At 40.4% G+C, this 122,676-nt stretch overlaps 2 protein-coding genes across 4 annotated transcripts; one reads left to right on the top strand and one right to left on the bottom strand.

Moving 5' to 3' along the window:
* The first annotated feature begins 5,284 nt into the window (after positions 1-5,284).
* IL6ST (interleukin 6 signal transducer) lies at positions 5,285-54,493 on the top strand. 3 transcript variants are annotated; one of them, XM_032626666.1, is made up of 16 exons: positions 5,285-5,507; positions 19,266-19,344; positions 24,863-25,168; positions 26,066-26,186; positions 30,052-30,218; positions 30,771-30,925; positions 32,732-32,891; positions 35,164-35,246; positions 36,450-36,660; positions 37,239-37,421; positions 39,206-39,307; positions 39,493-39,639; positions 39,911-40,051; positions 44,791-44,887; positions 48,558-48,639; positions 49,488-53,816. In XM_032626666.1, the coding sequence occupies exons 2-16, from the start codon at positions 19,281-19,283 to the stop codon at positions 50,223-50,225; spliced, it is 2,757 nt and encodes a 918-aa protein (XP_032482557.1). In that variant the 5' UTR covers positions 5,285-5,507; positions 19,266-19,280; the 3' UTR covers positions 50,226-53,816. The 3 variants fall into 3 exon arrangements, 2 of the variants coding, with proteins under 2 accessions (XP_032482557.1, XP_032482556.1); XR_004349195.1 differs by having other exon boundaries at positions 36,450-37,421; positions 39,467-39,639; positions 49,488-54,493; XM_032626665.1 differs by lacking the exon at positions 19,266-19,344 and having other exon boundaries at positions 5,301-5,507; positions 49,488-54,493.
* A 38,657-nt stretch (positions 54,494-93,150) lies between these two features.
* Positions 93,151-122,397, bottom strand: IL31RA (interleukin 31 receptor A). Its single transcript, XM_032626560.1, is given in 12 exon segments — positions 93,151-93,600; positions 94,909-94,990; positions 96,176-96,269; positions 102,115-102,255; positions 104,278-104,351; positions 104,353-104,422; positions 105,368-105,469; positions 106,446-106,628; positions 110,897-111,068; positions 111,070-111,114; positions 112,966-113,045; positions 122,343-122,397. Coding segments are annotated over 12 exon segments (1,548 nt in total).
* Between the last annotated feature and the right edge of the window lie 279 nt (positions 122,398-122,676).

Consider the following 122,676-nt stretch of genomic DNA (forward strand, 5'->3'; position numbering starts at 1 on the left):
AGGTCCGAGGATGTAAGATTGGAGGTAGAGATAAGCACAGAGTTCTTACAATCCCCAGTTTCTGAAGTATTCATGCAGGAGCACTCCCAGAATGCTCTTACATAGAATGCTCTATGACTTTACTATAATTGCTGGTTTATTTCTCTCTCTCTTTCTCTCATTAGACTTTGAGGGAAGAACAACACATGAGTCTTATTTAGATCCAAATCTCAGTGTCTGGCACATAGCTGATACTCAATAAATGTTTATGGAAAAAAAAATAAACTGAATAAATTGGAATGGTTGAGAGCCCCTTAATTCCTGGGTCTTCAGGACACCAGAGCAGCCTCCTGTTTGATATAATTTCCTTCACCAGATACAGATCTTCTTATTGACTTAAGAACTGCTTGATTTGAATGTGTAAAAATAACATTCATTATGAACATTTACGTGGATAGCTTTGAACTATTGCCTGCTGTATTAGTCTTCTGTGCTGCATAACTTAGCATCTTAAAACAACACACATTTATCTCAGTTTCTGTGGGTCAGGATTCTGAGTACAGCTTGACTGGATTCCCTGCTTTGGAGTAAAGACAGTCTTTTCCACAAGTGGTGTTGGGAAAGTTGGACAGCCGCATGTAAAGCAATGAAGTCAGAACACAGCCTCACACCATACACAAAAATAAACTCAAAATGGCTTAAAGACTTAAATAAAAATATTACTGAAGAATAATATATATTCAGAAAAATGAGTATACTAAAAGAGTACAACTTGAAAATTTTTCACAAGCTGAACACAGCCACATAACTTGCATCTAGATCAAGAACCAGAACATGACCAGAATCTCAAAAAGCCCCTCCTCCTCCCTTCTAGTTATTGGAAGGCCACTTATAGTTATTGGTGACCATTTTTCAGACTTATAATATCATAGTTTTATGACTATCATTTTAAAATTGAGAAGTTAGCAGAAACTTTACTCCATTGTATATTTTTGCTTCCTTTGTGGAAGATTAATTGATCATAGGTGTGTGGATTTATTTCTGGGCTATTCTGTTCCAGTTATCCATGTCTGTTTTTGTGCCAATACCACAATGTTTTTGATTACTGTAGTTTTGTATTCAGTAGTATTTTCGAAACGGAGTCATAATGTTGCTAAGTTTTGTTGCTATGAAATGAATTTTTCCTGTTTTCTAGTTTGGAAATTTGGTTACAACTTGATTTAAGTTCATATTTCATTCCAAACTTTTTTTTTTTTGCGGTACACGGGCCTCTCACTGTTGTGGCCTCTCCCGTTGCGGACCACAGGCTCCGGACGCGCAGGCTCAGCGGCCATGGCTCACGGGCCCAGCCGCTCCGGGGCATGTGGGATCTTCCCGGACCGGGGCACGAACCCATGTCCCCTGCATCGGCAGGCGGACTCCCAACCACTGCACCACCAGGGAAGCCCCCAAACTTATTAAGTGGTTTATAATGTGCCTTAAGCTGCTTCATTTTTTTGAAACATATATTGAATTAATTACTTTTAATTCTGTTCAGTGAATTCGATGTTATTAGGTTACAAAGATTTTAACACATACAGAAAAGCTGTCCCCAACTCTTTGAGTTAATATTTAATTCTTTAAATTTTCTAAGGTATTTTATGCTAATAATGAAAAATATAAAACTAGGGGACTGAACCTGGTAAAGGCAGGACCAAGAACTTAGGAGGAAATCTTTTAAAAGAATAAGATTGTTCTTCCTCTTAGAGGAAAAGAAGATACTCACAAATGATTGTCTTGGTTTTTCCAGGGGATAATGAAACAAGGTTCTGCACTAAGAATAAATGTTGGGACAGAGTTGCTAGTTCAAGAAAAAGGGAAATAGGAAATAACATTGAGAAGGTAAACATGGCTGAAGGTCAAGGGAATTAAAGACACTAGTGAGAGTGCAGCTAAAATGGTTGATAAAAGGGTTCTCAGAGTTTAAGAAGATAAAAGAAGGTGGGAAAAAACTGATAAACTAGGAGAACAAAGATTGGAGGTCACACTGAGGACAAACTACAGACTCAGTGGGAGTAAGAGAGGTAGAGGGTAGGTGGCTGTGGGTAGAGAGGGAAACTCACAAGCGAAAATTTTGCAGATGGAGTAATTTCATCTGATGACTGGCTTCAAGGTGTGGCTACATCTGTGGGTTTCTGATATGAGTGAAGTTGAAGGTGACTGAAAAAGAGAAGGATGAGAAATTGTGAGGTCAGCATGCTGAGTTGTTATCATGGATGCTGAAATCATTAGGTTAATGCAGGACAGGAGGATAATTCAAGGCTGACAAAGAGTTTCAGAAACACAACTGGGCACAGGCAAGGAAGTCAATGGCCATCCTGGTCAGGGTCAGATTTATGCAAATAGCAAGGCAGGCAGAGTTTGTCTTTGACATTTATCACCTTTGTTCTATAGCATTTTCCCCTAGCTTTGTTCATTTACACTTGAGTAACCTCAGTGTCCCCTTTTTGCCCTCTCACTGTACAGGTTCCCCTTCTGCTGCTGACACATCTAAAATCCCAAATAAGTCCCAAAGCACAAATGGAAAGTTCTCAATTGATATGTCACTTTTCCCCACTTATCTTTGCATTTTGACAGGGCGTGCTAATGACAAATCCTTATCCTGAAAGTGGTTGTTTCAGGACCAGTACCCTACAGAGGTATCTGGAGAGTCATCTAATTCCAGCCAAGGAGAGATGGGCTCTTGCTGTCCTGAAAAATCTTTCTCCAATATTGATTCATTGTTTTTTTTATAAATTTATTTATTTATTTTTGGCTGCATTGGGTCTTCGTTGCTGCGCGCAGCCTTTCTCTAGTTGCAGCGAGCAGGGGCTACTCTTCATTGTGGTGTGCGGACTTCTCACTGGGTGGCTTCTCTTGTTGCAGAGCACAGGCTCTAGGTGCGCAGGCTTCAGTAGTTGTGGCAGGTATGCTCAGTAGTTGTGGCTTGTAGGCTCTAGAGCACAGGCTCAGTAGTTGTGGCGCACGGGCTTTGTTGTTCCACGGCATGTGGGATCTTCCCGGACCAGGGCTTGAACTCATGTCCCCTGCACTGGCACACAGATTCTTAACCACTGCACCACCAGCGAAGCCCTTGTTTCTTTGTTTTAACCTAGGACTTTAACCATTCTCCACAAAATGTGAGTTTCTTATGGGTTAGTGTTAGCCAATGCAAAGATATCCACGAAAGAACTAATTCAGTCCTTTGCTTTCCTGGCCAGTGCACAAGGCAGGCTAGTGTGCTGTGAGATATTGTTCCCCTCTATCTTCTCCCTATGCCAGAGAAGAATCATCATTTTCAATATACACTGCAGTACAAAAAGGTCAAGAAAGCACATTCAATAATGGTAACAGTTGACATTTATTGAGCACCTACTATGTGCCAAGCACTTCATGTATTTTAATTCATTTAACCCTCGAAGCAATCCTTTTAGGTTGGTACCATTATTCTCATTTGGTTGATGAAAAATCTGAGAAGACCTGCCCAAGATCATAGACATGGAAAGTAGCAGTACCAGGATTCAAACCCAGGCAATTTGGAAACAGAAGGTACATTTAACCTCTACACATTGGCCCTAAATAAATGTCCAATAGATCTAAATAAAACTTTTAATTTAACAACTTTTTTATTTTTATTTTTCAAAGTATAGTTGATTTACAATGTTGTGTTAGTTTCAGGTGTACAGCAAAGTGATTCAGCTATATGTATTTCAGATATTTTCATTTATAGGTTATTACAAAATACTGAGTATAGTTCCCTGTGCTATACAGTAGGTCTTTGTTGGTTATCTATTGTATATACAGGTAGTAGTGTGTATATGTTAATCCCAAACTCCTAATTTATCTCCTCCTCAATTTAACTTTTTTTTTTTTTGCGGTACGCGGGCCTCTCACTGTTGCGGCCTCTCCCGTTGTGGAGCACAGGCTCCGGACGCACAGGCTCAGCGACCATGGCTCACGGGCCCAGCCGCTCCGCGGCATGTGGGATCTTCCCGGACCGGGGTACGAACCTGTGTCCCCTGCATCGGCAGGCGGACTCTCAACCACTGCGCCACAAGGGAAGCCCCAATTTAACATTTTATAAGTTTGTTTTAAACACCTCCATAAATGGCAGAGCTACAATACAATCCAGTCACTCTCTACAGGTTAGATAACAGGATGCCAGGGAGCAGCAAGAGTGGAACATCCTGCAGCGCCAACCCCAAGCTTGCCTGGGACTCCCTTAGCACTAGGCACGTAGCAGGCCCACTTTTCTGTGCCTTTTAAAAATTATCTGATCAACTAAGAGATGATAATTTGGTCTGTGCTTTACTCTATCTGAATCCCCAATATAATGAAGAACCTTATAATTGTTAACTTACGGGTATAATTTGTTCAGGTCCATTAAACCATTATTGACCTTCTATATAGTCTGCCATTCTTCCACAAAAGGTTCTGGCCTTGGGCGTGTTTCTACACACACACACACACACACACACACACACACACACACACACGCTTATCTTCTAAGCTTCTCATCTTGCTTCGGAAAAAAGCTGAATCAAAGTGAGCCTGAAGGTTCATTTTCCGGACCACGAGCGGGGAAGAAGGGGTTTTAACGAAATTGCTTTTTACTCCGTATTTTTGTCACAGATTGGGAGGTACAAACCGCAAGAAAAACTAGTTTCTTGGCATGTCACCAACTCTGGGGTTCATTGATCAATCACACCCAAACTCATTTACTAACTTAAAAATATATATCGTGGCAAGGTTCGTTTACATAAAACTTGGACCGAAGCCGCCACAATCTGCGGTAATCTCGTGTGGAGTCATGGCCACCGAGCCCTTCACTTTCCCTCAGAAGCTCCCACGCCTCACCGGTCCCCAAGGACACCCGGCTGTCCCTCGCGGCTCTGAGTACCCTGGGGAAGGCCTCGAAGGGAGGCCGAAGAGGCCACGGCAAGAAGGGAGGACGGCAGGCGCGGGCAGCACCCGGACTTCAGTTCACGACCCCGTTATTCCACGGAAAAATGGAACATTCTGCTCCTTCCGCCAGCAGAGGGGAGGTGGAGAGAATCCTTCGATCTCATCTGGGAGAGACGACGCGGACGCAGCGACCCGAATCCGGGACGCCGGGAACCGCGTTACGGGAATCGCAGCCGCTCGGAGGGCCTCCCCGTCGCCTTCGGGCAGCCGCTGAGCCAATGCCGGCGCGCGTCGGGTCTCGCGGGCGCCAATAAGCTTACAGATCCCAAGTCCGGGGGCGGGGCGTTGCGGAGCGCCGCGGGGCGGGGTCAGGGGGCGGGTCGCCCCGCCGCGGGAGGAGGGCCGCATGCCGCGTCTGCGGGAAGGAGCCGGGAGTGACCCGAGGCCGGGGCGAGGACCCTACAGGCCCGCGGAGCCCCGTTGGGAACGCACGGACGCAGCTGAGCTGGGGCCCGCGGCTGCCGGCCGAAGGGCCCGGCCCAGCCTGGCGCCGAGGGGGACGTGCACTGTGGACACGCGGAGAAGCGAGTCACCGCGGCCTTTAGGTGAGGAGGGGCCGTGGTCGAGTTGAAGGGCCGTGTAGCGGGAGGGGGAGGGCTGCGTCGGGGCGGCCAGGGGACCTGGCACTCGAGGGGGCCACCCTCCTCCGGGAGAGGGGCGCCCCGACAGCGCGCGCCCCAAACTTGTTATCCCAGCCTGGAAATCCCCACATTCCTTCCTCTCCCTGTTCCCACACCTCCGCATTTGATCTCCACAACTTTTTCACGTAGATTTAAGTACAAGCCTCACTTCCAACACCACACACACACACACACACACACACACACACACACACACACACACGCCCTTCTGAACCATACCCCTTTTTGGTTACCAAATCCCCACTTTTTCCCCAGTTCTCTTTCCATCTCCCCTTAAATTCCACTAGTCCCGCACTTGACCCTTCATTTTCAACTCGGAGGTGAATTTTCTTTCCCCAAAGCCATCTTTTCATACTTAAATGGTAACGTTTCAACGTTGCTGAAAGTTACACCATACTTATATAATTTCCAAGCTAATGTCTCTTTTCTTCTTCTGATCGCTTACATGGCCTGGCCCTAATGAACCCCGCATACCACTGTATCGTAAAGGCGCCGAGTTCTGTCTTTTTAAATTCTCTCAGCCGTTCCCCCAAGTTTAAAGATGATTCCAAGTAGCAAGGTTCTGTTTTTCAGTATTTTTTCAAACTGAAAAAAATATCACAGCTTAAAAATAAGACCTGCCACTTTTGTTCTTTTCTTTTTTTCTTCAGAAGGAAACCCATTTCGGTTTAATTTGTGTAGTATTGGGCATTTCAGCGATTATACTGCTTTAAAATAATTATTTGTTAGAATGCCAGGATGAATATTCTAAAAGATTGGAGTGTTTGGTTTAGTCAGTGCTGTAAACAAACCCTTTAGACTGTGTGACTGCCAGCTTCAAGTTGGAACAACTCTTAATTTGAAATTACTCAGATCATCGTATGAGCTATTCGCCATTATCATAATTTCTTAAATTCATGTTAATTCCTATTTGGAAGTATTTTTTAACTGTAAGCTGGAATACTACAATGTTAGAACCAACTTGCTATTAAGTTAAATAGTGCTTTCCAAATATTTCTCTTTGGGGACAATTTTGAACACTTGTTTTTAATCACAAGTGGAAGAAAAAATTTACAGGATGGAGAAAGTGTCAGAAAGGGAGGATAAATTTTGTAGTACAACTTTTCTTTCATCCCAATTCCATATTATTGACAACACTTGTTTAATTTTCTCATAGGTAATTTAGAATATTATAAATACACAGCTAATTTAATACATTTTCTTAGGTAATGAAAAATGTGTTGTTATTTACGAATTGCCGTGTTTTCAGTTTATTTAAAATTTTTTCAAGGGAATTTGCATTTCAGTTAAACGTTAGGGTGGATGTCGATTATCATATATCTGTGAAGTAGGTGTTACAATACCCACTTTATAGAGAAGGAAACTGAAGCTCAGGGTCCCTGTGAAACCTAGATCTATGTAATTGCAAATCCTGTGCTCTCAGTCAGTCACTGTGTCATGTTAACACATTTCTCATAGAGGATCCACTGCTACAATTTGGTTTGGGAACTTAAGAACTCCCCAAAACTCTTCTGTAGGGAGGGTTTTTTTCTCCCAGAAGCTATTTCAGAACAGCTTATTTTAATGGGAGTCAGAATTCCCTGACGCTAATACATTTGCAGCTTGGCTCTTAGAGAAGCATGGAATGTTCTCACAGTCTTCTCCATTTCTTTGATTGCAGAGACATTTTGATCAGAGTTGAAGTTTCTACTGAGCTTTATTATTTTACATAACAAACACTAAGCACTTAGTACTTGCTGTAGGAATGGACAAAGATGCATGAGTCGTCCTTAGGACCTTCAAAGAGTTTACAGAAATTGGGTAGACATTTTGTGAAAAATGACAAGGATGCAAGGCAGTTTTCGTTATATGCAGAGTGATACAGAAGATGCTATAGGTATTTAAATTAGGGAGTAACCATTTAAGAGTTGAAAGGATGAAAGGATTTAACAGAGGTCAGCCTTGAAACCTGGGTAAGATTTGGATAAAGGGAAAAATGAAAGGAGCCCATTTCAATAGAGGTATATGTGGAAAGGGTCAGAAATAATCAAGGTATAGTAATTATAATAGTCAATATATGTATAATGCTTATTTCCTGTCAGTCACTGTTTTGAACACTCTGCTTATATTAATTCATTTAATCTTCATAACCTTATGAAGTAGATCTTACTATTCTCCTTTTATAAAGAAGGAAACCCAGGCATAGAGAGCTTAATTAACTCTCCCAGTGCCATACGGCTATTAAGTGGTAGATCCAGAATTTATACCTAGACAGCCTGGCTTCAGAATCTGAGCTCCTAAGGATGGTAAATATACTACCTCTTCATACAGTATACTTGAGTGACAGTTAACTAGAATAATATGGCCATTCCAGAAGGTCTTTTAAAACCCACTCTTAATTGCCCACTATGTGCTTCAGAGTATGTTAGATTCTCAGGATATCAAGACATATAAACAAAAATTACAATACAGTGTTATGAATCCTGTTAGGGAACTGTATACAAGTGCATTGGGAGCAAAGATGTTTGTGGGAGTTGGGGGGAATTCCACAGAAGAGATGATGTTTCATCTGAGATATAAACAGTGCAGAACAGTTTGGAGAAAGACATTCTAGAGCCAAGGAATAGCATTTGTAGAAGCCCAAACTCTGAAATAGTAAAGTGTGTTAGAGAAAGTCTAGTAGTTTGTTGTGACTTGAGCTTAAAGTCTGTAGGGGTAGCTGGTAGGGCATGATAAAAGGTAAGACCAAATTGTGTATGGCATGGTGAAGTCAGGTAAAATGAAGAGCTTAAATATTTGCTTTGCATTTGGGAAACTACAAAAATAATTTCAGCATGATCTAAGTAGAAACCAGATTGCTCGCTGTTTTCTCTAGAGCTTGAGGGCAAAATCTGAGTAGAGGGTTTTGGTTTTTTTTTAGAATAGACTTAAATATTGAAGAAGATAGATTGGGCAGGCACACTGAAACCAAATTTTTAGGTTCTTAAATAGCTGAAATATTTGGCATTATTATTCACCCTTTTTAAAAAGCTTTTGAGGAAAAGAGTGACAAGTTTAAAGTATGCTTAGAGAGATTTCATCCATCAATAATAATGTTCAGAATGATTTGGAGGGAAAAAAGAGACTAGAAGCAGTTATAAGTATTGAGGTGAGCAGTGCCTAAATTAGGTTGGTCATGGTGGAGGGTAGAAAAGAAAAAACAAGTGGGAAGGATCATGAAGGAAGACTGAATAAGATTTGTAACTGAGAAAAGCTAGAATGTAATGGATAGGCAAGAGACAATGATGGACCCCATCGTGGTAGGAAATTCAAGAAGGGTGAGTGTTTTTAGATGGGGGGAAAAAAAGCACTGTGATTTTTTTTTTTAAGTGCATGCATTTATGTATTTATGTGGGCATGAGTATGTATATGTGTATGTTGTTTTTAGACCTGTTAAACTTATTTGAGTCAGAGGCAGAATATCCAAGATGATGATACATAACTGAAATTAGAAGAAAGATCTCAGTCAGAATATTTGAAATTATTTTGTGTGAAGGTAGTAGTTGAAATCATACATTTTTGAAGAAGTTGGTATTTTAAAAGAATAGTAGACGCCAAATACTTTTGGGTACATTCATAGCCAGAAGATAAAACCTAGCAGAGAATTCAGTGAAGGAGACAGTAAAGTAAATAAAGGAAAGAATATAACCACATGATATGGTTACATAGAAACCAAGAGATATGAGAAATTCAGAAAGCAGAGGTGGTCAACAACGTGAAATGCTTCAGAAATGCTTGTGATATTGTCACAATGGCTACAATCTCTTTTTTATTCTATCTAGTATATCTTAGTGAGATTTAATGAGAAGTGTTAGCCAATTGACATGAGTAAGAAAGCTACATCTCTTGAAACGTGGCTATAGTATAGATTATTGTTTTAAAGCTGAATGTATACATATCCATAGCAAGAGCTTCGTTCCTTTCAGCACAATAAATCTGTTGCCCTGTTAAAATTTGAATATTCAGCCTCCAAATTTTCATTTGCTCTTGATCCAAATTAATCAGTTTCACCCTTTGCTCTAAGGTAGATTAGTTTTATCATTACTTCTGAATAATGCATTTCATACTGGTCTTCTGCACAATATGTTTTTGTTTGGATGTTCTGTTGTATGTGTTCCCCTACGCACTCCCCCTAACACAGAGTGTTTCAGACAGCACAGCTCTGGTTTGTAGACTGGCATGCTCTGAGATTTTGCCATTGGTAATCTACAGTTATAGAGTCAAACATGGTGTATAGTTCACGTGTATGCTACTCTCTCTGTCCAGAAAACCTTTACTCTTATTTCATGATGGGCTGTCCTGGACCCTGTCTGAATTGGGTATTCTTTTTACTCCTGTAGCACCCTGTACATATTCCATCTCTCTAAACTGAACTTCTTAAGGGCAAGAACTGTTTATTTGGCTGAAACTTTATTTGTAATGTTTTATTTCTTAAGCTATGGTGAGAACATGGATGGTCATCCAAGTACTCTTTAAACCTTTTCATAAATCTCAAACAGTCAAAGATAATTTGTAAAAGACCTGCTCTAACTATAAGGTCATAAGCATACTCTGTATTTTCTTCTAGTAGTCCTGCAATTTTACTTTTACATTTATGTCCTTAATCAGTCTGGAGTGTATGTATCTGTGATGAAGTAGGGCTCTTTATTTTTTTGCTTGTGGAGACAGTTGTTGCAATACTATTTATTAAATAGTCCTTTATTTCCCCAGTGATACCAGTAGCTTTTTTTTTCCATAAGATATTAAATTCTTATATATACTTGGGTCTGTTTCTGTACTTTTTGTTTTGTACTTGATTTAGTTTTCTATTCCTATGCCAATGCCATGTTTTAATTACTATAACTTGATAGTATATCTTAATAGATGGTACATCAAGTATTCTGTTTTTTCTTTTTGAAAATTGGCTTTTGGCCATTTTCTAATATTTTATGTGAAATTTTAAATTGGTTTGTAAAGTAAACCACTTTGCAATTTAGATTAAAATTGTATTGCATTGATATATAAATTTGTGAAGAACTGATATCTCTCCCTCTCTCTCTCTCTCTCTCTCTCTCTCTCTCTCTCTCTCTCTCTCTCTCTCTCTCTCTCGCTCTCTCTCTCTCTACATATATATATATATATATATATGTTTGTTCCATGATATTTAAGTCTTACTAATGAACTTTTTAGTAAAGTTTTATAGTTTTCTCCATAAACTATTTGCATTGTTCTGATTTAATTGTTTTTCCTAGATATAGTTTAGTTTTTGATGCTATTGTCAATAGGATTTTTTTCTATTACATTTTCTAACTGGTTATTGCTGAGAGAGGGGTTTTTTGGTGATCTTTTGTTCAGCTGTTATGTTAAACTCTCAGTGGTTCTAATAGTTTGTTATTTGATTCTTTTTGTTTTCATATCATCTACAAGTTTTTCTTTTTCCATTTTTGTATCTTGTTTTTTGTTTATTATATTTTTGTTTAAGCCTTCTAGAACAATGTTGAATAAGTGATGACATCAAGCATCTTGTTTGAATCCTGACCTTAATAGGAATGCCTCTAATTTTTATCTTTAAATATGATGTTTACTATAGGTTTCTGATAAAGTACTGTGGCAGCAACACCAAGAGCTGCACTGATAACAGCTGTTAGCATTTACTGAGTATGTAGTATGCAGCAGATGTATACTACATTGCACTAGGTGTATACTGACTTATTTAATCTTTTTTTTTTAACATCTTTGTTGGAGTATAATTGCTTTACAATGGTGTGTTAGTTTCTGCTTTATAACAAAGTGAATCAGCTATACATATACATATATCCCCATATCTCCTCCCTCTTGTGTCTCCCTCCCACCCTCCCTATCCCACCCCTCTAGGTGGTCACAAAGCACCGAGCTGATCTCCCTATGCTATGTGGCTGCTTCCCACTAGCTATCTGTTTTACGTTTGGTAGTGTATATATGTCCATGCCACTCTCTCGCTCTGTCCCAGCTTACCCTCTCCCCTCCCCTGACTTTTTTTTTTTTTTTTTTGCGGTGCGCGGGCTTCTCACTGTTGTGGCCTCTCCCGTTGCAGAGCATAGGCTCCAGATGTGCAGGCTCAGTGGCCATGGCTCACAGGCCCAGCCACTCCGCGGCATGTGGGATCTTCCCTGACCGGGGCTCGAACCCGTGTCCCCTGCATTGGCAGGCGGACTCTCAACCACTGCACCGCCAGGGAAGCCCCCCTCTGACTTATTTAATCTTGACAGAAGTCCTACGAAAGTAGGTTGTGGGATTATCCTTATTTTACAGATAAGGAAAATGAAAATTAGGGATATTAAATGACTTGCCTAAGATGTTTTACAAAAAATAGAGGAGCTAGGATTGAATACAGGCAGTCTGATTACAGAGTCCATCCTCTTATCTACTTCATGAGTATAAAGATGGTCTCTTTCAGTCTAGTTTTCTAATACTTTGTTGTTATTTTAAAATTGTAGCTGACAGTTGTTGAATATTATCAGATGCTTTTCAAGCATCTAGTGGAATGATTGTGTTATTTTTGTCTTTATTAGAAAATATAGTGGATAATATTGGTATCGTCTCTCATGTTGAACCATACTTGTAGTTTTAGGCAAAATACTTGTTAGTATTTACGGCTTTTTTTTTTCTTTTAAATACATTGCTAGAACAAATTTGCAAATGCTTTATTTAGGTTTTTTCACACCAATTCATAATAGTTTGACAATAGTTTTCTTGTGTAATCCTTGTTTGATTTGGTATCCAAATGACTCTGCAACTTCTGGCCGAAACGGGGAAACAAGGATAAGGTTTACCCTCATGTCTGAAACAACCATAAAACAGAAAAAATACATAGAACAGTAATAATCAAGACACTGGACACTGGATGATGAAAGGCAATGATCTTGTGAGATGGGAAACAAATGAGGTAGATCCTATGATTGAACTAGCGTACTACCTTGAGAGAGTTTCCAAACCATGTCAGAGGTTGGGGAAATCTAGGCTAAGCTCAGTGGATACTCTTTGAAGAGTACTGGAGAATACTGGAGAGAATACTGGAGAATCTTGAAACTCTTGAAACAAGAGAATTCTTGAAAGCTTCAGAGTCCCCTTCAGTTATTTAGCTGAGTGCATGCATATAAAGAAACTACCGGGACTTCCCTGGCAGTCTAGTGATTGAGACTCCACAATTCCATTGCATCAGGTGTGGGTTCGATCCCTGTTCAGGGAACTAAGATCCCACATGCCATGAGGCGCAGCCAAAACAAAGCAAACAAAAAAAACAACAACAAAAAAGAAACTGCTGAGAAAGAAGCTCATGAAAGGATTAGAGGTAACAGTGCTTAATGATTCCACAGGGTTAGTTAGGAATTGTGCCTGTCCTCACCAGCCAGATTGGAAACCATCTTGATTCATGAGACATTGGATAGAGTACACAGAAGGGTCTTGTGTCAGTAGTAGGGAATAATTAGTCCCAGAATAAGCACTGCTCCAATCCCACCCAACTTATCTTTAAAAGCAAGACCTGAGAGGATCAGATTGTTTTCAAGTAAGTTAACTTTGTCCTGGAACAGGACAGGATTCTGTGTTCAAGAATCTTTAATAGGAATACAGAAGTATCCAACACGCAACAAGGTAAAATTCACAGTGTCTGACATTTAATCAAAAATTACCAGGTATGCAAAGAAGCATGAAAATATATGTATTAGAGAAAATTCAGTTAATGAAAACTAACCAAAAGCTGACACATATTATAATTATCAAAGACACTAAAGCAGTTGCCATAACTGTGTTCTATATGTTCAAAAGTAGAGGGGCCCCACCCTACTCCAGTATGACATCTTTTTCTTTTTTAAAAAATAAACTTACTTATTTATTTATTTTTGGCTGCATTGGGTCTTTGTTGCTGTGCGCTGGGCTTTCTCTAGTTGTTGTGAGCAGGGGTACTCTTCGTTGCGGTGCACGGGCTTCTCATTGGGGTGGCTTCTCTTGTTGTGGAGCACAGGCTCTACACGCGGGCTTCAGTAGTTGTGGCTCGTGGGCTCAGTAGTTGTGGAGGCGCAGGCTCAGCAGTTGTGGCACACAGCCTTAGTTGCTCCACGGCATGTGGGATCTTCCCAGACCAGGGCTGAAACCTGTGTCCCCTGCATTGATAGGCGGATTCTTAACCACTGTGCCACCAGGGAAGCCCCCCAGTATGACATCTTAACATCTAATTACATCTGTAACAGCTTTATTTCCAAACAGGGTCACATTTTGAGGTACTGGGGGTTAGGACTTCAACATATCTTTTGCGGGGACACAACTCAACCCATAACAGACTATAAGCAAAATAAGTTAATTAAATAGTATTTTAGAACAGGGATTGGCAAACAATGGTCTGCAGACTAAATCCAGCATGCATTCCCTTTTATAAATAAAGTTTATTGGAACTCAGCCATGCCAGTTTGTTTACATACTGTCACTGACTGCTTTTGCACTCAAAAAACAGAGTTTACTAGTTAGTTGCCACAGAGACCTGAAGGCCCACAAAGGCCTAAAATATTTATTATCTGGCCCTTTACAAGAAATGTTTGCCAGCCTATTTTAGAAGGTTAAGTGCTAGTGAGAAAAAACAGGAAAGGGAAGATACGCAATATAGGCTAGTCAGAAAAGACTTGTATGAGAAGGTGAATTTGAGCAAAGACTACAAGGAATTAATCTTTATGTACTGACTCAGAAAGATGTCCAATATGTAGTGTTAAGGGAAAAAAAGTTACAGAACATTTTTGTGATCCCATTTTTGTAGACTGATAAAGTATATATTTATACAATATAAAGTTATACACATAGAAACTTTTGTAAGATTATACACCAAATTGTTCACAGTTACCTTGATGGGATTATAGGGGATTTTCACGTGACATATTGTCAATTCCTGTTCATTTGAAAGTTTTAAAATAATTATGTATTTTCTTTGCATTTAAAAATATCCTTGTTATAGATTAAATTTCTTATATGTTATTAAATTATATCAAAGGTTTAACGTGTGTGAAACAATAGTGGGGATTCAGTTCCTTATCTGAGTTTGAAGTTATCTTGTTACATTTCAAAGAGGAACGACCTCTCCTTATGCTAGAATTTAACCTAATACTGAGCAGATTTTAAAGTGAATTTTTACGTCTGTGTGCATATAATAATTATGGCAGTTGAGGAGTCAGTAGCCTTAACTTATTGCTAGTGGAAGACAAAAGGTATGATTTTGTGTAAGATTTGTTTTAACTGCTTTTGTCAGATTCAACAAAATGTTCCTTTCACATGTCTGTGACATACATGGATATCAAGGAGGTTTGGATTAAGCATGGGGGAGCCAATAATGTTTCCAGGCACGTAGCAAAACTACACTAGGATACTTGAATACTCTTATACAAGTGTTTATGGGAGTGCTTTTATACTGAAACTCAGAAGATATCTAAAATGAGATGCTTTCTCAAAACCTGAAAGACCAGTAGGTGGCAGGAATTTAAGTACACATATAAAAAATATTGTCAAAACTGTCTTTCTAAACAAGACTCTCCTCTCTACAGTGAGACCCAATGAAAAGAGTAAGAGTATGATATTTAGAAGCAGAAGACTTAGTTTCAAATCCCTGCTCTAGTTTCAAATCCCTGCTCTTTCACTTACTAATTTTGCGATTTGGTTAAGTACCTTACCCTGTCTGAATTTTTGTTTTTTCTTTTGTAAAGCTCCAGTAATTAATAATCCCTGCCTTTTCCAAACCCAAGAATGTACAATTCCAAGAGTGAACCGTAAAGTAAGCTAGAGATTTTAGGTGACTATAGTGTGTCAATGTAGGTTCATCCTTGGTGAAATGTACCATTCTGGTGAGAAGTGATGTTAATAATGCAAGAGGCTATACGTGTGTAGGGACAGAGGGTCTGTGGGAAATCTCCTTACCTTCCTTTCAATTTTGTTGTAAACTTAAAACTACTGTAAAAAAAAAAAAAAAAACCTTTAATAAAATAATGATCCCTACCCTATCCACCTGCTTCTCTAGGATATTAGGAGAATCAAGTGAAATAATTTACATGAAAGCAGTTTGTGTAATGTGAAATAGTATACAAGTATTAGTTATTATGAATTCATGATTAGTACTAATGGAATAGAACAGAGATGGGATAACTTTTTAAATAATTAATTTGATAATCAGTTATGTAGGCATGACTGACTTTTTGCGAATTTATCCATAATAACACTACTGTGTATGACATGATGTAAAAGGTACCATATTGAAAATTTCCCCATCCTGATCCCTGCTCAGCTTATTTATTCAACAAATATTACTTTGCCTTCTATTTGGGCAGTTGTAATTCATCTACTATTCTATAGTTATGGTAGTACTGTTTCTATAGTAATGAAGTTTATACTGACAGTCTTCCTCACATGCAATGTAAATCTAAATTTATTATTCTTTTTCATTCTATCCTAATTTTTTATCAAATTAAAAGGGAAAAAAACTCAAAAATCACAATCCATAGGAATAAAAATAATTTATAAAGGGTTAAACTATTAAATATTTATCAATTAAACTCCACTACTTTTTCTCCCACTTAAAACATCCATGGAAATTAAAGTAAGAATGAACAGCTATATAAAGGATAGCTTTGGATTTGTTCTAATTTTTTAGCTAAATCATCCATAAACTTTAACATTAATAGTAGTGAATTATTTATGATGCATCTTATGCCTCCTTTCAACACATTACCATATTGAAACCACAATAGTTGAGGAATTGCTGCTGTAGAACAACTGCTCAGTTCTTGAAAAAATCCTTTCCTGTATCTGGTTAGTGGTTATGTTTTGGCTTCATAGAACCTTCCAAAATAACATGCAAATTTCAAGGAAAATCAATATATACAATATGTGCTTGTAATATATGCATAGAATATTCTGCAAGAGATGAGGAGAAAGGATAGTACTAATAATAGAATTTTAAATTGATTATCTGCTGTCAACAGAATGAAAGGGGAAAAATAAGCAGAGTACTATCAATTCAATCAATTTTAAAACAAGATAAGCCCCCAAATGAAGTGGACTGTATTGCATATAATATTTTAGATAGTATCAGTACTATTGTGTCTCCATCTCTTAGGTTTGGACTATGATATCAAGTTCCTTAATAGATGTTCCTTTATCACATTTCAATGACAATCCTTTAAAAATTAGGAAACATTACTTTCTAACTGTTAAAATGCGAAACCTACCTTTGCCTGTTTTCCTTTTACTTGTGTTTCGTGGCACTGCTCACATAAATCTAATTGCTTTGAAGTAATCATAAATACTTTCATGGGACTTCTTGTTTCAGAGTTTTGTTATAAGACTATAGTACATAAATAGAAAGATTGCCAGTTTTCAGAACTATAAAGAAACCTCTCTACAGTGTGAACAAGGTACTTGGTAAGGTAGGTGGTCAGGATGACATGACCACATACCACTCTACCAACATGCTCAGATATTTCTCTGTTTCTCTGTTCTGTTGTTTTGATGAACAGTTGAATGATGTGGTAGATTTTTCGACTCTGGGACTATTTAAAGTTGGGAAGTAAGGAATAAAATAGGTGGAGGAAAATGTATCCTGCAACTTAGTTCTTTTATAGCTTTACCTGAGACAGTCTAAGCAATTCATTATCAAATTATTTTGTTATAGAGTGACTGTTACCTGGTTAGGGAGTATAAAAGTATTTATATTTTGTATAAATACATTTGTATGTTTCAAGTGTAGTACTATGAAGCCCTCATCAAGAAGTTAGTAGTTTTATCTTGGAGAGATGCGCATTAAGTATTTTATTTAAATTATATTTATTTTCTATTTTCTAAGTACTGAAGCCACAGGGTACAACATTGGAAAAGGTATAAAGAGCACACTGTAGAATCTCCCTCCCACCCTAGTGTCTCAAACAGCCAGTGGCAGCCAGTATTTGAATTTTTATCCTTCTAGAGATGTTTTATGCACATATAAGGAAGTGAGTATATGTTTTGCCTTTTCTGTTGTGTTTTTGCCCATAAATAACAAATACACTGTTGTGTACCGTAGCAATGTACTTTAGATATGATTCTATATCTGTACATTTTTTTATGACTACATGTATACTGTGTTTGGATATGCCATAATTTACCTAGTCCCTTATTCATGAACATTTAGGTTGCTTCAGCCTTTTACTATTAAAAAGAATGCTGTAGGGCTTCCCTGGTGGCGCAGTGGTTGAGAGTCCGCCTGCCGATGCAGGGGACACGGGTTCGTGCCCCGGTCCGGGAAGATCCCACATGCCGCGGAGCTGCTGGGCCCGTGAGCCATGGCCGCTGAGCCTGCGCATCCGGAGCCTGTGGTCTGCAACGGGAAAGGCCACAACAGTGAGAGACCCACATACCGCAAAAGAAAAAAAAAAAAAAAAGAATGATGTAGTGAATAACCTTGTACATGTGTTGTTTTGCTCATATTCATAGGATAGCATACTAGAAGTAGAATCATTAGATTCAAACGTACATGTACTTTAATTTTGACTGATAGTGCAAAATTGGCCATACACCTTGTCTGGGTAGGGTTTTTGTTTTTAATTGAGGTCTCATTTACAAACAATAAAATTCATAGTTTTAGGTGTACAATTTGATGGGAAGGTTATGCCAGTTTATAACTGGCAGTGTATGAGAATGCCTTTATGTCATATTCTCATAACACTGTTGGTAACTTTTTAGTTTTTATATTTTTGCCAGTATTCAAGGTGAGAATGATATTGCAGTAGTTTTGTTTGTTTTATTATTTTTACTAACTATGACTTATATACAATAAAGTTCACAAATCATAAGTGTACGGCTCATGTTCAGTATCCCAGAATGCTCCCTTCTGTCCTCCCACCACCTTCCCTCCAAAAGAGAACCACTGTTCTGACCTATCCCCATAGATTGTTAGCCTGTTTTTGAACTTCGTATAATTGTCAGTGTCAATGCTGAGGCTTATCATGTACTTTTAACTTGGTAAAGAACTGCCACATTGTTTTCCAAAGTGTATCATCTTGCATTCCTATCTGGGTTGTTTTAATTTGTATCTCACTATGAGTGAGGTTGAAAGTATCATTTCATATGTTTGAGTTACTTGTATTTCCTTCTCTATAAACTGCTTGTTCAGCTCATCTTGCCTGTTTTCTTCTAAAAAGGCAAGATGAGGTGTTGGAATTTTTTTAGTGATTTGTAGGCATTCTTCATATGTCAGGAGATATTTTTGGTCAGGCTATGAATTACAAAAAACTCTTTCCCCCATTTTGTCGATTATCTTTTGAAGTTGCTAATGCTGGGTTTTGCCATGTAGAATTTTGTCTCTCTGAAGCTCTCAGTCTCACAGAGTATTTACTAATAGTGCAAGACTTCATAATACAGAAACAGAATTGCTCTTTTAATTAACCTTAAAGTATAAATTGTTTCCCAGTAATATTTTATGTAACCATAACTTTAGTGGGAATAAAGAAAAATATTCTGAAGACTTCAACTTGTTTTCTGCGTTCTCATAAGAATTTTACCACCTTTTAGAAAACAGCTATACAGTGGAAACAAAAGAGCTTTAGAAATTGTGTCTGAATTTATTATGTGTATTAAGAGTAAAAATATTTAAAATAATATTACATGTGTCTTTTACAGAAATATCTATGCAAGATGTTGACATTGCAAACTTGGATAGTGCACGCCTTGTTTATTTTCCTCACCACTGAATCTGTAGGTAAGGTTCATGAAATATCCTACCTCCCAACCCCACAAATTAGGTTTGTGTATTTTTGTATAATTACATAACTAAGCTCATGTTGAATAGTTAATTATGCTTATATATTTATTCTTTCTAGGATCATTATTGAGAGAATGATGTTGTCTTAAAAATGAATTTAAGAAGTAAAAAATACTCTTGATAAATTATAATTTGAGTTGAAACACTCAATTACTCAGTAATCTTAAATCCTGTTTATCTATACTAACAGTAACTTTAACGTAGAGAAGGAAAAAAGGGTTTATTTTGTTTGTTTTTATAAATAAAGAAAATAGAAATTTGTTAACTTTTTAGCACGTCACTCCCTTAACCTTCACTCCAAAGGTGTCACTGAGCAGCAGTGTGATTGTGATAACAGAAAAAAGAGGTCACCTAGAGCAATACTGCTCATACTAGACACAGCCTGTCTGAGAACTGGTTGTTTTTGATCCACAATGAGATGAGTACAGAAATTAAGAATAAATGTTTAGAAACTCTTTTAACAATTTGACATAGCCATGACATCCAAGCATGTGATCAGTGGACTTGTCCCATTGAACATTAATATAAAACAAAAGTATAAGTTTGTGAAGATCGGGAGAAGAAAACCTAAACTGATCCTTCACCACAGAGAGTTTGAGAAGCACTGCTCTAAGTCAAGCCCTCTTCAAGTTCAGGAATGCAGCCTCTTTTTAAACAGTTGAAATGATTACAAACCTTATGTTGAAATTTTTCCTTATTTAAGTCTTTCCTTAGTCTTGAACCAAATTTTCTTCCTTGTAACTTTTTCTCATTAATCCTAGAAATCCTTCTATAGTAGGCCCACTTTCCTTTCCCATGTTCAACTCTTCAAGTATTGAAGGACTGCTTTACCTGTGTCTGTAACCCCTCTCTTCCCCAAACTAAATTTACCTAATTATTCTTTTATAGGACTTGGCTTCCAATCTATATGTGCTAATTACCCTCCTGACTCTTCTCTTAGTTTCCCATATCACATTTAAAAATAATACCATCCCACCTCTCCTACTTACCAACTATGAAACTTTAGCCATTCACTTAATCTGTGTCTCAGTTTTCCTGATCGGTAAGATGGGGATAATAACGGTCCCTAACTCCTAGGGTTATTGTGAGAATTAAATGAGTTAATATACAGAAGGCATTTTGAGCAGTGCCTGGCCCACAGTAAGAATTATAAAAGGATAGTAATAATATATTATTATTTTATATATTTATTATTTATTATTTTATTATTATTATTGAATAAAAATGCACTTAAAAAAATTTAATGTATCAGAATTAGACATGGTCTGAATATAGTGATTTATACTTACTTTGATCTGAACATCATTTTATTAAAGCAACATAGTTTTTTGCCCACTAAGATACACCATAGTTTCATGTTAAGCTACCTACCAGTCAGTGAAAATCCTCACATCTTTTTTTTTTTAACTGATTTATTTTTGGCTGCATGGGTGTTTGTCGCTGCATGCGGGCTTTCTCTAGTTGCAGCAAGCGGGGGCTACTCTTCGTTGCGGTGCATGGGCTTCTCAATTGCGGTGGCTTCTCTTGTTGTGGAGCACGGGCTCTAGGCACCACAGGCTCAGTAGTTGTGGCTCGCAGGCTCTAGAGCACAGGCTCAGTAGTTTGTGGTGCACGGGCTTAGTTGCTCCACAGCATGTGGGATCTTCCGGGACCAGGGCTCGAACCCGTGTCCCCTGCATTGGCAGGCGGATTCTTAACCACTGCACCATCAGGGAAGCCCTCTCAGATCATTTTCACATGACTTACCTTTTAAGCCATTCTCCCTGATATATTTATTTCTTATCAACCTAATTAGGAGATAATTTTCTCTCTTGCAAATCCATTAGCCTATCAGTCTAATCTTTCAACATAATTTTGAATCCTAATGTTATCATCCAAATTGTTGGCAATCCATTATAGTCTTGTCCCTTGCTGATTTGATAAATATGTGTGTGTGTCTCTCTCTCTGTCTCTCTCTCTGTTTTCCCCCAAGTATTGATAAAAATGTTGAAAATAACAGGACTACATTATCTATTACTGCCACACAGATTACTCTAAAACTTCATGCCTTAAAATGACATTACTTATTATTTCTTATGGTTTATGTGGGTCAGGAATACAGACAGGCACAGTCAGACTGATTTCTTCTTTGCTCTGATATCTGGGGCCTCAGCTAAAATATTCAAAGATTGGGGGCTGGAATCATCTGAAGGCTCATTTACTTATATGTCTGATATTGATGCTGGCTTGTAGACTGAGGGCTTTGCTGGGGGCCGCTTGGCCAGAACACCACACGTGGTCTCCACGTGCCCTTGGCTTCCTTGCATGTGGCTGGGTTTCCAAGGGCAAATGTCCCAAGAGAAAAAGAGAGCTAGTCAGAAGTTTATTTTTTTGATGATCTAGCCTTGGAAGTCACTTAGCACACTCTGTTTGGCTGGAGCAGCATAAGCACCCCTTACAGATCTGAGGACAGGAGGGGAATACAGACCCCATTTCTTTGTAGAAGGAGTATCAGTCACTTTGTAAGCTGAGCATGTTCAATGGGATACATATATAGGTATGACCTTCGTTGGAAAATACAGTCTGCCCCAAGGACTGAGGGCAGGCACTTCAGCTTACTACTTAAGTCTCCCTCTCATTGACATTTTTAGTCAGTGATTTTTTTATGTATGAGTAATTAACCAATTAAAAATCTATTAGTTTGAAGCTATGAAATTTCTGTTTTGTAGATCAAGAATAGCTAAATATCAGCAGTTTCATAATGTTCATTCTAATATCTGTTTTGTTTTTTTTATAAATTTATTTATTTTATTTTTGACCTCATTGGGTCTTCATTGCTGCGCGCGGGCTTTCTCTAGTTGCAGCGAGTAGGGGCTACTCTTCATTGCGGTGCGTGGGCTTCTCATTGTAGTGGCTTCTCTTGTTGTGGAGCACGGGCTCTAAGGTGCACGGGCTTCAGTAGTTGTGGCACACGGGCTTAGTTGCTCCACGACATGTGGGATCTTCCCGGACTAGGGCTCGAACCCGTGTCCCTTGCAGTGGCCGGTGGATTCTTAACCACTGCGCCACCAGGAAAGCCCCTAATATCTGTTATAGTATATTCTAATCCATAGTTCTTCATCTTGTCTACATGAATATCCCAACTAACTTTATTAAATACCTTTATTTAAATTAAAATACTCTTTAAAATTTGATCTCAAGTAGCCTAGTAGTCCTATAAAAATGAGTTTAGTTTGGTATGGGGTGGTTTTAGTGAGCCTGTGTTTCACTTTGAAAACTGGAACATTTGCCCATTTCTAGTATTTCTCTTATTCTGTGTGATTAAAAATTGTTATTTAGTCTCTGGTTATGTCTTAACGTTCTTTAGTACTCTGAAGTATATTTCATAGGTACTGTTCCCTCTAAATATTATAGAGAAATTAAAACAGGAATGATTTTACCAAGGAATAAAGTAAGGTCAAGGGAGTTTTAAGGACTGGCTCAGTATCAACAAGGTAACTTATTAGTGTGCCACAGATAGAAATTTAGAGTAGTTTGTGCACTGGGACTTGCCATAGACATGTATAAATAATGGCAAGGTCATGTAAATAGGCCACATCATAGGTTTTGAAACAAAGAAATAAACATTCTGACTCTGGGCCTTATGGGTTTTATGAGAGATATGGAATAAGAAGATAATTGTTTAGCTTTTTAAAGTAGTTTTATCCTTTGTGCAGTCTAACCTGGGACCAAGTTGGGAATTGAAAGAATCTGCCTGATACTTGAGGTTGACTCGGTAAAAGTATCTCAGTGATCTTTATAAAATAAAGGGTTGAAGTAAATGATCTCCAAGGTTTTTCTCAGTTTCATAATTCTCTGATTCTGTATGTCTTCTACCTTAACTGCTAGAACCAGTCACCTCTAAGAGACCCTTCCAGACCCCATCAATGTGACTAGATTGCTTGTCTCTGGAGAGTAGTAGTAATGATGATAGGCTACCATTTATTGGAGGCCTGTTGAATACCAGGCATTGTAGTAGGTTCTTTACATAACTAATTTCTAATCTCAAAAATCTTTTCAAGATAGCCATTTTTAGGGAGGGTGGGGGGGAGGGAGACGCAAGAGGGAAGAGATATGAGAACATATGTGTATGTATAACTGATTCACTTTGTTATAAAGCAGAAACTAGCACACCATTGTAAAGCAATTATACTCCAATAAAGATGTTAAAAATAAATAAATAAAATAAATTTTAAAAAAGATAGCCATTATTAACTTCATTTTCCAAGTGAAGAAATTGAAGCTCAGATAGAACTTCAAATCCCATTGGTAAATGGCATTCACCAGAGAAAGCTGCCTTAAGTTTCTAGACAGTGAGGATAGAGAAAGAGAATAGAATCATGCCAAATATTTGAGAATTTTATTTTGATCGTACTAGATAGCCATTAAATAATTTAATATAGGGAAATGGCATATTCATTTTTGAACAGTAACTCTGGCAGCTGTATGTAAGATAAACTAGAAGGAGATCAGACAGTGGTATAGCATGATGGCCTAAGCACCAGCAGCCAAAATAGGGTTGATGAGAAGAGGTTGATACACATACTAGGAATACAGAAGACTCAGGGGAGGAGGCTAATTAGAGAGGGGGGACTACAGGTTATCCGGCCTAGATGGCTGGATGGGAGTGGTGTTGTTAGCAGAGGTAGAGAAATAAGAATAAGAAAGAATAACTTTGGAAGGGACTATGATGCATATAGCTTTAGACATGTTCATTTTAAAGTACTTACAGAATATCTCAGGTGGATGTCTTATAAGCCATTGAAAACTTAGGAAGTTAGAGCCAGAGACAGGGGTTTAGATGTCATCAACATGGAGTAGGTGATAGGTGAAGCATATGGTTGTATTTTATTTTTTTATACAATTTGATTTTTTGTTTTTTAATATGAGATTTTATCCCATATACTTATTGTGAAAACCAATGTATTTGGCCATCTTATTCTAGTCTTTGTTTTTTACTGCTCCCCTGCTCTTTCCTTTTTGTCTGATTTTGATACATGAACAATGTAGACTATCTTTCCATGCCCCCATTCGCACCTCCAAAGGAATTCAGGACTGGCGAAGAGCAGAGACCACTGCCTGTCTTCTGGAGAGTCTAATTTAGACACTGGGTCTGAATCGAGAAACAGGATTGGGGGCAGAGCAAATATGAATCATGCTGCAGGCAAACTGTTTCCTAAACAAAGTTAAAATATTATAAAAAGCTTGCATAGGTTTTTTTTTTTTAAATCCAGCTCCATCTGCCATATAATTTGTATATTTCTTTACAAATTTAGACATTAAGTTCTGATCATATTAAATTTCACAGTGTTTCTTCTTTTTTTGTGTCTTTAGAGATATTTTAATGAAGATTGAGGAACTGCATTGATGCAGAATATCATTTTGTACCAGAAAAGTTCAGTCCATTTTTATATTTTCTGTTATTGTTCCTTTTCAGGAGAACTTCTAGACCCATGTGGTCATATCCACCCTGAATCTTCAGTTGTACAACTTGGTTCTAATTTCACAGCAGTTTGTGTGCTAAAGGAAAAATGTATGGATTATTTTCATGTGAATGCTAATTACATTTTCTGGAAAACAAACCATGTTATTGTTCCTTTTGAACAATATACTGTCATAAACAGAACAGCATCTAGTGTCACATTTACAGATATATCTTTATTAAATATTCAACTCACTTGCAACATTCGTACATTTGGACAAATTGATCAGAATGTTTATGGAATCAGAATAATTTCAGGCCGTAAGTGTTTTACTTTTTTCTTATTTCAGACTTTGTCATGACTGTTGAATTACAACTTTAATGTCTGTTGTCTATTGGTCTTTATGAAATGCAGAAGCTGTCAGCTCAGTGAGTTTTGGACATTTTTTTTTTAATGAGCTTAGAAGTAGAACTGCATTTGCATTACAAATATACAAAAAACCTAAAGAGTAACACAAGTTTTATATTTTTCCTGAAAGCCAAGTATCTGTCCGTTTTCTGGAAAATTATTTTGACATTAGACACCCCCAAAAAATGTTGAATTGAAATCTGTGACTGTATTCATAGTAAGTTTCAATTTCCCTTAGTTGCTGAGAAAATGCAGTGTAAAGCAACTACCTGAAGAAGGTGAATAAATACTGGAGAGAGTCCTTCTTCCGTGTTGAGGCAAATAAGTAAACTTAGTATGATCCAAGAATGGATTACCAAATTTGTGGATCACCTAAAACTATAATTTTGGCATTTGCTTTTCCTCCAGCAGAGTTTGGGAAGGCAATAGGGAGAGAAATATAAATGAATCATTTTTGCTTCTATTTAATTGCCTCTTCCTAACATTCAAATATTATTTTAAAATACATTTAATGGAGAAGTCAGTTGATAATGTCCAGCTATAAGTGAAAGTTGATTTTGTGTAGAAAATTAATTTGAAACATACCTATTAATGATAATTATGATAGAAAATGTATGTTACTATCTAAAAGATTTGAATTTAAATAGAAAAGAAATTAATTTTTTAGTCACCAGTCTTTCGTTATGTCCTTTTTTCTTGGGTTTGTTTTATTCTAATTTAGGTTGTTTTAAATGTCTAGAGTAGTATATAAATTGCATGTTATTTGTGAATATAAAGCTTTTTGAAAATTTCTAATTTCTCCCTTTTAGTGCCTCCAGAAAAACCTAAAAATTTGAGTTGCATTGTGAACGAAGGAAAGAAAATGATGTGTCAGTGGGATCCTGGAAGGGAAACGCACCTGGAAACAAACTACACTTTAAAATCTGAATGGCAAGTTATTTTAAATTTGTTATGCATTGAATTTATTAAGTTAGCCTTTGGTGCTAGAATTTTTATTTTGTCAAGTAGTAATACTAAATGCAAAGTTTTAAACATTTTATTTAACTTTTTATTTTAGAATATCTGAAACGTGAAAGTAGAAAGAATTGTGTAAGAAATCCTCATGTGCTCATCATCCACCTTCAATAATGATCCGCTCATGACCAGTCTTATTTTATATATACCCCACCCCAGATTGTTTTAAAGAAAATCTAGACATCATATTGTCATATCCGTAAATATTTTAGTACATCTATCTAAAAGATAAGGACACGTTTTAAAACAACATGACGACATAGCTAAATGAAATTGAAAATACTTTCATATTGTCACATTTTTAATCAGTGTTCATATTTTCCCGGTTGTCTCATAGATATATGTATGTATTTTTACATTTGTTCAAGATGTAAATAATCACCATATATTGCCAATTCATATGTTTTGTCTGTCTTAACCGTAGTTTCCACCTCTCTCTCTCTTCTTTCTCTTTGCAATTCAGTTATTAAAATAATGGTTACACATTATTTAATACATTCCTCTGTCCCTTTATTTCCTAAAACTTGCCATTAGATCTAGAATCTTAATCAGATTTTCTTTTTCTTTTCAAAAATAATTCATAGGAGTATGTGTACTTCCATTAGGAACAACCACATAATGTTTGATTGATTTTCTTATGCTAAGTTTGAGCAATGGTTTCGGGTATTTTAAAATTCCCCATTAGTTTTTTTTCAAACATAAAGAAAAGTTGAAAGAATTTTACAGTGAACGTTTATACATACTCATTACCTAGATTCTACAATTAACATTTTACTATATTTGCTTTATCACATACCTGTTTATCTGTGCATCTTTGTCTCCATCTACCAATCTCTTTTTTTAATGCATTTCAAAGTGAGTTACAGACGTTTATATACTTCACCCTTAATCACTTCAGCATTTACACCATTAATTAGATTAATTAACTAGATGTTTACAAAAACAGGAACGTTTTTGTTTTTAGGTAAAATTTATGTATCAGTATCTCTTGGGACTTCGCTGGCAGTCCAGTGGTTAGACTCCTGCTTCCACTGCAGGGGGCGCAGGTTCGATCCCTGGTCGGGGAACTAAGATCCTGCAAGCTGCATGGTGTGGCCAAAAAAGAAAAGAAGAAAATTTATTTTTCTCTCAAGATATACTTACATATCTTAAGTGTATTATTCAGTGAGTTTTGACTAGTGCATATACATCTGTGTAACTTAAACCCCTGTCAAGATACAGGACACTACTGTACTGTTAAACCCTCATGCCCCTTCCCGGTCAATCCCAACCACCACCCTATTTCACCACATTCCACAAGGCGACTACTTGTCTCATTTCTTCCCTATAGACTTTTGCCTGTTCCAGAATGTCATATAAATGGAATCATAAAGTATGTGCTCTTTTTGTGAAAGGATTAATGACTCAGCAGAATGGTTTTGGAATTTAACCATGTTGTTTCACATTAGTTTTTCACTTAAAGGTTTGAGCATTCATCAGTGATCATTATTTATATATGAGGTACAAAATAATGATATTTTATCCTTTTCTTCTTTTTTTTTTTTCATCCGAAATACTTAAAGCTTTTCTCCATCAACTATTGGTTACCCTGACGTACAGTCCATATAAGAGAAGCAAAATGGTGTTAATATTTTCCATTTATTAACCAGTTTTATAAGTTGGTTCCCTACCATCCTCCAAAGGTAGATGTAAGGGGTTTTTCTCCTCATTATGGATTCATATTTAAACATATTTGATGTGTTTTAATCCATTACAGTTATTATTCTTCTTAAACTTAAATCGCCCCATCTTTGGTTAGTGGGAACTTTTCACATTGGCTCATCCTTTTGACACAGCTTCATTAGTCTTTGATAGCTTCCTGATTTCTGAAGTGACATGATGTTCCAGGTTCGTCTTAATATCAACCATTTCCTAAGTAGTCATGGTTCCAGTTAGTGTGAAGTACTATTTAGAGACTACAGTCTGGGTGTTAGGAATCTCATTGCTACTGGGTTGTTGTTTCTAGGGTTTTTCAGTGGAAAGAGCTAAGAATGTTTTTAAGATAAAATACATCATGAACTCATACTAGTATTTCCAATTTAAAATCCAGACTATAGGTTTTTACTTAATTCATCTATCTAACATCTATATCGCCTTTCTTCTATGCTGAAAACCTTAATTCCCAGCAACACCAACATAATTATTCATTTGCTTTATTCCACAGTAAACAAAACAGCTACAGAGTAACAATTCCAGTATTAGCACCAACAATGTGATTACTAAAAAAGAATTTTAAGGTTGTTTTTCTCTCACTAAGGACATAATTAAGTTACTCTTTTAGAGTTACTTGAAATAGTTCCTTTCTGTGTGTTACACCACCAACTCAATACAAGAATTCATATGTTTCATTTTGCTTTCCGTTTTTAAGAATTTTCTTCATTGTGTAAAATAATAAATTAACCCACACAAATTTCTAAGACAAGATATGTTCACAGAAGTCTCTGTTCCCCGTGTCCTTTACCTTATTTCCTCCCTCCCTCTAGAGCAGGGGTCCCCAACCCCCAGGCCACGGACCGGGTCTTTGGCCTGTTAGGAGGGGGGTTGCACAGCAGGAGGTGAGCCGCAGGCAAGCGAGCGAAGCTTCATGTGTATTTACAGCTGCTCCCCTCCCCTCGCATTACCGCCTGAGCTCTGCCTCCTGTCAGATGAGCAGCAGAATTAGATTCTCATAGGAGCGCAAATCCTACTGTGAACTGCACATGTGAGGGATCTAGGTTGCGAGCTCCTTATGAGAATCTAACGCCTGATGATCTGAGGTGGAGCTGAGGCAGTGATGCTAGCGCTGGGGAGTGGCTGCAAACACAGATTATCATCAGAGAGGTTTGCACAGAGACCATAATAAATCAACTGCTTGCAGACTCACATCAAAACCCTATCAGTGAGTGGCAAGTGAAAACAAGCTCAGGGCTCCAGTTGTATAATTATTTCATTATATATTATTGTAATAATAATAGAAATAAAGTGCACAATAAATGTAATGTGCTTGAGTCATCCTGAAACCATCACCCCACCACCCCCGGTTTGTGGAAAAGTTGTCTTCCACGAAACTGGTCCCTGGTGCCAAAAGGTTGGGGACCACTGCTCTAGAAGTTGCCTGTTTTGGTTTAGTTTTGATTTATCCTTCTGTTTTAAAAAATAGCAAGTATATATATAAATATTCTTAATTGATACATAATTTAAACATATGTGAATAAATATAGTCACATCACTTGAAATTTTCTGTGGTGATAGAAATCAGAAAGTGGTTGCCAGGGTTTGACTGGAAAGGGATTGAAGGAATTTTCTGGGGTGATAGAAATTCTTATCCCTACCCTATCACCTCCTAGCATACTGTGCTTTGAAAAAGCATACTGTGCTTAAAGAAAGACATTGCTGGTACAATAAAGATTTTGTTTCAGGAAAGGAAAGAAACAGTACTAATATCACAGGAAATGAATAATTTTTAGACAAGGTCAATGGGGATAGAGCATAACGTTCTAAATGTGATATTCTTGGAGTAAAATTTTGAAAATAATTTTGTGTTTTAAGATATAGATCAAACTCAGTTTTAAAGAAAAACAGGTGAACTTTTAACAAATTTTGATTTTAGTGTTCAACAGTTTATTCTAAACTTATTGGAATTAACTTTTTTATTCTAAGCTATAATAATCTGGGTCTCATCAAACTCTTTTCAAGTAACCTTTTTCACTCTAATTTTTTCAAATCTATTTTTAATGACTGATTCTACCATTTTTGTATTTAGGGCCACAGAGAAGTTTGATGATTGTAAAGCAAAACGTGACACCCGCACCTCATGTACTGTTGATTATTCTCCTGTGTATTTTGTCAACATTGAAGTCTGGGTAGAAGCAGAGAATGCTCTTGGGAAGGTTACCTCAGATCATATCAATTTTGATCCTGTAGATAAAGGTAGTTATAAACCTAAATTTGAGAATTTATTAGAATATACAATGGTTTTATAAATTAGTTTTAAGTTTAATTAATGTAGAAACAAGCATTTATTTTATTATCTTAGTGACTTATACAAATTCACTTTATCAACAGCATTAAAAATAATTTGGAAAAAGAAAAATATCCATAATCCAACCACACTCACAGCTGTTTTCACTTCGACTGTTATCTTCTGGTATTTGTCCAAATATCAAACATTTTATAGCATTGTAATCATAATATACATGTTCTATTTTTATTCTTTTTTAAAATTTCATATATCATAAATACTTAACTGTCTTTTAATACCTGAACCTGAAAAGATTAACACATGTAATAAACTGACAAGGAAAAAAACTAGAGTTTCTTTAGGAGCCTTTCCTTTCCATTATAATAGTATGGCATAGCATTGCTTTTAGAGAAATTATTTCATTTGGTGAGAATAAAAGAATACTGTGAAATAAAATCTAAAGAGTATATTTGACTTTGTATAAGAAGTTATAATCTATTGGATCTATTTTAATTCTTCAGTGAAGCCCAATCCACCACATAATTTATCAGTCAGCAACTCAGAGGAACTGTCTAGTATTTTAAAATTGACATGGATCAACTCAAGTATTAAGAGTTTTATAAGACTGAAATATAACATTCAATATAGGACCAGAGATGCCTCAACTTGGAACCAGGTAAATTGAAAGTTACTGTTTATTCAAATAGTCTTTCTTGCAACCCACTAACCTAAAAATCCCAATCATTTTCTGAATGTCTTAAGTTTCTGGTTATGTGAAGTATTTTGCTTGACACCTCTTCTAGATCTGTATCTCAAGCAAGGACCAACAGGAAGACATCCAGATAGAAAATACAATTTTGCTCAATACAGTAGCTTTAAAGTGAAATATGGAAGTGATGCAGGATTATAGGGAATAGCATTTTTGACAACAGGTGAAAGGACCACAAATAACAGGAAGTAGATTAAGTAGAGGAGTAAAAATGAAGAGATTATGCAGATAAGGTAGAGCAGGAGTTAGCAAATGACATCTGCAGGCCAAATCCAGCCTGTCATCTGTTTTTGTAAATAAAGTTTTCTTGGAACACAGCCACACACATTTGTTTACATATTGTCTCTGACAGTTTTTGTGCTACATAGAAAGAGTTGAGTAGTTGCAACAGAGACCATCTGGCCCACAGCCTAAAATGTTTACAATCTAGCCCTTTATAGAAAGTTTGCCAGCCCATGAGGAAGGGATTGTAAGACTGAAAAGGAAAAAGACAATGTACCCAAAGATGATGCTATCAGCAAAAGAAGTACTTGGAACTTTTCAAAAGGCTATCACCATAGCATTGAGCTCCCCATACTATTTTTTGTTGTAACTCCATTTATCACTAACAAAATGCTTTTGCTTTGTTTCTCTGGTTGCAATAATGAGCTTAGAAGGGAATTGAGCCCATGACCTTCCTACTGCTGTCCTCCATTCCACTTATCTAAAGGGCTCAGAATACAATCAGAAAAAGCAACAAACCAAAATGGATTAATGTTTCATGTTGTACATGAGGATTGTACAGAGAGGATACATACCAGAAGTTCTTCAAAATATTTTTTAATATCATAGAATCTTAATTCATTGGTACAAAAAAGACTCGACACCTATTTGGTATTCAGTGTTGAAATCTCAGAGCAGAGTGGTAGAAAGAACCTGTTACTTATCTGTCTTTATTTCCTGAAAACCAAGTTTATCTACAAAGATAGCTTTTCTTTTTCTTAATTGGGCTGGATATCTTCCTTTTGCCTATCTAGATCTACACTGTACCCTTCTCCACCCTACTCTTTGTCTTGAGATGCTGACCTGTATGGATTTTATCTGTTGGTTCTCTCTAGTTTCCTAGTGAGTTCCTAGCTAATGGGAGGAGGGGTCCTGGCAAGAGAGAGGAGAGAGAGAAGTGAGATCAGCATATTTATTTTCCCTGCTTCCTCCCTGGAGCTTTCCTGTCTCAACCTGAGGTCACTGCTTCTCTCAAGTTAACCCTTTGTGACCCTGTTCTTCCAGGTTCTGGTACCGCCCCTCATCCCTTTGGGTCTAAAGGTGGTAGCACCTAGAAGCCCCAGAGTACTGCCTATACTATCTAAGGTTTCCCTACACTCTGCCCATACTTCCTATAGTAAACCCTCCTTGAATTAAATTCTAATTGGAATTCCCATCTTTTTCCTGCTGAGACCCTGAGTGTTATAAGAGCATAGAAGAAAGAAAGAAAGAAAAGAAAGGATAAAAGGATTAGTAATAGATGTTTCTGTATTTCCCAAACCTATTAACTTTACTGATTTTGACTGCTTATTCACTTGCATTTATTTCTCTCCAGAGCTTGAGTCAAATTAGTCTTCTTTCATTAGTTATTAGTCTTATTTCATTAATTAGCTTTTAAAATCTTAGGCAGTTTAGAAGACCTATAATAAATACCTTTGGGGTTTTTTTTTGGTCAATTTGCTTTGTTTTCAGATTCCTCCTGAAGATACAGCATCTACCCGATCTTCATTCACTGTCCAGGACCTTAAACCTTTTACAGAGTATGTGTTTAGGATTCGTTGTATGAAGGAAGATGGTAAAGGATTTTGGAGTGACTGGAGTGAAGAAGCGAGTGGGATCACATATGAAGATAGTAAGTAAATAAGTATATGAAGAAAAAAGCATTGGAATTCTGATTATAAGTTATGTCTGTTTTTAATAATACAGATCTCATTGCTTCTTATTTTGTGATCATTTTATTCAAACTGATATTTTACACTTCTTAAAGGATATCAAGTATAAAATCTAATATGCATTATTGATAGTACAAACCTTTTTGATACCTAATTAAAGAAAATTATGGAATAGTGTCTTAGATACCACGAGAAAACCATTAACGGTTTGTAAATCCAGAACATTTTATTAAAGGAGAGTAGTCCAGAAATATCTCTAACTAGAGAATCATATCCTGAATCATTAAAATCACCATCTAGCAAAATGTGTTTTAGACCCTCACTATCAAAAAGATATTTGTACTATTGTTTTTATTCATTTTTTCTTTTTTATCAGTACTTAATAAGCCTCTGGAAAAGCATCCTGGCATTTTGGTTGGTTGATTTATTTTCATTTTCCCTTTTTTTCTCATGATAATACAGTGTGTATACTGTAGAATCCAAAAGGCATAAAAAGATACACAGTGTAAAATAAAATTCCTTCCCCAAAGCAGCTAATGTTAATAATTTCTTCTGTAGCCATCAAGAAATAATCCTATGGCATAGTTTTGTTTTTTGGGGGTTTTTTGGAAACATTTTCCTATCATGGTCACCCTCTTTAGGTGTCAGTGGCAGCAGCCATGGCTTTAAAACCTTCCCTACCACCTGTATCCCTTCACTTCCATGGAGCTCTTCCAGAGGTTTCATGAGAGTTACATGAATTGAGAATGTCAAAGGCAGAAAAGTAAAGTACCCCTTCTCCACCAAGAATTTTCTCTCATTTTGATAAATGCCAGGAAAGAAAGTACTCCTACTATTGCTGGTTTGGGAATCCTCGATCAGATCCCTTTGTCTTGGTCAGGAATTCTTTTATTTTTTTAAAAAATTAATTAATTTATTTATTTTGGGCTGTGTTGGGTCTTCTTTTCTGCGCGAGGGCTTTCTCTAGTTTTGGCAAGCGGGGGCCACTCTTCATCGCGGTGCGCGGGCCTCTCGGTGTCGCGGCCTCTTTTGTTGCGGAACACAGGCTCCGGACTCGCAGGCTCAGTAATTGTGGCTCACGGGTCCAGCCGCTCTGCGGCATGTGGGATCTTCCCAGACCAGGGCTCAAACCCATGTCCCCTGCATTAGCAGGCAGATTCTCAACCACTGCGCCACCAGGGAAGCCGCAGTCAGGAATTCTTAAGCTGATATTCTTGGGGCCTTTAAAAGTACTTGGGTCAGTTTGGGGGAGTTCTTGAACTACTTCAAAATGTTGACAAAATATTGTGGTTAGTACTTGTGTGAATTTTCTGGAGCGATGGTACATAACCTTGTCAAATCAAAGAGATATCTGGTGTCCAAAAAGTTATGAACCATTGGATTATGCTTTTCTTCAAATTAGTGAAAGAAGCTCCTAGGTCCTCTTTATGTTAGGAACCATTTCCAGCCCATAAAATTTCCTTCATAACTTCATGTTCTTTATTCTTTTGGGGCTCTGCACTGTACTCATGTATATATCTATTTGAACTCCCTGTACCAGCAGCTTTTTCCCCAGCCTTCCTGGTCTGCCTTTCCTCTTTTCTCTGTTTTGTCAACTGTAGTTACCTCTTCATGATCAGCACATCACGGCTTAGATTTTATTCAGATCCTTTTTTATTCTGTTGAATACCATAGTTTGCAATTATAGTTATAAAAATTTTGAATTTTTAAAACCTAATTATCAGCATTTGATGTTTTGTAAAGTGCTTTTTCACATGGTTGGTGATTATTACAACAATCCTGTGAATTCATTTTTATAATATCCCATTACATTGACTCATCCCAACATAAGGTAGTAAACTTATACTACATTTAGCTCCATTTATTTTAATTTGTTTTCTATTCTTAAATGTATGCATTTAGGGGTTTTAAGCATGTATTTAAATATGATTTTTCAGTTTGATTTTTAGCAATAAGAAATAGTGATACATCTTTGGTTATTGCTTAGGATATATTTGTACCTTTAAAATTTTAAGATTACAAAAGAGTTTCAATGTACTCTAAATCATCAAGCTATCACCCTGACTAAAGGAAGACCCAGGCATATCATGCTGGGATGGGAATAGGCTGGTATAAAGAAAGAGTTAGAGACACCATATGATTGGAGGGCAAGAATATTAAGAACAAAGTAAGAGAACAATTTCTAGGATTTTATTTTACTGTTATAATAAAAAGTTTATGTCATTTCTTTAGGACCATCCAAGGCACCAAGCTTCTGGTATAAGATAGAGCCATCTCATACTCATGGCTGTAGATCTGTACAACTCATATGGAAGGTAAAAAAAAATTGCCTATTTATATTCTTCTATTTCATATAAATATATTTTATATGGTGTTATGAGTGGAGCTTATTTTTGATATCTATTTGATAACTATAATAAATAGAAACAGAAAGCCTTATATATACTATCAAAAAGTCAGGTTCCTAAACTACAGGTGATACCTCATATATATTTCAGCGTAGTTCCGTGAAAGTTATGTGAGAAGAGGGGCCTTGTTGTTGTTTTTTTATAAATTTATTTATTTATTTTTGGTTGCGTTGGGTCTTCGTTGCTGTGCACAGGCTTTTCTCTAGTTGTGGTGAGCGGGGGCTACTCTTTGTTGTGGTGCGTGGGCTTTTCATTGCGGTGGCTTCTCTTGTTGCAGGACACAGGCTCCAGGTGCACAGGCTTCAATAGTTGTGGCACGCGGACTCAGTAGTTGTAGCGCATGGGCTTAGTTGCTCCGCAACATGTGGGATCTTTCCCGGACAAGGGCTCGAACCCGTGTCCCCTGCATTGGCAGGCGGATTCTTAACCACTGCACCACCAGGGAAGTCCTAGCGGCCTTGATTTTACCAAACTTTTCTCAGTGCCTCATAGAAAATAATTAATCAATGTTTTGGGTAATCAAAGTGTATGCTGGTAATAGGAAATAAAGTTGTTGTGCACTCCATAAATGTTCATGAGTGGATCATACTAAAGTAAGGTAGAAAGAAAAATACTCAAGACATAAAATAATTTAGGCCAACATAGCCACAGTGCAGAATTGTGTAGAGAACAAAAGGCTAACAGAATGGTGCTTTCCCTCGTAGTTGACGTCATGCTTTTTTTTTTTTTTTTGCGTTATGCGGGCCTCTCACTGTTGTGGCCTCTCCTGTTGAGGAGCACAGGCTCCGCAGCCATGGCTCAGGGGCCCAGCCGCTCTGCGGCATGTGGGATCCTCCCGGACTGGGGCACGAACCCGCGTCCCCTGCATCAGCAGGCGGACTCCCAACCACTGCGCCACCAGGGAACCCCCGTCATGCTTTTTGAAGTCAGTCTTCATTCAGTGTATAGTAGTTTTACTTCAGTAGTGAGTTCAAAGTAAGGTTGCCAGTCCCTTCCAATTAAATATTTAGAGATTTGACATATAGCAGAATTTGTGAACATGAAGAAAAACTGATTAACTTTATTCAAGATTTATGAAACACATTTTTAAAAAAAATTATTTTATTACAGACATTGCCTTCTTTTGAAGCCAATGGAAAAATCTTGGATTATGAAGTGACTCTCACAAGATGGAAATCACGTTTACAAAATTACACAGTTAACGACACAAAACTGACAGTAAACCTCACAAATGATCGCTACATAGCAACTCTGACAGCAAGAAATCTGGTTGGCAAATCAGATGCATCTGTTTTAACTATCCCTGCCTGGGGCTTTCAAGGTTTGTGTCCCTTAGATAGAGCCCGACTTATGAATGGGAAAGGGTAGTTAGGTATTGACAGGGCTCCTGTAAAAAATTGTAAGTATTCTAAGACTGTGTCTTCAGTATCAACAGTGATCATATTTTTAGAAGTCAGTCAGCAGCCAAACCTGGTCGATCATTTTGTGGCTCACTTAAACTTTGCAGTAAGCTACTTAATTCATTTAAGCATTTTCTGATTATCTTTTTTAAAATATATTTTTAATGTTTTAGGAACTTTATATGTATATGACTTAAATATATTGTTTTTCTATAGCTTTATCTGTAGCTTTCAAAGAAAAAAAACATTACAACTTATGTACACAAAACACTTGAAGAACTTTGGGAAAGGAAGAATTTAAGTTCCAAAATAAATCGACTATTTACTTTACATGTAAATTATAATAAAGTGCTTTTATTCATGTAAATACATGTTAATATTATATGCTACAAAAACGTGATAGCAAGATCACATGGTTATGGAAAAGAATGTAAAATATTGGAATATCAAATTTTTAAATGTTCATTTATCATATCAGTATTCAAACTTTGTTTTAAAGCTACTCACCCCATAACGGATCTTAAAGCATTTCCCAAAGACAATGTGCTTTGGGTAGAATGGACTGCTCCAAATGAATCTGTAAACAGATATATACTTGAGTGGTGTGTGTTATCAGATAAATCGCCCTGTATCCCAGACTGGCAACAAGAAGATGGTACTGTACATCGCACCTATTTAAGAGGTATACCTGGCTACAAACATTTAAGTTGCTGTCCTTTTTCTAGCTCTTCAGACAGATTTTTCTTTTACATATTCGTTTCTGCTTTGTGGTCCATTGAAAAGATACCCAGTTTATCATAGTTGCTAGTTACGTCTTGTGTACTAGATTTGTGACTCTCAGCAAGTCACACTTAACCTCTCTAAACTGCAGGGTCTGTTTATGGACTAAGTGGGGTTAATACTATCTTCTTGTAATATTCCACTGTTGTTTCGATCATCAAAGGAATGTTCACAAAACTAAAGTAAGATAAATACAAGATAATTCAACCTCTGTTGCTAATAGTATCTCTGTACCTTATTAAATTCCCTCATCCTTTAATGAGAAAATATTTTCCCTGAGCATCTAGATGGCTTATTAACTTCTTATAGCTGTTGAAGAAGCGAAGCAGAACTAGAACTTAGATTTCCTTGTCTTTTAAACTGCAAGTACTAATAATGAAGGACAGAAAGTAATGTATTATAGAGCTCCAAAATGGGTTGCTCTCATTGTAAGATACTACTTATCAAGTGATACAACAACTTTAAAGAGAAAACAAAGCATTCAGTTTGTATGTGTGTAAAGAAGGAAAACCATTAGAATACAGCTTCAAATAATGATTAATCAGCGAAAACATGTTAACAAAGATCTACCATATATCTTTATATATAGCCATAAACTTAATGAGCTTTATTCATAACATAGGCTGTTTGGCCCTCATTAACCTATTATTTAATATATAGTTTTACTAATCCTGGTTGTCTAGTTTATCAACCTTATCCAAATAAAAGCAAGGTGGAGCTAGAGAGGAGATAGATTGATAATAACTGGACAATAGGAACTTGTACTATAGCATAGCATAGGCTCTGGAGACCTTCAGGTTTTGCAGGGATCCCCACATAGCTCAGTAGGCCTGATAAAACATCACTGTATTACAGCAGAATATAAAAATATTGTCTTCTTGATAATATTGAATCATCAAGAAAATTACTCTAAGAAATCAAAAAAGTGTATGTCACTTCATGCATAATAGTTAAGGAAATGTAATTCTTACTGAAAGTATAAACTTCAGTATAACAAAAAGAAACTTCTTGCTGTTCCGTGCTGAAGGGATAGATAGATTGCTTTGTTAATCTGGAGAGATTATAAATAAAGGAAACATTTAAGATAATTTTTTCTTTTAAAATTATGTTACTTTCTGGGAGAAATAACACTAATTCTTTTTTTCCCAGTCACCTGACAAACCACAGCCATTAGCACTTTCCCTAGCTCTGATAGTGACATCTTGCACTTAGGCAGTTCTCAGAGAAGTAGGTAAAATGTACAAAAATTGCCAAACTCTAAGGAAGACCCAGGATAATTTGAGATCAGTGTTTTATAAATCCTGAATATAAATGCAATCATTACTTTTATTGACAGTATAAATATTTTTTATTCACTGTATTGGCAATAAAAGTAACCTTTTATTTTCAGTTTTATTCTGTTAAGCTTGAATCCAGTAAACAAAAGGCAATGCTTACTTTAAAAGTTGCAGTTTTAAAAAAAGGAAAGTTCAGTGGTAATAATTTCATAATGTATACAAACGTCAAATCATGATTTAGTATACCTGAAATATGTTGTACATCAACTATATTTCAATTTTTAAAAATGAATGAAAATAAAAGAAAGTTCAGTGGTCATGAAATTATAATGTAAAAGTAAGTAATGGAATTAATTAGTTTTTTTTCACTATAGGGAAAAAAATGCTTAATCCACTATTCTTACTTTAGGAAACCTAGCAGAGAGCAAATGTTATTTGATAACAGTCACTCCAGTGTATGCTGATGGACCAGGACTCCCCGAGTCTATAAAGGCATACCTTAAACAAGCTCGTAAGTCCAGACCTATTTTCTTTGAAAAATGTTGTTTTTTAACTAACAAAGACATTTTATCCCTTTTAAATAAGGATATGTCTTATTATGTTCAAATAATTTCATGATAATGAAATTTTACGAAGTCTTAATGATTTACTAAATTCTAATGATTTTCAGTTGGTAAATACCCTGTTCTGTTTCAGCACCTTCCAAAGGACCTACTGTCCGGACAAAAAAAGTGGGGAAAAATGAAGCTGTCTTAGAGTGGGACCAACTTCCTGTTGATGTTCAGAATGGATTTATCAGAAATTATACTATATTTTATAGAACCATCATTGGAAATGAAACTGGTAATAAAACTATATCAGCTATTAAGAATCAGGGGTTTTTTCTTAAGCTTTTAAATACTAATTTGTCTCACCTTCTTGTGTTATACATCTTAGTATAGCATATTATCCTCAGAAAAGAGATACCTGAGAATATGCTTTATGGTTGCTTTCATGGTCCTATTAAAGAAACATTGTTTTCTAGTAAAATATGTTTTAAGACACTCACAATGTCAAATATAGGCCAAACCAAGCAAGAGTAGTTGAATAAAGCACACTTATTGATTTCTTCCAGCTGTGAATGTGGATTCTTCCCACACAGAATATACGCTGTCCTCTTTGACTAGTGACACTTTGTATATGGTACGAATGGCAGCATATACAGACGAAGGTGGAAAGGATGGTCCAGAATTCACTTTTACTACACCAAAGTTTGGTAAGAAATAATGATGTTTGATCTTTCTTCTTTTTTCTTTTTTCTTTTTAAAATTTAATCAGACTAAAAATGGGCTTAGTTTATATGCTAAAATTTTGTTTAAAGTGCATCTTTGGATTCATATAAATGAAGTGTTCATAAATTATGATTTTTATATTGTTGTTTATCTGGTTTTGGTTATTTCTTTACAGAAAATTTTTTCCTTACTTTTTTGTTGTTTCTTTAATTGTCTCTGACTGGTTTCACTTGTACTCTGTAAATCCCAAAAGAATTGTATATCTTTCTAAATGAGTTTACTTTTTCACTGGCAAAACTTGGATGTGGTCTCTTTCTTCACTTGTTCTTCCTCTTACGGGCAGGTTGCTGTTAAGACTAGTCCACCCTTGCAGTCTCATTTCCATACCTCCAGCTCAGTCTTTAACCTGCTCAAACCAGGCTTCCAACCCACCACTCCACTGAAACCTCTCTAGTGTCACTCACAGAAGACCCCTTACTTGTCCTATCCAATGCATGCTTTTTAGTCATCTTTGTTGTCCTATGCTTCCCAGCATTTGACCCTGTTGGCCTGTTCATCCTTGAAACTGTCTCTTCCCTTCGTTTGTTTTTCTAACAGCACTCTCCTGAGTCTCCTCCCTGTCTGGTATTTTTTTCTTGATCTCTTTTAAATGCTCTATATTCTCCAGAGCTCTGTTCTTGGCACTGTTTTCTGATTTGCCTATTCAAATTCCCTGCCTATGACTTCAGCCATCCTCTCTTCCCTTCTGAAATACATTTTTCCTTCTTTGTTCCATGCCACAACTCTTTGCCAAAGCCAGAAATTTAGGTGCAATTGTAGTAAGTTTCTTCATATCTTTTTCACTTACATAAACCAAGTATCAGGTCCAGTAGATCATGCCTTCTAATTACTGCTTGTGCATGTGCTTTCATAATCTCTTTCTTTGACCCTAAACTTCTCGTCATTTTCCCCACCCTTTTGTCTTTTCCCAGTATGTGGCCCTATACCTTTTCTTGTTTTGGCTATTCCTGTAGCCTCCCTAAAGCAGACTTAAACTGCATTCTTTCCTGTATCTACTACATTTTGAATCATTATAGAAATTACCTTATTTTATTGTAATTGTATTTGTAACACCCACACCCAAGCACCGACAGTGAGTGATAAATAATAAGCTGTTTATCATATAAATAAATAAATCATTCAACCATATTCCTCATTGGTTGAATGATTGCTGAGAGAGCAAATAAGTAGATAAGTGACTACATAAGATGGATATTAAAAGATCCTGAGCTTTGCTGTGATGGCCAACAATAAATATAGGCTATGGGATAAGATTTGTGGTGACATGTTTGTAGAATATATATGTAACAAATACAGGTTTCCCCCACCATCCAAAAGTAGAGCATTCCTATGAAACCTTTCATAAGCCAAAGTGGTGTAGAGCAAAGAGTATTCCCCACTTTTGGAAAGTTCACATTATGCCACTTCACTTTCACGAAAGACCTATGTTAGTACACTAACAAGCTTTTTTCATAAATTTATTTCTGTTAGCAAAAACAGACATTAGGGCTTCCCTGGTGGCGCAGTGGTTGAGAGTCCGCCTGCCGATGCAGGGGACACGGGTTCGTGCCCCGGTCTGGGAAGATCCCACATGCCGCGGAGCGGCTGGGCCCGTGAGCCACACCTACTGAGCCTGCGCGTCTGGAGCCTGTGCTCCGCAACAAGAAAGGCCGCGATAGTGAGAGGCCTGCGCACCGTGATGAAGAGTGGCCCCCCGCTTGCCACGACTAAAGAAAGCCCTCGCACAGAAACGAAGACCCAACCCAGCAAAAATAAATTAATTAAAAAAAAAAACAGACATTAATGTAATTTATGAAAAAAGCTTGTAGTATACTGATGTAGGTCTTTCCTGAAAGTGAAGTGGCATAATGTGAACTTTCCAAAAGTGGGGGGATACCTGTAATATTTGAAATAAAACTTTGTGTCATGATCTTTAAAAAATAGTAATAATAAACTTTAAAAATATTATCCTGATTATAAAAATAGTGTTCATTATAAGGAATTTAGACTATACAGTAAAATACAAAGAGGAAGAAAAACCACTCCTGATCCCTCATCCAAAATAATCTCAACATATTTATATATCCTAGTCTTTTCTGTGCATACATTTTTTTCCAAAAACGAAATCATACTTATTACTTCATCATCTGCTTTTTCCTCTGGCCTATCTATTGTTGTATGGATTCATTATGGCTACTTCACATGGCATGGAATTTGCTCCCAAGGACCATATAGCTTAGTTGAAGAAATATGGTACAAGTAAACAAAACAAACAGAGAGACATTTGAGCCATGTAGATAGTAAATAGAGCAGGAATTTAAAGATATCTGAAGTGGGGAGTTTTACCTTCGAAGATTTTGTGGGGAAGACAATACTTGAGCCTTGAAGTTAAGATGTGGACAGATAGGAAGAAGAAGGCATCTTAGTTCAACATGAGCAAAGGCCCAAGGAATGAAAACATAGTAAGCAGAAGTTCAGCACCAATAAAGGAGAGGATCTTCCTGAATTTGATTTGGCATATGTATGAGAACCTTAGCATTCAGGAATTAATATTTTCCAACCTATAGTTTATTCCTGAGACTTTATCTGATTTCTTGGTTCCTATCATGCTTTGTAGGAGGTAAAGTTACTTACAAAGGGATACGTGTGGTGGAAAGATAAGACCAAGTGAATACTGTATTACTGTAGTACTACTTTGATACTACTTTTTCCTGTAAAAGACTAGTTACAGGGGGCTGGAGGAGTTAACCAGAAACAACCATAGGTAAATCATTAAAAAAATCTCTAATATAAATTGTCCCAACTAGTGATTCATTTGATTAATAAGTCCTCTTTTATTTTTTTATACATCTTTATTGCAGTATAATTGCTTCACAATACTGTGTTAGTTTCTGTTGCACAACAAAACGAATCAGCCACATGCATATACTTGTCCCCACATCCCCTCCCTCTTGAGCCTCCCTCCCCTCCTCCCTATCCCACCCCTCTAGGTCATTGCAGAGCACTGAGCTGATCTCCCTGTGCTATGCGGCTGCTTCCCACCAGCCAACTGTTTTACGTTCAGTAGTGTATATATGTCGATGCTACTCTCACTTCACCCCAGCTTCGCCCTCCCACCCCATGTCCTCAAATCCATTTTCTATGTCTACCTCTTTATTCCTGCCATGCAACTAGGTTTATCAGTACCTTTTTTTTTTTTTAAGATTCCGTATATATGCATTGGCATCCAGTATTTGTTTTTCTCTTTCTGACTTATTTCACTCTGTATGACAGACTCTAGGTCCATCCACCTCACTACAAATAACTCAGTTTCATTTCTTTTTATGGCTGAGTAATATTCCATTGTATATATGTGCCACATCTTCTTTATCCATTCATCTGTCAGTGGACATTTAGGTTGCTTCCATGTCCTGGCTATTGTAAATAGTGCTGCAGTGAACATTGTGGTACATGTCTCTTTTTGAATTACAGTTTTCTCAGGGTATATGTCCAGTAGTGGGATTGCTGGGTCATATGGTAGTTATATTTTTAGTTTTTTAAGGAACCCCCATACTGTTTTCCATATTGGTTGTATCAATTTACATTCCCACCAACAGTTCAGGAGGGTTCCCTTTTCACCACACCCTGTCCAGCATTTACTGTTTCTACATTTTTGATAATGGCCATTCTGACTGGCGTGAGGTGACACCTCATTGTAGTTTTCATTGCAGATAGGGATTCATGTGGTATTTAGGAATCTCAGGCTTGCTGCATTTTAGATGATATTATTCCTACTTCTGCCACTCCTTGTGCCTGTTAAGATTCTCCTAAAATTCTTAGCCCTATGTCAGATTTATCATCTTTTTGAAAATAGTAAATAACTATTAAAAATTTTGCCTGAATTTTACATTTTTATTCCTTATAGAAGATTACATTTATAGTGCAATTATTGAGATTGTTTAAAGCTTTTCCAGGGACTTCCCTGGTGGTGCAGTGGTTAGGAATCCACCTGCCAATGCAGGGGACACAGGTTAGATCCCTGGTCCAGGAAGATCCCACATGCTGCGGAGCAACAAAGCCCGTGCGCCACAGCTACTGAGCCTGCGCTCTAGAGCCCGCGTGCCACAACTACTGAAGCCCGCATGCCTAGAGCCCGTGCTCTGCAACAGGAGAAGGCACCACAATGAGAAGCCTGTGCACCGCAACAAAGAGCAGCCCCTGCTTGCAGCAACTAGAGAAAGCTAGCACACAACAACAAAGACCCGTTGCAGCCAAAAATTAATTAATTTTAAAAAAGAAAATCTTTTCCAATTCTACCCATTAGTTCTAGAACTCAGAGATGAGCTTTTGCTAAGATTCTGCTGAGTGCAGACCATAAATGTAATAAATAGGTTTGAAAGCTCTTACTAGGTAGATAGATTATCTATCCAATAAACTGAACTAATCAATTTATTCCCCCAGCCAACATATATTTTATGCATACTGTGTGGTCAGGTTACTGTGTAAGGTGTAAGTAGCTAGGATATGATTTACCAAGGGGGAAGGGAGGGGGGAGAGAAACACCTTTAAGTTTGAAAAGGTTGTAAAAAAATATTAGGATGGCATTTCATCTTTTCAACAGTAATCTGGTTGGGAAGTTGCATTATTTCTCTTTAGCATATGTGTCAACAGTTATTTTCTTTCTTTCCCCTTTCTTTTTCTTTAGCTCAAGGAGAAATTGAAGCTATTGTTGTACCTGTTTGCTTAGCATTCCTATTGACAACCCTTTTGGGAGTATTATTCTGCTTTAATAAGCGAGACCTGTAAGTACCCGTATTTATATTTTTGCCTTTTCCCCCACCTTTATTACATGCAATGAAATTCATCCATCTTAAGTGTACAGTTTAATGAATTTTTGTAACTGTATATAGATGTATAACTACCACCACACTCAAGATAGAGAACATTTCCATCACTCTAAAAAGTTTCTTCATTCTGTTTTGTACTCTGTCCTCTCCCTCAGCCCCTGGCCACAGCAATCACTGATCTACTTTCTCTGGTTGCAGTTTTACCTTTTCTGGGATTTCACATATATGGAATCAAACAACATGTAATTTTTTGTGTTTGATGTCTTTCACTTGACATATTTTTGAGATTCATCCATGTTGCATATATTAATATTTTTCTTTTTATTGCTGAATAGTATTCTATAGTGTAGAGATACCAAATTTGTTTACCCGTACACCTATTATGAAAGTTTAGGTTGTTTCTTTGATTTTTGGCTATTATGAATAGCTAAAATATGTATGTGTTGTTACGAACATTCACATACAGATCTTTGTGTGACGATATATTATCATTTATCTTGAGTAAATACTTAGTAGTGAGATTGCTGGGTCATACGGTAAGTGCATATTTAACTTTATAAGAAGCTGTTTTCCAAAGTGTTTGTACCATCTTGTATTCCCAAGAGCAATGTGAGCGTTCCATTTGTTCCATATCATCCTCAATTCTTGGTACTGACAAGGTTTTTAATTTTAGCTATTCTTTCTCATGGGTTTGTAGTGCTATCTCATTGTGGTTTTAACTTCTGTTTCCATGATAACTAGTAATAGATCTTTTCATGTGCTACCTATACGTCTTCTTTTGTGGTGTGTCTTTTGAAATCTTTTGCCCATTTTTAAATTGGGTGATTTGTCTTGTTAATATTGAGGTTTAAGAGTTCTTTATATATCTGGTTACAAACTTTTTGTCAAATATATGTTTTGCAAATTCTGAACTGTGGCTTGCCTTTTTATTCTCTTAACTGTGACTTTAGAAAAGCAAAAGTTTAATTTTGGTCAAGTCCATTTTATCAGGGTTTTTTTTTAATGGTTCTTGCTTTTTATGCCCTGTTTAAGAAATCTTTGCCTAACCCAGTGTCACAAATATGTTCTCCTATATTTTCCTCTAGAAGTTTAATCATTTTAGCTCTGTGCTGTGATCTATTTAGAATAAATTTTTGTGCATGTTGTGAAGTCAGGGTCAAAGTTTTTTTCCATAGATATCTAGTCATTCCCAGCATCATTTATTGAAAAGGCTATGTTTTCCTATTGAATTATCTTGAACCTTTGCCAAAATCAATTATCCATATAAGTCTGGATCTATTTGTGGACTCTCAATCCTGTTCCATTGTTCTATATGTCTATTCATCCTGATAACACGTGGTCTTGATTTATTATAGCTCTATAGTAAGTTTTGAGACCAGGTGGTAGCATTCCTCCTATATTTTTTTTCAAAATTATTTTTGCTAGGTTCTTTGCCTTTTCATATAAATTTTAATATCAGCTTATAAATTTCCTTTAAAAATCTGTTAGAATTTTTATTGGAATTTTATTGAATCTGTCCATCAGTTTAGGGTAAAATGCAATCTGAACATGAGTTCACATGTTCATGAGTCAAATAAATCTTTCAGTACGTGAACGTGGTATATCTCTATACTTATCTTGGTTCCTTTTGCAATGTTTTGTAGTTCAGGCCTTGCACATCTTGTGTTAAATTTATTCCTTCCTAAGTGTTTTTTTTCTGTGTGCTATTATAAATAGAATTTCAAATTTTTTACTTTCTAATTGTTCATTGCTAGTATATTGAAAAGTGCAATTGATCTTGTAAATATATTGGTCTTGTATACTGAGATCTTCATAAATTAATTTAGTCACTTTTTGGATTTTCAACATGCACAGTCATGCTGCCTGCAAGTAAAGATTCCAGTCTTTATACTTTTAGTTCTTTTCATCATTGTACTGGCTAAGACCTTCAGTACTATGTTGAATAGAAGTGGTAAGAGCCAACATCTTTCCATTATTCCCAATCTTAGGCGAAAAAACGTTCAGCCTACACCATTGCATGTTATATTAGCTATAAGTTGAGGAAGTTCTTATATTTATGTTTTGCTAAGAGTTTTTGTCATGAATGGATATTGAATGTTGTCAAATGCTTTTTCTGCATCTGTTGAGATGAGCTTATGATTTTTCTCCTTTCTTTCTTAAATATGAATTTTATTCATTGATTTTCAGGTGTTATACCTTGCATTCCTTGGATTTTGCTAGATTCGGTGTGTTAATTTTTGTATTTTTATGTTCATGAGTGATATTGGTTTGTCCTTTTTGTGGTGTCATTATGTAGTTTTGGATTCAGGGTAATACTAATTATCTCATAAAATGAATGGCCTCAGGACATATTACCTCTATTTTCTGGAAGAGTGTGTAGGGTTGGTATTATTTCCTCTTTAAATGTTTGATAGAATTCACAAATGAAGCCATCTGGGCCTGCTGTTTTCTTTGTGGGGAGATTTTTTTTTAATTAAAAATTGAATTTCTCACAAGTATAGGGGCTATTGAAGTTTTCTTTTTCAATCTGTTTTGGTAATTGGTCTCTTACAAGGGATTCATCCATTTTTTTTTTTTTTTTGGTTGGTCAGTTCATTTAGGTTGTTAATGTTATTGCTTTTTATGTTATGTCCAGATTTCATAGTTGTTCCTGCAGGACAGTCTGTTAGGATCTTATTACTCATCTTTATTTGAACTTATTCTCAAGATGACTCATTTCCTGTGTACCTATGTACACTATGGACCTCTAATGTTGGGCTAGGGACTGTATTAAGGTAAACATATTTAAATAGATTTTTTATGATGGGGGATATCCTGAATTCATTGTTAGCCTTTTCTTCCTTGTGAAAAATCAAATTTATTTTATCTTGTACCAATGTGAAAATTGAACATTTTGGGGGTTTTGTTTTGGGGAGAGAAGGTATACCACAGTTTTTTGTGACCCTGGCTAAAGTTTTTAAGTGTTGTTGTTTGTTTTAATTTATTTTATTTATTTTTGGATGCGTTGGGTCTTCGTTGCTGCGCACAGGCTTTCTCTAGTTGCGAGCAGGGGCTACTCTTCATTGCAATGCATGGACTTCTCATTGTGGTGGCTTCTCGTTGTGGAGCATGGGCTCTAGGCGCACAGACTTCAGTCGTTGTGGCACGCGGGCTCAGTAGTTGTGGCTCTTGGGCTCTAGAGCACAGGCTCTGTAGTTGTGGCACACTGATTTAGTTGCTCCACAGCATGTGGGATCTTCTCAGACCAGGGCTCAAACCCGTGTCCCCTGCAGTGGCAGGCAGATCCATAACCGCTGCACCACCAGGGAAGCCCTTTAAGTGGTTTTTATTGCAGAATTTAATTCCAGAGATTTTAAAAAATTGAATACTGATTATCAGCTTTAGTCTTATAAACAAACACTTTTTCTTTAAGGATAAAGATCCTCATGCATTTTCAACAGTATTTCTTTTTCTATTGGTTACAAGAAAAATAACGTTTTTGTTAGCTTCGGGATACAGTAGGTATTTTTCGTTTATTTAATTGGTTTGATTCTTAAGATTCTTGGATGATAATGTTTAGAAATAGGGACTATTCATTGTTTATTAACATGTGGTTCTACATATGCGTTATTTCTTTTCTCTCCAGAATTAAAAAACACATCTGGCCTAATGTTCCAGATCCTTCAAAGAGTCATATTGCCCAGTGGTCACCTCACACACCTCCAAGGGTAAGAGAAAATATTTCTGACTTACTTGTAATACACAAGCATATTACGATATATTGTAGAGTTCAAGCAAAAGATAATCAGACTGAATCGAAAAGTAGATGAAAATAGTACATAAATGAGAATTTTAGTCAAAATTTAAAATAATACTTATGTATTCTAGGAGTTTATTATCACATAGCATATTTGTCCTTATATTCCCAATTCTATTTAGTATACATTAAAAATATTTGATTGAACTTGTAAGTTGAAAACCTATGTTTTAATGCTGCTGTGTGATAATTCTGTTGTAAGGCAAGCATTTTAGATTATATATTAAAATAAAAATTTAAATCTATCATTTTAACATGATTAAATGGCTTCTGGAAACCTACAGTAAATTCCTTGAACTTCCCTAACGGGGGAATGATTTGTACTTATTATCTTCTGACAGTCCTTTAATTTTAGATTAGCAGATTGAAATGTATATCCTATGAAACTTCAGTCATTTGAGTTTGATTTAATGTTTTCCTCATTTTTCTATCCAATTAATCCTAGGCTGCCCAGACTAGGCATGAAATATGAAATTTTATTTCTAGACCTTTAAGTTTATCAAAATGTAACACCAACAATATTGACTTAGAATTCTGAGGAAATACAGTCTAATTCATACTTTTTAGAATCATTTCACAATATCCGTGATTCACGTGATTTAATTAGTGATATAGATTATCTCTGCACCATTAAAAGTTACTGAGAAGTTTCAGAGATTCATTACTCTGTGGCTTTAACTAATATGTCATATGTAATTATTTCAGAGTTTCTAAATGAACATGCACCATAGGTAATAATTCATTTTCTCTCTTTCTTAGCATTTTAATTCAAAAGATCAAATGTATCCGGATGGCAATTTCACTGATGTAAGTGTTGTGGAAATAGAAGCAAATGACAAAAAGCCTTTCCCAGAAGATCTAAAATCATTGGACCTATTCAAGAAGGAAAAAATTAATACTGAAGGACACAGCAGTGGTATTGGAGGGTCTTCATGCATGTCATCTTCTAGGCCAAGCATTTCTAGCAGTGATGAAAATGAATCTGCACAGAACACTTCGAGTACTGTCCAGTATTCCACTGTGGTACATAGTGGCTACAGACACCAGGTGCCATCGGTCCAAGTGTTCTCAAGATCCGAGTCCACCCAGCCCTTGTTAGATTCTGAAGAACGGCCAGAAGATCTACAGCTGGTAGATAATGTAGATGGCAGTGACAGCATTTTGCCCAGGCAACAGTATTTCAAACAGAACTGCAGTCAACATGAAACCAGTCGAGATATTTCGCATTTTGAAAGGTCAAAGCAAGTTTCATCAGTCAATGAAGGAGATTTTGTTAGACTTAAACAGCAACAGATTTCAGATCATATTTCACAGCCCTATGGATCTGGGCAGATGAAAATGTTTCAGGAAGTTCCTGCAGCAGATGCTTTTGGTCCAGGCACCGAGGGACAAGTAGAGAGATTTGAAACAGTTGGGATGGAGGCTACAATTGATGAAGGAATGCCTAAAAGTTACTTACCACAGACTGTAAGACGAGGTGGCTACATGCCTCAGTGACGGACTAACTCCTGTTACAACTTTGGAAGTACCTGTAAAGTAAAGCTAAAAGTATTTTATCTGTGATTTCAGCTCTTCACTCACTGAAGATGATCATTTGCCATTAAGGACAAGAAGGTACTGTCCTCCCATGTGGGCTGTTTCCATTCCAGAATATCTGGGATTTGACTTAAAGCACTACATAAACTGACTTCATCCTCCAAATAGCTGAATGACTTTGTGCTGTTTCAGGATGTTTGCACTGAAGAAAAACAAAGCTTGTCTTAAATTTATAAAGTGAAACTTTTTGTTTTGCTATCTAGAAAACAGAGGGTATTTAAATTAAAAGCAGTGGTAAACTTAGCACAGTTATACTGATTTTTAACGAGAATAGTCATCAAATATCGAATCTTGGGGAGAATTAGCATAAAAATTAGGGGAGCAAGATCTAGACCCTCTACTTCAAGTGACAACATAATTTTAAAAGAGTCCAGATGGTACAACTAATATGAGCCCAGCTTTTGTTGTCTGACAAAAAAAAAAGAAAAAAATTGGGCTTATTTATAATCATACCAACATATATTAGTTCTCGTCCATTGGTAATGATGCTGCCAGTTACTGGAGAAAAGGAATTCTGGAGTTTTAACTTGGCAAACTAAAAATATTAATTTTTTAATATTAGACAGTTAAGTAAATTTTCAAACATTTGCTTTCTATCACTATTGACAATCTCCGAAGATCCATTTCACAAACTCAGCAGAGGGTCCAGATAAGAGCTAGGAATGAATGTGACGAACTATCTTAAACATTTAAAAAATCCTTTGTCATTTATAAAGGCTTAAATTGTTAACATTTTTCTATACATGTATGTAAACATTATTGACCCTTCTTGTTAAGACGTCAGAGAATTTGGTTGATGAAGCACTTTATACAGTATGTCTGCACCTTAAAATGTGTTTTGATTCAATATGCTTTGTTTTTTAAGTAGGCCAAGACTGAGTTTTTTCTTTCTTTCTAGTAGGTGTTTGAAGCAGACTAATAACTTAGAAGGCTTGGGCAATACTCACCAAAACAAACAAAGCACCACCCCAAAAATGTACATATTGATCTTAGGAAATATCACAGTTGGCAAATATCCTTATTGTAGAGGCACTTAATGAAGAGATAGTATTTTAATGTCTGCCAGTTCTGAGGTAGGTGGAACTTAGTTCTACATGATGATTTAGGAATATTTTAAACCTCTTCCCACATGTTCTGTTCTTAAGGGGAAAAGTGAGTTGGGCTTCCAGAGTTTAGCACTAAACTCACTTTCGCATTTATGTTATTCCCTACCCACCACGTTTGACAAGGAGGCAGGGGCTAAAAACTAGGAGCTGAGTAAGTAAGAAGAAATTGTCATGTGGTTGACTACTGCTGTCAAGTAAGTTTGTGTTGTTTTTCTGTCATATTTAATTTACAGAAACCAAGCCAACTTAAAATAGTTTGTAGAGGTTATTGAAGAATAAAAGGCTGAGAAAAATTAGTACACATTTACAGTTGAGATGTAACTCAACTCATTACTCTCTCAATATTGTTCACATTAGACTTGCTGTTATGCTTTATCCCTTGTATTCTTGCCTGATACTTTTCAGAGTTCTTTCTCATATATGGTCTTTGCGAGACAGAGCAGATGCTTTATTCTGATATATCCTGTTCTACTTTAGGCAAAACCAACATGAGATTGGTAGAATGTCAGAATTAGTAGTAGATGAGGAAAATTAGGCACAGACAGGTCAAGTTGGAACAGAGAGACCCCAAACTCACACACACTACACACTACAAGGTAATAAGCATTACCACCATTTAAGTTGGTCATCAAAGGCTGGTCCAAATCAGGACAAGATTTATCTTGCTAAATGTCAACAAATTTATATCTATTACATTTTTCATTTCCTCAAAATAAGTAGTCATGTTGTTATAACCATGTTTAGCTCTAACCTTCCTCCTAACAAATAGCAGTGTTGTGGAGAACATTTTAGTGTGGAGATTGTACATGGGAGGTGGGCAGTTATAAAATGTGAACTCATGATCTCTGGGAATCAGAACAAATAGTTATTTAAGAAAGGACATCATATAAGCAAATTTGTATGTTGAAACTTGTATAGAACATGGTGCAGTGAGTGAATGCCCCCCAGCCACAAAAGCACTTTAGGCATATTAAATGGATATAGTTACTGTGCAAAAATTCATTCAGGAAATAAATATATTTATGTAATATACATCTTTGCCCCAAAAAAGAAAAGCAATCATGAAACTTAAGTACAAAATTACTTTCATAAGGCATGTCTTAGAATAATCTGTCTTGATATATGTAAATTATATTTTAGGTAGGCCCAGAAACAAATCCAGTTAATTTATGTGAAAATTAGACTATGTTTAAGATAGTGGATAAACTACTCATTAAATATATAGTATCCAAAAATTTGATGCAGTTGCCCTCTTGCAAGATTAAAAAAAAAATAAGCATATGTTACATGTGTTGTTACTGTAATTTGATTGTTACTGGTGTCTTTGGTATCCTACCCTCATCCTTCATAAAGGCATGAGGCTAAATAACTGTTGGAAAACTATCAGACTTCAAACCCACTAAAATCTAAAAGTTTAATTCTTTTTTAACATGGATCATTCAGCACTAGGGAACATACCCAGCATGTGAGCAGAAGCAAGGGAAAAAGCAGAATCATTCACATGTTTTGTGTTCACATCTGTTCTGTGCCTAGTTGTTTGTTTAATTTCAACCTTTTTCTTTGATAAGAGATTTTTTTTTTTACGCACGAAGTCATCCAAGACCCTAGTTTATTGTGAAGTTTAGGGTTAATGAAGTTGAAATATACTTTTAAAACATATATTTATGAAAAGTCAAATTTAAAGTGGAACATCTAAAATAGCACTATAAATAGAAATCAAATTTAAAAGATGTCTTTTTTCTACTCACATAGTTTAGTTAAAATCATGACATAAATTTAGAAATAGAATAACTATATAGTAGAATTCCCTAAAATATTTCTGTTAACTGGCATGTACTGACCAACTATAAATTAAGTAGGAGAACTCTTCCTAGTCTATTCCGTTATATTCCACACCAACCTCCTCCTCTCTTTGGTGTTAGGAACAAATTTCTATACCATACATTTCTGTTTCAGTAGTTTTTTTGTTGAAATGGGTAAAATGTCAAAATAATAAGCTACATAAAACTTAAAGTTCAATTGTTTAAAAATATTGGGATAGCTTTCTGTTGGAGGTCGTGTTAGATTCTATTGCCCAGGTAAGATTACTTTAAAAATTTCTTTGCACGTTTGTAAATTAAAAGAATATGAAGCCATAAAATGGCAAGATATTTAGGTTTAAGAAATTTTAAACTAGCAAACTTACAGCCTAATTCTATAAACTGGTCCTTGGTAGCCGTTCCTTTTCAGGCTATTTATAAACAGAATTTAGATGTATGTCAAAACAAAACTTTCCAAAGCTAAATGTATATCTTTTGGGTTAATCTATTTTTTTTCATTGTATATACTACTTGTATGTGTATCCCCACGATATTCTAATATACATTGCATTAAAAATAAAAAGGCAGCTCTGGATGAGCTCTTTTGTTACCTATTTCTAAATTTTTTAATAAGGCTTTTTGTAGTCAGTTCCTTAAAACGGGTTAAACTTCATTACACAGTTCTTTAAAGTTGATAGATCATGATGAAAATGAATTTAAGGCCAATGGTGATAGATGTTACAGACCTTTTATCCCTTAAACATAAGCTTTGAGAATGATAACTACATGCTTCAGATGCTGTTACATGAATATCAAAATGTGATGTGTCAGAAATAAAGGGATAGTTTAAAGGTGGATATTTGAAAATTCTTTAGTCTTAGTATATATATATATATATATATATATATATATATATATATATATATATATATAGAATAGTATACTCTAAAAATAAGTGTGCAATTTGCTAGTACTACAGTACAGTGAGCAGCATTAGGTATGTCTCCTATTTATACCCTATGTCCCATTTAATTGTAAGTGCAATCCTTTTAAGTTCACTTGCTCTTCTACCCCGACCTAATCTAACTTCATATAGAAGGCTTGTCTAGAAAGACTATTGTATGTATTTTCACTTTTGCACAGTGAATTGCATGAGCAACTTGTAACCACAGCTATTGTTTTTATGTTGACATAACTCTAAATGTTCTCTTATATATCAGCTTGCATCCTTTAAGTAAATTTAATAAATTCTTAACTCAGTTTTTTTCTGGGTGTGGTCACTACCAGATGTCATTAAACATAATGTTTAAGGTAACAGTATTTATACGTGTTGGGCCTTTGTGTAAACTAGGTGCTTTTTGAGGGTTCTGTGGCTTTTTAAATGCTCATTTAGCATAATGGATAGGGTTTAGAAGAAAATCAATACCCTATCTCGGCCTTAATAAATACAGACTTGGAGGTGGCAAATTCATTTACCATTTTTCTGGATTTACTAAGATGATTTCTGGAATCCCAGCATCTTACCTCCCAATGGATATTTTTTAACTGGGTTGCCAGGGGACCAACCAAGTACAGAGGTGCTGTGCCATCCTGTGGCCTGTCTGTGCCCACACTCTACTAGAGTCTTGTCACAGTGAGGCACGAAGCGGATTGATCCATAGCATCCCACTGCTGCCCCCTGAGGTTGCTGAGTAGTAGTGTATGAAAGTAACAGTTCCACCTGGAAGGAAATCTGAACTACTAGATTTGTGTCTTCACATTGTGATTTTATCTTAAATATGCAGTAAATGAAAAATCCACAAACACACAAGTTAACTTCATCCCTTCACATATATACTAAAGGTTGTAGAAATAGCGTCTTGGCTTTGGGCTATGTGTTTGTTTAAAATCTTTGGCTGTGGCTCTCACAGGCTCAGCCTGACTTCTTTGTGTTACCTCTTGTCTTACGCTAATTTATATTATGGATCCAATCCATCCTACTGCAAAAAGATTACAGAGTTCCCTCGGCATTCAGTTTCCCTAGCCCAGAGACAGAGAAACAATTTTAACTTCTGGTTTAAACTTTTTTCTTTTTAAATTAATATAAAACATTCCTTCCATGCTTTCAAAATATAAAGAAGAGGACAACAAACTGTGCTCTTACATAGATGTTTAAGTCTAGTTAAACATGCTCTGGTTACTTAATAGAGTACAGGAGAGAAGGAGAAAAAGAGACCTGAGGTGGAAAGAGAAGTGTGGAGAAGCAGAGGGAAGCAGGTAGTGAGTGACCCCAGGTCAACAGCCCATGCCCCCATTGCTGCTCCTTTAGGTTGGCTGCTGGCCAACCTAGAAAGACCTTCGAAAGGCTACTTGGTTCCTCAACAGCTTAAAACAGTTCTATCTACTCTGAGGGAGAAAAACCTACCTTTAAATTCAAAGTTTAAAATTTTTTAGATTATAGTTATTTTTTCCCAATTGCTAAAGGTTTCAAACATGGGAAGGCATAGCTTAGTTTTAGAAATCTCTGGACATTCAAAACCCAGTTCTTTTACATTTATCCCTTGTGACTCTGATTTTGTCATTTTACATGTCAGAAAAGTATAACTAGAATTGTCTTTTCTCATTCTTGAACATTTTTAAAAAAACATTAAATGGTTTTTATTTATACATTTATGCATTTGTTGAAATTAGAATCCTTCCAGGATAATGTGGTGAGATACATAGTGGGAATCCTCACACACAAAAAAGGGGAAAAAGAAGACAACTCAGATCAAGCATTTCTCGCTCCGGCTACCTCATCAGCTAGGGCTGTGGATGGTCCTTTTGATAGAGTGGCCAGATTAACCAAGCGGTCAAAAGTGATTTATTCCCCAGAGCACTGCTTCAAACACTGAATGAGATCCCACCCCTTGACTCAGTCCAGGCTTCCTTTGCTAGAAGAATCTTTTTTTTTTTTTAGCATCTTTATTGGAGTATAATTGCTTTACATTGTTGTGTTAGTTTCTGCTTCATAACAAAGTGAAATCAGCTATACGTATACAGATATCCCCATATCCCCTCCCCCTTGCGTCTCCCTCCCACCCTCCCTATCCCACCCCTCTAGGTGGTCACAAAGCACCAAGCTGATCTCCCTGTGCTATGCGGCTGCTTCCCACTAGCTATCTGTTTTACATTTGGTAGTGTATGTATGTCAGTGCCACTCTCTCTGCTAGAAGAATCTTAACGGTTAAAGATAAAACTCATAAGTACACACCTGGATCCTGTCCTTATAGGAATTTGTTTTCCCTACAGTTTTGGCTGAAGTCAGAAAAAGCCTGTTGACTAGTGATAGCTTTTAAATGAATTAATATCAACTTCTCTGGAATTGGTTCTGTACGCTTCCAGAAAGGGGATCATGGTTTTAAATAAATGGCCTGAAAGAGAATGTTTAAGTAAAAAGGTACTCTAAGGCACTGAGATTCTGACCACAGAAAGAACTCTGCAGGAACATTTAAAGAATGAAAAGGCAGGGACTCCCCTGGTGGCTCAGTGGCTAAGACTCCACGCTCCCTGGTCAGGGAAGCAGATCCCACATGCATGCGCAACTAAGAGTTTGCGTGCCACAACTAAGGAGCCCAAGTGCTGCAACTAAGGAGCCTGGGACCCGCAACTAAGGATCCCGCCTGCCACAACAAAGGGGCCCACGTGCTGCAACTAAGGAGCCCGCTTGCCGCAACTAAGACCTGGTGCAACCAAATAATTAATTAAAATGAAAGAAACCCCCCCCAAAAAAGGAATGAAAAGGCAGCCACTCTTCACTATAGGTCAAAGTCAGTGTGGATTTTGCCCAATGTTCAATCTAGACTGAGAAACACCTGAGTTACCAGCAGGCATCAGAGCCCAGGAAAGGACCTCTGAGAACATCTAAGTTCCACGTTTAGAACTGTGACTAGAAATTGTTGGCTGCTCATGTTGCTGCGGCGAGGGGCCCTTGCCCAAGACATTTCTGATCACCTACTGGGGGCCATGCTGGTGCAGGGTGTATACAGGTTAACAAATGCACACCATCTATGGAATGTTCACTTGGGGTCATTAAATCCTTGAAAAACTCTTAAGAGGTAGATACCAGAACCATTTAGACTCGTAGGCTCAGAAAAGTTGAACAACTCACTCAGGGTCTTATGGTTGACAGAGAGGAGAAGGGGCTCCAACTCCAGCCTGACTGCAAAGCCTATATTCTCTGCCATGTATACCAACTGTACCCAACCACTCTTAGCAAAACCCTGGATGGTGGGCATGCTGGAAGGCCAGCTCGTACAGGAATGCACTTCTGTTTCCCAGACCTTGCTAACTTCTTTCTGAGTTTCTGTCCCCCTCCTCGTCCTTTCCTCCCTACTCCAGCACCTCACGGTCACCCCCTCCCCGACGGACCACTTCAAAGCGTCCTAACTGGGCCTTGAGCCCAGAGTACAGTTCCTTAATCAGGATCTCTCCCCTTATGCCCTCATCTGAGTTAGCTCTGAAGCCTGCCTTCCCTCCCCACAGCACATGCATTTATAGGAACACCTAAAAGAGAGGTAAAGATGTCACACTTTCCTGAGCAGAATGCATGTTGACACAACTCCTACAATCTCATTATTTGGGGGCAGGGATGGGGGGGAACCTCTAACGGTGGGATCTGGCGACTGCAGCCGGTGACGAAAGGATCTGGGGGCAGGGCATCTTTCCTGCCTGAGTGCTCAGATCACGTGTCCCAGGTGGTTCTGCCACAGACTTCCCGGGTCTGCTGCCGACCGCAGGGACCCACTTCCAGCCTGTCCACCTCTGGGGCCTTCCCTTTAACATGGTTCCCAGCGGCTCCTGCCCATCTCCTGATGCTCCACTAGGGGGCAGCATTGGCAGCATGAAGGGCCTGCTGAGGTCCTGCTACTCTGACCAAACTGCCAACATTTGCTTTTCAGGCTCCATCTTCTTTCCTGGTCCTGCTGGGCCTCTCTTTCCAGCCTCATATAGCCCCCTCTCCAGGTACACACTCCCTCGTTTCCGGAATATACTGTGTTTCTTCCTACCTCCCAGCCCATGCATATGATTTCCTCTCCTAAAATGTTCTCCTGCCCCCAGTCTGTAGCTCAGCTGGAAAATTCTTACCTACTCACCAGTAATAGCCTCAAACAGATCCTCCTGGGTGAGACCTTCCATTCTCCTCCTCTTTCCTTCCCTGCAGAGTTAAGGGCCTTCTGTGTCCTGAGACCAGACTAATGGCCAGTGTTTGTCTCTCTCTGACTTAGGAGCTGAACCCCCTGGAGGCAGGGTCCCTGTCTTATTCATCTCCGAGTCCCTGGCACCTAGCACAGTGTTTGGTATTTACAGGTGCTTCATAAATCTTGTTTATAGAAAGAGCTGGATGGATGAAGAGACAGAACAGACTTTTTAATTTGCTATTGAAACTTTTCTTTTTTTAATTTTTAGCATGTGTCTCAGATTTCATTTTACCCAGAGTTGCATAGTGCCATGGCAAGTTAGGAATCCGCCCTCTCTTCACCTCCAACATGAAAGCATCTCCTGATTCCCATCCCCAGCACACTTCCACCCCCACGAAGGGCAAAAGCTTTTTTAAAGCAACACATATACTTGGTGAGTCAAAAAACAAAAATTCAAGGACTTCCCTGGTGGTGCAGTGGTTAAGAATCCTGCCAGTGCAGGGGACACGGGTTTGAGCCCTGGTTCGGGAAGATCCCACATGCCGCAGAGCAACTAATCCCGTGTGCCGCAACTACTGAGCCTGTGCTCTAGAGCCCACAAGCCACAACTACTGGGCCCGTGTGATGCAACTACTTAAGCCCGCATGCCTAGAGCCCGTGCTCCACAACAAGAGAAGCCACTGCAGTGAGAAGCGTGTGCACCGCAACGAAGAGTAGCCCTCCTGCTCACAGCAGCTAGAGAAAGCCTGTGTGCAGCAACGAAGACCCAACGCAGCCAAAAATAAATAATTTTTTTTTAATTTCAAGAAAAATATTAAAGCCAGTATGGATCCTTACAAACTAGCTTATTCAATCTTATCATCCTGCAGACAAGGAAAATGAGAAGATGAATGAGTGAACATTCCAACACCTCAAGAGGAAAAAACTCGATCAGGAGGGTTCTAATAGAAAAAGAAGACAGCCCTGCCCTCAGAAGTCATTGTCTGGAAAGAAAGATGAAATAAACAGGCTTAGGATCAGGCTTATCCTTAAAAAAGAACACATCAGGGCTTCCCTGGTGGCGCAGTGGTTGAGAGTCTGCCTGCCGATGCAGCGGACACGGGTTCGTGCCCCGGTCCGGGAAGATCCCACATGCCACAGAGCGGCTAGGCTCGTGAGCCATGGCCGCTGAGCCTGCGCGTCCGGAGCCTGTGCTCCGCAACGGGAGAGGCCACAACAGTGAGAGGCCCGCGTACCATAAAAAAAAAAAAAAAAAAAAAAAAAACACATCAGAAAAGTCAATTAAATCCAAGCCATGCACCAGGCTCTGAGTTATCTCCTGGCTAAACGATGAGACAGCCCCAAATGTAAAGTAATACCCCAATTTCTAATGAGAAGATCCTAAAGAAAAAAATGTGGACACCTTGAATGTTTAAATTTCAGAGATGTTGATTAAATAGTCAGATGTCTAACTACAGTCCATATTTTAAGTCAGACTATATAGAATATAGGAATATAGACTATTGATTTTTTTCACTCATACCTTACGAAATAATTCTATCCAAATCTTTGTATTCTCTTGGACAGCAAGACCTTTCCTTGTCATCACAAGCTCCCCTTTTTGAATCATCAGCATATTTTTCCAGAGCTCAGCCCATCTAGTTGTTTGAGACACCGCATGATGAAGCTGCCAATGGAAACAGCATTCCAAGCCCTAAGTACCACTTGTGTAATATTAACACAGTTTCCCCCAATTATCTTAGAAATGCCTATGTATCATCTCTAATGTAACCTCTTATCATTTTGTTTTTTAAAGGAGTCTTTTAAAAAATTTGTTTACAATGAAATCTAACACATTAAAAATTGAGATCTTACTGCAGGAGTTACTTATTGCTAAATCTTTGGGGTTTGCCTTTGGTTCCTTTTATGGAAATTCTCCTGGTGATCTCCACATGCTTTCTAAACTAGTGTGAATTTTGATGAATGGGTTTTTCCTAAACATAACTTATTTTCAAAGTAATTGAGAGAGAACCTGTAAAATGAGAAATCTTATAAGAAATTTACTACTGGGGGATTCTTCCTTTTCTAGGAAATGATTTTAAGGGAAACACTCATTTTCTATTCAGGCAAAAAGCTGTATTCATCAGGCATGCCTTCCTGGAAGAAAATAATTTTCTGTGGAATTTTGAACAAGTAATGGGCATGAACTGGTGAAAAGGAGAGGGAGTAGTATGTGCAAACTGTTCTCATATTAATGTTGCCTTGGTTTTGGGGTCAGATTGAACTATAATTCTTTTTGTGATGTATGATTTAAATGCAGAATTGGGCAAAAGAATTTTTGTTAACCTCTCTGAGCAACATCCAGATATTACCTGCCCTGCTTCCAGCCCTTGGCCAAAAGTAATCAAGGATCCCAGTTGTCACATCTCCATTTTTCTCAGCCTGGCCACAGTCAGGTTGATCTACAACCCGCAGTCAAGTACTAGGGGGAGGGAATCCCAAGACAGAAATAGAAATGCCCAAGATGACATCTAATCAAAAATCTCTGACCTCGGGGCTTCCCTGGTGGCGCAGTGGTTAAGAATCCACCTGCCAATGCAGGGGACATGGGTTCGAGCCGTGGTCCAGGAAGATTCCCACATGCCGTGGAACAACTAAGCCCATGTGCCACAACTACTGAGCCTGTGCTCTAGAGCCCGCGAGCCACAACTACTGAAGCCCATGTGCCTAGAGCCTGTGCTCTGCAACAAGAGAAGCCACTGCAATGAGAAGCCCGCTCACCGCAACGAAGAGTAGCCCCCGCTCTCCACAACTAGAGAAAGCCTGCGCCCAGCAACGAAGACCCAACATAGACAAAAGTAAATAAATAAATTAATTTAAAAAAAAATCTCTGACCTAAATTAAGGAAAGTTCAATAGAAACATCCAATCACCACATTTTTACTGAATTTGAGGCAGCATGGAGCAGGTTTCTCTCTTCTCCAATAGAATCATGGAAAGCAAGCCATTCCCATTTCCAAACAAGGAGGGCTTGTGCAAACAGTCCTGCAGGTGTCAGATTCTCTCCTGATCCCATGAAAAATGAAATGTCATGACTCCATGATGTCAGAGACCTCCCCAGGGCCTCCCATAGCACAGAGGGAATAGTAAGAAATAAAGTGAGTGGGACAGACAGGAGCTTGGTGACAGGGCTGATGCTCAGATGAGGCCAGCGAGGTGCCCAGTGCACAGAGCCAAAGGAGACATTCAAGGCACATGCTCAACCCTGGGGGTGAACCCCACCCTGCTTGGTGACCATGTACCCAGCTGGGAGCCAGGTTTCCTGTCATCATATGAGGTTGCAAGTTGTCCAGGTTCTCCAACTGGGCAAGTGGGATGACTGAGAAGATTATTCTAGCACTTGAGTGAGGAATGGACAAGAGAGGGTAAAGCCTGGAATGAGAAACTGTTAAGGAGAGTTTCTCTGATGCTTGTGAAAACTGAAGGGGGCTTAGACTAGGAGGAAAACAGGAAGGCAAAAGCAGCTCACAAGACATTTAAGATGCCACATAGCCGGTCAGGAAAGAGAGAAAGGAGCTATATCTGGATAAATGAGCCAGGGAGGCAAAGGAAAAGCTACCCTACTTTTGACACTGTCTCCAAAGAGAGACATCCTGCAGACACTTAGGGAAGCCTGAGGTCCTAGGTGCTTGTCATAAGACACCAGGTTCCATCCTCCCTCTTTAGGACTGGCAGATTTCTGTCCTGGGGAGGCCAATTTGTTGGTTTCAGGGCCCCATGTTCATGCCATGTCTCTGGCTGTACCTATGAGCTGGGGAGGGTGGGTCCAACAGCAAGGGAGGACTTCCAGGGTATGACTAGGCAGGGAATGTCACAGGGGTGTCTCCAGGCAACTGCTAATGGCAAAGAGCTGAGAAATACCTCATTTCCACTTTCAAGACAATTGTAGTCAATACCACTGCCCCAATCAATAAAGGAAGCCTTTATCCCTCCTTCCTATATTCCAGTGCCAACTACCTAAACTCCCCAGGACACTGCCCTGTGACTTCAGGCCTCATCTGAGGTTCTGTCTGTGAAGAGCATCGAGCACAATGGCACTGATAGGGGGTAGGAAAATGTGGGACTTCTGCCCCAGACCCTCTCCAGGTTCTCAGTAAAGCCAGGTTTATACCCCATCCAAGTTCAACTCTTCCCAATTACACAGATAGACCCACAGACAAATGAACAAACAATGCAAGGTTACCCATTAGAAAAAGCGTGGGCTTGAGGGAAGACAAAACTGGCATAATTCTGTGAACCGTTATTTACCTCATCTGTAACAATAACAGCAATAAGCACACCACCAACAAATTGGACAACCTACAAGAAACTGATAAATTTCTGGAAACACACAACCTACCAAGACTAAATCATGAAGAAACAGAAAGTCTGAACTGATTACTAGTAAGGTTATTGACTCAGTAAACAAAAGTCACCCAACAAACAAAAGCCCAGGACAAGATGGTTGCACTGGTGAATTTTTTTTTTTTCTTTTTTTTTTTTGCCGTACATGGGCCTCTCACTGTTGTGGCCTCTCCCGCTGTGGAGCACAGGCTCCGGACGTGCAGGCTTAGCGGCCATGGCTCACCAGCCCAGCTGCTCCACGGCATGTGGGATCTTCCCAGACCAGGGCATGAACCTGTGTCCCCTGCATCAGCAGGCGGACTCTTAACCACTGCACCACCAGGGAAGCCGTGCACTGGTGAATTTTATTAAACATTCAAAGAAGAATTAATACCAATTCTTCTGAAACTCTTCCAAAAAAATAGAAGAGAAGGGAATATTTCCAAACTCATTTTACAAGGCCTGATATCAAAATAAGACAAGGACACAAGAAAATAATATTACAGGCCAATATCCCTGATAAACATAGATGCAAAAATCCTCAACAAAATATTAGCAAACCAAATCCAATAACACTTAAAAAGGATTATACACCATGATCAAGTTGGATTCATTCCAGGATGCAAGGATAGTTCAACATACATAAATCAATGTGATACACCACATTAATGAAATGAAGGATAAAAAATCATATGATTATTTCAATAGATGCAGAAAAAGCATTTGACAAAATTCAACATCCATTTATGATTAAAAACTCTCAACAAAGTAGGTATAGAGGGAAGGTACCGCAACATAATAAATGCCATACATCACGAGTCCACTGCTAACATTATATCCAACAGTGGAAAGCTGAAACTTTTTCTACAAGATCAGGGAAAAGACAAGGATGCCCACACTTGAAGCTTTTATTCAACATAATATTGGAAGTATTAGCCAGAGTAATTAGGCAAGGAAAAGAAAAAAAAGGCATCCAAGTTGGAAAAGAAGTAAAACTGTCACTATTTGTAGATGACATGATATTATATGGAGAAAGCCCTAAAGACTCCACACACAGAAAAACTGTTAGAACTAATCAACAAATTCTGTAACGTTGCAGGATGCAAAATCAATATACAAAAAAATCAGATGTGTTTCTATGCAGTAATAACACTATCAGAAAAAGAAATTAAGAACACAATTTCATTTAGAATTACATCAAAAAAATAAAAAACCTAGAACATGGGTTCCCCAGCTGCAGTGTCAGGGCAGCCTTTGGCACTAGGAACTCTGTTCTGAAGGGCTAGTGCAAGGCCTCTGCATGCAGTCCCCTGTGAGCAACTGAAACTAGATGAAGCATGAAGGAAAAGAAGAAAAAGATGGGAAAAAAGAATACCAGAAGAGAGTGAGCAGCCTGCCCAAGGTCACACACAAATAATCAGAAAGAGAAAATTTCCAACCCAGATCTCCCCCCAATTTTTTAAAACATATATTAATGAAATAAAATAGAAGGGAGTTAAATTTGAATAAAAGTTCAAGGTAAAGAGAGGAGCAAGGTCCACCCAGACCTGGAACCTCCTAGGCAGCCTTAGCAGTAGTATATTAGTATAATGTCTAAAAATCAAAACAGTTAACATTTGCCCTCCTCTCACAAAAACACCAAAATCACCACTAACTGCTGAACAACCATCGACAAAAAGACTGGAACCTACCAAAAAAGATATTCTACATCCAAAGACAAAGAAGAAGGCATGATGAGATGGAAGGAGAGGAGCTTTTGCAATATAATCGAATCTCATACCCACCAGATGGGCAAGCCACAAACTGGAAAATAATTACATTGCAGAGGTTCTCTCACAGGAGTGAGAGTTCTGAGCCCCACATCTGACTCCCCAGCCTGAAGGCCTGGCATCAGAAGGAGGAGCCCCCAGAGCATTTGGTTTTGAAGGCCAATGGGGCTTGAGTGCAGGACTGGGGGAAACAGAGACTCCGCTCTTGGAGGACACACAAGTTGTTCTTTGCACTGGGACCCAGAGCAAAGCAATGACTCCATAGAAGCCTGGGCCAGACCTACCCACAGATCTTGGAGGGTCTCCTGGGGAGGTGGGGGTCAGCTGTGGTTCACTGTGGGAACAAGGACAGTGGTGGTGGAGGCCCCAGGGAATAGTCATTGATGTGAGCTCTACCAGAGGTCGCCACTTTGGAACAGAGACCTGGCCCCACCCAACAGCCTGCAGGCTCCAGTGCAGGGACACTTCAGGCCAAACAACCAACAGGGTGGGAACACAGCCACGCCCATCAAAAGACAGGCTGCCTAAAGTCATCCTGAGTGCACAGACACCTCCAAACACACCAGAGGGACAAGACCCAGCTCCATCCACCAGTGGATGGGCACCAGTCCCTCCCACCAAGAAGCTGAACAAGCTCCAGGACCAACTTCACCCGCCAGGGGGACAGACACCAGAAGCAAGAGGAACTATGATCCTGCAGCCTGCAGAATAGAGACCACAAACACAGAAAGATAGACAAAATGAGACAGCAGAGAAATATGATCCAGATGAAGAAACAAGGTAAAACCCCAGAAGAACAAATAAATGAAGGGGTGATAGGCAATCTACCAGAAAGAAAATTCAGAGTAATAATAGTAAAGATGATCCAAGATCTCAGAAAAAGAATGGAGGCACAGACCATGAAGATACAAGAAATGTTTAAGAAAGAGCTACAAGATTTAAAGAACAAAGAGGGATGAATAATAAAATAACTGAAATGAAAAATACACTAGAAGGTATCAGTAACAGAATTAATGAGGCAGAAGAATGAATAAGTGAGCTGGAAGACAGACTGGTGGAAATCATTGCCATAGAACAGAGAAAAGAGAAAAGAATGAATAGAAATGAGGACAATCTCAGAGACCTCCGGGGCAATATTAAATGCATCAACATTCACATTATAGGGGTGCCAGAAGGAGAAGAGAGAGAGAAAGAGACGAAAAAAATATTTGAAGAGATAATAGCAGAAAACTTCCCTAACATGGGAAAGGAATCACTCAAGTCCAGGAAACGCAGAGAGTCCCATACAGGATAAACCCAAGGAGGAACACGTCTAGACACATATTAATCAAACTGACAAAAATTAAAGACAAAGATAAATATTAAAAGCAACAAGGAAAAAGCAACAAATAACATACAAGGAAACCCCCATAAGGTTATCAGCTGATTTTTCAGTAGAAACTCTACAGGCCAGAAGGGAGTGGCACAACATATTTAAAGTGATGAAAGGGAAAACCCTACAACCAAGAATACTCTACCTACCAAGGCTCTCATTCAGACTCGACAGAGAAATCGAAAACTTCACATACAAGCAAAATGTAAAAGAATTCAGCACCACCAAACCAGCTTTACAACAAATGCTAAAGGAACTCCTCTAGGCAGAAAAGGCCACAAGTAGAAACAAGAAAATTACAAATGGGAAAGCTCACCGGTAAAGGCAAACATACAGTTAATGTAGGAAATCATCCACACACAAGTACAATATCAAAGCCAACAATAATGAGAAGAGGAGAGGACAAATGCAGGATATTGGAAATCCCTTTGAAATTAAGAGACCAGAAACTTTAGAACAATCTTGTATACATATAGACTGCTATATCAAAACCTCATGGTAACCACAAACCAAAAATCTACAATAGGTACATACACAAAAAAGAAAAATCAATCCAACACAATGCTAACGATAGCCACCAAATCACAGGAGAAGAGAACAAAAGAGGAAGAAAAAAGACCTACAAAAACAAATCCAAAATAATTTTTAAAATGGCAATATGAACATACATATCAATAATTATCTTAAATGTAAACAGATTAAATGCTGCAACCAAAAGACATAGACTGGTTGAATGCATACAAAAACAAGACCCGTATATATACTGTCTACAAGAGACCCACTTCAGATCTAGGGATGCATACAGACTGAAAGTGAGGGGGTGGAAAAAGATATTCCATACAAATGGAAATCAGAAGAAAGCTGGAGTAGCAATATTCATATCAGACAAAATAGACTTTAAAATAAAGACTGTTACAAGAGACAAAGAAGGACACTACATAATGATCAAGGGATCAATCCAAGTAGAAAATATAACAATTGCAAATATATATGCACCCAACATAGGAGCTCCTCAACCTATAAGGCAAATGCTAAGAATCATAAAAGGAGAAATCAACAGTAACACAATAATAGTGGGGGATTTTAACAGCCCACTTACACCAATGGACAGATCATCCAGACAGAAAATCAAAAATAAGGAAACACAAGCTTTAAATGACACAATAGACAAGATAGACATTACTGATATTTATAGGACATTCCATCCGAAAGCAGAATACACTTTCTTCTCAAGTGCACATGGAACATTCTGCAGGATAGATCACATCTTGGGTCACAAATCAAGCCTCAGTAAATTTAAGAAAATTGAAATTATATCAAGCATATTTTCTGACCACAATGCTATAAGATTAAAAATCAACTACAAGAAAAAACCTGTAAAAAACACAAACATGTGGAGGCTAAACAATATGTTACTAAACAACCAATGGGGGGGCGGAGGGGAAGACGGCGGAAGAGTAAGATGTGGAGATCACCTTCCTCCCCACAGATACACCAGAAATACATCTACACGTGGAGCAACTCCTACAGATCACCTACTGAATGCTGGCAGAAGACATCAGACCTCCCAAAAGGCAAGAAACTCCCCACGTACCTGGGTAGGGCAAAAGAAACAACAGAGACAAAAGGATAGGGATGGGACCTGCACCAGTGGGAGGAAGCTGTGAAGGAGGAAAGGTTTCCACACACTAGGAAGCCCCTTCACGGGCGGAGACTGTGGGTGGCGGAGGGGGGAGCTTCGGAGCCATGGGGGAGAGCACAGCAACAGAGGTGCGGAGGGCAAAGCGGGGAGATTCCCGCACAGAGGATCGGTGCCGACCGGCACTCACCAGCCCGAGAGGCTTGTCTGCTCACCCGCCGGAGTGGGCGGGGCTGCGAGCTGAGGTTCGGGCTTTGGTCTGAGCGCAGGGCGAGGACTGGGGTTGGCGGCGTGAACACAGCCTGAAGGGGTTAGTGCACCACGGCTAGCTGGGAGGGAGTCCGGGAAAAGTCTGGAGCTGCCGAAGAGGCAAGAGACTTTTTCTTCCCTCTTTGTTTTCCAGTGCACGAGGAGAGATGATTAGGAACGCTGCTTAAAGGAGCTCCAGAGACAGGCGTGAGCTGCGGCTAAAAGCACGGACCCCAGAAACGGGCGCGAGCCGCGGATGAAAGCACGGACCCCAGAGACAGGCGGGAGAGTCTAAGGCTGCTGCTGCCGCCACCAAGGGGCTATGTGCGAGCACAGGTCAACTATCCACACCCCTCTTCCGGGGAGCCTGTGCAGCCCGCCACTGCCAGGGTCCTGGGATCCAGGGACAACTTCCCCGGGAGAACGCACGGCAGGCCTCAGGCTGGTGCAACGTCAAGCCGGCCTCTGCCGCCACAGCTTCGCCCCGCACTCCGCGCCCCTCCCTCCCCCCGGCCTGAGTGAGCCAGAGCCCCCGAATCAGCGGCTCCTTTAACCCTGTCCTGTCTGAGCAAAAAACAGATGCCCTCCAGCGACCTACACGCAGAGGCAGGGCCAAATCCAAAGCTGAGCCCCTGGGAGCTGTGAGAACAAAGAAGAGAAAGGGAAGTCTCTCCCAGCAGCCTCAGGAGCAGCGGATTAAAGCTCCACAATCAACTTGATGTACCCTGCATCTGTGGAATACCTGAATAGACAACGAATCACCCCAAATTGAGGAGGTGGACTTTGAGAGCAAGATTTATTATTCTTTCCCCTTTTCCTCTTTTTGTGAGGGTGTATGTGTATGCTTCTTTGTGAGATTATGTCTGTATAGCTTTGCTTCCACCATTTGTCCTAAGGTTCTATCTGTCCGTTTTTTTGTTTTCTTAATAATTATTTTTTAATTTAATAAATTTATTATATTTTACTTTATACTGTATCTTCTTTCTTTCTTTCTTTTTCCTTCCTTCCCTCTTTCCTTCCTTCCTTCCTTCCTCTCTCCCTCCTTTCCTTATTTCTTTCTTCCTTCCTTCCCTTCCTTCCTTCCCTCCTTTCTTTCTTTCTTTCTTTCTTCCTACTTCTACTAATTCTTTCTCTCTACTTTTTCTCCCTTTTATTCTGAGCCATGTGGATGAAAGGCTCTTGGTGCTGCAGCCAGGAGTCAGTGCTGTGCCTCTGAGGTGCGAGAGCCAACTTCAGGACACTGGTCCACAAGAGACCTCCCAGCTCCACATAATATCAAACGGTGAAAATCTCCCAGAGATCTCCATCTCAACACCAGCACCCAGCTTCACTCAACGACCAGCAAGCTACAGTGCTGGACAACCTATGCCAAACAACTAGCAAAAGAGGAACACAATCGCACCCATTAGCAGAGAGGCTGCTTAAAATCATAAGTCCACAGACACCTCAAAACACACCACCAGACGTGGACCTGCCCACCAGAGAGACAAGATCCAGCCTCATCCACCAGAACACAGGCACTAGTCCCCTCCACCAGGAAGGCTACACAACCCACTGAACCAACCTTAGCCACTGGGGACAGACATCAAAAACAACTGGAACTACGAACCTGCAGTCTGCAAAAAGGAGACCCCAAACACAGTAAGATAAGCAAAATGAGAAGACAGAAAAACACAAAGGAGCAAGATAAAAACCCACCAGACCTAACAGATGAAGAGGAAATAGGCAGTCTACCTGAAAAAGAATTCAGAACAGTGATAGTAAAGATGATCCAATATCTTGGAAATAGAATAGACAAAATGCAAGAAACATTTAACAAGGACCTAGAAGAACTAAAAATGAAACAAACAATGATGAACAACACAATAAATGAAATGAAAAATACTCTAGATGGGATCAATAGCAGAATAACTGAGGCAGAAGAATGGATAAGTGACCTGGGAGATAAAATAGTGGAAATAACTACTGCAGAGCAGAATAAAGAAAAAAGAATGAAAAGAACTGAGGACAGTCTCAGAGACCTCTGGGACAACATGAAACGCACCAACATTCGAATTATAGGGGTTCCAGAAGAAGAGAAAAAGAAAGGGACTGAGAAAATGTTTGAAGAGATTATAGTTGAAAACTTCCCTAATATGGGAAAGGAAATAGTTAATCAAGTCCAGGAAGCACAGAGAGTCCCATACAGGATAAATCCAAGGAGAAATATGCCAAGACACATATTAATCAAACTGTCAAAAATTAAATACAAAGAAAGCATATTAAAAGCAGCAAGGGAAAAACAACAAATTACACACAAGAGAATCCCCATAAGGTTAACAGCTGATCTCTCAGCAGAAACTCTGCAAGCCAGAAGGGAGTGGCAGGACATACTGAAAGTGACGAAGGAGAAAAACCTGCAACCAAGATTTCTCTACCCAGCAAGGATCTCATTCAGGTTTGATGGAGAAATTAAAACCTTTACAGACAAGCAAAAGCTGAGAGAGTTCAGCACCACCAAACCAGCTTTACAACAAATGCCAAAGGAACTTCTCTAGGCAAGAAACACAAGAGAAGGAAAAGACCTATAATAACGAACCCAAAACAATTTAGAAAATGGGAATAGGAACATACATATCGATAATTACCTTAAATGTAAATGGACTAAATGCTCCCACCAAAAGACACAGATTGGCTGAATGGATACAAAAACAAGACCCATATATATGCTGTCTACAAGAGACCCACTTCAGACCTAGAGACACGTACAGACTGAAAGTAAGGTGATGGAAAAAGATATTCCATGCAAATGGAAACCAAAAGAAAGCTGGAGTAGCAATTCTCATATCAGACAAAATAGACTTTAAAATAAAGACTATTAGAAGAGACTAAGAAGGACACTACATAATGATCAAGGGATTGATCCAAGAAGAAGATATAACAATTGTAAATATTTATGCACCCAACATAGGAGCACCTCAATACATAAGGCAAATACTAACAGCCATAAAAGGGGAAATCGACAGTAACACATTCATAGTAGGGGACTTTAACATTCCGCTTTCACCAATGGACACATCATCCAAAATGAAAATAAATAAGGAAACACAAGCTTTAAATGATACATTAAACAAGATGGACTTAATTGATATTTATAGGACACTCCATCCAAAAACAACAGAATACACATTTTTCTCAAGTGCTCATGGAACATTCTCCAGGATAGATCATATCTTGGGTCACGAATCAAGCCTTGGTAAATTTAAGAAAACTGAAATTGTATCAAGTATCTTTTCCGACTGCAACGCCATGAGACTAGATATCAATTACAGGAAAAGATCTGTAAAAATTACAAACACATGGAGGCTAAACAATACACTACTTAATAACGAAGTGATCACTGAAGAAATCAAAGAGGAAATCAAAAAATACCTAGAAACAAATGACAATGGAGACACGATGACCCAAAACCTATGGGATGCAGCAAAAGCAGTTCTAAGAGGGAAGTTTACAGCAATACAAGCCCACCTTAAGAAACAGGAAACATCTCGAATAAACAACCTAACCTTGCACCTAAAGCAATTAGAGAAAGAAGAATAAAAAAACCCCAAAGTTAGCAGAAGGAAAGAAATCATAACAATCAGATCAGAAATAAATGAAAAAGAAATGAAGGAAACAATAGCAAAGATCAATAAAACTAAAAGCTGGTTCTTTGAGAAGATAAACAAAATTGATAAACCATTAGCCAGAAAGGGAGAAGACTCAAATCAATAGAATTAGAAATGAAAAAGGAGAAGTAACAACTGACACCACAGAAATATAAAAGATCATGAGAGATTACTACAAGCAACTCTATGCCAATGAAATGGACAACCTGGAAGAAATAGACAAATTCTTAGAAATGCACAACCTGCCAAGACTGAATCAGGAAGAAATAGAAAATACGAACAGACCAATCACAAGCACTGAAATTGAAACTGTGATTAAAAATCTTCCAACAAACAAAAGCCCAGGACCAGATGGCTTCACAGGCGAATTCTATCAAACATTTAGAGAACAGCTAACACCTTTCCTTCTCAAACTCTTCCAAAATATAGCAGAGGGAGGAACACTCCCAAATTCATTCTATGAGGCCACCATCACCTTGATCCCAAAACCAGACAACGATGTCACAAAGAAAGAAAACTACAGGCCAATATCACTGATGAACATAGACGCAAAAATCCTCAACAAAATACTAGCAAACAGAATCCAACAGCACATTAAAAGGATCATACACCATGATCAAGTGCGGTTTATTCCAGAAATGCAAGGATTCTTCAATATACGCAAATCTATCAACGTGATAAACCATATTAACAAATTGAAGAAGAAAAACCATATGATCATCCCAATAGATGCAGAGAAAGCTTTTGACAAAATTCAACACCCATTTATGATAAAAACCCTGCTCAAAGTAGGCATAGAGGGAACTTTCCTCAACATAATAAAGGCCATATATGACCAACCCACAGCTAACATCATCCTCAATGGTGAAAAACTGAAAGCATTTCCACTAAGATCAGGAACAAGACAAGGTTGCCCACTCTCACCACTTTTATTCAATATAGCTTTGGAAGTTTTAGCCACAGCAATCAGAGAAGAAAAGGAAATAAAAGGAATCTAAATGGGAAAAGAAGAAGTAAAGCTGTCACTGTTTGCAGATGACATGGTACTATACATAGAGAATCCTAAAGATGCTACCAGAAAACAACTAGAGCTAATCAATGAATCTGGTAAAGTAGCAGGGTACAAAATTAATGCACAGAAATCTCTGGCATTCCTATACCCTAATGATGAAAAATCTGAAAGTGAAATCAAGGAAACACTCTCATTTACCACTGCAACAAAAAGAATAAAATATCCTAGGAATAAACCTACCTAAGGAGACAAAAGACCTGTATGCAGAAAATTATAAGACACTGATGAAAGAAATTAAAAATGATACAAATAGATGGAGAAAGATACATATATATATGTCCTTGGATTGGAAGAAGCAACATTGTGAAAATGACTCTGATGAAAGAAATTAAAGACGATACAAATAGATGGAGAAATATATATGTTCTTGGATTGGAGGAATCAACATTGTGAAAATGACTCCACTACCCAAAGCAATCTACAGATTCAATGCAATCCCTATCAAACTATGACTGGCATTTTTCACAGAACTAGAAAAAAATCACAATTTGTATGGAAACACAAAAGACCCCGAATAGCCAAAGCAATCCTGAGAACGAAAAACGGAGCTGGATGAATCAGGCTCCCTGACTTCAGAATATACTACAAAACTACAGTAATCAAGACAGTATGGTACTGGCACAAAAACAGAAAGATAGATCAATGGAACAAGATAGAAAGCCCAGAGATAAACTCACGCACATATGGTCACCTTATCTTTGATAAAGGAGGCAGGAATGTACAGTGGAGAAAGGACAGCCTCTTCAATAAGTGGTGCTGGGAAAACTGGACAGGTATATGTAAAAGTATGAGATTAGATCACTCCCTAACACCATACACAAAAATAAGCTCAAAATACATTAAAGACCTAAATGTAAGGCCAGAAACTATCAAACTCTTAGAGGAAAACATAGGCAGAACAGTCTATGACATAAATCACAGCAAGATCCTTTTTGACCCACCTCCTAGAGAAATGGAAATAAAAACAAAAATAAACAAATGGGACCTAATGAAACTTCAAAGCTTTTGCATGGCAAAGGAAACCATAAAGAAGACCAAAAGACAACCCTCAGAATGGGAGAAAATATTTGCAAATGAAACAACTGACAAAGGATTAATTTCCAAAATTTACAAGCAGCTCAAGCAGCTCAATAACAAAAAAACAAACAACCCAATCCAAAATTGGGCAGAAGACCTAAATAGACATTTCTCCAAAGAAGATATACAGACTGCTAACAAACACATGAAAGAATGCTCAACATCATTAATCATTAGGGAAATGCAAATCAAAACTACAATGAGATATTATCTCACACTGGTCAGAACAGCCATCCTCAAAAAAATCTAGAAACAATAAATGCTGGAGAGGATGTGGAAAAAAGGGAACACTCTTGCACTGCTGGTGGGAATGTGAATTGGTACAGCCACTATGGAGAACAGTATGGAGGTTCCTTAAAAAACTACAAATAGAACTACCATATGACCCAGCAATCCCACTACTGGGCATATACCCTGAGAAAACCAAAATTCAAAAAGAGTCATGTACCAAAATGTTCATTTCAGCTCTATTTACAATAGCCCGGAGATGAAAACAACCTAAGCGCCCATCATCAGATGAATGGATAAAGAAGATGTGGCACATATATACAATGGAATATTACTCAGCCATAAAAAGAAACGAAATTGAGCTATTTGTAATGAGGTGGATAGACCTAGAGTCTGTCATACAGAGTGAAGTAAGTCAGAAAGAGAAAAACAAATACTGTATGCTAACACATATATATATGGAATTTAAGAAAAAAAATGTCATGAAGAACCTAGAGGTAAGACAGGAATAAAGACACAGACCTACTGGAGAATGGACTTGAGGATATGGGGAGGGGAAAGGGTGAGCTGTGACAGAGTGAGAGAGAGGCATGGACATATACACACTACCAAACGTAAGGTAGATAGCTAGTGGGAAGCAGCCGCATAGCACAGGGATATCAGCTCGGTGCTTTGTGACTGCCTGGAGGGGTGGGATGGGGAAGGTGGGAGGGAGGGAGACGCAAGAGGGAGGAGATATGGGAACATGTGTATATGTATGGCTGATTCACTTTGTTGTAAAGCAGAAACCAACACACCATTGTAAAGCAATTATACCCCAATAAAGATGTTAAAAAAAAAAAAACCAATGGATCACTGTAGAAATCAAAGAGGAAATCCCAAAAAAATTACCTAGAGACAAATGAAAACGAAAACACAAGGACCCAAAACCTATGGGATGTGGCAAAAGCAGTTCTAAGAGGGAAGTTTATAGCAATACAATCTTACCTCAGGAAACAGGAAAAATCTGAAATAAACAACCTAACCCTACACCTCAAGCAACTAGAGAAAGAAGAACGAACAAAACCCAAAGTTAGTAGAATGAAAGAAATCAGAAAGATCAGAGCAGAAATAAATGAAGTAGAAGTGAAGAAAACAATAGCAAAGATCAATGAAACTAAAAGCTGGTTCTTTGAAAAAATAAACAAAGTTGATAAACCTCTAGCCAGACTCATCGAGAAAATAAAGGGAGAGAGCTCAAATCAATAAAATTAGGAATGAAAAAGGAGAAGTTACAACAGACACTGCAGAAATACAAAGGATCATAAGAGACTACTACAAGTGACTATATGCCAATAAAATGGACAACCTAAAAGAAATGGACAGGGCTTCCCTGGTGGTGCAGTGGTTACGAATCTGCCTGTCAATGCAGGGGACACGGGTTCGAGCCCTGGCCTGGGAAGATCCCACATGCCGCGGAGCAACTAAGCCTGTGCCCCACAACTACTGAGCCTGCGCTCTAGAGCCCGCAAGCCACAACTACTGAGTCCACATGCCACAACTACTGAAGCCCTCATGCCCAGAGCCTGTGCTCTGCAACAAGAGAAGCCATGACAATGAGAAGCCTGCACACTGCAATGAAGAGTAGCCCCTGCTCACCACAACTAGAGAAAGCCCGTGCACAGCAATGAAGACCCAACACAGCCAAAAATAAAAAAAGAAATTTATAAAAATAAAAAAAAGAAATGGACAAATTCTTAGAAAGGTACAGTCTTCCAAGACTGAACCAGGAAGAAATAGAAAATATGAACAGACAAATCACAAATACTGAAATTAAAACTGATTTTAAAACTTCCAACAAAGTCTGTGACCAGATGGCTTCACAGGTGAATGCTATGAAACGCTTAGAGAAGAAACACCTATGTTTTTGAAAGTCTTCCAAAAAATTGCAGTGGAAGGAAAACTCCCAAATTCATTCTATGAGGCCACCATCAACCTGATACCAAAGCCAGACAAAGATATCACAAAAAAGAAAATTACAGGCCAATATCACTGATGAATATAGATGCAAAAGTCCTCAACAAAATACTAGCAAACAGAATCCAACAGCATATTAAAAGGATCATACACCCTGATCAAGTGGGAATTATCCCAGGGATGCAAAGATTTTTCAATATACACAAATCAATCAGTGTGATACAGCACATCAACAAATTGAAGAATAAAAACTATATGATCATCTCAATAGATGCAGAAAAAGCTTTTGACAAAATTCAACACCCATTTATGATAAAAACTTTCCAGAAAGTGGGCATAGTGGGAACTTACCTCAACATAATAAAGGCCATATACAACAAACCCACAACTAACATCATACTCAATGGTGAAAAACTGAAAGCATCTCCTCTAAGATCAGGAACAAGACAAGGATACCCACTCTTGCCACTTCTATTCAACATAGTTTTGGAAGTCCTAGCCACAACGATCAGAGAAGAAAAATAAATAAAAGGAATACAAATTGGAAGGAAAGAAGTAAAACTGTCACTGTTTGCAGATGACATGGTACTACACATAGAAAATCCTAAAGATGCAAACAGAAAACTACTAAAGCTCATAAATGAATTTAGTAAAGTTGCAGGATACAAAATTAATGCACAGAAATCTCTTCCATTGCTATACACTAAAAAAGAAAGATCAGAAAGAGAAATTAAGGAAACAATCCCATTCACCATCACATCAAAAAGTATAAAATACCTAGGAATAAACTTACCTGAGGAGGCAAAAGGCCTGTACTCTGAAAACTATACTACACTGATGAAAGAAATGGAAGATAACACAAACAGATGGAAAGATATAGCATGTTCTTGGATTGGAAGAATCAATATTGTCAAAATGACTATACTACCCAAGGCAATCTACAGATTCAATGTAATCCCTATCAAATTACCAATGGCATTTTTCACAGAACTAGAACAAAAAATTTTTTAATTTGTATGGAAATACAAAAGACCCCGAATAGCCAAAGCAATCCTGAGAAAGAAAAATAGTGCTAGAGGAATCAGGTTCCCTGAGTTCAGACTATACTACAAAACTACAGTCATCAAAGTGTATGGTATTGGCACAAAAACAGATATAATATATAATATTTTATATTATATATAAAATAGATAATCAACAAGGACCTACTATATAGCACAAGGAACTCTACTCAATATTCTGTGATAACCTATATGGGAAAAGAATCTGAAAAAGAACAGATATATATATATATATATATATATATATATATATCTGAATCACTTTGTTGTACACCTGAAACTAACACAATATTGTAAATCAACTATACTCCAATATAAAATAAAAATTAACTTTAAAAAGTTAATATTCAAAAAAAGGAATAAAATACCTAGAAATAAATTTAACCAAGGAGGTGCAAGAACTATACACTGAAAACTATAAGACATTGATAAAAGACACAAATAAATGAAAAGATATCCTGTACTTGTGGATTGGCAGAATACTGTTTAAATGTCCACACTAACCAAAGCTACCTAAGATTCAATGCAACCCCTATCAAAATTTCAGTGGCATTTTTCACAGAAATAGAACAAACCTAAAATCCTAAAATGTGTGTGGAATCGCAAAAGACCCCAAGTAGCTAAAGCAATCTTGAGAAAGTACAACAAAGCTAGAGACATCACACTCCCTGATTTCAAGCTACATTACAAAGTTATAGTAGTTAAAACCATATGGTGCTGGTATAAAAATAGACACATAGATCAATGGAATTGAATAGAGAGCCCAGAAAAAAAACCCATGAATTTATGGTCCATTAATTTATGATAAAGGAACCAAGAATATATAGTGGGGAAGGACAGTCTCTTCAATAAATAGTTCTGAAAAAAACTGGACAGCCACATGCAAAAAAATTAAACTAGACCACTATCTTAAACCATACACAAAAATTAACCCAAAATGAATTAAAGACTTAAATGTAAGACCTGAAGCCATAAAACTCCTGAACTAAATTCACATTAAGCTCCCAATCCACCCTGCAAAACACTGAAATTTATTGTGATGATAGAGGCATTAAGTGTATTAAGAACACAACTTTCTCAAACAGACCTGAATTTTATTGAATCCTAGTTCCATCGCTTTCTAATGATATGACCTTGGGCAATGTCATCTCATTAGCTCTATTTTTTTTTTAAATGAGAATAATAATTGAGCCTACCTCACAGAGTTGTTTTGAGGCTTAAATAAGACCCATAAAACTTTCGCATAGTGACTGGTCCATAGTAAGTACTCAATAAATGGCATTTAGCATTAGTAAAATGATATGAAAAGTACGAAGAAAGAACACAAAACCTGAATTTCTAAGTTTTCTTTTCCTTCCCAATATACCTCAGGAAGACTAGGCATCAATTAAAGGACACACAATGGATGGGAATTTTAATTTATCAGGAGATTAGGAAATGTTCCACCACTGTTGTCCCAAACATAATCTAAGCTTACTAGGTAGGAATATAACTCAAAGAGTTAAAAGACCACTTTGTCTTCAAGGGGAAGAAATGCTTGGGTATAATGTGGGATGTGAAATCAGAGGCAAGGAGAGCAGTGGAGAGGCTGTGGCTCTAATTCTGGGAGAGACTTGAACAGTGACAGGGTCAGGAATACAAAGAGGAAGGAATGGATAGTTGAGGGTCTTAATGGGGTAGGATCATTAGTATGTGATCAATTGATTAGATATGGTAGGTAAGGGAGCGGGCACTCTAGCTGCTTTACCAAATGTGAGAGGAGAGGCAGTCAAGTGGGAAGAGAATGCATTGGGGAGAGTCAAGTTGGCTTCAGAAATACATATGCAGCAGGTGAAAAGAGGAGACTGGGGCAGAAAAGATACCTGGGCTAGAGGCGAAGGCTTGAGAGTCATGAGCAAAGGTGTGTGGACTAAGAATGTCACCGGCCACATCAGTAAACAAAGGATGTTGTGGCCATCAGGCCGTCAGCCACTGCAGCTGCCCCCTACCAGAGAGAAATTCAGGATGGAGAAAACAGGAACCTGGCCCTAGGTAGTTAAGATGTGTACCAAAGGAATGATTACAATAAGCCCAGAGTATTGCATCTTCCCATACATAAAAAAAGCATTAAATTAATTAACTTGGGATGTCTGTTTTTTGTGATTCACAGTAATCTTTTGATGTTCGACTATGTAGGTGTTTTTTGGTTTTTGTTTTCCATCCTATATATCCCGGCTCCTCCCTTATCTCTTTGGAACAGTTCCTCAGAGCTTTCTGAGAGGCAGTCTCCCAGGCTATAGTCCTCAGTAAGACCACCAACTAAAACATCATTCTCAGCTTTTAAGTTGTGCATTTTTTTCAGTTGACAGGTGGTACAGCTCTTTCAAATTTTTTTACAAAAAAAAAAGAGATATCAGTAATTGCTTTCCAAGACCTGACAAATACTGAGTGAAAAGAAGACACAAAGTGTTGAGGCGGGACCCCCAGGTCTGAAGCAGACAACCCACCTGGCTTCCGGGTTCCCCAACCTCAAAATCTCCAGAGCACTTCTGCTCCTCTCCCTCCCCTCAGCCACACAGTCTCCCCTCCCCTCCCAACTCCCCCCAACATGCCCACAGGAAACCCTCCATTTCAACAACTAACATGCCCCTCCTTTCTCTATCAGCTTTGCCCACCTTCACCCTCATCAGGACCCTGCAGGTGTCTCTCCCTCCATCACATTCATCTGGAGGTCCACACCCAGGATAAACCTACTTACCTGTCTCTCCTCCATGCAAAATATTCTTGGGCAGACCAGCACCATGACCAACCAATCACAAATGTAAAATTATTCTTTCACCACTGCAAGAACTATTTCTTACCTTTCCTTCACTGCTCAAAACTTCTATCACCATTTACTCTCCTGTGAGATAAGCCTGCCTCACATTCAAAACGCTATTTAAAAAAATTTTTTTAAACACACAACAATAAGCATATCTCTTATTCACTGGGCATTTACTATGCGCCAAGCACTTTATTCAGCTCAGAACAATCATCACTTCATTTATCTCCCCTTAATTGAATCCCATGATACTATTTCCCCTGCCCCCATTTTATAGATAAAGAAACTGAGGCTTAGGGAGGCTAAGGAACTCATGCAAGGCCACAAGTGAGCAGGCAGCAAAGCTTGGGGTCAAAAGAGGTCCGCCAGCAATGCTCTTGCTCCAAGCACCAAGCTCTAGCCTAAATATTGGGGGTCACCCACCCACAGGCGAAGGCCACAGGGGAACATTAAATGACATAATCTTTGACAAACACACATAGCACAGTACTTGGTATATGTTAAATAAACACGTGCTCTGTATATTTAGCTGCTAAAGGTGGCCACCCTGCCAGGGTGCCACGGTACCTACCCATCCAGCCAATTGTCCAGGCGTTGCTTCCTGCCCCTGTCCCTGTGGCTCCTCTTTGGTGGGCAGCTGGTGTCCTCAGCTTTCACACACAGTCAAAAGCGCCTGGAAAATTATACATCCAGTGGGGATGTGAAGCCCGTAGCAATGACCGAGGGGTTTAAGAGCACAAAAGCCCAGGCCCCTTGCCTTGGTTGGGGACACACTCTGGGGACCCAGACAATTACCTCCAGCATCTTCTAGGGGTCAGGCGGGGGCCGCCCTCCTCGGGACCACGTCTGAAATCCCACCCTCCTTGGCTTCTTCCCGTTTCCCATCAAGCTTCGCTCACTCCTTTCCCAGTGCCTCCTGGGAACGCGCTGCAGATAAATTTGTTACACTTGGTGTCTCAGGGTTTGCTTTGGGGAAATTAACCTAAGGTACCCTCCCTCCCAGCACCCTGCACAGAGGCAGCTGTCACTGCTCTGACCATAATGGGCCCAGGCTTGATCTGGGTTGAGAGCGGACAGGTGTGCAAGGAGGGCCCAGGTGATGGTCGGAGGCTGACTCACTCAAAGGGTCAGACTCTCTCGCCTGGCCGCAGCCTACCAAACTCAGAAAATGCCCATCGAATGGCCTCTTCATGCATTCCTTTTAACAGCCGGACGCCACTTGGAATAGGGGGAGACTGCTGCTCGATCCTGTCAGCCCTACAGGTGCTGCCCTGCTTCTCCACCCACAAGGAAAGCTGAGCCCTGAGCCGGCCCTCCATGTGGACCCACCCTGCCTCTGAGGAAACAGCCTCTCCCCCTTCCACTCCATGCCCCATTTTGAAGGTGCTGGCCTCACAACAGTTTCTGATTAGCAGGCAGTTTGGCGTTTTGAGTTATTCTATACTCTGGCATGAGAGGTGGGTGAGTTTTTCAGGGATCTAAGAAAATATATGTGACCTGAGAAAAACAATTACTGGCTAAAAACCAAGAAAAGAAAATTTCAAGGTTATGTAAGTAAGCTGATATCAAACATAACATGAAATAAACTTCATTATTTTGGAATTCAGAAAAAATGTTATTATGTTTGTAAACAAGTTGCAAATTATATTAGAATAGATGGATTTTCTCAGTTCACAAGAATCCCTATAGATGCAGGATGACTGCTGAGAAATCACAAAACGAAGTTACAAATAATTTTAAAAAACCCATAAAAACCTTTCCAAAATTTTTATGGCAAAAAAAAATTATAGTTAATGTGGAAATTTCAATATACTTGACAGTATGTGGGCTTCCTGGGGCCCACGAAAGCTTTCAGCGTGCCCAGCTTTCAACATACGCTGTACCATCCCCACCTACTTTCACCAACCAACGTGCCCCAACTCATCAGCCACAACTCTGGCAGACCAGCCAGAAATCACCCTATTCTCCATTGTGTTACAAGGGCCTGGGACATTTGGCCAATGTAATATGAGGCGGCTGGTCGGAGCCTCAAAGTGAGGACGAGGATGGACACAGCAGTCTTTGCCAAGAGCCTGGCAGGGCTCTGGTCCACCGGGAGAAGCGGATACTTCTGTGACACCAGTGTCCCTCAGGGAGGATGGGATGGCCTGTGTATAAAGCCCAGGTCATCCTAGGAGACGGGACAGAGCAAACCCTGAGGTCGGCAGTCCCACACCCACCTGGCTTGATGGCAAAATCACTTAATGGTTTAATGGTTAAAAGATGGATGGGCCGCAGGGGTGAAGCCAGGAGACAGTCCAGTTTGTTGCTGTTGTAAGGAAAGGAATGAGCGTTCATGGGCAGTCCTCTGTGACGTGACCAGGTGTACTGAGGGGCCAGCGGGGGTCATGAGGAGCGTCATGGGAACTGGGAGGGACCCTGGAGCCTGACTGGAGGTTGATGGACCTCCAAGGAGTGGGGAGCAAGGGCCACCTTTACACTCCAGCTTGTCCAGTCAGGGGACAGGCTCCCCGAGGGCATCGTTGCAGGGCACAAGCTGGCTGATGGTCTGGGGACAGCTGGACCATCACACTCAAATGCCAGCCCGAGGACATAACCTTAAAAGAGGGGACAGGCCCAGGGGCTGCAGCCTAGGGTTACCCCATCCTGGTTTGCCTGGGACTTTCGAGTTTTAGCGCTGCAGGGCCCACATCCCAGGATACCCGTCAGTCCTGCACAGCTGAGCACCCTACCCACAGCCAGGGCTGCATACAGCCCCTCAGGAGCTGGGGGCACAGCAGACAGTGGGAGGGAGAAGCAGGTAGGCATGTAACCCTAGAAAAGAGGGCTTTGTTGCCAGCGTTCTGTAGTCTCGCTGGTGAGAATAAGCCAGAGAATTCCTGGTTTGTTATTGGGTCTGTGTCCTAATCCTACCAAGGGTGTGGCCTGTGGAAGCTAGGGTACTGAAACCAAGCAGGACCCCATGTAGCTCCTGAGTCCCCCGTTTCTAGTTTGTAGGGAAGAGACTCCAGCCTCCATGACCTTCCCTGAGTTCCAAAGGGCAGATTTGAACAGTTACTAATCAGGGAAGGGAAGGTGTGCAGAGACAAGGGAGGGGCAGACAAGAAACTATAGCGCAGACTTGGGGTCTTTGTTCCACCTCAAGGGATACGCATTAACAATATCTTTGAGCTCTTTATAGAACTAAAACCCAACAAATGGAAGATGTTAGCATTCTTCATACCAGAGTAGACCACCTGAGGCCAAATTAAAGGAAACAGAGATGCTCATCAAGAGACCACCTGAGACCAGATTAAAGGAGTGCAGGCCCTGCACACACCCTAATCCTGTCAGCAACCCCACCCTTGAACTACTGCTGTAAAACTCCTCACCTATCCTTCCAAGTTGGGACACACTGTTTTCGAGGGCAGGAGCCCACTGTGTCCCCCTCTGCCTGGCAAAGCAATAAAGTTATTCTTTTCTGCTTCACCCAAAACTCTGTCTCCGAGATTCGATTCGGCACTGGTGCACAGAGGCTGAGTTTTCGGCGTCAGTACCAGAGTTCAAACACCTGTAGACTTCACAGTCATTTCCTCCCGGCTGCCCCTCACCGGCAAAGGCGGCCAGGCACCAAAGGCAGCAAGGAGTGGGAGGAAGCTGGGGTGCCCATTCATGAGCCCTGAGGCTGGCTCTGCCACCACCACCCCAGGTTTGGTCCCAACTCCCATGTAGCGGTTCTGATCCCAGACACCACCGTGTGCTGTCCCCAGGCTCTCGTGGAGCCTGACTGCTTTCCCGGCCTAAGAAGTCAGGAATGTGTCCATCTGTGGGCCTGCATGTCTGCTATGCTGTGGGCAGCATAGCCATGGGTCTCCAATGCCACCCTGTCCTCACCTGAGACTGCAGACCTCGGAGGGACCCCCCCACACACACACACAAGCTCATTTGCTTGGGACTCTCCCATCCAGGGAGGGCAGGGGGAGCACAAAGGATGATATTCAGACAGTAGGAGCCCTGGGTTTCGTTTTGTTGTTTTTCTTTTGGGTTTGTTCTTTTTAGAAGTTTTTGTTTCGGGTTTTCTTTTTTTTTAAATAAATAAATTTATTTATTTATTTATGGCTGTGTTGGGTCTTCACTGCTGTGTGCGGGCTTTCTTTTTAGTTGCGGTGAGCAGGGGCTACTCTTCATTGCAGTGAGCGGGCTTCTACTGCAGTGGCTTCTCTTGTTGCAGAGCACGGGCTCTAGGTGCACGGGCTTCAGTAGTTGTGGCTCGCAGTCTCAGTAGTTGTGGCTCACGAGCTCTAGAGTGCAGGCTCAGTAGTTGTGGCACTTGGGCTTAGTTGCTCCATGGCATGTGGGACCTTCCCAGACCAGGGGTCGAACCCGTGTCCCCTGCATTGGTAGGCAGATTCTCGACAACTGTGCCACCAGGGAAGCCCATGTTTGGGGTTTTTTTGTTTCTGGTTTTTGTGTGTTTGTGTTTGTGGTATTTTTTTGGTTTTGTTTGTTTTGTTTTGACAGGGAGAGATGGAAAAAATTGCTTTGGGTCCAAGGGATGCTGCCTTTGGGTGGAGCATTTTCCCTTTGGTTAAAGTATCATGTGTTCTCTGGAACCAGCCCTGAGATGTCACGGAATTGTCAGTTTAGAAGGCTGTTTAGGAAATCAGCATCCAACAACCCTAGAGGCTTTTTTCCCGGAACTCATATTTTTTTCCTGAAAGACAACAAAGGCTGGCTGATAAAACACGTCTTGGGAGGGGCTTGAGTTACAGATACATGCTGACTCCTCCAGAGAAAATGTTCAACTCAGCTTCTAAGTAAATATTTGCTATTTATTTGGAAAGGCAAAGGGAAGATTTTTCGTCCTTTGGGTTCATCCCTGTGAAGGAAGATCTGGAATAAAGAAGCTCTGAGATGCGTACATATCACGGCATGGTTTTGACTCCCCAGCACTGGGGGTTGTCCACTAGTTGGGGTGTGCTGCCATGGAATGCCAAGCCCTGCCATGTCCTGAGCGTCAAGTTAATACTTGGAATTCTGAACAGAAGTTTGTTTGGCCCGGCAATGCCTCCCCTTGTCCTCTCCCAGGGCCTTGCCCTTGTGGTTCTTATAAGCCAAGACCCCCAAGGGTCCCATCAGCTGAGGGCAGCCCTAGGTCTGCTTTCTCGGCCTCTCTCTCTGGGAGCCAGCCCGTCTGGAGGACAATGCGCCCTGGTCAGTCCTCTGCCCCACAGGAGTGGGGCCTGTCCCTGCAGAGAGAGGCCTGTGGAGTCCAGCTGAGCTTGAGACCCGGTGTGTCTAATTCTGGGGTGACCATTAGCAAGCCCTCTGGGTCACACATCTAGGGCCAGGCACTCTAGGCAGCTGTGCTGGCAATGAGATGGTATGGATCTCTGTCTGGGAGTGGTCCACATCCAGCTCCCACTGGGCTCTGGTCTCAGACAAGTCTGGTCCATGGGTCAGGAACACTAAAAAGTAGACAAAGTTAACAGATGCAGAGTGAGGCTTTGGTTGGGGCCTCACCTGAATGGTACTACCCTTCAGGCATCAGGCAGAGCTCAGCCCCAGCGAGCAAAGGGAGACAGGACTCCAGAAGAACCATCAGAGAGATGCAACAGTGCTGGCTGTGTAGATGGAAGAGAGGGCCACAAGGCAAGGAATAAAGGCTGCCTCTAGAAAAGGCACGGAAACAGATTCTCCCCTAGAGCCTCCAGAAGGAACACAGCCCTGCTGATGCCTTGATTTTAGCCCTGTGAGATGACATTGACCTTCTAACCTACAGAACTGGAAAATAATAATTCATGTCATTCAAGGCACTAAATTTGTGGTAATTTGTTACAGCAGCCATAGACAACCAATACCTGTTAACTCTTTAGTAGCACATGAGTAAATAATTTAAAAGAAACCCTGCCCATTACTATGCTAAGGAGTTTGGATGTTACCTGTGGACTATTCCATCAGGAATTAGGAAGCAGGCAAGAGATGGAACCAGATCTGTGTATAAAATCATTCTGGAGGTAATGTGGAGGATGGGTTTGTGGGTAGAAACTAGGGCTGCAGGAAGGAAGACCAGTGAGGCATCTGCTCAAAGGTCCAGATCAAAGATGACCAAGCCAGGGTTGGCACGGGATTAGAGGAACTGGAGTAGGGAGGGCTGATGGGGAGAGTTTTGCAGAGAGGAGTATGAGGATTTGGTGACCCACTGGATGCTGGTGACGAGGAAGGAGCTTCAATGACTCCAAGTGTCCAAGTATGAGAATGGAGAAACAAGGTCTGAAAGAGAAGTACATAGGTTGTGGATACACATTCTTTGTCTTGGACGTGTTCATTCCAAGTAGAGATGTCCAGTGAGCAGTTGGAAGTGTGGATCCTGGGCTCGATGCAGATGGAGATTTGGGGATGACACAGATGCAGCTGAAGCCTGGGTGTAGATGATGGAGAACTTGTGGAGCCATCTGTCCACCAGGGACTCAACCCCAGGGAACTCTGAGGTTCAAGGGGCAAGTCAGCCAAGAGGAGTCTGAGAAACAAAGAACAGAAGAGTGAGGGCTGTCCTGGTGGCTCAGTGGTTGAGAGTCCGCCTGCTGATGCAGGGGACACGGGTTCGTGCCCTGGTCCGGGAGGATCCCACATGCCGCGGAGCGGTTGGGCCCGTGAGCCATGGCTGCTGAGCCTGCGCGTCTGGAGCCTGTGCTCCGCAGCGGGGAGAGGCCACAACAGTGAGAGGCCCGTGTACCGCAAAAAAAAAAAAAAAAAAAAAAACAGAACAGTGATTAGGGAGGAGTGGAAAGAAGGGATTAGTGGGAGGGGAAAGTCATGTGCAGAGCCCTGTTCCAACTGTCATGGGAAGTCCCCTCTTCCACCAGACTTCCCTTTGTCCTGCCTGAGGTCCCAGGGTGCTCCCAGAGTCTATCACTCTGTGGTGGCACCTCATCTGGCTTCTGCAGCTTCCCAAGCCCATCCCGAAGCTCAGGCTCCCTGGGTCTTCTCCCTTCCTCTCATTCCCTGTGCTGAGAACATGGACATGGTGCCCGCCCCCAACCCTACGCACTCCTGGATCTGAAACCAATCTCAGGGGTCCTAGCAGGCAATGAGAGTGAGGAAGGGTCTCCAGGCCCAGCCAAGAAGAGATTCTCAAGGGCCCTCCACACCTTGGAGTCTCCACTCCCCTTTAACTCTCTCTGACCCCAGGAGCCAACTTGTTATTGACCTGAGGCAGAGTAGCACAAGAGGAGCTGGGAGGCTGGGTTGCAACCCACCACTCCCTGGTTGCAGAACCTTGGCCAAGTCACTTAAGCCTCTCTGAGCTCAGTTTCCTCGTCTGTAAATTGGATAATGGTACTACCCTATCTATGGTCCCCACCCTTCTGCAAGTTGGGCAGTAGTACCTCACAGCACTGTGAGAATTGCTGGATAATGCACAGAAAGCCCTTAGCACATGCCTGGTACACAGCAAGTGCTCGTAAACATTAACTGTGGGCGAACTTAGTGATGAACAGAACAAAATCTGGTAACCGCCCCACTCCAGTGTTTCTCCAACAAGAGTGGGCATACGTGTGCCTTATACTTGGGTACTTAAGAGGCCTGTCTGGTGCCCTTGTACCCTGTTCCAAAACTGTCTGCTCCTGAAGCACTTGCTTTCTATTCCTCTAGAATATTCTAGCAGTGCAATCTTCTCACTACCAAAATAAGAAAAAGAAAAGTTCAGCCACCTGGAGAAACTGCTACACTAGATGTGGCCCTTTCTACCCAAAAGCACAGGCCGGGCTGCAGGGTCACAGGTAGAAGAGGCAGGTGAAGATCGAGGTGCATCCTTTGTTCTCTTTTAAGTTGGAAGCAACCAGAGCAAGTTTAGAGGCCGAGGGGAAGGAACTGCTGGAGAGGGAGAACTTGAAGGTACAGGAGAGGCCAAGGAAGGGATGGACGAGAACAGGGCCACCTCTGCCTCTGAGACCCTCCCGGAAGAGAGACGGGCCGGCAGCGCATCCTCCATGAGCGGGGGCCACGTCACCTGCTGAGAGCAGTGAGGGGAGACCTCGAGGGAGCTCGAGGATCTGGAAGGAGTTTGAAACGCTGCCACGAGGAATCAAGCAGGAAGACAACCACAGCTCGGGCGTGAGGCCCGGCTGGCTCCTTGGTGGGAGGCGTGCAGGGGTAACTGCCGGCGTCTGATCCCTGGTCACCTGGAGCTCTGGTGCTTCCCACAGCCACAAGACCCTTCATGTCTAACAAAGCTAGCCTTTTACATTTTTTCACATCTCATTTTAAACATCTGAGTAGGTACAGCTTTAAAATGGAAATATAGCATTACATAAAAACGGTATTACAGCTTTATTATTTGAAAGATCAAAACATAAGTGCACTTACAATAAAGCATTTGAAAGGCTATTCTCATTACAATAACATGTCTTCATACTCTCCTTAAGACAGAGAACTTTCTTGTACATGCGTTACGTGTTGCATCGACATATGAACAGTATGTGGAAAAGACAGCAGGCACAGCCCACAGAGAGGCGTCTCTCCTGGTACACGTGGTCAGCCTTCCTCGTTGCCATCATCATTCTGGTTTGCACATCTTGATTTCTGTCTCCAAGTCCAGGCCTCAGGACACCTTCCTGGCATTTCGCCGTACACATATAGTGAAGTTGGGCAGGACAGAGAATTCCATTCCTACAAAGGGAATCAGCACCTCGATTCCCTTGAACAGCCCCCTGCGGCTCAGGGCCGGCTGGCTGTGAGCTCTCCTGGAGGGGTCACCTCCCACCCCCCGCCTCTCCCGCACCTTTCTCAGCAGCAAGGGGACAGGCATCTGGACAGGACGGCCCAGCAGGAGCTCAGCGTGGAGGGCAGGGGAGGTCTCCAGGCCCTTGCAAACGTGGACTGCAGCTGTTTGTGCTTCTGAGCAAACTCCCCCTGTTGACCCGAGTGTCCAGTAAGAGCTGCAGAGGGAACAAGGCCTGCTAATGACCCTTGTCACTCCGCTCCGGACCTCCTACCCAGCAAGAGCGCAAGACACGGTAAAGCCACATACTTTGATTATAAATATAAATAATTGGTATTAAGAGATTTTTGTCGTCGATGTTGTTGTAAAGTTGAATCCAAAACAAAATTTAAATTTACAAAGAAAAAAAAGAGTGCCACCTAGAGCTCTGTATGGAGGCTGAACAGCACCCATGGCAAGGGACGTGGGCCCAGGGCAGAGGTTAGCTCGGATCCTCAGGCATTGCCAAATGGGGGACGGGAGATAAAATGACCTGGGTCAAGGACCACTGGAGTAAGTGGTAAGTAGCCATCAAGTCTCCAGCTTGGCTATGGGCAGCAGGGACAGTGACTGTGAGGGCTCTGGCGAGCCAGGGATGTGTGCCCCTCTAAGCAGGCCGTCCCTATCCTGTTAGAAACCCAGGATGACACAGTCTGATTTTTTTTTTCTCATTAGCAACCATTTCCAAGTTAAAGTGCTTTGTGCAGTCTGAGCCCCAGGTCTGTGGGCTACACAGGGGTGGGCCAGCAAACTATTTCTGTAAAGGGCCAGATGGTGATCATTTTAGGTTCTGTAGGAGAAACTCTCTGTCACAACCACTACTCAGTTCTGTCTGTGGGTAGCAGCCGCGGGTGACACATAAAGGATGGCGTGGCTGTGCTCCAAGTAGGCTTCAGCGGTAGACACTGAAATTTGAATTCTATGGAATTTTCACACCTCATTAAAACGTTACTCTTCCTTTCACTTCGTTTTCTAGCCTTTCAAAATGTCAGGATCATTTCTGGCTCATGGGCCCACAGAAACAGGGCCCACACTGGGCCTGAGGGCTGGCTGGCTGAGCCCTGGGCTGAAGCGTGCCTGCAGCTGCAGCAGTGAGTGGGGCGTGGGCTCCCTGCCCGCCCGGCAGGCCACACGGGCTTTCCCCGCACGAGGTAGGAGCGGCCTGGGGACGGCTGGGGCCCTTTTCAAGCCACGCCCCTCCCCACCCGGACCCGTCCCCCACCTGGTGCTTTTACTGTGTTTTACTGCAGCCACCGGAGAAAGAATGAAGGTATCATCTCTCTTTTTTAACCACAGACTGGCTTCTCTGCCATTCTTTAACATTTTTTCCCCTGATATTATTGTAAAAGAAAGGCTATTGATAGGGCACTAACGGAGCTGTTTGCATGGTTCCCAGAGCCCTAGAAAACTCTAACGGGAATTTTATCAGTTTTTAATGACCTTGCTAAAACACAAGTTTTCCTGTTTGTGTCCTCTCAACGTCTCTCTGACAGTTAACAGAGAAAACGCAGATGACCTTCTCCAGTCACAGAGGCAGCGCAGGACACTGGGAGTGGAGACAGTTCATGACTCGATTCCAGGAAAGTCACCACTGCCTTCTTTTAGGCCATGTCCTGTGATCTGCTCTGGAGAGCGAAGTGTGTGGCTTGCAGAATGCGCTTCTGGGCTTCCTGCCCCTCTTACTAGAGGAGATGCTGACTCCTATGAAACTATCTTGGACTGTCTAGAACAAAACAGAGGACCCTGATTTCCCTAGCCCTCAAAGGTAGCAAAAGTAAATTTGGAAATCAAACAAGCGGGGCTGATGGGAAGGGGAGAAAGGACTAAAAAGAAAAGAAACAAGAAATAGGAAAAAAAAAAAAAAAAGGAAGTGTTAAAAAGATGAGAAGCTGCTGGGAGTCGTGGGAAAAAAGAAGCAGAAGACAGGAGGCAAGAAGGAAAGTGAGAAAAGGGAAGAAGAAATGAAAAGAGGAAGGGCCAGAGTGTGGTATTTGCAAACTATTCATTCAGGCTTTAATGAATAATTAAGGGGAGGAGAGAAGAGGGTAACATCTTCATCTCTGAAACCCACTCACAGAAGCCACCTGTGACCTTTTCTTCTCCCCAGCCATCAAATTCTTGGACTTCAGGTTCAAAAGCCTCACCCAGGTGTGAGACAAACAAGATTAGAGGGGCTCCTCCGCCCCCACCCCCGACCGTCCCTCAGCTGGAGGTGGCAGAGGGTCACAGGAGGGAGGGAGGAGTTTTGGGACACCAAGCTAGGACCTCCTGTGAGTTCACAAATCAGAAGCAGGCGGAAAGGGCCCCGTCTGGAACTCTGAGGGACTGGCGGCTCACAGAAGTGCCCACATCACAACAGTCGGGGGTGGGGGAGGTATCAGGGCAGAGAGAACCCACCACAGCCGGGACCCCATGTATCCCCTTCCACTCCCAGGACACAGGTTCCGCAGAGCCCTGCTCCAGGCCCCCCTTATTCCTTGATTTATCAGTAGTTGCTGTTCTGTAAACTAGGAGTGACGAATTTGGGGGGTGGGAGGGTGCTACAGACGCTGGAGATTTAACGAGGAGAGCTTTGGGAAAGCATCCCCCCTGCTCGTGCCTGTGATAAGGATGCAGCAATTGGCTGAGGACAGTGGCAGGTGGCGGGGAGGTGGGGAGGCACATCCCTGCCCAGCGCTGGGCAGCAGACTCCGTGCTGCTCTCCTGAACATCCGTTGGCGTTCAGAGCCAGTCCCAGGGTGGATGGGGCACAAAATCCCCGTGAGACCGAGTTACAAACCTGAGGCGACGCAAATCATTGCACTGGGCCATGGCCACTTCGAAAGGCCAGGGGCTTGGGCCAGAAATTAAGTTTAGTTCTAGAAAAGTAAAGTGATGGTTTTGCACACCTGAGTTGGTGGCTTGTGAAGTCTGTGCCTGCTACACAAGCACTGACTTCTCAAGCACTCAGGAAAATTACTGTCAGCCTTTCTCTCTGGCAAATGCCGGGCTCACTGTGCCCTGCTGCCCCCATCTCACCAGGCTCTCAGCGACCTCCCCTGATGGCCAGGTGAGTCTTAGCCACACGTCAGGAAGTCATGTGATGTCACTGTGCTCAGGGTAGAAGCCCAGTGCCAGCCATAAGTTCCCAGGTATCTGCCATTAGCACTTGAGCTAGAGGCTCCAGTCACGGTTGCAAGCCCTGGGCTTTGCCGCGCAAAGGCAGAGTCCTGGTGTTGGAGCAGCACAGGTGCTAAGCATTCCATGTCCACAGGCCCTGCTCAGCTGCTTCTGGGAAGAGGCCTTTGAAGGGTGTGTTTAGTAAGCATTCCTGGGCTCTGAGCCAGTGTGAGGGGACAGAGTGCCTGTAAAAAGCTGCTGCAGTCTTTGGTATCTTTCTATTCCTAGGCTTGGGTGCAAGATAGAGGGGCAGCGAGGGCCTCCAGGAACTGTCTACAGGACTGGGCAGTGGTCTGGACAGTGGTGTGGACCTGCCGGCCCAGCGAGAGTCCGTTCCCCAGCGCGCTGCCAAGGCCCTCCCTCGTTCCTCCATCCCCAGCCATGCAGTGGACCAAGGGCAAGAGCCCTGGGCGGGGGTTTTGCTACAGACACTTGAGATTTAATGAGGGTAATGAGGCATTTCAGGCACACCAACAGGAGGGCCACACCACCTCCCACCCCTATGTTGAGAGAGAGACTTAATCTCTAAAGTGGTGTCAGCGCTACCTCAGAGGTATAGCCTGGAGCCAGGGAGGTCAAGGTGGAGGGAGAGAGCCTTGCCTCCTGGCATACCACCCAAGTGCCAACTAAGCAACTGTCCTTTGGCAACAGGGAAAGTCTCTCTTGGAGCTGCGAGGAGTGGTCCCAGCAAAGACTGTGCCCATAGCCCAATTCCTCAGGAAGGCCAGATATGACCGCCTCTGGTGTCCACTGCCCCTCCAAGTCAATCCGTCAGAGGCTTTAGCGAGAGCTTGTTATCTGAACAAAAGAAAATAAATTGCTTTTCCTCTGCAAAGTGCTCAGGCTGATCACCATCCTTTCTTTTTAAATCTTTTTTTTTTTTGCGGTAGGCGGGCCTCTCACTGCTGTGGCCTCTCCTGCTGTGGAGCACCAGCTCCGGAATGAAGAAGTAATTTTTTTTTTTTTTTTGTGGTACGCAGGCCTCTCACTGTTGTGGCCTCTCCCGTTGCGGAGCACAGGCTCTGGACGCGCAGGCTCAGCGGCCATGGCTCACGGACCCAGCCGCTCCGCGGCATGTGGGATCTTCCTGGACCGGGGCACGAACCCGTGTCCCCTGCATCGGCAGGCGGACTCTCAACAAGTGTGCCACCAGGGAAGCCCTTAAATCTTTATTTTTAATTTATTTATTTATGTTTGGCTGCGTTGGGTCTTCATTGCTGTGCATGGGCGGAGAGCGGGGGCTACTCTTCGTTGCAGTGCGCAGGCTTCTCATTGCGGTGGCTTCTCTTGTTGCAGAGCATGGGCTCTAGGCATGTGGGCTTCAGTAGTTGTGGCGCACAGACTTAGTTGCTCCACGGCATGTGGGATCCTCCCAGACCAGGGCTCGAACCCGTGTCCCCTGCATTGGCAGGCGGATTCTTAACCACTGCGCCACCAGGGAAGTCCACCATCCTTTCTTCTCAAGCAAGCTACACGTCTGGGTCAGCCAAGCTCAACGAGTCACTCGGGGGTGTGCGAAACTTTTTCTAACACAAGCGGGATGGGGAGACGCCAAGGAAGCTCTTGTAGCCAAGTCTTCTCTCTGTGAGTCATGCACACTGAGATGTAGGGGGATTCAAGCCGTGGCGGCATTTAGACTTCTCTTTGGGTTTGGTCCAGAAGTTTTTCAGACATGAGAAATTCTCTGGTTGTCACTGAATTTTTCAGGTATGGGTTTGGTGCTCCTTCCCCACAGAGATGGTCTGGCCCTAAACCTTGGGTAGGAGGGAGAGGATGCTCTTTGGCTTCTGAGCAGATCCCCTCTGGCGTTCCAGGACATAGGTGTTGCGATTCTCTCGGTGGAATCTCGACTGAAACTGAGGGACAATAAGTCCCATATGGGGAGGTCATGTACTCATTCTTTTCCCCTCCCAAGATATTTTCCTGACCCTTTTCAGGTTCCTCTGTGGAAACCACTTCCAGAAAATTCTCAAAATTTACCACCAACCTGTCAATAAGGTCACTGGGGGCAGAACATGGTTTTAGAATCCCATCTTCTTCTGTGTTCACAGAGTCATCAAACTCCTTCAGATTTAGTTTATCCTGGAAAAGAGAAAGGGACACCCCAATGGTCATTTGGGGGCCACATATGATGTAGCCAAAAGCTATTAGGCTTGGGACAGCCAAAGCCCCACCTCTGGACCAGCCCCCCTCTTAGAGGCCAGAAGTGGTGCCCTTCCATGGGAGGTTAGCAAGAGTGGTCCATTTCCTGAGAAGAATGCAGTGTATTCAAACAATTTCTTCTTCTAGAGAGCTCAAGGCTATTTTCCACATAATCATATGCTCATAAAATCCCAGTGAAGATGGAAGCATCAAAATTAGAATTATCACAAAGACAAATAACTTGTCCAACATCACCAGAAAATCAAAGGTGGCCTCCTGGTGGGGGTGGTGTCCGACATCTTTGTATCCCCAGAGCCTAGCTCACTGCCTGGCATATAGTGAGTGATTAATAAGTGACTGCTACAGAGGCCAGACCTACAGATGATTCAAAAAACATTTTAGACATCAGACAAGACTGCCTATGAATTAGTTCATTCTCTTAATAATTTTTGGTAAGCAGGAAATGAAATAAGGTAACATATGAATGATAGAGAAGAAAATAGAAACAACCAAAATTTAATTAAATAAATAATAAAAATAATTTTCACGTCCGTGTTAAAAAAAAGACTTCTGAGTTGAAACAGGGGCTAATATTAAAAATTCCGTATCAAGGAATACAGTCTTTCAATAACAAGGATTTAAAGGTTATATTTGATTGGGCTTCTTTCTACTTAACCGAGAAATTAAACCTTAAAATTTCAGAACAGTTTTCAATTTAAAAATGTATGAAAATGGGAGGTTTCTATTATGGATAACTCCCTAGAAAACCCCATTGCCAATGTCTCCAATCGGAGAAAAACAATTTGATGCAGCCTGCCCCAGCCTCTGGACAGAAATGCACGTTAGCGGCCCCTCGGGTCCCCAAGTGGTCTCTAGATTAACTTGCTCTTGGCTGCTTTTTAAATGGTCTCCAATCTTATAGCTGGGTTCTCCTGCTTTCTAATTAGACAGTCAGGTCCTTAAGGGTAGGGCCAGTGTTTCTTCCGTGGCACCCTTTATAGGACCAGTTTTATGCCCGGCGAACACTGGGTCCTATGAGCCTAGTAAAGCCCTTTCCTCTTGTCCAAAGAATGAGGTCAAAGTCATTCCAGGAAGGCTGATTCCACCTGTTCTGCCAGCCATTCCCTGGGACTTTTTAGCCTCGAGTTCTCTTTATGTGAACCCTATGCAAACTTCAGTCCATCACCCTGTCCACCTCCCACAACCAGCCTGCTCAACAATCTCCTTAACAAACACAGGAGTGTTTACCTTTAAATCATCTCCACGCCACGTGGCTATACTGCTTTCAGCAGGGTTGGGGACACTGGGCCAACATAGGTGCTTTAATTTGCTAATAAGAGATAAGATTTTAAAATAGGAAGTGAGTCCAAGAAGCATTTTACTTCTACTGCATGGCCAAGCCAAAAGAGCAGGGCTTCGATGCAGGGAATCGTATGGCTCCCTATTGAATAAGGGCAAGCTCACAGCCTCCTGACAGAAAATGGGAAAGCAAAGTACTTTGGGGAGTGAAATTGCAAGTCAACTATGGGACGTGATGGGAGGAGACCTTTCCCCAGGCAAAGCTTTTCTTACTCTTCCCTGCTCTCCCACCCCTGCATCTCCACCCCCTGGTTCTGATGCCGAAAATCACACCATCACAGAGCCATTTCCTTGAGATTTATTCCCCAGGAAAGGTAACACGCTAAGCCTTACAAGACACCCACACTTCAGAGCAGTGATTCTCAAAGTGTGGTCCCAACCAGCAGCATCAGTACCACCTGGGAGCTTGTTGGACGTGCAAAATGTACGAGAACGTGTGCTGATGACTCGCTTACAACCCAAAGCTGACTCAGGTTGACATTAGCTTGGCCATAACTAAGCACAGCTGCTTGGCAGAGAAGGCCCACGACTGTGTAAGTCTGGAGAGAGCGGTCTAATGGGGAGAGAGCCCTTGACCTTCAGGGTAGAATGAGGCTCTCTGGAGAGAGAAAGCACAAGACCCTGAAGACAAGCTTCCTTCCCTACAGTGGCCAGAGCAGGCAGGACAAATGGCCCTCAGCGAGCCCTCCGACACTGCACCACAAGCAAGGACCCGCCTGTGCTGGGCATACGCTGGCCAGTGCTCTAACTCCATGGGCACCCTGCTCCCTGCTCTGCCTGGGAGAGAGGCTGGTGGCCTTGAGGGCCCTTGCTGCTGCCACGGGTGCCCTCTAGACACACAGAGAGAGGATCTTCTCCTCAACTCTAGTCTCAGATGCCGAACACAGCAGACAAGGCCTGTGGGGCAGCTGGCACTTCCCTGGCTTCAAAAAGCCCTAGGCCCGGTGCACAGCGCTGTCGGGGGTACAAGTCCTCCTGTTTGGTTAGAATTCTGATGTGCCACAGTGTAAGGCATACAATAAATTCAATACATATGTATCAACTCAATAAATGAATGGACACCCCTTAATGGCAGTGTGCCCTCTTCCACCCATGGTGTCTTCCACCCCTTTCCACCCCCGATTTTGAGGGCCCACACTGTTGTCTACAAACTCACTCGGGTTTTTTGAGATCATATGCCACCATCAGGATGATGAGAATAAGAAGGCCACCTCCAACCAGAGAAGTTATAATGAAAATCTCAAAGACACCTTTGAGAAAAGGAGAACAAAAGTCAGTAGCAGGTTGAGCCCCTTACTTTCTTGACAAAAATCAAAGATTAATGTTTTCTTCCAGTAGCTTCAGCAACATATACCCTAAACGTTTTCTTTCAATTTAATTCAAATTCATTCAATTTCTCTTCTCCCTGAATAATACTGACAGAAATTGTGTTCCCCATGTTCATCCTCCAACTTCATTCATCTGGTAAACATTTTCTGAGCACTTACAATTTGCCAAACACTCTCTGGGTAATAAAATAAATAGCAAGAAGCAAGAAACACAAGATCCCTACTCTCGAGGAGCTTACCTTCTGGCTCAAGAATTCAGACAATAAATAACCTAAGATTATTTCAGATAAAATGGGGTGATACAGAGTAGGGTAAAGTGGGTAGGAGGTTAGCACCTTTAGATAGGGTGGCAAAGGAAGACTCCTTGGAGAAGTGAAATCTGAGCTAATGTGAATAATGAGAAGGAACTGCCCACATTCATGCTGGGGAAAGCATTCCAGGCAGAAGGAAAAGCATAAATGGGAACATAAACGGGAAGTGGTGGGAGGTGAGGTCAGGAAGGGACAGATGAGGAAGGGTCCTGAAAGCAATGGGAAGGAGTTTGGATTGAATTCAAAATACAACAGAAGCCACTGGTGGGTTTTAGGCAGGGGGTCTAGGATTTTAAACTCTGGCTGCTGTGTGGAAAACAAATGGTAGAGGATCAAAGACAGAAGCAGGGAGATCTATAAGAACCAAGAGTAACAGACCCATCACGAGTAATGAAATTGAAACTGTGATTAAAAATCTTCCAACAGGGGCCTCCCTGGTGGCGCAGTGGTTGAGAGTCCGCCTGCCGATGCAGGGGGACATGGGTTCGTGCCCCGGTCCAGGAAGATCCCACATGTCGCAGAGCAGCTGGGCCCGTGAGCCATGGCCGCTGAGCCTGTGCGTCCGGAGCCTGCGCTCTGCAACAGGAGAGGCCACAGCAGTGAGAGGCCCGCATACCGCCAAAAAAAAAAAAAAAAATCTTCCAACAAACAAAAGTCCAGGACCAGATGGCTTCACAGGTGAAATCTATCAAACATTTAGAGACAAGCTAACACTTATTCTTCTCAAACTCTTCCAAAAAACTGCAGAGGGAGGAACACTCTCAAAATCATTCTGCGAGGCCACCATCATCACCCTGATACCAAAACCAGACAAAGATGTCACAAAGAAAGAAAACTATAGGCCAATATCACCGATGAATATAGATGCAAAAATCCTCAACAAAATACTAGCAAACAGAATCCAATAGCACATTAAAAGGATCATACACCATGATCAAGTGGAATTTATCCCAGGAATGCAAGGATTCTTCAATATATGCAAATCAATCAATGTGATACACCATATTAACAGATTAAGGAATAAAACCCGTATGATCACCTCAATAGATGCAGAAAAAGCTTTTGACAAAATTCAGCACCCATTTTTGATAAAAACTCTCCAGAAAATGGGATAGAGCGAACCTACCTCAACATAATAAAGGCCATATGTGACAAACCCACAGCAAACGTCATTCTCAATGGTGAAAAACTGAAAGCATTTCCTCTAAGATCAGGAACAAGACAAGGGTGTCCACACTTGCCCCTCCTATTCAACACAGTTTTGGAAGTCCTAGCCATGACAATCAGAGAAGAAAAAGAAATAAAAGGAATATAAATTGGAAAAGAAGAAGTAAAACTGTCACTGTTTGCAAATGACAGGATACTATACATAGAAAATCCTAAAGATGCCACCAGAAAACTACTAGAACTAATCAATGAATTTGGTAAGGTGGCAGGATACAAATTAATGCACAGAAATCTCTTGCGTTCCTATACACTAACAATGAAAAATCAGAAAGAGAACGTAAGGAAACAATCCCCTTTCACCATCGCCACAAAAGGACTAAATACTAGGAATAAACCTACCTAAGGAGGCAAAAGATCTGTACTCAGAATACTATAAAGCACTGATGAAAGAAATCAAAGATGACATAAACAGATGGAGAAATATACCATGTTCTTAGATTGGAAGAATCAATATTGTGAAACTGACTCTACTACCCAAAGCAATCTACAGATTCAATGCAATCCCTATTAAATTACCAATGGCATTCTTCACAGAATTAGAAAAAAAAAATTCACAATTTGTATGGAAACACAAAAGACCCCGAATAGCCAAAGCAATCTTGAGAAAGAAATGGAGCTGGAGGAATCAGGCTCCCTGACTAATCTACACTACAAGGTTACAGTAATCAAGACAGTATGGTACTGGCACAAAAACAGAAATATAGATCAATGGAACAGGATAGAAAGCCCAGAGGTAAACTCACTCACATATGGTCACCTAATTATGACACAGGAAGGCAAGAACATACAATGGAGAAAAGACAGCCTCTTCAATAAGTGGTGCTGGGAAAACTGGACAGCTACATGTAAAAGAATGAAATTAGAACATTCCCTAACAGCATACACAAAAATAAACTCAAAATGGATTAGAGGCCTAAATGTAAGACCAGATACTATAAAACTCTTAGACAAAAACATAGGCAGAACACACTTTGATATAAATCACAGCAAGATTTTTTTTGACCCACCTCCTAGAGTAATGAAAATAAAAACAAAAATAAACAAATGGGACGTAATTAAACTTAAAAGCTTTTGCACAGCAAGGAAACCATAAATACGATGAAAAGACAGAACCTTCAGAATGGGAGAAAATATGTGCAAACGAAGCAACAGACAAAGGATTCATCTCCAAAATATATAAACAGCTCATGGAGCTCAATATCAAAAAAACAAACAACCCAATTAAAAAATGGGTGGAAGACCTAAATAGACATTTCACCAAAGAAGACATACAGATGGCCAAGAGGCACATGAAAAGCTGCTCAACATCACTAATTATTAGAGAAATGCAAATCAAAACTTCAATGAGGTGTCACCTCACACCAGTCAGAATGGCCATCATCAAAAAATCTACAAACAGTAAATGCTGGAGAGGGTGTGGAGAAAAGGGAACCCTCTTGCACTGTTGGTGGGAACATAAATTGATACAGCTACTGTGGAAAACAGTATGGAGGTTCCTTAAAAAACTAAAAATAGAACTAGTATTTGACCCAGCAATCCCACTACTGGGAATATACCCTGAGGAAACCATAATGCAAAAGGACACATGTACCTCAATGTTCATTGCAGATCTATTTACAATAGCCAAGACATGGAAACAACCTAAATGTCCAACAACAGATGAAAGGATAAAGATGTGGTACATATATACAATGGAATATTACTCAACCATAAAAAGGTATGAGGTTTTGTTGTTGTTGTTGTTGTTTACATGATAATATTTATCTTTTATTATATATATTACATATTCCCAAAAATATATAAAATCTTCCAGAGAAAATACCAAACCTATTGATTTCAAGGTAAGCAACATAATCAAAACGAAAGCAAAGGATTTCTTCCAGACAAAGGAATGTGAAAACATTTCAGCACAAATACAACAAAGACATGGGAAGGTAACTACAATGTTTTACATTTTACAGCATTTTGTTTTAATCAGTATTTGTAGAAAACAAGGATGCTGAGTTCTCAAACACTGTAGTTACAACCGCAAATTAAATTTTCAGAAAAAAAAATAAGAGAAAGTAATGAACTACTGAACATCTGCAATAATAAACGTAATAAAACATAAGCAAACAAATATGCCACTGAGATCACAACTGAAGTGTATGATTTTTAGTGTGTGCCAGGGACACTAAATTATTTAATCAGTTCTTGACCACAACCCAAAGCAAAATCATCCTCTCTTCATTTCCCTGATGATTTATTCTAAAAATAAAAAGCAGAAACTTGCTGGTAAAAGAGAATTTCTGCTTGACTTGTGAGCAGCCGGTGGCAACACACACTGAATAAGACCCCAACCAAACACGGGACAGATCCATCTCAAACAACCGGGAGTGGCAAAACCACTATTATTGCAACAAGATTTTTAAATTTCAATTGATCAGAAATTCCAGAACAATTAAGCACACCCGCTTAAACCACAGAACACAGTGAACTCCTATAGGAAGGTTTTATTGGGTATTTGTAGTGAGGTGGGATGGACCTAGAGTCTGTCATACAAAGTGAAGTAAGCCAGAGAGAGAAAAACAAATATTGCATATTAATGCATAGATGTAAAATCTAGAAAAATGGTACAGATGAACCTATTTGCAGGGCAGGAACAGAGATGCAGATGTAGAGAATGGATATATGGACACAGGGTGAGAAGGGGAGGGTGGGACTAATTGGGAGATTAGGACTGACATATATACACTATCATGTGTAAAACAGATAGCTAGCAGGAACATGCACAGGAAGCTCAGCTCGGTGCTCTGTGATGACCTAGATGGGTGGGAATGGGGGGGGGTGTGGGAGGGAGGTCCAAGAGGGAGGGGAAATAGGTATATATATAGTTGGTTCACTTCATTGTACAGCAGAAACTAACACAACATTGTAAAGCAATTATACTCCAATAAAAAAAAAATGAAAAACAAACAAAAGAACCAAGGGTAAGAAACTTCTAGTCTCCAAGGCAGGCTCTTGCCTTCAATCTGACCCATAGAGAAAATTCCATCAGATAATGCAATTTGTGCCTAGTGTTGTGAAAATATAACATGATTTTAAAAGACTTTAAAGAGCAATATCAAAAAGAACTCCCAAAAGACAATGTTAGTCAATAAAAACAGAACATGTTTTCTGTGTAAAAACACATGTTTTACTCACATTTTCCAGAACCACAAGCTATTTTTATTCTTTTGGATGTGTGATGATGAACAGGAGACTTTCAAGAATACTTAGACTATTTATAGCTTTTATTGAAAATTTTGCAATGTTCCTTCACTTCTAAGCTTCATATTTTTTTAAAGTGTTAGTATATCCTTAAAATCAAACCTCTGTCATTCAGAGATTTCTGTTTCTCCCATTCTATTTCTCTGTTTTCTCCCATTCTCCTTCCTTCTTTCTTCTTCATTTCCCTCTTCAGCCTGTCTTCTTTCCCTTTTGAATATTCCCCATAACCATCGTATGAATCACATTATATTTTACATTATTGTTGTATTTATTAAATTTTTCTTGCTCCCATTTTTTTTTTTTTTTGGCGGTACACGGGCCTCTCACTGTTGTGGCCTCTCCCGTTGCGGAGCACAGGCTCTGGACGCACAGGCTCAGCGGCCATGGCTCACGGGCCCAGCCGCTCTGCGGCATGTGGGATCTTCCCAGACCGGGGCACGAACCTGTGTCTCCTGCATCGGCAGGCAGACTCTCAACCACTGCGCCACCAGGGAAGCCCTCTTGCTCTCATTTTTTAATATAAAAGCTGATTAGTAGAACATATTATACACTTTTTTACTCAAAAAAACTCCACAAACAATGAGGTTAAGTGGGCCAATGGTGCTTGATCAACCAAGGCTTTCCCTTGTTTGACACACAGGGACTGGTGACTATGAACTTGGGGATAGCCTTGAGGTGGGAGCTGGTTTGGAGTGACAGTGAAGTTGGCATTCACTTGATCCCTCCTCCCTAAGAAGATTCGGGGCTACCCAGGAAGAAGCAAAATGACCCATCTTTCCAAATTCAGCTCTCAATTTTCCTGCTCTCCCTCCTCCCTCCTCACCCATATGTTTTCCAGGAAGGCCAATGAGTCAGAGAGCAAATGGTTCTTCTCACTTCTCCCTTTCATCTGCCTTCCCCCTGCCTTTGGGAAACATCATCTGTGACTAGCCTAAAGGAAAGGCCAAGGAGACATTCCCAGGGACTGAAGGAGTACTCACTAATTGACAATGTCTTGAAGTTTATCCTGGTGCCACTAGTTCCCCCAGCACTGGTGCTGGCCATGACCTGAACAGTGTAAGAGGTCTTTCGTGTCAGGGACTCCAGGCTATACTGCAAATTGCTGGAGTTGACTGTCTTGACTAAAGGAAAAATATAAAAGTCAAACACCACAGCCAAACCCAAGTGAAAACTGTGCTTTAGTGGCACTGAAATAAAAGCATTGGAACCTGGGCTTCCAAGCTTGGCCACCTCATACCCCAATCTCTCTATTCATGTTCTGATTAAAATCAGCCTATCAAGATGGATCAAAGACCTAAATATAAGAGTTAAATCTATACGACGCTTAGAAAACATAGGATAAATCTATATGTCCTTGAATTTGGCAATGATTTCTTAAATATGACACCAAACACACAAGCAGCAAAAAGATTAAACTGAACTTCATCAAAATTAAAAGTTGTTGTGCATCAAAAGACACTATCAAGAGAGTGAAAACACAACTTACAGAATGGGAAAATATTTGCAAATCATATATTTGATAACGAATCTGTATCCAGAATATGTTAAAAAGAACCCCACAAAACTCTAACAGCTCAACACTGGAAGACAAACAACCCAATTAAAAAATGGCAGGGCTTCCCTGGTGGCACAGTGGTTGAGAGTCTACCTGCCAATGCAGGGGACACGGGTTCGTGCCCGGGTCCGGGAGGATCCCACATGCCACGGAGCGGCTGGGCCCATGAGCCATGGCCACTGGGCCTGCGCATCCAGAGCCTGTGCTCCACAACGGGAGAGGCCACAGCAGTGAGAGGCCCGCGTACCGCAAAAAAAATAAAAATAAATAAAAATGGCAAAGAGTCTGAAAAGACTTTCTCCAAAGATACACAAATGGCCAAAGAGCAAGTACAAAGATGCTCTACATCATTAGTTATTAAGGAAGTACAAATCAAAATCACACTGAAATAACACTTTACACCCACTAGGATAGCCACACTTTTTTTAAAATGGAAAATATCCAGTGTTGGTAAGGATCTGGAGAAATTACAATTCTCATATATATTGCTGGTAGAAATGTAAATTGGTGTAGCTGCTATGAAAAGAGTTTGGTGGTTCCTAAATAAGTTAAACTAGAATTACCATATGACCCAGCAATTCTACTCCTAGGAATACACCCCAAAGAATAAAAAGCAGAGATTCAAACAGATAGTTGTACACCAATGTTCATAGCAGCATTAATCACACTGGCTAAAAGATGAAAACAACCCAAATGTCCCATCAACTGATGAATGGATAAACAAAATGTTTATCCATATAATAGAAAATTATTTAGCCATGAAAAGGAATGAGGTGCTAATACATGCTATAACATGGATGAACTTTGAACACATTATGCTAAGTGAAAGAAGCCAGGCAAAAAAAGGCCACATGTTGTATGATTCTGTGTATATGAAATATCCAGAAAAGGTAAATCCATAGAAACAGAAAGCAATTTTGTGGTTGCCAGGGACTGTGGGACAAGGGTAAGGTAGTGACTGAATGGGTACAGGGTTTCTATCTGGGGTGGAAATAGGTAGTGGTAATGGTTGCACAACATTATGGATGTACTTAATGCCACTAAATTGTACACTTTCAAATGTTTAAAGTGGTAAGTTTTGTGTTATATGTATTTTACTGTAACAACAACAAATTAGCCTAAATGGGAATCCAAGCCTAGCCCAGAACTTAGGATGTTAGGCAATATTGTAGACGCAAGAAAAAAGCAGTGGACAGTAGGAGTCATGGTAAAGGGTCCTGCACTGAAGTAAGTGCCACCAAACAGGGTCTGTCCCCCTCCAGCGTTTAATCCAGGTTATGCCCCACTCTGGAATAAAGGTCAGGAAGCTCCCAGAAGGCCCACCTGTTCACGGCCTGACAGGCACAAATTATATCAAGCCCTCTGGTTCCTACCGGACTCTCAGGTACAGTCATTTCACTCTCACCTGACTCTAAAAACTCAAGAGGTGGGTGCCCTTGGCCCCATTTTCAGAGAAGCTCAAAGAAGCTGAGTGATTCCTGCAAGGTGGCAGGGCACCAGCCATGGGAGTCACCCCTATAGCAGGTCTATCCATAGCATCTATCTGGGGCTTGGGGTTCTCTTTCAACTTGTCTATAAGCTCACTTACAGAATTCCTTTCCATCTTCAGCTTGGTAAAATATGGTACAGTTGTTGATGAAACCATTTCTCTGACTCTTGGGACTCCTTCCATGTAATTGTGACTGTCTCCACACCAGTGTTCTCCGCCTTTGTCATGGGACCTGCTGATGGACCTTTATAGGACAGGGAGATAAATAATAAACACCGAATTACACCCCAGCAGATCCTTGCCCCACAAAATCTCTGGCGAGTCCTCAGACTAATCAGTGCTGGGGGTGGGAGGTGGGGGAAGAGTAGGGAACTGATGAATTGGTTTGTTTGAGAAAATTGTTGTCTAGAATCATCCATCTTGAACAGGAAAGGAAGCAGTGTCCAAGACCAGAGAACAAGACCTCTCACTCTGATTTGGAGCCCAGCTCTTTCATTCATACCTGTAATAGCTATTATCAAACAATTAAAGAGTATGCCTCCATGGGCTGCCTCTGAGTGACAGGATATATTTCCTAAGGTTGAATCTGGAAGATGTTAACTTTCAAAAAGATAAAGTCTGAGTGGTTTGCCAATAAAACCCTGGCTTATCACTACCCAATTAAAAATAATTTTTTAGCATCTCCAAGTTACGAATAACTCTTAGGGTTCCTAACTTGGTCTTAGCTAAATGTTGTTTCTGCTTACAGCGCTATTTGCACTAAGTTTCTTTGTGACTTTGGGCAAGTTATTTCACCTCTCTGAGCCTCAATTTTCCATTTGTGAGATGAAGGGCTTGGACTTGATGATCTCTAATGTCTACTCCAGCTTTAAAATTCAGTGAATCCAGGGACTTCGCTGGTGGTCCAGTAGTTGAGACTCCACGCTTCCAATGCAGGGGGTGCAGGTTCGATCCCTGGTCGGGGAACTAAGATCCCACATGCCACACAGCGCAGCCAAAAAAAAAAAATTCAGTGAATCCATACCGTGACCACAACTGGGTCAAACATACATAGCTTACTATGAGCTAAGGTGCAGCATGGATGGGCACTAAAGCAACTGTGAACAAGCTACAGGCCTTCACAGCCTTGTGTAAATGTTGGACAGGCCCCAGTGTTTCCTTTCCTCAACAGAAACTTGTCCATACATACCACCTTCTTTGACATAAGCCTGGATAGAATATGGCTCACCCACTCGATCTTGCAACATTGGATACACAGAGATGTTATAGCACCGGGAAGGTTTTAGTTCATCTGTGGAAAAAGGGGAGGGGGGAGAGAGAGAGAGGGAAGGTTGGGGAGGGAGGGAGATGGAGAGGAAAGGAGAGGAAGAAAGCGGGGGAGACAGAGAGAGTGGGAAGAGAGAGAAACAAGCATTAGGTGCAGAGCATGGCATAGAAGAAGGAAAGCTAGACTAAGACTTATGGCCTATGACTTACAGAAGATATTTTATTTTTCTATAGTTTCCACATATGGAAAATAAGGAAGTTAGGTTGGATGGTCTCTAATGTCTATTCCATTTCTAACATTTTAAAATTAATTATTAGAACTAAACCTGCACCACTCTGACAAAATGACAGAGCCACCCAGGAAAGGAGAAGTAAGAGCTCCAGTCTCTCCTCCATCACTGATTTTGTTACATGATTTGGGGGCACTACAGAATAAACTTAACCCTTCTTTCAATAGCGTATCACCCTAGAGAACTCAGGTACCATAAATTGTACCTCTTCTGTCTGCATCCCTACATAAGCATAACTCTTCATGTGGATGCTATTAAGAAATGGTTGGAGAGTAAAGCCTCACTTATGTGTCTTACATGGAGCAGGGGCTTTCTTGAAAAGAAGGCTACTCCCTGTATCAATCACCTGGGGAAGGGGCCTAGATCTTAAACAGGCAACCAGAACTGAAGGAGTGCCCTGGGTAGGACAGATGGGATACAAACTCTGGTGTTATCCACGTGATCAAGATATCTGGGAAGAGCTCTCTGATGGTGGGTGTCAAGATGGTGTTTTCCACCTGGAAACACGCCAGATGCCTGGTCTGATACCTATGGCTTCCTATTCTAGTATTGCTGGGAAATGTCAAGAAGTACACTTCCTTAAGCTTGCCCTAGCTTGTCAAATTCATTACTCACATTTACAGTTTTGAAGCCAAAGTTAAGGATTTAAAAACTGATGAAAATGAAACTGAATCCTACACAGAGGGAATTTGTGGGCTCCGCACTGGCTACCCTGCTGGATTGTCCAGTTCCTGGTCTGAGACACAGATTCCCAGGAAATGGTCGAGGACTCTGTGTCCAAATCTGGGACCCACTCAATCATCCATGTATCTACCTCCAGAGCAGAGCTTTGCCACTCCATCACCAGCTGGTCCTGAGTGAAGCAGGTCTGCATGGCCTCGATGCACTGAAATGCTGAAAGGAGAAAAGAGGACTGCTTCACAACACCTAACATCCTCCAAATGCACCAACAACATTAACATCCATTCACTGCCCAAAGTGTAAAGAAGGTCAAAGTTCAGGATCCCCACTGCAGCCTTCCCCTATGATACTGTTTTTACTGCTTTTATTGTGTCCCTTTTCCTTACCCTCAATATTTGATGAACTGCCTTCTTCATGTTTTGTTATCTTCCCCAATTTTACCTATTTCCAGCAAAGAATCTTACTAGAAGGTTGATGACTAAGATGACTTACAGGGTAGCTCTCGTGTCTCTGCAAGTCAAAAGGAAAGCAAGCCTGAGACAAAGAATGAATCTCTAAAGGTAGAATTTCAGGCACCTGTAATTCTGTGGCTGGGAAGCTGGAAGATGGTGACCCTAAAATCATACCAGGGTGATGGTTTCAAATTTCAATTGTCTAGGCTGGCGCTATACAACCTGGCTACGGAGTCCTATTCTCAAGGTAGAAAGAATTGTGTCTGTAGCAGAAAGACACATCCATCCGAAGCACCTAGGTGTGGACCAATATGTAAATGACTATGTTTTCTGCAGGCCTAGCAAAAAACGCAGGTGGGGAAACAGTCCGCAGGGTTCCTTTAATAGAAAAGTTGAACGTGTGGCTTCAAATCCCTTACCAGGGATTTAATCAAATCAGAGAGCTCCCTTATTGGCAATGTTCTGAACACACAGAAGAGAGGACTATTGGAGGTGTAGGGAAGCAGGGAAGGAGGGCATGAAGGAGTGGGGCTCAGAAGACCACAACGTGTGGCTCTTTCCTTCATCTACTCCTCACCACCTACAACACACCTGAGCCTACAAAATTGAAATCCACAGGAAGTATGTTTAAATGAACATCAAAGATGGTCCTGGGGCTTCCCTAGTGGCGCAGTGGTTGAGAGTCCGCCTGCCGATGCAGGGGACGCGGGTTCCTGTCCCGGTCCAGGAAGATCCCACATGCCACGGAGCGGCTGGGCCCATAAGCCAGGTCCGGAGCCTGTGCTCTGCAATGGGAGAGGCTACAACAGTGAGAGGCCCCGTGTACCAAAAAAAAAAAAACACAACAAAAAAAAGTATACTCCTGGATGAGGGCAGAAGAGGAGACGGAGTCCCTCAAAATAACCAAAATTCCTCTTGAAGCTGGAAGCCTAGGCAAGGGCAGAGATTTGATGTAGGGGGCCGGGGGGTACTGAATTCCGCTATTTCTATGCAGCAAGCCCCGGTGGGGTGTGTGTATATTTAGGAGCTTCTGTTCCTGAAGGCCACAGTTGGCGGAGCCTTTCCCCAAACCAGGCCTTTATGAGAGACTCCAGCTTCTGGTCTAGAAGTAAGGCCAGAGAATTTGTCTACCTGAAAGGGTAGCTCTGAGGAAGGGCAACTGAGGCATGGGGAAAATGTGAAGCTGGAGCGGGGGCAAGGAGCACAGAGCCAGGAAATCAACCCCACCTGAGCCTTAGGGCTCCTGCTTTCTCCTCCCTGCCCTCCCCTGCTCATAGCCTCTAAGCAGCCTTAGTCGCTGTTCCAGTCAGGCTGAAAGTCTGATTTCACAGCAGTTCACACTAACGAGCAGAACACACACACACTGACCAGTTCAGTGTCACACAGCCAGATTTCTAAGTCACTTTATTAATACCAAGTCCAAGGCTCTGGATAAAGTACATTGTACAAGTTTGGAATCATGCAGACCTGGGCTTGAATTCCACTTGAGAGACTCTGAGCAAATTACTAAGCTTTCCTGAATCTCAGCTTCATCAGCTATAAAGTGAATCTAATAGCACCTACCCCATGGGTCATTTCAAGGCTAAAATCAGATTAACATATACCATCTTAGCACAATGTCTGATATATCCTAATGGACAATATTGGATAATTATACTTACTTAATGATTGTTAAACTTACAATTATTATTATTTTTATAACTATTCTCCAGTTGACTCTACTTTATTAAACAAAATTCTGTAGAGCATTACTTTCTTATATATGTCTAGGACCAGGACCTGTAAAGAGGTCTATATAGGGCCAAATATAAACATTTTAGGTTTTGCAGGCCTCTGTTGCAACTACTCAGATCTGCCATTGTTGCACAAAGGGAGACATAGACGATGTAAAAACGAATAGGTGTGGTTGTGTTCCAATAAAACTTTATTTACAAAAACAGGTGTCAGGCCAGGTTTGACCCACAAGCTATAGTTTGCCTACACTTGGTCTGGAACCATTATAACTGATGATTGTGCCAATACTTGTGACATAAAGCAAATACCTTCAGAATTGGGAAAAATAAAAAATGCTGTGTGAATTTAGCATAATCTTAATGTGTATTTTATGATATTTTTAAAGTTGGTAATCCATGTCTAATAGAAATTCAATTAGTTAGACATTTTGTTAAGAATCACAATAGTAATAAGTAGCACTAGACAAAGCATTCTATACACAGTCTCATTTAATATTCACAGTAGCCTTATGAGGGAGGTATAACTAAAAGCCCATTTAATAAGTAGCTAAGGTTTAGAGAGGTTAGATAATTTGCCCAATGTTTATGGTATCTAGTGAAAGAGCAAAGATTTGAATCCAGAGCTGCTAGACTCCACAGCCCATGTTTTTATTCCCTACCCTTTCCTGCCTCCCACTACAGGACCACACCAGGAAACTATGATTACTATTCATCAGTGCCTCTGTTAACACAGAATGTGTGTTCAGTGACACACACATTTGTCGGAAACTTCATCACCAGGGGTATTGGACAGGCAGGAACTAGGATGCCAGGAACTAAGGGCTGTGGCAAACACTGACTAAAACAATATCAAATATTGACTGTAGCTCAAAACACACACACACGAAATATGTATCTAGGAGTTCTAAAATGAGGCAAAAGAAGACATGGGTTAAGTTTAAGAAGAGAAAGAAGAGAGACTTCCCTGGTGGTCCAAGTGGTTAAGAATCTGCCTTCCAATGCAGGGGGTGCGGACTCGATCCCTGGTCAGGGAACTAAGATCCCACATGCCATGGGGCAACTAAGCCAGCACACTGCAACTACTGAGCCTGCGCACTTTGGAGACTGCTCACTCGCTACAACTAGAGAGAAGCCCGTGCACCGCAACGAAGAGCCCACGTGCCACGACGAAAGATCCCACGTGCCTCAACTAAGACCCAACATAGCCAAAAACAGATAAATAAATATTTAAAAATTTAAAAATAAATAAAAATAAAAACTACTATGATTAAAAAAAAGAAGAGAAAGAAGAAAGCACAGGCAGACAAGTCTAGCGCTGGTAGTGTAAATGCCTGATATAATTCTAGATCTAAGCAAACAGAGCGAGATGGAGAATTGGAGAGTGCATTCCCTAGCTATGGTGTGTTTCAACAAATAGTTACTGAGCATCTTTTCTATGCCAACTGCTCTGTGTTTATTCTAGATTTTGGAAATGGAGGAGGAGGAGGAGAGGAGGACCAGGAGGAGAAAGAAAATGAGAAGAAGAGAAAAAGAGACCAAAAAGAAAAATCTCTGCTCTCGTGGAACTTGCATCCTATTGATGGAGAGATAGGTAATAATCAAAATAAATGAGAAAATCTATAGAATGAGGAATAGTAAGATCTATAGAGAAAAATAAAGCAAGGAAGAGGGAATCCATTGCTTGCAATTCCTTGACTAAGACTCAAAGAAGCTATTTTATTCCAAAACAGAATACAAAATATGAGTTTACCTGGGAGCAGTAACATTCCTAAAATTACTTAATTAAAGGTGTAACGAGCAATTTATTGGAAAGTATAAACATTAGAAATTTCCCTAACTTGATAGTCAAATGGAAAGGAGAAAAGGAAGAAAACAGGAGTGAGCAAACCACGCCTGGGGTGCAGCCAATCCTGTGACGGGAAGATTTCAAAAGAGAGGTTTCAGCCACTGAGGATAAATGTGGCAGATGTGACAGATTTTTATGACTTAACCCAGCTTACACTGACTCAGAACAAAATAAATACAGGCTGCATGTAGAACTTCTAGGCTCATGACTTTGTATCATATGATTTATGAAGTCTCTGATTTTCAACACAGGCTTTGTTCCAAAGGAACTTTATTTCAAGAGGTTCGTGAATTACTCAAAGATTATGATCGCTCCCCCATAACCTAAAAAGTCCTCACTTCAGAATCATTTTGACTCTAGAGAAACAGCAGCCTCTGAGAGGACAGGGAGTACTCCTTGGACATTTGGATGGGGTCAGGCATCTAAGTAAGAAGTTTATGTTATACTTACACTTTTCATCAATAGCTGGAATCCTAAGCGTGGCCACTGGAGACTCCCCAAGAGAACTGTAAGAAATCACATATACCCGGTAGGTCTTGCCTCCCAGATACAATTTAAGCTGCTGGTTAGTGGTGTTCATTGTCTCTGTGAGGTTAGTGTTGTTTTCTGGAAAATACCATATGTTGGTAGCCAAGAGTTTTCTCCAGGACCGGGGCTCCATTTGCCTTCTGAACACAGAGGAAACAAAATTTATTGCCAAAAGCAAAGAAAGAAAGGCATTGAGACAGTCATAAATGGTGGGAATCGGGTTGGGAGGTAATAGTTAACTATAAGGTGCTAAACTACAATCAGGTAATTACCCTTCCAGGATGCATAACATACCCTGTGCCAATAACAGCTTTATTGAGATATAATTCACACACCAGAAAATTCACCTTTTTGAAGTGTACAATTCATTGGCTTTTAGTATATTCACAGAGTTGTGTAATCATCACCACTATCTAATTTTAGTCCATTCTTTTTTAAGCAGCTCTAATTCATAGAAAACTCTCCTATTGAAGCAAAAGGAAGACCAGCCCCCAGGCGAGGGGAAGGAGGGCATTGAAGTCCATCTCACCTACTTCACAGGTTGGCCTACTTGACCCACGTGGGTCTGGCCTCACGCGGTACGTGCCACTGTTTACTTTCCTACCTCAAAAATATGTTGACAGGGTTTCTCTGGTGATGCAGTGGTTAAGAATCCACCTGCCATGCAGGGGACATGGGTTCGATCCTTGGTCCAGGAAGATCCCACATGCCACGGAGCAACTAAGTCTGTGGCCACAACTACTGAGCCTGCTTTCTAGAGCCTGTGAGCCACAACTACTGAAGCCCATGCGCCTAGAGCCCATGCTCCACAACAAGAGAAGCCACAGCAATGAGAAGCCCACGCACCACAACAAAGAGTAGCCCCCACTCACCGCAATTAGAGAAAGCCTGTGTGCAGCAATGAAGACCCAACGCAGCCAAAAATAGATAAATAAAAATAAAATCTATATAAAAATATACGTTGACAGAATCATTCATTTCCACACTTGATAACTGAGAAAGAACCCACAACATCTGGGATTGATTCTCAAAGATTTCCCAAATGCCACTGGCTATGCTTTCCCTTGCCTGCTGCCTCTGAGGGTGCCCCTCAGCCCTTGGGGTGGGAAGGGAAAGGAGAAAGGTAGAAGAATGCTCCAACCCTGAAGTGATTGGGATTGGAATGTCATTTGGAGAAACAGGGTGATTTCTCCATTTTCAAAAGGATTTTAAACTTGCCTGAACTTGAGCAAGTATGAGATAACCCGATGAGTATTACCTGAGAATTCTGGAGACACACCAAAGAGTTTTGGCATCTCTTTGCTCTCCTCCCTCTCTTCTTTCCCCCAGCTCCCTACCTCCTCTCTCCTATTTCCTGGCTGCTTTTTCCCTCTGTTTGCCCTTTTCCTTTCCTGCTTCTTCCCCTCCTTTTCTGTCCTTTTTCTTACCATCTCCTCTCATCTCTTCCTGCTCGCTCATCTCCTCTGTATTACCCACCTGGCTCCTCCTTTGTTCCTCACTCCCCGGCCTCCATCCTACAAAGGACGCTTCTTCTATCCTTGCACCCCACTATCCCAGTACTCAGGAAGTCACTTGTGCAGTATACGTTGGCAGTAACTTCAGGACACACCAGTAAGCTCACCGCAAGTCAGTGCTCTTCTCCACTGTGGCGGTGGGGCTATATATTACATTGCCTTCTAGTGGAGGCCAGCCAGTGACAGTCTTCTCCAGAAGGTCAAGGTGCCTCCTGCACTTACACTTTGTACCTGCCCCAAATGTTAACATTTCAGACCAAATAAGAGGGGCCAGGGTCTGTAATTCACATTTAGGCCATCTACAAAATGACTTATAGGGCTTTTTGGAGATGGGAAACCGTTGTGAGATTTGGGGCATCAAAGCCTCTAAGGAAGGAAATTAAGGAGGTAAAATGCCAATAATCACAGTTCTTGGAGGAGTAAGAGACCAAGGCTTTTAAACAGAAACTGTAAACAAATAACCCAGAGGGAGGTCACCTTCCACAGCAACTGCACTGGCCTTCTTCCATCCACCTCGGCTAGTCCCAGGACTCGCCACAGATCCAGGCCATGTGGAGCTGGAAGGAACAAGAGTGAGGTGCTCAACACAGACTGGAGGCAGTTGCAGCAGTAGATGGTGACATGAGCTAGGCTGCCTGTTTAGAAAATGCAGTTGGAAAGGATTTGCTCGAGGGAGGCAGCAGGAGTGAGGGGCAGAGTGGCGGGATGGCAACATTGCAATGATGTCTTCATTTCGTGACTGAAGGACTGGAATCAACCAAAGGTCAAAAGTAACTAGCAATCTATAAAATCAGTATCCTATATATAAATCATTCCTCCCCTCCCAATGAAAACACTGGGATTTTCTTGTGTTAGAACACTACTGTAATGTGGTGCAAAGCTTTGTACTTTGTGAAAAAATAAAATCTCAATTATTTAGTGCAAAAGTAAAAATAAAATAAAATAATAAAACTTCCGTTGGATCTGATGACTAAAGGTAATGTAAAATAAAACTACAATAGACCCCATCATAATATAATTTATCACTCAAATCTGGATTGGAATGTGACATCTCATGTCCTCTAAGATATAACATTCACATATATTAAAGCTGGGAATGACACAGATAACTGATAAAGAGATTATATAGAGAGGAACCAAGATGGCGGAGCAGAAGGACATGCTCTCACTCCCTCTTGTGAGAACACCAGAATCACAACTAGCTGCTGGACAATCATCGACAGGAAGACACTGGAACTCACCAAAAAAGATACCCCACATCCAAAGACAAAGGAGAAGCCACAGTGAGACGGTAGGACGGGTGCAATCACAGTAAAATCAAATCTCATAACTGCTGGGTGGGTGACTCACAGACTGGAGAACACTTATACCACAGAAGTCCACCCACTGGAGTGAAGGTTCTGAGCCCCACGTCAGGCTTCTGAACCTGGGGGTCTGGCAATGGGAGGAGGAATTCCTAGAGAATCAGACTTTGAAGGCTAGCAGGATTTGATTGTAAGACTTTGACAGGACTGGGAGAAACGGAGACTCCACTACTGGAAGGCACACGGAAAGTAGTGTGTGCATCGGGACCCAGGGGAAGGAGCAGTGATCCCAGGGGAGACTGAACCAGACCTACCTCCTAGTGTTGGAGGGTCTCCTGCAGAGGCAGGGGGTGGCTGTGGCTCACCGTGGGGACAAGGACACTGACAGCAGAAGTTCTGGGAAGCACTCCTTGGTGTGAGCCCTTCCAGAGTCTGTCATTAGCCCCACCAAAGAGCCCAAGTAGGCTCCACTGTTGGGTTGCCTCAGACCAAACAACCAACAGGGAGGGAACCCAGCCCCACCAATCAGCAGAGAAGCAGACTGAAGTTTTATGGAGCTCTGCCCACCAGAGCAACAGTCAGCTCTACCCACCACCAGTTCCTCCCATCAGGAAACTTACACAAGCCTCTTAGATAGCCTCATCCACCAGGGGGCAGAGAGCAGAAGCAAGAAGACCTACAATCCTGCAGCCTGCAGAACAAAAACCACATTCACAGAAAGATAGACAAGATGAAAAGGCAGGGGGCTATGTACCAGATGAAGGAACAAGATAAAACCCCAGAAAAACAACTAAATGAAGTGGAGATAAGCAACCTTCCAGAAAAAGAATTCAGAATAATGATAGTGAAGATGATCCAGGACCTCGGAAAATAAATGGAGGCAAAGATCGAGAAGATGCAAGAAATGTTTAACAAAGACCTAGAAGAATTAAAGAACAAACAGAGAAGAACAATACAATAACTGAAATGAAAGTTACACTATAAGGAATCAATAGCAGAATAACTGAGGCAGAAGAACGGATAAGTAACATGGAAGACAGAATGGGGGAATTCACTACTGCAGAACAGAATAAAGAAAAATGAATGAAAAGAAATGAAGACAGCCTAAGAGACCTCTGGGGCAACATTAAATGCAATAACATTCACATTATAGGGGTCCCAGAAGGAGAAGAGAGAGAGAAAGGACCAGAAAAAATATATGAAGAGATTATAGTCAAAAACTTCCCCAACATGGGAAAGGAAATAGCCACCCAAGTCCAGGAAGCGCAGAGAGTCCCGTACAGGATAAAACCAAGGAGATACACGCTGAGACACATAGTAATCAAACTGGCAAAAATTAAATACCAAGAAAAATTATTGAAAGCAGCAAGGGAAAAATGACAACATACAAGGGAACTCCCATAAGGTTAACAGCTGATTTCTCAGCAGAAACTCTACAAGCCAGAAGGGAGTGGCATGATATACTTAAAGTGATGAAATGGAAAAACCTACAACCAAGATTACTCTAACCAGCAAGAATCTCATCCAGGTTCGATGGAGAAATCAGAAGTTTTACAGACAAGCAAAAGCTAAGAGAATTCAGCACCAGCAAACCAGCTCTACAACAAATGCTAAAGGAACTTCTCTAAGTGGGAAACACAAGAGAAGAAAAGGACCTACAAAAACAAACGCAAAATGATTAAGAAAATGGTAATAGGAACATACATATTGATAATTACCTTAAACGTGAATGGATTAAGTGCTCCAACCAAAAGACACAGGCTTACTGAATGGATACATAAACAAGACCCATATATATGCTGTCTACAAGATACCCACTTCAGACCTAGGGACACATTCAGACTGAAAGTGAGGGGATGGAAAAAGATATAACATGAAAATGGAAATCAAAAGAAAGCTGGAGTACCAATACTCTTATCAGATAAAATAGACTTTAAAATAAAGAATGTTACAAGAGACAAGGAAGGACACTACATAATGATCAAGGGATCAATCAAAGAAGATATAACAATTATAACTATATATGCACCCAATATAGCAGCACCTCAATACATAAGGCAACTGCTAACAGCTATAAAAGAGGAAATCAACAGTAACACAATAATAGTGGGGGACTTTAACACCTCACTTACACCAATGGACAGATCATCCAAAATGAAAATAAATAAGGACACAGAAGCTTTAAATGACACAATAGACCAGACAGATTTAACTGATATTTATAGGACATTTCATCCAAAAACAAGAGATTACACTTTCTTCTCAACTGCGCACGGAACATTCTCCAGGATAGGTCACATCTTGGGTCACAAAGCAAGCCTCAGTAAATTTTAAAAAATTGAAATCATATCAAGCATCTTTTCTGACCACAATGCTATGAGATTAGAAATCAATTACAGGGGGAAAAAAGCAAAAGCCACAAACACATGGAGGCTAAACAATACGTTACTGAAGAACCAAGCGATCACTGAAGAAATCAAAGAGGAAATCAAAAAATTCATAGAGACAAATGACAATGAAAACACGACAATCCAAAACCTATGGGATGCAGCAAAAGCAGTTCTAAGAGGGAAGTTGATAGCTATACAAGCCTACCTCAAGAAACAAGAAAAATCTCAAATAAACAATCTAACCTTATATCTAAAGGAACTAGAGAAAGAAGAACAAACAAAACCCAAAGTTAGCAGAAGGAAAGAAATCATAAAGATCAGAGCAGAAAAAAATGAAATAGAAACAAAGAAAACAGTAGCAAAGATCAATAAAACTAAAAGCTGGTTCTTTGAGAAGATAGATAAAACTGATAAACCATTAGGCAGTCTCATCAAGCAAAAGAGGGAGAGGACTCAAATCAATAAAATTAGAAATGAAAAAGGAGAAGTTATAACAGACACCGCAGAAATACAAAGCATCCTAAGAGACTACTACAAGCAACTCTATGCCAATAAAACGGACAACCTGGAAGAAATGGACACGTTCTTAGAAAAGCACAGCTTTCCTAGACTGAACCAGGAAGGAACAGAAAATATGACCAGACCAATCACAAGCAGTGAAATTGAAAGTGTGATTAAAAATATTCAAACAAACAAAAGCCAAGGACTAGATGGCTTCACAGCCGAATTCTATCAAACATTTACAGAAGAGCTAACACCTAACCTTCTCACACTCTTCCAAAATATAGCAGAGGGAGGAACACTTCCAAACTCATTCCATGAGGCCACCATTACCCTGATACCAAAACTACACAAAGAAATAAAACTACAGGCCAATATTATTGATGAACATAGATGCAAAAATCCTCAACAAAATACTAGCAAACAGAATCCAGCAGCATATGAACAGGATCATACACCATGATCAACTGGGTCTTACCCCAGGAATGCATGCATCAATATATGCAAATCAATCAATGTGATACACCATATTAACAAACTGAAGGATAAAAACCATATGATCATCTCAATAGATGCAGAAAAAGCTTTCGACAAAATTCAACACCAATTTATGATTTAAAAAATTCTCCAGAAAGTAGGCATAGAGGGAACCTACCTCAACATAATAAAGGCCATATATGACAAACCCACAGCCAACATCATTCTCAGTGGTGAAAAACTGAAACCATTTCCACTAAGATCAGGAAAAACACAAGGTTGCCCATTCTCACCATTATTATTCAACATAGTTTTGGAAGCTCTAGCCACAGCAATTAGAGAAGAAAAAGAAATAAAAGGAATCCAAGTCGGAAAAGAAGTAAAACGGTCACTGTTTGCAGATGACATGATACTATACATAGAGAATCCTAAAGATGCCACCAGAAAACTACTAGAGCTAAGCAACGAATTTGGTAAAGTAGCAGGATACAAAATTAATGCACAGAAACCTCTTGCATTCCTATACACTAATGATGAAAAATGTGAAAGAGAAATTAAGGAAACACTCCCATTTACTATTGTAACAAAAAGACTAAAATACCTAGGAATAAACCTACCTAAGGAGACAAAAGACCTGTATGCAGAAAATTATAAGACACTGATGAAAGAAATTAAACATGATACAAAGAGATGGAGAGATATACCATACTCTTGGATTAGAAGAATCAACATTGTGAAAATGACTATACTACCCAAAGCAATCTACAGATTCAATGCAATCCCTATAAAACTACCAATGGGATTTTTCACAGAACTAGAACAAAAAATTTCACAATTTGTATGGAAACAAAAAAGACCCCAAATAGCCAAAGCAATCTTCAGAAAGAAAAACGGAGCTGGAAGAATCAGGCTGCCTGACTTCAGACTATACTACAAAGCTACAGTAATCAAGACAATATGGTACTGGCACAATAAAAGAAACATGCATCAATGGAACAGGATAGAAAGCCCAGACATAAACGCATGCACATATGGTCACCTTTTCCTTGATAAAGGAGGCAAGAACATACAATGGAGAAAAGACAGCCTCTTCAGTAAGTGGTGCTGGGAAAACTGGACAGCTACATGTAAAAGAATGAAATTAGAACACTCCATAACACAATACACGGGCTTCCTTGGTGGCTCAGTGGTTGAGAGTCCACCTGCCGATACAGGGGACATGGGTTCATGCCCCAGTCCCGGAAGATCACACATGCCGCGGAGCGGCTGTGCCTGTGAGCCATGGCCGCTGAGCCTGCGTGTCTGGAGCCTGTTGCTCTGCAACAGGAGAGGCCACAACAGTGAGAGGCCTGTGTACTGCAAAAAAAAAAACAAAAAAAAAAAACATAACACCATACACAAAAATAAACTCAAAATGGATTAAAGACCTAAATGTAAGGCCAGACACTATAAAAGTCTTAGAGGAAAACATAGGCAGAACGCTCTACGACATAAATCACAGCAAGATCCTTTTTGACCCCCCTTCTAGAGAAAGGGAAATAAAAACAAAAGTAAACAAATGGGACCTAATGAAACTTAAAAGCTTTTGCACAGCAAAGAAAACCATAAACAAGACGACTCAGAATGGGAGAAAATATTTGCTAACGAAGCAACTGACAAGGATTCAACTCCAAAATATACAAGCAGCTCACGCAGCTCAATATCAAAAAAACAAAAAGCCCAATCCAAAAATGGGCAGAAGACCTAAATAGACATTTCTCCAAAGAAGATATACAGATTGCCAACAAACACATGAAAGGATGCTCAACATCACTAATCATTAGAGAAATGCAAATCAAAACTACAATGAGGTGTCACCTCACACCAGTCAGAATGGCCATCATCAAAAAATCTACAAATAATAAAAGCTGGAGAGAGTGTGGAGAAAAGGGAACCCTCTTGCACTGTTGGTGGGAATGTAAATTGATACAGCCACTATGGAGAACAATATGGAGGTTCCCTAAGAAACTAAAAATAGAACTACCAAATGACCCAGCAATCCCACTACTGGGCATATACCCCAAGAAAACCATAATTCAAAAAGAGTCATGTACCACAATGTTCATTGCAGCTCTATTTACGATAGTCAGGACATGGAAGCAACCGAAGTGTCCACCGCCACATGAATGGATAAAGAAGATGTGGCACATATCTGAGTAATAGAATGTTACTCAGCCATAAAAAGAAATGAAATTGAGTTATTTGTAGTGAGGTGGATGGACCTAGAGTCTGTCATACAGAGTGAAGTAAGTCAGAAAGAGAAAAACAAATGCTGTATGCCAATGCATATATATGGAATCTTAAAAAAAAAAGAAAAAAGAAAAAAACGGTTCTGAAGAACCTAGCGGCAGGACAGGAATAAAGACGAAGACGTAGAGAATGGACTTGAGGACACAGGGAAGGGGAAGGGTAAGCTGGGACGAAGTGAGAGAGTAGCACTGACATGTATACACTACCAAATGTAAAATAGATAGCTAGTGGGAAGCAGCTGCATTGCACAGGCAGATCAGCTCGGTGCTTTTTTACCACCCAGAGGGGTGATATAGGGAGGGTGTGTGGGAGATGCAAGAGGGAGGGGATATGGGGACATATATATACATATAGCTGATTCACTTTGTTATACAGCAGAAACTAACACAACAATAATTGTAAAGCAATTATACTCCAATAAAGATGTTAAAAAAAAAAAAACAGGGGGCTTCCCTGGTGGCGGAGTGGTTAAGAGTCCACCTGCCAATGCAGGGAACACGGGTTCGTGCCCTGGTCCGGAAAGATCCCACATACCGCGGAGCGGCTGGCCCCGTGAGCCATGGCCGCTGAGCCTGTGCGTCCGGAGCCTGTGCTCCACAACGGGAGAGGCCACAACAGTGAGAGGTCCGTGTACAGCAGAAAAAAAACAATAAAAAAAAAACAAAAACAGGAGTACTGGCAGTACTGCTCAAGACTGCCAAGGTCATGAGAAATAAGGGAAAACTAAAAAAGTGTCACCGACCAGAAGTGACTAAGGAGACATGACAGTTCAATGCAGTATGCTACCCTGAATTAGATCCCGGAACAGAAAGAGAACATTAAGGAAAAACTAGTGAAATCCAAATAAAGTCTGGAATTTACTTGATAGTCGTGTGCTAGTATCAGTTTCTTAGTTTTGTCAAATACACTATGGTATTATAAAATAGTAACAATGAGGGAAACTGGATGAGGGGTATATAAGAATTCTCTACACTATGTTCACAATATTTGTGTAATATTTAAAATTAAAACAGAATGTTTGTTTTTTAAACATGGACAACTGAAGTCTAGATTTGCCCCTCTCACACATCTATCCTTCTCTCCTTAAGAAAAAACATATAACCATATTTCTACATTTCTAGAAATAACTATTTCCCCTATTTTTAGAAATAAGGAGAAATAGTCATAACTTTCCTGTAAGAAAGATAAGGATAATGTTCTTGCTTATCAGAGAATTTCCCACATGCAAAAGGAACATTTTTCAAAATTAAAAAGCTGTTCTTGATCTCCCTTCTTCCCGCTATGCTCGTTATCACTTCGGTACTGTTGTAAAGTTAGTGTTTGTTCTGAAAAATGTCTTGAAATAAAAGAAGGGCAAGGCTGAGACCAAGCGAAGAATAGTCTAGAAGGGAAGTAGTGTGGAAATTGGAGTCAGTTATGTAGGAAATTATTAAGTGAAACATGGTAAGAGAAGACAAAGATCTAAGATCAAAAAAGACAAGTCGAGGGGAAAGGTGTCCTGATCCTCATCACCAGAACTTTAAATTGGATTAACTGGGAGCAACTGTTTATTTCTGAGGTGGCCAAAAGAGGCTGAATGAGACAGAGGGACACAGGTCTACCTGCCTGTATTATCTACAAAGCTCTGGAGTGACACATGTGTAACTCCAGGGAGCTGCAGGGCAGGCCAGGCCAGGACAGAGGTCTGCAAGACATTCTCATTATCTCCAGATCACAACTGCCTTCTGGGTGACCCCCAATTACTACATGTTACGGGCTGAATTATGTCCCTCCCCTCAAAACTCACATCTCTCTGCCAGTACCTCAGAAGGTGACTACATTTGGAAATAGGGCATTTAAGGAGGTATTAATTAAAATGAGGCCATTAAAGTGGGCCCTAATTCAATCTGACTGGTGTCCTTGTAAGAGGAGATTAAGATACACAGACGGATGACCATGTGAAGAGGCAGCAAGAGGATGGTTATCCACAAGCCAAGGAGAGAGGTGTCAGAGAAAATCAACTCTGTAGGCACCCTGACCTTGGACTTCCAGTCTCCACAACCGTGAGAAAATAAACTTCTGTTGCTCAGGCCACCCAGTCTGTGGTATTTTGTTATGGCAGCCTCAGCAGACTAGTATGTATACTACATGTCTTCTCTACTTCCCCAGTGCCCAATCCCCACTTTTTTTAATCTGGTCTTAATTTTTTTTTACCATAATATGTGATCAAAGTAATACATCTTAGACCTGCAAGGTGTTGTATGGGTATTAGGCCCATAGTTTTGAGTTGGGCCATTGTAGGTATATGGTGTTTCATTTCCCTTTTTATCCTTGAAATTTACGGCAAATGGTGTGAAAATGGTATTTTTTTATGTGTGCGTCTTATATGAAACCAATGCACTTAACACAGAAATTATCAAGGTAAGCACCAACCATTACTCTAAAACAGTGAATCTTAATCTTTTTTTGGGGGGAGGGGCAGGCGGTACGCAGGCCTCTCACTGCTGTGGCCTCTCCCGTTGCGGAGCACAGGTTCCAGACGCACAGGCCCAGCGGCCACGGGCCCAGCCGCTCTGCGGCATTTGGGATCCTCCTGGACCAGGGCACGAACCTGCGTCCCCTGCATCGGCAGGCAGACTCTCAACCACTGCGCCACCAGGGAAGCCCAAATCTTGATCTTTTGGAGGGCTGTAGCTCCCCTTGAAAACATGATCTTGCAAAATCTGCACATGCATAAATATATATCAACATGCATACAGACCCCCACGCAAATTCAGGGAGCCCACAAATCCCCCAGTGTTCATCCATGTGTGCCTATATCCAGGTGTCGTCCCTTTGTTCTCAAGTTAACAATTCTTATCCAAAGAACGCAAAAAGAATCACATAATCCATAAAAGGGCACAGGCTGACCTACCTGCCAGGCCAAATTTGCAGAGTAGAGGGAGCATCCACAGTGTCCAGCCCCACATTGTCCCCAAGTTAATGCAGGGAGGTTGGGAAGAAAACTGAAAATATCATCAGTCAAGACTGAGTTTGCTTCCTATCTCTTTTCAACAACTCTATTTCCAGTGACAAACAGATTCTGGGAATTTTGAGGAAAGGTATTTTATTTTATATATTTTATATTACATTTTATTTTGTTTTATTTATTTATTTGGTTATCATCACCCAGATCCCTTCATAATTACTCCATTAACCCCAGTCAACATTTTATTTCGTCCACAAGTCATTCTACTATATAATAGAGG

This window comes from Phocoena sinus, chromosome 3, assembly GCF_008692025.1.
Source record: "Phocoena sinus isolate mPhoSin1 chromosome 3, mPhoSin1.pri, whole genome shotgun sequence".
Lineage (NCBI taxonomy): Eukaryota > Metazoa > Chordata > Mammalia > Artiodactyla > Phocoenidae > Phocoena > Phocoena sinus.

Excerpts from the sequence above, each read along its gene's own strand:
- IL6ST (XM_032626665.1), top strand. The coding sequence starts at position 5,309 with ATGCCGCGTCTGCGGGAAGGAGCCGGGAGTGACCCGAGGCCGGGGCGA. Across the intron at positions 39,308-39,492 it reads GGCATACCTTAAACAAGCTC|CACCTTCCAAAGGACCTACT; the intron begins GTAAGTCCAGAC and ends GTTCTGTTTCAG. Across the intron at positions 40,052-44,790 it reads TTTTACTACACCAAAGTTTG|CTCAAGGAGAAATTGAAGCT; the intron begins GTAAGAAATAAT and ends CTTTTTCTTTAG.